Source organism: Buteo buteo, chromosome 10, assembly GCF_964188355.1.
Source record: "Buteo buteo chromosome 10, bButBut1.hap1.1, whole genome shotgun sequence".
Lineage (NCBI taxonomy): Eukaryota > Metazoa > Chordata > Aves > Accipitriformes > Accipitridae > Buteo > Buteo buteo.
Window position 1 is genome coordinate 43,239,429 of NC_134180.1, and position 143,442 is coordinate 43,382,870.

At 43.1% G+C, this 143,442-nt stretch overlaps 4 protein-coding genes across 13 annotated transcripts; 1 reads left to right on the forward strand and 3 right to left on the reverse strand.

The window, feature by feature from the left end:
• Positions 1 to 3,907: 3,907 nt before the first annotated feature.
• WLS (Wnt ligand secretion mediator) lies at positions 3,908 to 67,310 on the reverse strand. 5 transcript variants are annotated; one of them, XM_075037354.1, is made up of 18 exons: positions 64,764 to 67,310; positions 62,668 to 62,858; positions 60,073 to 60,246; positions 52,617 to 52,683; positions 51,802 to 51,959; positions 47,940 to 48,128; positions 46,565 to 46,731; positions 25,212 to 25,484; positions 15,981 to 16,105; positions 14,651 to 14,812; positions 13,553 to 13,689; positions 13,015 to 13,183; positions 12,744 to 12,841; positions 12,325 to 12,388; positions 11,327 to 11,470; positions 9,585 to 9,668; positions 7,922 to 8,075; positions 3,908 to 7,381 (listed from the first exon to the last, which is right to left on the reverse strand). In XM_075037354.1, the coding sequence occupies exons 8-18, from the start codon at positions 25,399 to 25,401 to the stop codon at positions 7,272 to 7,274; spliced, it is 1,437 nt and encodes a 478-aa protein (XP_074893455.1). In that variant the 5' UTR covers positions 25,402 to 25,484; positions 46,565 to 46,731; positions 47,940 to 48,128; positions 51,802 to 51,959; positions 52,617 to 52,683; positions 60,073 to 60,246; positions 62,668 to 62,858; positions 64,764 to 67,310; the 3' UTR covers positions 3,908 to 7,271. The 5 variants fall into 5 exon arrangements, with proteins under 5 accessions (XP_074893455.1, XP_074893454.1, XP_074893451.1 ...); XM_075037353.1 differs by having other exon boundaries at positions 47,940 to 48,125; positions 52,617 to 52,686; XM_075037350.1 differs by having other exon boundaries at positions 52,617 to 52,686.
• Positions 67,311 to 68,678: 1,368 nt separating this feature from the next.
• Positions 68,679 to 81,939, forward strand: LOC142035316 (methylcrotonoyl-CoA carboxylase beta chain, mitochondrial-like). Its single transcript, XM_075037356.1, has 13 exons — positions 68,679 to 68,727; positions 69,133 to 69,459; positions 71,140 to 71,336; positions 72,463 to 72,641; positions 73,590 to 73,670; positions 74,080 to 74,258; positions 75,695 to 75,887; positions 76,713 to 76,804; positions 77,740 to 77,896; positions 78,649 to 78,771; positions 79,398 to 79,546; positions 80,022 to 80,103; positions 81,694 to 81,939. Exons 2-13 carry the CDS (start codon positions 69,137 to 69,139, stop codon positions 81,775 to 81,777), a joined length of 1,839 nt encoding a protein of 612 aa, XP_074893457.1. The 5' UTR covers positions 68,679 to 68,727; positions 69,133 to 69,136; the 3' UTR covers positions 81,778 to 81,939.
• Positions 81,817 to 90,057, reverse strand: RPE65 (retinoid isomerohydrolase RPE65). The gene is made up of 13 exons (XM_075037355.1): positions 89,492 to 90,057; positions 88,968 to 89,118; positions 88,261 to 88,368; positions 88,027 to 88,168; positions 87,196 to 87,343; positions 86,827 to 86,908; positions 86,305 to 86,437; positions 86,043 to 86,182; positions 85,226 to 85,355; positions 84,690 to 84,804; positions 84,493 to 84,587; positions 84,273 to 84,384; positions 81,817 to 82,899 (listed from the first exon to the last, which is right to left on the reverse strand). Exons 1-13 carry the CDS (start codon positions 89,877 to 89,879, stop codon positions 82,748 to 82,750), a joined length of 1,896 nt encoding a protein of 631 aa, XP_074893456.1. The 5' UTR covers positions 89,880 to 90,057; the 3' UTR covers positions 81,817 to 82,747.
• Positions 90,058 to 94,743: 4,686 nt separating this feature from the next.
• Positions 94,744 to 111,948, reverse strand: DEPDC1 (DEP domain containing 1). 6 transcript variants are annotated; one of them, XM_075037358.1, is made up of 12 exons: positions 111,837 to 111,948; positions 110,798 to 111,063; positions 109,970 to 110,120; positions 108,660 to 108,778; positions 108,103 to 108,233; positions 107,728 to 107,775; positions 104,289 to 104,429; positions 102,927 to 103,775; positions 102,140 to 102,312; positions 100,991 to 101,167; positions 100,531 to 100,716; positions 94,744 to 97,354 (listed from the first exon to the last, which is right to left on the reverse strand). In XM_075037358.1, the coding sequence occupies exons 1-12, from the start codon at positions 111,882 to 111,884 to the stop codon at positions 97,214 to 97,216; spliced, it is 2,430 nt and encodes an 809-aa protein (XP_074893459.1). In that variant the 5' UTR covers positions 111,885 to 111,948; the 3' UTR covers positions 94,744 to 97,213. The 6 variants fall into 6 exon arrangements, with proteins under 6 accessions (XP_074893459.1, XP_074893458.1, XP_074893462.1 ...); XM_075037357.1 differs by having other exon boundaries at positions 102,927 to 103,802; XM_075037361.1 differs by lacking the exon at positions 102,927 to 103,775.
• Positions 111,949 to 143,442: the final 31,494 nt, after the last annotated feature.

Below are 143,442 nucleotides of genomic sequence, written 5' to 3' on the forward strand. Positions count from 1 at the left end.
AAAATGGGTGCTTTGGGCAATTCTGAATTAGAAACCAATGTATTTTACTTGCTGTATCACTACAGAGGAAGTTCTGTGAACTCCAGTTTTGACCTCCTAAGTTAAAAGTGTCCAACTTCTGGGTACCACTGAGGCACGGAACAGCACTAACAGCTTCCAAAGGTCCTGAGGATCTTACTAGGGGATGTCCAAGTGACCTGGGGCACAGCAATGAGCATGGCACCCCGGGGCTTGGGGACAGGTACCCATCCTGCTTTGTCCTCACTGTGCTCCATTTCCACGGCTTTTCCTCTGGAGCCCACCAAGGCTTTCCTTTTCTTGTGGGAGACAGAGCTTGATATTCACAGCCAGTACAGCCATCTTCTTGATATTGCTTTGAATGTCACTGATTCCTGTGGAGAGGTATGAGACAGCAGCTGAAGGCAGAAAAAGGATTTTCCTCTGCAATTACATAAATTATTATTAAACCAGGGGATGTGTGTCATTGGTGCATATTGCTTATCAGAAAGGATGTCTCTTCCCAGCAATGCCAATACTTGGGAGTGCAGTTCAGCCTGTAAAACATTTCTTAGAAAATGTTCCAGAGTGGCTTATCTTTTTTTGAGACATAACATCCATCTCATGAGCGAGCCTCGTCTGTACCTGGAAGACTGCCCTTCCTCTGGAAACTCTGGAGGGCTTTAAGCACAATGAAATGAGGATGGAAAAAATAGAAGAAAACACAAAAGCCTGCTATTATAATGGATATAAACTTTCCTTGACTCAAGATAATGAAACAGCCAAAGGATAGGACAATATTTAAACCATCTCAGCAAGGAATTCACTTCATGGAGCCATCACACATCAGCTCAGCTGAGTCAAAAACAAACACCTGACCTGCAGCCTCCCCACCAGTGAGTGGGGAGCACGGGCTTGGATGTCCCCCAGCGCTTGGCATGGCAGCGAGGAGGGATAACCCGCCGAAACGCCCGCCCGTTCGAAATCTGCAGAGATTTGTGAAGCCATCACCAACCAGTGTGATCTTCAGAGAGGCTCCTGCAAGAGGGCTGGATGCTGCGGAAGGGGGACTAATCGCATCGGCTTATCTCAGCCCAGTAATCCAAATTAATGGCAGTGAAAGCAAGCCCTTCCAGCAGGACCTTAAAAGGCAGTTCATGGAAATGCCTCGGCAACGTGTGCCCGAGGAATCGGAGCAAACAGAGGGTCCTGGAACAGATGCCATCGCAGCTGGGGTCGGGGGGAAAGCAGAGCGGGTGCTGCTGGAGCAGGACAGGCGGCTGAGCCTCTGCCCCTGCTCGGGGAAGGCTCACCCTGCGCAGCACCAGCTCCAGACTTACCTCTTGCATGTGTCAGAGATGGAGAAGCAGAAGGTGCCAGCAATTATAGACATGGTAAGATCCTATATTTTATTTAAAACACTAGATCTAAAGCCTGAAGTTTGTATTGATCTCCTATAATAGTCTCCGACAAGGGAAAAACTCAAAGAGCCATTGGCTCACGTACAGTGTAATGTCAGGTGCTAAGTAGGAGAGCAGACACATGTCTGTGTGCCAACCACGGAGCAAAATCCTTCAAAAAGTAAATCTGTTGCTGCTTATTTTACCTCAATAAAAATGCATTGACTTTGTCTCTGAGAGTAGGTGTGACAGTCATTTATAACAAGAACCGGAGCAGATGTGAGCAGCAGTCCCCAGCTCTGTACATCTCGTCTCCTGCAGCTCAGTCTCCTGCAATTCTTTCCTCAGCAATACAGCCAACCCTTTATTTTCATCGTAATGAAATCCCACACAATAGCCTTGGGCTACAGGATCTGTGGTGGGAGAGAGGACACGTTTCAGTGTCCCACAACATACTAACTGTCTGGGGACTCCTGGGAGCGGATTTAAAAAGGACAAGGAGAAAATGCCAGCACCTCCTTCTCCCCAGCCGGTGCTGACAGCACCATCAGACCTGGGGACAACGTCAGCCGCTGCTGGGACACTCAAACCCACTTGGTCACAAGTTGCAGCTTCCATTTTTAAGCTGGGAAACACGGGCCAGATCCATCCCGCAAGCCTTGCTGCTGGAGCTTGTGGCCAGCAGGCACGCAGTGAGACACAGCCATATAACTTTTGATCATTTTTGTCACCCGTCCCTGAGCCTTTCCTAGATCGAACGTGCCCTTACAGAGGGATGGGCATCAGGCTACAAGCCCAGTTCCCCCAGTGCCTCCCAGAACATCATTGCAAATATCACAGCACAGACTTCTTGTGGCTCCTTTGCTGTCAACAGGTCTCCCAGGAGCGAGGGAGCAAAGGGAGCTCCGGGCATCGCCGTCACCCCACGCTGAGGTTTCTGTTCGAAGGCAGGTCAGCCCAGCGCTGCACGCTTACGCCTCACCTTACACCAGAGCAAGGAACGGCAAAGGAGGCTGTGTCGGAATCTGCCGCAGCTCCTCGCTTTGCTCTTCAGTCGCAAACTGGTTTTAGAGCAGAAAGAGACTCTGGTCCCAGACTTCTAAGAAAATGCAGAAAGCAGTCTAATAAGAAAAGCAGTCAAACTGTTCCAACCAAAGACCATTTGCTGACCTCAAAAACTGCAGTCCCCAGCTCACCCACAGAAGTCTCTCATAACCCATTTTTCTTCTACTAAGCTGCTCATAGCAACACCAGATAACCTTTTAAAGAAACTCTCGGGTAGTTTTTCCCATTCCTCTCCAGTTCTCACTATGTGCCTGCCTGGCGGTGCAGAAGCCTGAAGCTCTTGGGACAGCTCAGACCCTGAGCAGCACCTTGCAGGTAATAAGAACTCTACATATAAGCGAATTTCCCACATTTTTAGAGGTGAAGGATTTATTTTTTCTTTTTAAATCCGGCTGAAAGCCATGTTCTGCTGGCAGCAGAGGGCAGCAAAGGCCTGCCAGGGCCCCAGCCAACAAAGAGCCTCAGTAAGAAACCTGGGAAGAGAAGCCATGTGGGAGGGTGGCAGTGGTTTTACAGTTATTTAAAATTCATGAATTTGCTCTTTTGAAATTCATTAGGTCCTGAAAGTGCTGTACTGCCTCTAGTTTGTCTCTGAGCAGCCCTGGTGCCTCGCTGTGGCAGACATGCTGTAGCCAACGCAGGCTGCAGCAGAAAGGGAGCCACGGGCTCTGCCTAAAACTCAGCAGCCCAGTTCCCCTCTCGTGTGCCATTTTATCAAGGTAGCCCCTATTGCAATGGGAACTTCAAGCTGTTGATATTGAACTTAACCTGTTGTCATCAAATTTTCCATTACTCCTTAAGCACAACTCCTTGGAAACCTTTTTTTTTCTTTTTTTTTTTTTCCTGGATTATAGACAGAAAAGACAAAGTGGAGAGCAGTGGGAGGCAGCGCCTTCAAATACGGCAGCAGATGCAGGACACCCAAACTGATGCAGGACACCCAAACTGACATCGCAGCAGGATGACAGCCGACATGCAAAGTTCACAGCAAAGCTGTGACAACTCCGGGGCTGGCAAACAGGGACAAGCAGGTCCAAGGGACAGACCCTAAAGGAAAACCCAAGGGTCGTGCCCTGCAGTGGGAGCAGACTTCAGCTGCCTGGGGGGGTCTCAACACCCCGGTCCCATGGGCGAGGGCAGCTGTAACTGTGGCAGGAGCTGCAACCCACGCTCCAGAGACAAGGCAGAAACGGCTCTGCTAACAATTGGTCCTAAAGCAAAGGTTTTAAAGGTCAAAAAGCCATTAGCATCGAAGCACCGCGTTGCTGCACCGCGAAGCATTTGGAGAGAGATGTGGGAGAAAATTGTCCAAGTGAGTCAACTGTTTGCCCCAGCAACGTTGTGCGACTTGCAACTGCCTGAAGTAAAAGACTAAATAAAAGCAAACAAGATGACAGCAGAAGAGCTATGATTTCTCAGTCAGTGAACCAGGCTGACGACAAATCCACAATATTGTATATTTTATTTAAATTAACAAAACTACATGTTTTCCAGGTTGCTTAAAGCATTCTGTAAAAACTGAACTCAACCTAAACAAAAAAGGATATATTTTAATAAGACCCAGGGACTATTTCTGAGACATATGAGTAGGGCTTAGGAATTAAGAAATAAAAAACCAAACACACACGCACGCACACATACACGCGCCCCGTAAACAAATTGTTAGTGTTTGACACACAATTTGGTTTTAAAGCTGCAATTCCCCATTTGTAAGGAGCCTTTACAAAATGCAATGCTATACTAAGCTGTAAAAGAAACCATGGACACATCTATCGGAACAACATAAATATCACGTAAGAACCCAACATAAAAAGGATGTTAAAGTTGCAAAGTCGAGCACTCGGCCAGGAATATGCCGGAGTTACAATGATGTGCGTTAATTTAATTCACTTTGTAAATGAACAACTACTGCAAGTAGGAACATTGCTTGGACCTCCTAGAACTTATTTTTCTTATGTAAATTGCTTACCAGTTACATTTTTCCATCAATGTTGAAGGTGCGGTCCCAGCACTTATTCCACATACAATAAGTGTGCCCCCTCCTTTTAAATTTTTTTTTCTTTTAAACCACATTTCCTTTCAGTACAGGAGCACTGTCATTCCACTTTAAAAAAAACCTCCTCAAACTTATAAAAAATTATTAGTGTTCCAGTTCAAGTATCCAAAATCACCCAAAGCTACCTCCTTAAGTAGTGTTCAGCACTTTTTCTGTGCTACAGTGACTTCACACACTCAGACATAGCAGCACGCGAGGGACTTTATCCGGAGCGATGCATTCAGCATTCTTCGGCTCTGGCCCTGTGTCCCGGCTGAGACGCTGCCAGGGCAGGGCAAGCTGGGGACCCCAGTGAGGCAAACAGAACAATGAACAGAATTCCTTTCTTTTAAGAAAATCCTATAGTAGCTCCAATTAACAAAAACAGAGCAGCTGTTCTGCAGATGGGCTCTGCCTGGTGTGCCGCACCCTGATCGGAGAGCCGTTTGATGGAGCGTAACCTGGGGTTCCCAGGAACCAAAAGGATGCAGGATTATCTATGCTACCCTCTCTTTCTTCATAGTGTTGAGCTCTAATAAATGGTATTTTAAATGCTACTTTACAGCGTGCCACTCTTAGGGGATCACAAGAGCCCAGCACTGCCTGGTGCGATTTGTTTGGCACAGCCAGCAGGTCCCCGTGAGAAATCCCTTCTGGGGGAAGACTGGTGAGGAGACGGGGTGCCTGGCCGGCCCCGCACGTGGCCGAGGGGCAGTCGCTAGCCTTCTGGCCCTGTTCCCTGGTGGACTGGGAAAATAAGGAGGAATTATCTGAATGCGTCACCTCAGCTAAAGTATTGACTTGTCTCAAGAAACACAGGGAAGAGAAAGCAAAAGGCAAGGAAAGTTGGTGCTGTATTTGGTTACTAACATGCTTGAAACGGTGACAGGGATGGTTAGAGCTGAACGGAGCAGCCCCCCCGGGAGCTGCAGCCCCATGCAAACAGTGGGGTGGGTGAGCAGGGGAGCCTGGGGCAGCCAGGGATGGGCATCACTGAGTATGAGCTGATTGCTGGGGTGGGAATTGTGATGAACCAACACCTCCTGGTGCAAACCAGAGCCCTAGCTGCACAGCCTCAACTCCTGCCCAGAGCCCCAGCCTCACGGACAAACCAGCGCGCGACAGTAAAGCCAGCACGCAACGGGCTTTAATCGCAAGTCGTAATGCATACATTGGCTAGAGATGGATTAATGTTTCATAGGTGATCTCACTTCTGGTACTGCCCAATTATACTTTCATTCCGCAGTCTTAATAGTCTAACAATTGATGTGTCATTTCAGAAGTTTTAAGAATCCAAGGACAATGTGTCGCCTTTTCCAGGACAGTGTTTCTACCAGTACCCACAATGACTGCCTGTCAGCAGCGTTGGAAGCTTCCCCTCTCTCCCTAAGCTCTGATCAGACAGCAGTAGCAGATTCTTATTTTTTAGGGACAAAACTGGGGTGGGGAGGTTCAGTTCTGTGTTACTAGCAGTTAACACAGACATTTACTAGTGCCAGGTAGGCCCCCCAGATCCTCCAGGCTCTGGAAGAAGGTGTGCTCTGAGCAGCACAGACCCTTCTGGCCATGCTTCTTCCTGCGCACACCATTAACACTTCTCTTAACTGGTCCCCAGCACAGTCCAGTTTATGCCTCCACCCCAGATCAGTTCCCACTCCCCTCGTACTGCCAACAGTCTCACAGCCAGACCTGCCCAGGCGCAGCGTGGGGGGGAGCGACCTCATCATCTGCTTTTGCTCTGAAAAGCAAATACCCACATTAGTGCATGACAAGCGGATTTTTTTCAAGTCCGATAATCCCTGGAAGAATCCATCTCTGCCAAGCGTGCTCCATCCTGGTAGTGCAAGGAGGAGTGGGATTGCCCGGCATCCTCCGCCTAGCTCACAGGCACGGGAACCGAGAACGCACCGTCCCTCCCATGGCCTTTCTCTTCTCCCCATAGCACGTAAGCAGCATAAAAATGAATGAGCCGTAACAAAAAGCTAAGATGGAGGAGGACAACCAAAGTAAGGGAAGCCCAAGGGGCTGAGAACAGGCAGGAGTTGGCTGTGGGACCTTTGGGAACTCGGGAGAGGAGCACTCCTTTCTCCTGCAAGTCAGCTCAGACATCCAGTTTTTACATTCCCCTACATTTAACAAACAGCTGTAAAACCTACCGAGAAAGCATATTGCTGCTTCTACTAAAATCTTATATATTAGAAACAGTCTACGCCCTCCCCCAGCTGTGTTTCACTCAAGTGACAAAGGTTTGCTGCAGAGGTGCAGGGCTGTACTAAAGACCTCAAACAAGGTTCAATACAATTATAGATGGTAGAATTAAATGTTTTTACAATGAGGCTTTAGTTCCTCCCCCCCCAACACCTTGTTTAAAAGTTGCACACCAAAAGAAAACTCAAAGTACTGAATACGTGCTCCCCGACTGAGCTCCCCGCACCACCTTTATGCACAGGCACACAGTAGCCAAATAAAAACTGCCCAATGTCAGCTCTGCCCCTTTCTAACTTCTGAACGTGCGACTTTGCAACCTTAATGCTTTTCTAGCAGGTTTTTACGTGCTTGAGTGTAACACAATATACATATCCCTCCCCCCAGAAATAACTACACCATATTAAAGAGTTTACAAATGTTCTGCTCGGTGTCACTGCTCTGTGAAAATACACTAGGTACGGGGTGCTCGAGAAGCAAGTTAGGCGAGAGAGGTCTGCTGCCGGAGGGCATTGTGTTGTCCTCTGCTCTCCACCCCGGTCTGGGTCCCAGCTGAGGCCATCCCAGCATTACTCCTGAGCCTCCTTGCGAGCCAGCTTATAAACCTCCGTGGGCCCATCCACGTGGGTGATGGTGGTGGTGAGCTGAAGCTCTTCCCCACTGTTTACTCCCAGGTCTCCTGAGAAACAAAGTTATTTCGTTAGCCCGGTCTCACAATAAAATATTTGACAATTTGAAAGCAAAAGATCTGTTTTATTCCCTCCAGGCTTTCAGGAGCTACCTGACCTATGGACTATGCAACGTTTCTATAAACATTTTTTATTTACAGTTATTTAAATACAACTGTATCAGCAATGACGATTTCTGTGCTACTGAAGACTACTGATAAAGGAATCCAACAGCACTGCCATTCTCCACTTGCCCAGATTTCTATTTTCTCCTCTCCTCATCCCTCCATTTGAGCTACACAATTACAACTGAGCACTGCTAAAAAGTACAAAAAACATCTAGAAGGTTTTAGACAGCCTTGGCTAAATACTCAAACCTGTCTAACCTAGTCATTAATTAAAATGTCTGCTAGGAAAACCAAACTATCGTTTGCATAACATTTCAAGGTGCTGAACATGCACTTTGGCCAAAAAAACCTGCACAAAAGGTATCACCCACTTTATACGGCTTTCTTCCCATGACAGCCTTCAGATCATTTAGAGGCATTTACCATTCGACTGGTCTTCACCGTAATTCTTGTGCGATGGCGCGTACAGGAACATCAGGGCGAAGACATAGAGGTTCCACATCCCGTAGATGCCAGTGAAGAAGGCGCTGTTCACTTGTATCGTTATGTCCCCCCACTTCCAGTGGCCTTCGGTCACCTGCCGGGGAGAAAGCAGACACGCATGGGCCGGTCAGTAAGACCAAATTCTGTAAAAATACAGAACTGACCCCCTAAAGCACTAACTTGGAGTAAATCAATAAGAACAGCGTCAATTCAACAGGATCGAGTAAATGGAGTATAACAGATTCAGTGACGCAGATGTCAGGCTAGGATTCTCCTCTTTAGCCTCAACCTGCAGGAAAAAAATGGTCCTTACAAAATGATTCCATCGGGATTTCTTTAACTTTGATTTATCATTCTTAAACGTGACAAAATCTCTCACATCCTGCAATATATCCCTGCCGTAACTGATGTGTGCAGCGAAGATTGCCACATGAAGGGCAGTACCTAGGAGACAACTAGTTAGATCTGAAAACATTAGACTTCTATAAATAGACCTTTTATAGAAGGAAAACCAGCATGAATAATGCGAAGAGCTAATGTGCTGAATGCCTGCTTGCTGCTTCTGTCTTACGAGAGGGGCCTAGGCTGACAGCATCCGCCTTGGACACGTGGAGATTTGTCAAGATTTACGAAAATAACATCAATATTAATATTACTTGAATCATCAATATTAATACTACTTGAAGATACGCAGACCGTTCACACTGAAATGTTGGCTTTCCATTAAAGAAAAAGACCTAAGGGGGAAAGACAAAAGCTAAACTAGCTTGAAAAGAGTAGCTGGACAAGATTGTTTGCATTATGCCCCTACGCAGTGACAGTTTCGGTCATCAGCACTCAACGAAGAAACAAATTGCCAAGTGACATTTCTCGAACCACTGCTTCAGTCAGACAGATTTTTAAGAGCAAAATCATCTGCTGCTGTATTTTGCATTGGGATGCACCACATACCCCAAAGCATGAGTGGTGCAGTGAGGACAAAATGGCTCCTGCACCTGTAATTCTGTAGTTCTGGACTTGTGAGGCTGTACCCACAGCTCTCCTGAAGCTTCAGGCTGCCTATGCTTAGGAACAACCATATACGACATCTTTGAAACAGACGCAATCTTAAAAGTCACTTGGAGTAAACCATCAAAGTACATTTAAGTAGCGATAAAAGCTCATTTGTACAGAGAGATTGCATTGTAGCTCAGAATAAATAGGTATCGATACTGTTGGAAACAGCAGGGTTACAAAGTCAACCCAGGGAAGATTGAATTCTGTTATTTCTCTGTAGGCATACAAAGCCACCAGATTCTTTCAATGTGAACAGAACATTTTTCCTCTTGCCGAGTTCTCAGAAATGACTAACCCATGTTGGCTGATATTTCAAACAGCACAGCCCCAAACCTTACCGTGAGCCAAAGGCCTTTGTGATGGCTTCAGCCTGACCAATTTGATGGCAGTGCTTCAAATAAATGAAAACAACTTCTTAAAAAGCAACTTATTACCAAATCTGCTTATAACAGGCATGCCTCATCTGAACAGCAAGTGAGCTGATGTTGTTAGCGGCTAGGGAATCGGAGGCTGACGTTCTCAGACAGAGCTGAATTTCGTCACTCACCTGGCTCACGATGAAGAAGATGACTGTCATCGCTGCACAAGCCAGGGTAATGAGCATCAGGAACTTGAACCTAAAAATCAGCCCCTGCTTAGAGAGAAATGTCACTGGTCACATTAACAGAATCCACAAAACCCATTTTTGTTTTTAGCATATACAAGACACAAGTACAAAAAAAAAAAAAAAGGCAAAGAAAAAAAAGGGTCCAACCCACGAAACCCCAAAGCAAAACAACCTCCACCCACTCCTCTGTGCCGTGTTCACGACAGCCCATATTCTCCGCTCCCCACACGTCTGCATTCCTGCCGGATGCTCCGAGTGGGGTGTGCATGTCTGGGCAGCTCCGGCTTTCCATTACACTTGCTTTTGTGACTGATTTACCAAGAGTTAACATGGAAAAGGAGGCAGGTCAGTGTAAGCCATGGGTTTCGCTAGGAGCCAGCCTGATAGCTCATAGCTTTTGTAAAACAAACGTTTGTGGAGAGCTTGCATGGCTTAGCAAGACGAGTTGGTGTTTCTACAGTGTGGGTACTCTACCAGACTAATCCTCACCTCCACGGTCTGTCTGGGAGGAAACTGCAGCGATTCTCAACGCTTGTCAAAACTATGCTGGCTATTACAGAAGAATGTAGATTATAAGACAAACTAAGGCTCAGGATCACTTGGTTGGGAATCTGACTGCATACCATACTTGCTTTCACTAGTTTTACATTTTTACTTACAAATTCTTTTGGTTTTGTTTTTGTGCGTGTGTTGTTTTTTTTAACCTGTTTCTGGAGTTTCGGTGGAAATGTCAGTGTCTGCGTAATTACTATGCCACATTGCAACAACAAATGACTATTAATTTAACTCTTCCAGATCAGATTCATGCTTGCCAGATGTTTGTACGTAGAGCACGGCTGCAGCTCTACAATACGAGCTGAAGTCCTGTGCCTCTTGCTCAAGGGAAAGATGGAAAAAAAAAGTTCAATATCTTCTTCAAATTCTCTCAAGTCCAGTTTTCTATTTTTTTAATGTGAATTCCTGATGGGTGATAACGGACTTGTTTAAATCAGAAGTGACCATCATTTAACAGAACAACACTGGTGATAAATATTTACACGCCCATGGAAACAACAGGCGCTCTCAGCTTAAGCACTTGAAGTGAGCTCCTCGTGTTTTGCAGCAGCTAAAGACAGCTAGGACAGAAATAGCATACAAAAAATGGGGATAATGTGCTGAACGTGTCGCATTTTGATCCTAGTGGGACAGTTTCCCTTCTGCAACTTGGTTAGGAAAACACAACCCCAAAAATCTGAATTCATACCATGGAAAAACAGGGTGGTCTTCGCAACACTTTTCATTAAACACAATAATTAATATTAGAGGAGGAGAAACAGAGGTATGGGGAGCTGATGGGCTTACACCCCACAGTAATTTAAATGGTAATTTGGGCAATTTTCATCCATCTTCTAACACTATTCAGTAAGCTGGGAGATGGCAACTACTCATAAGAAAGGAGAGCTAGCTTACATACCCTCCTGAGAGTTTAAAATACTTCATCAGGACTAAAGACCCAAATAAAGAAGAAACTTCACAACAGTCAAACAAAAAGGCAGTTAGGGGATTTGAGCAACGCAAGAAAGCCAATAAAGATCAGACCTTCCACTTCAGGACTATATGGGTAGAGAAGTTCTCAGTGTAGACTTTAAGGTCAAAAATGCATTTTAAAAATAAAGAATCTGTGGAACAAGGAGGGGCATTACCTCGTAATGAAGGCGGCGAGCCTTGCTCATCGCTGGGAGGCTTGACTGCTTTCCACTAATGTTTCTGAACACTTGAAAGACCATAAAACACAGGAAGAGAAAATAGAGACACAAGCAGATTCCGGCAACTATAATAAAGGCCATCTGAGCAGTGCAGGTTAAGAGAAAACGGTATGAGCTAAACAGAAATAATAGCAAACAGGCAATTCACTTATTTTAATATCATCCCAAAGATCATAACTAAACTTCCAGCAGGCAGCATTCACTCGGGAAGGCAGCCTGCTCACAAGTGAGTGGGGAGCACGGGCTTGGATGTCCCCCAGTGCTTGGCACGGCAGCAGGGAGGGATAACCCGCCGAAACACCCGCCCGTTCGAAATCTGCAGAGGAGATTTGGGAAGCCATCACCAACCAGTGTGATCTTCAGAGAGGCTCCTGCAAGAGGGCTGGATGCTGCGGAAGGGGGACTAATCGCATCGGCTTATCTCAGCCCAGTAATCCAAATTAATGGCAGTGAAAGCAAGCCCTTCCAGCGGGACCTGAAAGGGCAGTTCATGGAAATGCCTCGGCAACGTGTGCCCGAGGAATCACAGCAAACAGAGGGCCCTGGAGCAGATGCCATCGCAGCTGGGGTCGGGGGGAAAGCAGAGCGGGTGCTGCTGGAGCAGTACGGGCCCTGGGCTTATTGTGATGACACCCAGGGCCTAAATCCCCCATGCTTTCCCCCAAATCTCAGACATCTTGAGGAGAGGTTCAGTTCTCCAGTGACTTCCCCGAGCACAGAACCAATCCACACCGGTACCCAGCACCAAACCTGCCAGAACTGCTTCTTCCAAACACCACCAGCATCTCCCACAGAGCCTGAGCAACCCTCCACAGCCCCAGCCTGCCAAAAGGAGGAGGGTTTCCCCTGCAACCCACAGGTATCTGGCAGAAGGGAAACACCTCCCTCTCCTACCGACACAGACCGAGCCTGCCCTGAGCTGGGTGGAAGGATACAGCCAGCTCTGTGCCAACTTCGGTGGTCCAGATGCTGTAGAAGGGGTTCTTCAGCTGCACTCCCCTGCAAAGAGGAGAGAAAACACAAAGCTGCCAACGAGCTCAGAGAGCCCCACATCTGCTCCGCAGCCTGGAAAGAGCCAGCCATGCTGCTTTCCCATGGGGGTGAGAAGGAGACGAGGTGGGAAGCATTTCTTTACGACCCTACGGGACAAGATACGCTGCTGGGAAATGCCAGCATGCCTCAGTGCACTCACAGGAGCTTCTCCTCGCTTCATGAGATGGGGCAGTGCTTCCAGCCACGGGGCTTATACTGCTGGTCTCTGCTGCGGGAGGTGGCCAGGAGCCTCTGCTCGCTGCTCGGGGAAGGCTTGCCCCAGGAGCAGCATGCACGGGCTGGAGAGCAGCGCTGCACCTACCTCTCACACATGTCGAAGATGAAAAGGCAGAAGGAGCCAACGGCTATGGGTCCAACCTGCTTCCAGTACCCCGAGAGACGATTCCGCTCGTTCTGGTCCTAATCAGTGGGTCAAGAGGTGGGAGAAGGAGAAAAAGGAGAAGCAAGTTAGCCTGAAGTCCTCTCACTAGGTGTGGGTCCCCACAGCATTGTTTCCAACTCTCCACAAGGGAGTTGCCAGGTATCTCTGCAAGTGGGGCTGGACACAACCTTCTCTTCAGTGTTGTACCCACCATCATGTGCTCTCCACAGAAGATGATCCAAAAGGACAGGAGCATGGCATAGAAAATGCCTTGTCGAATGTCTCCAAAGAGCAACATCCAAGTCCAGTCAAATCCAATGGAAAACCACTCCACGGGGATGTTAATGAACGTCATGGAAATTCCCAGAGCAAAGATGACCCTGGCAAGACAGAAACACCATCTCTTTCCAGTTTGCAAGGCAAGGACACAAAGCCCAGAAGCCAAAGCTGTGCACGAAGAGCAACAGAAGAAAATCCAACATTGTTTGGGCAGTAGCGGTGGGGTGTCACCTCCTGCCAGCAAACCCTCTGGGGTGGGCAAATACAGCTACTCATTCTCTGTGGGTTTAATGAGAAAAAGAGAAGCTATGGGGGTCTCCTGCTCCCAGGGTGCCTGGGTGGAGGGAGGGGACAGAGAAGACACCATCCCTGTCTCCCCAAACACAGGCTCTGCCTGGGAGCAGCGACCACCTCGGTCAGGGTCCTCTTGCTTGAGGGTCACCTTACCCAGCACGTGAGCCCCTACTCACTTCTCCAGCAGGACAGGAGCGCGTGTCATCAGCGTGATCCGTCTCCAGTACCAGATCATGATAATTAAAATGCTGGGGGTGAGGAAGGTCTTCATGGCAAACCACACTTTCGTAAAGCCTCCGTTTTGATGGATGCCCTAAGGAAAACCAAGGTGGAATGCAACAGCTGTACAGGGTTTAACAACATTACGCCGTGCTTCTCCTTACAGGAGCTGACAGGAGAGGCAGATACGTAGCAGTACGTGTAAGCACAGGTAGATGTAAGTACTCTTTGAAAAATGCAGTTTCTCCAACACAGGAAAGGGAGCAGGTGCCTACTAAGCACCCAGGCCATCTGAGCAGGCTTCAAAAGTCCTGAAAACAAATATCAACACACAGAGCTTCCACTGTGAGGTGGAGAGCAGCTGAGAGAGGGGCACTCTGACACAGTGTGCAAAAAGCTGGCAGAATTGCTCTCAGACAAGTAACAAGATACTCATGAAGCTAAGTCACCACTGGTGGAAAAGCATCGGCCAAATGAATGCGTTTCTCCAGACGCACGCCCTCCCACCACCGTCTGCAGCCACCACAGCCGGCTGGCTCACTGCTTCTGCTGAGAGCGACAGTGGTGGGAGGTTTTCCAGCTGGGAGCACCCATGGCCACCAAGCCTCAAGGGAGGGCAGGAGCAGGGATAGCTGACAGTGGTCCCAGACATCTGCATGGCGATGGCCAACTCCAAGACAGACCAGGTCCCCCCTTGAACCCTACTTTTCTGTTCCTTCTTATCTCCTAAGGCTAAGGCAGGGCTTAATCAGGTGGAAGAGTCTGCACCTGAGCCGGACTGCAGTGGGGAGGAGAGGACAGAGCTCTCGGAGCCGAGAGAAGAGCACGGCTCTGGAGGTGGTCACAGGGCAGTGCAGGAGGGTGGCACTGCTCGAGGCTTGGGATGGGCTCCTCGGAAGAGAGCACCCAAAGGAGGCATCCCTCAGGAAGGAGGAAAGTCACATTCGCAGGTAGGAGCTACGCGTGATGAAGAGTAGGATCCAAGAGGAGAACAAGAAAGGAGCTGCAGCAGCCCCTGGGCAGACGTCATGGAGAGAAGCAAGACAGACACTTACCACGAGGCGGATATCCTTGATTTCGCCAATGCCCACGTTAATGCCTTTCCTCTCGTTCACAGGGAGACGGATGTTGATGAGGTAGTATTTGTGGGCCACACTGCCGATCTCCATGAAGGGAAGGAAGTCACAGTCGTAGTGACGGCCTTCGGACTCCAGGGTCTAGCAAAAGGGCACAGAGCAGCAAGACGGCGGTCAGCCTTGGAGAGACCAGCACACCCTCCACGGTGAGGGTCTGCAAAATCCCTAACGCTGGGGCCATTGCTAGCACTGAGAGCCTGTTTGCTAATTCCAACCTTCGTCTGGGGAGAGTCTGTGCAAGTCTGGAGAACATCAGAGGTTTGGGGACATTTTTGCTCAAGTTTCTAACTGTTTTGGGTCATTGAGTCAATAGTGTTTGAACTCAAGCAGGTTCATGTTCTCAGGTTCTTACATGCACTTAAAGTCAAGGGAGCCTTTCCAGAGGAAATACTACTTTGGGATCCAAGCTTCCTCCCTCAGCAAGCACAACTTGAGCCAAAACAAAATATGCAACCCCTTCACATGTGTCTTTATGTGGAGTTTCTTAAGTCCTGTTTTACCAGCAATAGTGCCCTCAGCACCGCATATGTATTTACTGCATATATGTGGCTGTATGGAAGGGTACAGGTGTTACTGGAGACATAAGTGGATTACTGAAAGGGACTGTGAAACAGGAGAACCAGACACAGAGCTGAAAAACATGGTATGGTAAAGAGACACCAGATTAATTGAAGCACATGAATTACAGTTTGCAGCACAAAAAGAAATATCTTTAGTTAAACAAGATGGTCTCTTCTCAACTGCTAGCTGTGCTCTCTGCTTCTAAGCTTTGTAGCTTGAGGCATTAAGAAGTTATTTTAAGAAACTCTTGCCCCACCTTTCCAGGTCCTTTGAATGCTGCAGTGTCCCTGGTGGGCTATTTCCTTGCCACTCCTGAAGAACAAGGTTTTGTCCATCACAGAAGCACAAGATGGAAAGGTCCAAGTTCTCTAGGATGGTTTGGGGTATACAAATCTCAAAGCATGTGAGTTCTAGACAACAGCTCTGCAACACCTCACACCTTTTCTGCCTTACAGTTTTAACTCTACCTCCGACTTCATCCCCTTCTCTTGTATCACCAAACAGAACCAACTGCATGTGGAGCTCATCAGGTTTTCAAAGAGTTTGAGCCAAGAGAAACCTGACGCGTTTTAAAGTTATGATTGAACTGAGTTGTTCAATCTGGAGCTTCTAGGAAGTACCACGAAGGAAAGCAAGAGGACAATTCCCCCCACACCTCCCCACCTCCAGTGTCAACAAAACACCTTACTTTTGGTGAGCCAAAGGTGCATTTCAGCTTCCTGATCTCTATTGCATGTGCTATTTCTTCCCAATCATCAAACGCGTCATCGCGATATGCTAGTGACACATCCAGGGTAATTTCTGCGTTTTCTTCTGCAAGAGTAAGGAGACATCAGGCTTGTTAGAGAGGAATGGTACAGAACATCAGAAGGGTGGGAGAGCATCTAGACACTGAAAGGACCTCTGAGAGGCACACAGCTACAGAGGGAAATGGAAATTTTTGCATTCCAAACAATACAGATCAAATTACCTTTTTCAAAACATTTATCTCCTCTCTACTAAAAAAGAAAGAATTTTTACTGGTCATAAAGGTCTGATATCTTTCTAACATACCATGACTTACAGTTTATGTTACAGTTGTGGGTGAAGAGCATTATTTATTCATATAGCATTAGAAACAATAACTTGTGTATAAAACTGGAACCTAGACAGCTGCAGAGACAGACAGTAAGCCAAGAAGCAATCCAGCAGCCCCTTCACCGCGGGTTGGCGGAGGGACAATAAGACAGGCTTCTACGTAGACCTTCTGCAGGTAATACAAGGGTGTGCAAAGGGTGTTTCTGCTTCAGGAAACAACTATATTGCATCATAGGATTTGCTTTAAATCAACATTGAAATAGTGTTTAGTTACAGAAAACCACAAAAAAGTTGAAGTATACAACTGTGTATAGTTAGATGAACTGTATAAAGGAGAAATCATGCAACTAATGGTGCATTTCGTTCATTTAGGCATGATAGCAGAAGTCATCTATCAATGTAACCTTAGGTTTCTCACGGCTGTAGGTTCACCATCCATAAACACTGAAGCCCAACATATTGAATAAAAAGGTCTAGAATACACCCCTTAACAAAGATGTATTCTACCCGAGAGATGTTAAATGAAAGAAAAAGGGTCACAGAGGCCTTTGGGTGGGACGGGAAGGGAGGAAGCAGGGAAAGGCACTGCTAGGAAAAGTCAAAACGCATCACCAAAAGTACAAATTGCTTCAAAATTGCCCAGAACTAGGATCCTCTGCTCTTCAAAGATAAGCCAGGGTTCCCAGAGTAATAAGAAAACACTACACAAGGGTCCTTTAAAAAGAAAATTAAAAAATTGAAGTTTAGCTATGCTGGCCTTGCTGGAAAAAAACTCAGAAACGACCACACATGATGGAGTTGATGTTTTCTATATGTGTTGTTTAGCTTAAGTCATTCCACATAAGCCTTTTGAAGCCCTCCCCTCCATGCCCATGCCCCACACCAGCACTGACTTGTTTCTGCCTTTACAGATGCACCAACTTGCACATCAGTAAACACACACAGAGTTTATATGTCCAGGTAAAGTCACCACATCAAATTTGCGTGGAAACAGTCAGCTTGTCCTCCCCTGGACAATATCATAGTAAGAGTATGGGGTGTAACTGCTTTTAAATATGCTCTTGATGCTGCCAAGAGGTCATCGCTGCAAGAAGGAAATGGGGCTGGAACAGACTTATTTAGGTGCCACAACTGAGCATGTTCATGAAAATGAGAGTTACAGTTGAAGTCTGCCAAGCAGCAACACATAAACATGCTTTGAAAACCCGAGGCAAGTCTGTACCAGCTCTACCAGATGTAAAATCCTGCTATTTACCAGGCACAGATCCAAGGGAAGGCTCTGAAAGAGGGACACATTCTGAAATGAGCCTGTGCATGCTACAACCTCGCCTCTTTTCATAGATCACCAAACTCTGAGAGCCACAGCTGCTGGAAAAGCACTGGAAGATGGCTACAGAACCATCTGCCATGGAGAAGTGTTGCAAGATGGCTACAGAACCATCCACCGTGGAGAAGCATTGGAAGATGGCTACAGAACCATCCGCCCTGGAGAAGCATTGGAAGATGGCTACAGAACCACTTGTGCCAGTGTCAAAGCACTGCGCTCTTGCTGCAAACAGCTCACGCTTGCAAGCTCCCTGGCAGCGCGCTGTGGCACGCTCCCGAGCTCAGAAATGCCCCTGCAGATCTAAGCTGACACACGCACACATTCCATCGGGGCTGCGTCACTGTATAGGCGGACACTGTACGTGCTCCGTCCTGTAAGGATGCGGAAGGCGTACACGATGTCAACGCCCATCGCTTTTCACCAGGAGCCCTCTGTATGAAAACAGGGCTGCCTGCTCTCTCAGCAGCAGCCCACACCGGGAACGGGCTGCAAAGACACATCAATACTTGATGAGCTTTGAAGTTCAGCTCCGAAAAAAATCTGGTCTTCATAATTCTGAAGGGAGGCTGTTTCATGTCTACAAGTAAGCATGAGTCTTTCAAGCGCTGTGCCCCCCGTATGTTTGTCATCTTTTTCAGTTATATTTTTGTTGGGAATATGTGGTGGCATACTCATCCAAAATGATGGGAAGGGGCGTGGATGGTATCTGTGGTTTAGACTTGCTATTTATACAGGGTTTGGAGGTGGCTCTGTTATGCATCTGATGTGGATGCATCAAGATTTTTCTGAGCATTTTTTTTGCACATGTGATCTATACCATCCAGATTGATATCAAGTTCCTTTCCGCAGCAGCCATTAGTTAGGTTTCCATGAAACATGAATTTGCCATCTCAGATCCGCTATTTAGAAGACCAGCAAAACAGATAAATGGGATCATAAGGTTAAACTTGGCCCGGCTAAAAAGAACTACAAACTTCATTTCAGAAGCCATAAAACCAACTGGAATGCTTGGGATTAAATCCAACAAAAACAGCTTTCATTATTTCATCTTTGCAATCCAAATGTTGCTGCTGCCATCGAGTATGAAAACCAGAAGGCAGGAGATATACTAGTGTGTGCTTTTCCAGACCAGTGGATTAGAATCTCCCTCTGTATTTCCAGCAGTCTCTGCATCGGGGTAATACCTCCCATTAGAAAAGAGTTTTGTACAAAGACCTTTCAAGCCTGTCAACATAAAATACATAAATATGTCTCTATACATACACATGCACACACATATATATAGATATGTATTTCAGAACAGCAGACTGATAGTCCTATGCCAGTCCACTCTCAGCCTTTTGTTAGCAGTCTCCATCGTCTGAGAGGAACAAATAAGGACAGTGACACACTGTTTGGCAAAGAACTGAATTTTAAGAAGATTCATGACTTATTCACATTAATACCAAAATGTCAGATGATGAATAGACAATTGGGGGGGGGGGGCCTTTTCGTGCACGGCACTAATGCTCTTGAAGTCCTCTGAATACTAAGGGCAGGCTACGTGCCTGTGCAGGCATACGTGCATGAGGGGAAGGGGGAAGAGAAGCAGTAGCTGATGTTCCACCACGCTTGGCTTCAGGATAAAAGAAAGGTGTTTCAAAGCAGCATTATTTACCATCAAAACAGCAGATGGGAGGAGTGAACAGGAGGCAAGAGACTGACAGTCGAGCCAGTTTTTACTTCTGGAAGTGCTGAGAGAGAGCAGAGTATTTTAATTATTCAAAGCTGAGCCATAGCAGAAGAGAAAGAATACATGCAAGGAAGGAAGAGAAAAAGCTACTGCAAACCTGTACTCAGCTTCCCAGATGCTAACATGTTCGAGGAAAGCAATTACTCAGCTCCTCTGCACATGTTAATCAAGATTCTCCAGAATTTCCCAACAATAAAAGGTAGAAATAAGTAGGTAGAGATTTCTGTCTTATTCAGTACCAAGAGATGAAATTACCCATGCCAGGAAACTTCATCTCGCAAGGACCATGTCAGAGCATCTCTTCATGGCATGCTCCAGATTAACCTTGCCTTCACAGATCTTGTAGATAACGCCTAGATAATTTGGAGCCTGGTAAATCCCCTCTGGTATTAGCAGCTCGAGCGTCGAGTGACAACCTCACCAGTACCATAGGGTTATATTAAAAACCCTACAGAAATAAGACAGGTTTGTTTAGATTATTATGCATTCCAGGGATGACCAACGAGAAGACACGGTCTTGCTGGGGTTCCCAGCCTTGAGCTTTCTTGGCAACTCTCCATTTGCAGGGCTATGAGATGCTTCGCAGTAGGTCAGAGCCGTCACCCCCCTCTACAGCGAGGGACTCCCCGGTACCTGTCACGTTCCAAGCACCGCCAATATATTTTTTCACGTTGGCGTTTTACTGCCAGACATTTGGTGCCCGAGATCTTTTCCGGGATTCACTTTATAGTGTGATATTAGCAGAGGATATCTTCACTCACATTACAATAGTCTAAAAATAGAGGAGTTGTTTCAGAAGATGGCTCTGTGCCAGCTGCATACTAATACAGCTGTCTGGAAAGAAGCATATGCAAGCAAATAGAAGAAATGCTAGAATTATTTGCATTACACTTCCATGCTTCACCAGCAATCTGAAATTACAAAACCTACCAAAGAGACCAAAATTGGATGAATTCAGTCTGCAGCGCTTAGGCATACAACTGTACACAACTGCTTTGCAACTCCAAAGAAACCAGAAGTTATTCTCACTTACTAACATTTTAAGTCCAGTAAATATAAGAAGAGAAGAAAACAGGGATTTTAGACTGAAAATTTGTAAAGGCCCCTCCATACTGTTACACCACCTGATAAACAGAGGCATCATTATCTAACATCCAACATAGTGCAACCGTCAGTTTGTACTCCCCAGGGACACTGCATTCCTAGATGTCAATTCAATATTAAGCAATTTCAGGTTTACTTTTGCACAAGGTAAAACTGAGGCAGGAGAGCCAAGAGTGCAGCTCTGGGGGCTCCTGAAGCCTGTGGCAGTCAGGGAGCGAGCAGCCTCCAGGTCCCTGCTCCAGCTAGGGACGGATACCAGCAAATTATTTCTTGGCACGTAGAAGGTCGTGCTGCAAAGCAGCTCAGAGAGAAGGACTGATGTTCCCTGTTAAGAACACTGAAGCTTGCCAAATGCAAATGGCCCAGACCCATGGCAGCAGACCAGCCCAAAAAATAAATAAAATACAAAGAAAAAAAAAAAAAAGAGAAATCCCCTCCAAGCTCACAGCACAACCTCCCACCCTTCTCTGAGGTATTCTGCCCATGAAAGTGCAGCAGCAAGATGTGCCAACAAGCAATGACTAAAGCAAAGCAGGAATGAATTTTTAAAGTGAACCTGATGTGCAGGGAACGGAGACGACCGCCTAACTTGCCGAAGAAAGGGGATTTGCACACTCGCTACCAGCAACCCCATCAGTGGATGGCGCGGTGCTGCTCTGCAGGGGGGAAGGAGAGGCAGCTCCAGGAGCCGGTGTGGCCCCCCCGTCCTGTCTGGGAGCAGGGACAGTCTTTTCCAGGGCAGATGCTATTTTGGAGAGTGGTCCTCAACAAGCTCAACAGCTTTCATCCCTCCCCCGAAAGCGCCCGGCATTCCTCAGATCCGGCAATGGGAACCGGACCCGATTGCGCAGTCACGAAGGAAAACTTCAGCTTCAAAAGCAGCCTTTTGCGCACAGGAGATTTCTTACGGCTGTAAACCAGAGGACGGCCACTGCTCCCCCGGGGACGCGGCTGATGGCACTGCAGACGGATGGCAGGGATGGATGGCTGCACGCCGGGGCTCCGGCCGCTGCCCTGTGCCAGCCGTTGGGCGAGTGCCGGAGGGCTTCCCGGAATCCCTGCAAACAGGGCATTTTGCACCACAGCAGGAGCAGGGCTCGCTGGCAGACGTTGCCATCCTCACAAGCGGTACTAAGATTTCCCATCGCAGCTTTTGTGATTGAGGTACGGGTGGTTTTAAGGTAACTTCATCTCGTTTCTCTATCCGCCGCCTTTTCCTGTTCGGGAAAGGGTTTTTTAATTATTGAATGCACAATGCATCAAGAAAGGACAAGGACAGCTTGGGCACACAAATAGCCTTTTCCTCAGAGAAACAGCAACTCTGAGTCTCTCCCAGCTTTCTGTGAAGGATGAACATGAGCGAAGTAGCTCAGCTTCTAAACATCTGCATTTTGAAAGTGCAGAGCAAGAACCCACGGCTGTTTCTCCTCTGAAGGATGCAGATCCCACGGGGCCTTTCGCTCCCTGGGGCACTTTGCCAGGGCTGCCCTTTCCCTCCACCCTGGGAAAACCCGAGCCCACAGACTCGCAGTGGATGAAAGTTTTTGTTCTGTGCATTGGCCTTGCTTAGGGGTTGCAGAGGAAGAGGACGACCACGTGCCTTTGCAGAGAAAAGCCGACAACAGTTGGAGATGTGGCTCAGCAGCATCCCTGGTGAAGACCAAGAAGGGGAGCGTGGCCGAGCACAGGACCCTGCACAGCTGCGTGTTGACTTAAGGTCTTCGGACCACACTGTGGGGTTTCGGGAGCCAGTGGAGACCGGGATGTTTCCCCAGGGAGACAGGCAGCCAGCTTCTTCAGGCAGATAAGAGCATTTGCAGTTACCAGGCGGTGCTGCTTTCCTAGATGATCTGAGGCCGCTTCAAGATGGTCATTATGATGGTGACTGGCCGAGGCTCTAATAGCTGCAATGCCTTCCAGGAGCCGTCCCTGGTTTGGCACCAGCCCCTGCTGGCATTAACTACAGCAGGATGACTGCTGGCTTTGAGGTCTCTCAAAGCTTAAGAGAGAAGAAACTTGAATTGTTGATTTAAAAGGAGAAATGAAGTTATTTCACATCTTTAGCATTGCCTCTTTTGAGGAGCTGATTCCACCTACCTGATCAATGAAGCTCTTAACACTAACGCCAAGTTAGCAGCAAGATACAGAGACACATAAGCAATTATTTTGGCTTAACAAGACTTATTTTTATTTAATCTGTTACAACACACTCTAGCAAGCAAGAGATGTGTTACTCACTAGTTTCTTAGATTTTACACTTAATTTACATCTGCCTTCAGCTTGGCATAAAGTGTAGGAAAACAGCATTTTAAAATACTTTCTTCAGTCAATGAAAGAAGACCTTCAAGATGTGCCAAGCTAAGTTCACACCATTAGAAGTTTTAATGTCTCCCTCATCTCCAAATGCTTCTTATAAACAAATACCACCAGCTACTGAACTGATAAGGCCCAGAAACTCTTTCCCAGCTGCAGAAGTGGTTATTACCCAGAGGGTGGCCCAAGACAAGCTTTTCTGCTTTTAAAACTCAAAAAAAGTTCCCACCTTTGAAGTACTTGGTCACTGAACAGCACAAATAATCACCTGAAGAAAAGGCTCTCTGCACTTACAGCAGGAATTACTGTCAAAAGCTTGTTTAGCATTTTAGCAACCTGCTCCCAGGTGCCCAGCCAGTTACTCACTCCAGCTCAGTGGTTTGACTTTAAAAGCCTCGGAACAAAGCATTATTTCTCTAAACGCAATCATCTATTGAAGTCTAAGAAGTTGAGGCATTAATAAAGTTACAAAGCTACTCTCTCTGTGTTTTAGAGATAATTATAGGGATAAGAATACATATGTAAGCTTCATACAATCTCACTTTTAACTTATCTTAATGATGATACATTAAATAGCTAGGAAGGAACAGGTCCATGCTGAGCAGGCAAGGCAGTAAAGGAAACTTAAAGCAGTCATGAAAACTTCATCAGATCTACAGTGACCTGGCTGCAGTCCCTGGGGTGCAGGCTGCCAGCTCCCCCTGCACCAGCACGCGCGTTTGCTAGTCCACATGCCCAAGCCAGCAGCCAGTTTCTAAAACAGATTTGCTCCCTGAACTGATCCACCCACCACACGGTTACGTGAACCCTAGAGACAGAGCCAAGAGACAAGCTGCAGCCAGAGGAAAAAGCTACAGAAGCCCCATTTCATACCAGTTTGAAAAGTAAATTGTTTATTCATTATTAAGTTATAGTTGTTAGAGAGAGGGATTTTTCCCAAACACCTTTAAACATGTAAACACATGCACAACACTTTCAGTAAGGGGCAGATCAGTCTTGCCCTTGCAGCTCCCAATATTATTTTGCAGATTTTTGCAGGGTTATTTTTGAGTTTGTGGGGAGTTTTTTTGTTTGGTTGGGTTTTTGTTTCCTCCCTCATATTTTACCTTCTTCCATGTACTAAGGGTGAATTCCAGTAAGACAGCTTCCTCCACAGTTCGTGTACCTGTACAGTTTTCCAGTTAATTTGGAACACTGTAGTTTCAAGGCCAGAAGGTACTTTCCACCTGCATGTACCAAAGCCTAGCAAAAAATGTATCTCACAACCATTGATGGAAGTTAGGGCAACTATTTCAGTTCACCAACAACCAACCTCAGACTGAAGAAGTTAAAGTTATTATTATGACAAAGGCTCAGTAAACAAACATCAACTCTTCTGCAACTGGTGCCTGACGGAGAGCGTATGTTTAAAACCTCTGACATGAGCATTCCTTCTCACGAGCTCCTCATGTAAACTTATGGATCAATAATTTCATTTACTAAGTACTTTGGCTTGCAGTTTAGAAACTCACCATGCAAAAGTGCTTGGCAAACACAGAGCAGAATAGCATGGCTTAAAGGCTTCAGCACTGGGAAACCAGTAACCAGTTCAAGTCTTGACACAAAGGATTTTGGGGGCGGAGACATTTATAAAAATAAAAAAAACATACACACACCCCGACACTGCTTTTCACCACCACCACACAGAGTGAGAGACCCAACCTAGAGCACGATGAGGCGATGCTGCTGCTCTGGCAGAAGGGACATCCCCACTCCTCGCCTGCTCCAGCAGATCTTCAGCAGTGGCCCTGGCACCACCTTGCACGGCAGCGACCAACTCAACCTCCTAACCGGTCGGAGAGGTCCTCCAGCCAATCCCAAATTTCCCTGAGGAGGCCGCACGATGCAGCTCACGGCCAGACACGTGCACAGAGCCAGCACAAGAGATGGGATGGGAACACAGAGAAGGAGGAGGAAAGAAACAGCTGAAAGGGTTGGGCAGTATTATTGACTGCAAACCATTGCTGCGCACTCGGCATCCTGGAATATTTTGAAAAACTATACGAAAGCCAGGAGCATATGCCGTGAAAGCAAATTGCTGGATTTAAACCAGTGTAGTTGTTGATGGTCTATGTACTTTAAGAGGGAACCTGCTCGTCATCTGCTTAGCTACTCGCTAGTGCAGTGTGAACAGCTCTCCCTGCAAAGATACATATTGAAATGTCTCATTACCGATTCTCACCTTTAGAACATGCTCCTTTATCACCTCGCTGTATGGAGGCACTGTAGCAGTTAACATATGGCACAAGATAAAAGCGACTTTAAGAGAAACACATGGGGAAATCAGACCACAGTCAGCATCTAACAAACAATGGAGAGGGACTTACTTAGGTCGTTGTCCATCTTGAACGCGATGTCCAGCTGCATGATGAAAAGCATGAACTGGAACCAGGGGCTCATCTCCTTTTTGGGGAGGGGAATGTGCACGGCAAACACGATATCGTTGGCTTCAATCTGCCTGCTCACTGCCTCATCGAAGTCTTTGAGCTTCTCGCAGGGGTTGGGTCCCCAGGGCATCAGCCACTTGGTTTTGTGGTGGTTTTTTCTTACATCAATGCACTTCACTGACGTGTAAGGAACAGCTGTAGTGGGGCTGGGAGCTGTAAGTGGAAGAGAACCGCATTTTTAGCATCTTTAGATATCTTATATAGTGGTTTCCCCACCAAAATATGCAGCTCCCCATTCAACTATTTGAAGGCAATTTAAAACAAATGCATCAAATGATTCTCCTTCACAGCTCCTTGATCTTGCAGTTAAGTAATTAAGTTTACTACATCTACAGACATATTACTGACTTTGTAGTGGGATCAAATTAGGATTAGCTGAAGCAGATGGAATCTGCTGGTTCAGTCTCAGATACCTCAGTTACACCAAAATCATACTGAAAGTGACTGGCAGCTTTTTCTGTGCGTACACCCTTCTAGTTTGCTCACTCGAGCAAATCCACATGCAAAGCATGTGCCCATATCAGAAACCTAGACATATGAACTAATCCTAAACCTTGTGGTCCTACAGAGCCAGGCAGGACTTACCGCAGTGATTTGAACCACGCACAGCCACACGCTTCCTTGGGCAGGAAGGCTTTTCTCACCGCTGAACCACACAATTCTTTTTTAAGAATCCTTGGTAATGGGAGAGAGCAGCACCACGTTGCATCTAACCCAGCCCAGGGCCATGACCAACCATCTGCTGTCTGCAAACTTGCTGCAGGAGCCATCTCAGGCTCGCCAAGACTCCCAGCATGGAAAACACGGGGTAAGCTGGCCACCTCCGTGATGCTCCAAAGATCCTTGCCCACCCACTCCCGCTAACTGTAGAGAAACGTTTTGCATGAAGGTATTTCTTCCTTTCACTGTAAGTCAGGTGTGAACTAATGACTGTTACCACCAAAGATTTGTCTCTCTTTTTCTCCTATCCCCACATTTTTTTTTGAGATATTGGGAGAAAAGAAGCTGAACAGAGATCTTGGCTCTGAAATGCTCCCCAAACTCTCCACCACAGCAAGCAACGAGGCTTTGTGCATGTGCACAAGATACCCATTTTCATCGTATCAGAAAAATGTACAACATCCCAGATCAGACAATTAAAACTATGGAGGAGTATACCGCTCTGGCTTTATGTCGATGAGGAAACAGTCCAGCTCTGAAGTACAAACAGGGATGAAAGCAGAAAAGAAATACATTCCACCTTCAGCCAGAATTTCAGCATAACACCTCCAAATCTGAGAGAAAGAAAAGGCTTTTAAAAACTCAAACACATTTCCAACATAGTTCTGCCATGCAAAGACTTCTTACGACAGCGGTTCTGCCCTGTTTCCAGTATCATTTGGGAAATAAATATTTTAATGCTGTTTGAATGCATCACAGAACTGGCAAACCACAGAGACGAGCGGAGCTGGAGCTGCTCCAGTTCCTCGTCTCCCCCGTATAATCTGAGAGGCTTCTGCAGGTCAGAAAGCCCAGTGACCAGGAGGTTGATAATTCCCCTGTCCCTTATGAATCTATTCACCTTTTGTCATAGAAAAAAGTAATTTTTTGCACAACAGCCAGCTCAACACATTTTGACACCCAATACATTTCACTGCAATTAAACCAGAACTGTTCTCTTTTCTGAAGTATTACCAGGAAGGTACCATTGGACATGCTGTAAAGAATTCCTTCCAGCTTCACAGGTTTTGGGAAACAGATGGCGCAGGTTAACTCTTTCTTTTTAAGCTGTTAAAAGAGTTTTCTTGATGTCTGTTTTCACCAGAATTTGAAGAAATTAAAGTTACATAATACAAGTTTGTGATGTGACATTTATGAAAAACCCCAAACTATCCAGTCCTTTTAAAAATAAAAAGGCTTGAAAATGAAAAATTTAAGTGCAAATTTAACCTAATAATGTAAAAATGCTCTAACTCAAGTGACAAGCATTGAAATGTTCCTATACTATGAATTAAAAGAGAAGTAGCACATAGAATAACAGAGATCCAGGCATATAGAATAACCAATGACTTCACGTCAAAATCTCCAGAGAAAAGATGCTGAGGTGGTCACGTAAAATTGGGGATAAGCCGGCCAGCCTGCGGGTTCCCGCAGAAGGTTATTTTCACATTGTCACCATCCTCGTTCTGACAGATGGTCCAGGACTTCCCACCAAAAAACCTCCAGAAGCAAACAATAGCACCCTACCTACAAACTTCCAAGTATTTCAATGAGAAAAACAAACCAAAACTGAGCAACACCCACCCAGCCACCCCCAGCCCCGTCGGGGCAGAGCCAGCTCAGGGTTCCCCCGGCTCAGCACGCTGACATCTGCACGCGCTACACCCAGATGATTCAGACCTGGCTCCCTTGTAATTTGGACGCAGCATCACAACAGCAGCTCTATTGCTTTTTGGGATCCAAGCCAGGAACCCTGCGTAGCATCTTCCCTAACGTGCCACCTCGTTAGAAAGACGACATCCGCACTGCTTCCTACAGGCAAGGGAGAGATGACTCAACGTGCGAGTCGGGAGGAAGTTATTAAAAAGCAGTTGTTTATAAACTGCATTTTTTCAATTTTTGGACAGCAATAAGTTTCTTCCAGCTGAAAAGTAGCAGTGATGCTGGCATAAAGGGTGGGCTGAAAGGAAAGGGATTTGCTTAAGCGGGAATACTCCCAGATTCAGATCTGCCCTCGCTATCAGTCCCCAGCCTAAGTGCATCACAGATACGTAGCACTGCCGCATCTCAAAACCCTCGCTGCATCCAGCAGTCCTCCAGGAACCACAGAAAGCTCATACGTTACAACAGCTCCCCAAAAGAACAAATGACTGATATGCCAGAAAGAAACAGCAAAATAGAATAAAATAAAGCATTCGACAAACAAACAAAAAAAATCTAGCTGCAAGTCCAGGATTACAGAACACTTTAACGATGTGCCGTAAGTGCATGAAACGGTGCAACATTCCTTTCTCATGCCTCGATGCAGAACCTGGTAACCATGGCTAAAACTGCAGCTCTAAGTGAATATTAGGAATATTGTTGGGAAATAAGTCACTCAGGCCAAGCTCTTAGAGCTTTTTAACTTCAACAAATCTGTGTGTGATTTAAAAGTAGGCATTTCTGAATTAAGAGACATTGTTACTTCTACAGAGAAGATGAATGTTTCTTGCTTTGATGCACCCCATTATAGCCATAAATACATGTTTTCATCACTGACTGATTATGATTTTAAATACTTGGCATGCTCACTCAAGTATTCCCGCTGCCAAAGTTACAGCTTTGAGGAGCAAGAGACAATTACTATATATATATTCCTTGTCAGGAACTGCACACCAAACGAATGTCGGCACTTGGCTTCCATTACTTGTTTGGCTCCAGTCCCATTAAATTCAAGGGAGTGTTGAACCAAGTGGAAAAAAATGCTTTGTGAAACTGCAGCCAAGTCAACTAACAGTATTACAAAGTGCTATGCAAAACAAAGCTAGCATCGAGGGATTTCAGTTAAAACGTGGTGCCAAGCAGGCTGCTCTCAGCCATTCTGCCTGTGGGCTGGTAGATGCTTCAGCTTTATATATTAAATGATATATGTCAGCCTGTAAATAATTAAATAGCCGTTTGTGCATAATACAGTGGATAAGCCCCAGCCCGTGTTCCAGCCTGCTCGCTGTGACGAGAAGCCCTGCAGTAATGCAGGTACCATTTGGAGGGGCTAGCGGAATAACCAAGGAGCAGGGCTTTGCTCAGGAGGGTTTTGCAGGAGCTGGTCGGCAGCGTGGCTCTCCGGGAGCCAGCTCAAACAGGAGCCAGCCCTGCGAGCTTGGGTTGGGGCTGCCCGGGGACCCCTGTGAAGGAGCCCCAGGGACCGTGAGCAGGCAATCGGGCAGAGACCCCCGTGCCAAGGGGCGAGAGCCCTGCGGTGCCGGATGCTGAAAGCCATAGGCACAAGGCTGCCGGAGCTGCTAACACCGTCGGTGAATGCTTCTAACCCCCCCTGCTCAGGAGAAATAACTACCCACAGACAAGTTTAGAGACAGGATGATTCACAGCGAATGCTTTCAGGGCGACAGCCACGATCTCCCAGGAGCTGGCGTGCCTGCGCCCGAGGGAAGCGGGCAGGAGGTGACTGTCGCCACCGGAACCCTCCTTTGCTCCAATGGGACAAACCTTCATTAAATCTTCCTTAAAACCCCAGGCAAGCCCAGACATGAAAATAAAACCAACACGGTCTGAGCAACCTCTCTGTTGCAGTTCCCTGGTTTTCATACCAGTTTGGGGAACAAAGACAGTTTAGCCTCTTTGAAGCTTGTTTGCATATATGCTATGAAATACATTTCTCTTAAAGGTATGTGGTCCATATGCTGCTGGGGAACAGAGAAGCTGCCTGCTGCACCTTCTCCAACAGAGGCTTCGGAGGGGCCTGGCTCACTGCAAAAGTCCCAAGGATCTCCCAAATTACAGGGGGTCACAGCAGACCCTGCTGCCCCCTGCCAAGGAAGCACGGCCCCTTGCAGCAGCCTCAGCCGCGAGCCCCCCCAAAGAGCCAGGTGCCTCCAGCAGGGTGGGCAGCACTTCCCAGGGAGGGCTTCTGGTGAACCTTCAGACCTATTTCAGCTACGTCTTACAGATTGAAGCAACTCCTGCGTGTAATTTTCAGTGACTTTTCATACTGAAAGTACCATATAGACAATGGTACATTGACTCAAGCATATGGATTTTCTCAAGCTACTTCCCCAAGACACAGCAGCAGTTAAAAGTAAGAGAGATGTTTAGTGGGGGGGGGGGGTGGGCAGAAGCTGAATTGCTTTCAGTTTTGAATGATCCAAAACTACACAGTCTTGTGTTGAACTGGTAGCGGTGATTCACCCGAAGATGACGGTGTTACAGAATAACTCCAAATAAGAGGATTTGAAGGAGACATCTCAGCATACCTTGTATCTACTCACCAGAGAGGTCAAAGATCTTACGACCTCATTCAGCAAAAGATGTCATGATTTGGTTTCTCAGCACTGGTGACCATCCTCATTGCCAAGATGGAGAGGATTTCTCTCCTACATCTCAACCAGAACCAAAATTCTTTCACTTCACGTAGACTAAACACAGCATGAGTGGAAGCAAAGAGCTGAAGTGATTCATCACACGGCCGGGACACCCTGAGCCATCCAACGCTGCTTCTGCCCCCCGATTTTCTCCATAGTAAAACCCTACAGTATTTGCTGAAGAAACTGAGCATCCTGCCCCAAATACCCAGCAAAGTGGTAAATAGCAGTGTACTTGGAAGGGACCCGGGGAATCCAGGCCTGTCTGTCACTGGTGGTGTGCTTTCTTGAGCCACTGGGTTAGATCCTGGTTACCGCCATGCTCCCAAGCTTGGCTTCCAGAAATCCTCAGAAGGGAAAGTTTTCAATCCGTTCAAGATTACTACAACACTGTGGCCAACTAAATGAAACAAACAGAGTATTTTGGGGTTTGGGTTTTTTTTCTGCAAAAGTTTTACTCAAACTTAACCCTCCTAGTTTGGTTGCTTAAAAAGTAAAATAAACACTCATTCCCCCAATCAATACAAGCATAATTAATTACTTACAGCATCCCAATCTTGATTTTGTTAGCATAATTTTTCAAACAAAAGCTACGGCTTCATATTACAGAATTATGCTTCCTTGGCCAGCATATTAAAAATTAACCCGTTCAAAGGGAAGAGCACTGTTTGACGCTGAGGATCCAGAGTTATTCTGGCTGGGACGGGACCTTGGGAGGTCTCTTGTCCAACCTCCTGCTCGTGGCAGAGTCAGGCAGGAGGTCAGAGCAGGGTGCTCGGGCCTTATCCCACCGGGTCTTGAAGGTGGTTACTGCTCCCGGCATGCTGATGTGCTGCTTTTGCTGTCCCCTCGTTCCCATTTTTATCACTCCACATACAGACTAAATATTAAGCAAAGTTGAGTTCATGTGTGATAGAGATTACTGCCAGCTGGATCACGTGTACACACAAATCCCAATGAGTATATATTCCACTTGTTCAGATTTTTAGTTGCCACTTCTCTCTCTTCTCTGAATGCCTGAATGTTTGCCCTAGAACAAATGGCCACATTTCATTCCTCAAAACAGTTTTTAATGCTGTTTCTACAACCCAGGAGATCAGACTAACAAGGTCTTACCATTCTGCAAAATCCTACACTGGATCAAGAGAGGCACTGGGAAATCCTGCTCTCGCCTGCAAGGGTGAAGCCTCCCCACGCCAAGCAGCAACCGCATTTACAATATTTGGTGATTGCATGAGAGCGTCCACCATGGAGCACGTCGTATGGACACAACATGACTGCCAACACAGTTCACTTTTCGACTAGAAGAGTCACAGTCGGTTTTCCCTAGAGCTCCCAGTTCTCCTGCGTGCTGTGTCCCAGGTTTTGCTCTTCCCTTACCCCCACAGACATTTCTGCTCTCCTCCACCCAACTTACTCCATTCTGCTGTTGGGTATATTTACAGCTGATGCTTGCCTGACCCTACAGAAAATTTAGGGCCCAAAGCTTAGTTGACGGAGAATACAAAGACCAAGAATAAATAACCGTAGAGGAAGGAGGCCTTCTGGTGGCCATGGACCTTAAGGAATCTTCAAGCCTGGGGAAAAATGACATTTTGCTTTCAAACTTCTAAGAGAAAAAAACTGACGTTAAACCCATTAGATCTTTAAGAAGGACAGAAGAAAGCCTACTTTCTCCAAACAGCTATCATTCTTTAATAAATACCCTTTCACATCTTTGTGCCACAAGCAAAACCTGTTCCTACCTATCTCTTGGGCTTACCTCTCCTGCAAAGCATGGTGGGGATGGGCGAGGGCAAATGGAACACAGAAAATTCATTTAGCCAAACTCCAGCACCATTCATAGTCCACTGGACTCACCCTGGAAAATGTTAGCAAATAGCACCGAGCAGCTGCAAAACTCCTTTTTTTTTTAATTATTATTATTTTAATTCTCAAAGCCCTAGTTCAAGGCTTGACAGCTTTAACATCTCTCTGGTAGAGCAATAAGTAGCTTTTCTTTAGTTTCAGCTATACTGTCCCTGAAGCAATCTCTCTCTATTAACATGTAAGCATTCATCCACCCTTTTCTGTTCTGAGAAAAGCAGCAGAACATAAGATCCCACTTGTAAAGGGGCTCACCTCAGGATCTATTCCTCAGAGAGAAAAGAAACACTGTTTCTCTGTATTTAGACTTAAATCTTTAGGTTGAAAAAAAAATTACTATAAGTGAGCTCAATTTTTCAGTATTTTCATTTTACAATATTACCTGTGCCTAGATTTGCATAAGAGCCACCATCACTCAGTTTATTAATTTCAATAAATTAAGTAGATCTTTAAAAAGTTCCTGCAATAAACCCTCAAATAATTCCTTCCTTCTTCCCTCCTCCATACTCCCGCAAACAAGGCATTCAGCCCAGTTACAAGAATAACATCCCCTCTCTGCTCCCCCATGAATATGATATATATTTTGTACCTTCTCATCTAGAACACCTACAGCATTTCAAATTAACTACTGACCCTTGCTCTCACACTATAAACAAGCCCTTTAGAAAATCTCAATTGCATTGTGTCTACATTGATTAAAGCTTGAATCCTACTGACCTCATGTGGTGTTAACTTCTCCCATGCACCAGGAGCATTCTGCTTTTCTACTCAATTACCCCCTTCTGTGCAGAGCCATCACTACCCAATGAGCACACACAATGGACTTCTGCTTCATTACACTAACCAACAGCAGGATAGGAATAAACAAGCTAATTTATCATCGGACAGACTGAGCTTTTCCAACTAGAACAGAGAGAACCTGAATAACATTATATATACATATTATTTATAAATATGTATTTATTGCAGCATGAAAGTTTTCTTTTCTACCTCCCCCTTCCCTGACCTTGATGCTACCAGTTTAATACGGTAATGACAGTGACCACTAACGCAGTCTTTAAATTACTACTTTTTATTACTAGTTGCTATTTTGCAAGCTACATGAAAGCCTTTTTCTGAACACTGCAGCAGCTTTTATATGCAGAATTGCTGTACATTTAAATCATCTAATTCATCTAAAAAAAAAAAAAAAAACAACCAACCAACCACTACCTACTAGAAGCCCACTTCCCTTGGGAAAGGTATTTCTTTCTTACTATTGGACTTCAAGCTTTCACAAGGCCATAGTCCTTTAAAGCCCCAGGGCATCATTTCCATCCTTATTTACAGTGGGAGTTGCCAGACATACTGCTGTAGCTGAACACCCTTGTTTGTAGTCTCCAATAGATTTTTCAATACTACAGGTTTCTCCATCTTTTTTTGTTTCAGACCATAAAAACGACCCTGTCCAAACCACCAAAGCCTAGTTTGGCAGATTCCTGACCCAAGTTCGCGTTCTGCACCCAGGTCTCCTGCTTCGGATGCGGAGAGCAAGCTGCGCACCGACCTCCTCTAGTGACAGCGCTGGCTTGGGCAGCACTGGCTTTTCCGCCTCATCTGGAAATCCCAGTTCGGAGTACGGCTGGATGGAAGGTGATATTTGGTGCCACGGACAGCAGCCCAGACCTCTGCCAAACTCAAACCTACCGTCTTAATAGACTGGGGTGGGAAGTGAGCGGCCAGGATTTGGAGGTCCCTACGCAAGCACTACAGCCAGCACAACAGTCTTGCTGTGGTTTTGTGGAATTTCTATGCTTTCTTAGCTTCCTGTAACCATGCAGTAGCTAGAGAGACGTGTGTGTATTCGTGTTGGAAGGGTGGCTGGATTTTTTTGCTCAAGGTTTGTTCTTCAATGCTACTTTCGCAGCTTTGGGCCATGTTAGCAGAAAAGTTGTCCGTGCAGCACGGCCTCTTTAGAGCAGCACAAACTGGAGATTTTCTTCAATAAGCCAGTTCTCAAAGAGCCACAGGAGCAGCTGTGCCAAGAGCCTTTAAAACTGAAAGTGCAGCCGGGATCCCCGCTGCGGGAACAGGAGTCCAAGCACCCTCCGAGGCTGCTGCCACCGAACAGCAACCAAAGGGCTGCTGGGGAACAGTCTTGCTCTGAGAGATAAGGGATTATTCCCTCAGCCCCAGGCAAGTCACAAAGCAAGGAAATCTTATGAGGCACTAGAGTACAAGTATATTTGCTGGGAGAACTAAATGAATGACCCCCACGTTTCATATACATATGCAACAGCAGCAACAAATGCAAACAAAGAGAGCACTAGCAGTAGGAGTTCCATAAATGCAGAAATATATATTCGAAAATATTTTATTTAGAAGAAAAAAAAAAAAAAGAAGGTAGAACTGATTTACTAATTGCCACAGACAGTTTGATCTTCTTCCAAGTCGTCCTTTGTCAATTTTCGACTCAGATGAAATGCATTTCCTGCTACGCCCAGCCAAGGTATTAAATCCCTGCAAACAGAGCTCTAAAATAGCAGTATGACCTGACGTTATCTGGCAGCTTTTCTCCTGAGCGACAGCCTGAAATTCCCCAAGTCGCACACTACAGATAAGGAGATACCTTGAAACTGCCAATACTCAGATATGTAAAGAATTTCATCTGCATTTGAATAGGAGGGATCAGATTCTGGGGCACTTCCCCAGGCTGGGGCCAGCAGCAGGCAGTCCTGGAGCAGATGGACACCTTGCGCCCTTCAAAGGCTTTCCTAGGCTATCAGAGAGTTATAACTTGACTTCAAAGACCATAAATGTTATTTACTAACGAAAAGACTTCCTGTTTAATCGTTACCCCTTGCAAAGAGCAGAGAAGCGGCACGACCACCGCTTGGTTTAGTGGTCAGGTCATGTTTAAAACCAAGCCTGTTTAGTTAGTACCAACCCAAAAGAAAAGAGGAGCAGCGAGAGGAGCGTCCTCTTTCCGTAAACTACAAGACACAGAGTTTCCCTGATGCATCTCTCCCAAGTTAACTGTAGTTTGGAAGTGATGCAACTGTGAGAAGAGCAAAAAAACTAGTGCCTCGAAGGATTTACAGCCTCGCTGCCCGCTCCTCGGGCCCCCAGCATGGACGTTTCTGCCTGGGAACTCTCAATTTCTGGCACATTTGCCCATTCAGCTACAGTTACAGCTCTTAAAAAGAAGAATTGAGCAGACCTAAACTAAATAGACATGACCTTTCATGTCTGCTTTTTCATCGGCTCCCAGCGCTTCTGCCAAGGCTGCAGCACTAAAGGAATGTGTCTATACAGAGGAGTCTATTGGCATTCATGTCCACGGTACCGCACCAACCTATTCAGCACAGCCTGGCCATCTTCTGGAGAGGCCAGCGATGAAAGAAAGTCAGGCACATAAAAATGGTCTTTGTCCTGGAGCCCACAGACACTCTTCCCTAGCAGGCTGCATCCACATACCTTAGAAATCAGAGCGTCTTTACTGTCAAAAGATCAGTTCAGCCCTAAGAAGGTAATGAAATCCTAGGAAAGAAAATTAAATCCTGGAAACTCACTGCTCAGGAGCCAAATCAGACATTTAGATAATGAACTGGAATTGTTGATAGCTGCTCAGCCATTTATACACATGACTCATTATCTCTCTGGGCGAGACACACAAGTAAGAGTTTTATTTGCTCCAGTCAAAACAATTCTGTTTTTTCAACCTTAAGCCGAGGCAAGGGAGCAGTGAACCTGCACCTTCTTAAATGCATCCCCCTCATCCCAGAAGACTCATGTGCTAAATAAATACCTCCACTTTTCCAATCAGTTAAATTTGTAAAGTGTACGGTTGGGCACCGGACTTTCAGTATTTAACTGTATGTATGCCTGCTCCTGGACTTTGTCTTCACTCCAGGGAGGTTCTGCTGCATTCAGTCGGCTCATTTGAACGGAAACCAAGATAATCTGTGACTTGGGACAAGGCGCCCTTGTAGTCCCAGAAGTAACTCACAGAAATTAAGTTATTGAAAAGTTGTCTTTTCAATAACTTGTCTAAAGGAACAAAAGGCACAGTTTTGAAGCAGGGATATTGCTGCCCAGAGCTCTGTTGTCCCATTTCCTCCTGTGCCCTCCATTTCAGCCTGCCCAGCAGCTTTGCTCTTTGCTACAGCCTCCCACGGTACTGGAAAACCAGGGGCAAGATGCACATCGCTTTGCAAGCAATAGTGAGAGAAAGCCGCAGGGAAGGTGGGGTAATTTATTGACCCCAGGTCCTTAGAACAGAACAGACCATTCAGTGAAGCACAAGCTAGCTTAAAAACGAACCAGCGAGCGTGCCAGAGTCAGAGGCTGCAGGTTCGTACGTCCAACCCAGCTTTAGTGGTGATGAGGCAGTGGCACAAAGCCCACCGAGATGCACAAAACTCCGCTTGGGTGCCAGCAGCACCCAGGAGGCTCGGCATTTGCCAGTACTCTATGGGAGCTGCAGAGCCATGGAGCATTACAAAAAGCACTCCACACTTTTGAGACTTGATTAACACAAAATTTCCTGCTATCTCCGTGAACTCTGGACAGATTTGAGCAGTAAAGTCCGTTTTCTTTCTTTCCTTTTTTTTTTTCCTTTTTAAAATCCTGTATATTTAAAAGCATTCCAGGATTCAAAGGAAATTAGAAAGAGGGACACCATCAATAGCTGCCCTCATGGCATACAGAGGAAGGTAATTTGTAATCAAAAGCTTTGGTTTAAAGAAAACCAAGAGGCATTAAACCCACACTAGAGTCAAGTCAGACTTCCATACACACACAGTTTCTACCACCTGGCCAGCAGTCAGAAGGAGAGGACACAAAGCTCACCTTTGGCAGTTGTGGTGTGACTCTGTTGGAACACCCCGGTCAAAATTCCCAGTAACTAGCATGGCCAGATGGATGCCGCAGCTGGTCCAGCTGTGGGAAGGTTTGTCCAAGGCTGTCACCAGCTAACCTGGCTCCACGTGCTGGTTAGCGCAACTCAAAGCCCGGACAAGCCTGGGGGCACCCCTGGAAACAGCCAGGAGACCAGGTATCTGGTTAAACCTACACAGTATGTATCTCGAAAAGGCAAAGCATACATATGCATAGTATGCAGGGGCTCCTGGGAATGCCGGCTTGACTGTAAATTAGCGTTAGCCTAATTTCTCACAAACATTAATGCTGCCTTGAATGACAACAGAAAATATTCCTGTTTGATCCCATTCCCCTATAATATATGTATGCTATTACTCATAGCGGGGTAGTGAAGACAAGGTTTTATTATGACTAATTTTATGGATCACGTTTTATCTAGTACCAATACCTACTAACTGAACACATAACACACACAGTCCAGAAGCGTAACCTTTAAACAAGATGTTTGCCATGGAATGGCGCAGGCACCAGAAATTCTGCAGGGTTTGAAAACAAGATGGTTTGAAGCAGTGACAGACCCAGTTGTGTGGAGCCAACAGTTCATTACCGTAGCATGACAGCAAAGAAATGGCTCAATAAAATCCTCTTTTGAGGTGTTTTCTCACTCCCTAGCCTTGCAAAGCTCCCTTAGACCACCACAGGAGCTTCACCCCAGTAAGGGAATGACTCCCATACATGTACATCTCATGCTTTGCCAACATACAGTTCTAAGCAAAACCCACGTGAGAGCTGATAAGACGCCTGCTTCTAAATAGAAGAGCTGTTGGAAATGTGCAAGCCATATCAAAACTCAGACATTATGCAGCGACCGTTCAAAAACTAGCAAGAGAATCACCACTGGCAGAAAACCCCAATTTCAGAAAAATGAAGCTTTGTCATCATTGTTGTATCAGGTACCAATGTGTTGCATTTGTGTATTTTGGACTTGCACAAGTAATCTGTTAAAATAGAGCACTTAGTCATTGTTTTGAAATATGACCTAACTGACTGCTAAAGGAAAGGCTGGTTTAGCTTTGTAGCCGTGTTCCACTTGTGTACATATTTTGGTTTGTCTAGACCTGAATAAACTAAAATAACTAGATTCTTGGTGTCTGTTTGGTGCGCTGGATCAAACCAGACCAGGAACGCTATTTCAGTGACACCTCAGCTCCCATCCCACCTCGTGTCACACCTCTCTGAAGAGCAGCAGTCCCGTGTCATTGCTGCCAGAGCTATCGGCAGTTTGAGCACTCCTAGCACCGCTTCGCTCCCAGCCACGTTGCAGAAGAACGCCAGCCACGCACCCATTTCTCACCAGATGCGTGCCACATGCCAGGGACTAACTAAAGGGGCCAGGACCCCAAGCTGTGGGCGCCAAATGGGATCCAAGCACTGGCTCTGAGTTTCCAGGGGCACGGGGACCCCAACAGTGAGGCACGGTTCAGGGCTAATTCCTATGAAGAGTGTCACGCGGAGCCCCGGGTTGCAATGCCCTGCGTGTCTGTCACTGTGCCAGATGTTGGGGACCACACCGAGGTTACACGCGAGAACTTAAGAGTTGTTTCACAAGCACCATATACATTTGGGCTTCCAGCTCCCAGGAGGGCTGGCTGGGAGCTGTTGGAGCCCATCAATCAGCACAGCTGCCCCACAGCCACTAAGGGAAGAGGGGGAAGAGCGTCTGATGCATCAGAAGCGGTAAATACTGCAGACGGAAAACCAGTTCAGATGATTCATTAGTGAAGTTTTATCTGCTCAAAGATCAGAAGTGGGGTTTTCCAGCAATTAAAGAAAGTTTGCCCACAATAACCCCCTAGGACTTGCCCCTGGCTAGAAGACACACTTACTCCAGCAGTACAAAGTTACCCCGAGTTTGTGCAAGACGTAGCCCGGAGTCGCTGTCTCCGTTGGCAGAAGAGCTGCTCGCTGCGGCCTGCCCCCCCGTGGCTTTCCTGCCCCAGCATCAGCTTGTGCCCCCCACCCAGGATGGGGCCCCCCCACCCAGGATCAGGGCCCCCGCTGTGGGTCCCAGGCGGCAGCAGCCAGTGAAGCAGGCAACAGGCAAGATGGAAGACTGAATTAACAGCATCTAAGTTCTTTCATCTCCAAATCCCTACAAACCTGAACAAAAACATTCCTGATAATTCCCTATAAAGCTAAACAGAAATATGTCTGTTCGTCACGCCTGTCCCCAGATGACAACGGAAACGGGGCTTTCTGATCAACACCCTTCTTTTTCTACAAGCAACTTACTTTTTTTAAACTTAAAAGCGAGAAGCTACTAGAAAAACACTTTTAAGATGAACGCCGAGTCTGGCTTCTCTGCACAACACAGGCCAAGGCATTTTATCTAATGAATCAGCGTCGGGTTCAGTAACCTGCTCTCGAACCAGCTCTTCAAAAAAAAAAAAAAAAGGGAAGGAAGAAAAAAAAGGCAATCCTAATAATATTCAGTGTTGGTTCAGACCCACAAGACTAGAAAAAATGGGGTTTAATCCAATGTTTGCCACCGACTACTTTGTGATTAAGCAAAGACGAGGAATTGAAGCAAGAGAATGAGGGAAACGAAAGTTTTCAAAAATTATGTTTAGTAGAATTCTAATGGCTCTTAAGAACAGATAATTAGAGAGGCTACAAATGCAAAGCACTAATGTGTATCGGGAACACTGAATCTGCTTTCTGAGGAATGGCTGTAATGTTTCTTCAATACCTCACAAATAAAGACCACGGCCAGAACAGTCCAACTTTTTTCTCCCAAAGAAAATGTGCAACAAATTTTCCTGATGCCCTTTGGGAGCAATGGGACTTCACTTATCCGCAGTCGTTACTGAAAATCCCCACGGCCCCGAACAGGCGCCTGCACCCGAGGAAAGGGGAATAAACCCTTGGGCGAGGCAGCCCAAGAAGCTGCAGAAGGGGAGAGCGGGGAGGGTTTGGGTCGGGAATTCCTCTGCAGGGCAGCACAGCCCTTCCCCAACATCTCCACGCTGGAAATGGCCAAAGTAGCCAGAGATACACGACGATCGTTACAAGGAGCCGGTGCATAACTCAGCTGCTTTCTAGTAAAAAAAAAAAAAAAAAATTAAATAAATAATAATTAAAAAAAAATTCCCGGGACTGCCCCCAAACCCTGCTCTCCTCCATCTTTCTCCTTCCATCCCCCAGCTCCTTCCCCAGGCAAAAATCAAAGCCCCCGGCGGCAGAGGGCTGGCGAACCCCGACCGCGAGTTTCTTGCCGAAGGCTCCATCCACGCCAGCCCTTTTCCCCCAGGATTCGGGAACGCTCCCCGCCCGCTAATACAGAAATAAACACAACCTGGGCTTCAAAGTTTTAGGCGAGGAGGTTTGCGTGCGAAAAAGTCGGGCTGACCCGCCGGCTCGGGGAAGGCTGGATACCACCCGGAAAGCTTTCAACGCGGGTGGGGGGACGTGTCCGTCCCCCGTGGAGGGGCTCGGGGGGGGGGGGTCTTAACCCACGCGGGTTTTCCGTGAGCCGAAACCGACCCAAGCCGACCCCGCGCGGTTTCAAGCGCCTCCTGGAAGCGGATCGGGGCGGGTGGGGGGGATCGTGTGCGTGTGTGTCCCGTCCCCCCCGGGAGAAACGACCCCGGACAAAAGCACGAGTGCGGCGGCGCGGGGGGAGCGGCTGCCGGCGGGGGGGGGGGGGGGGGCAGCCACCCAAAGGCTCCCCACCGCACCCCAGAGAGGGTAAACGCGGTCCTGTCCTCTCCCGGGGCAGCGCCCATTAATTTTCCTTTTTTTTTTTTTTAATTTTATTTTTTTGTTGTTATCATTCTGGCAAGCGGTGAGGTTTCCTCCTGCGGTCGGTTCGGAGGCCGAGAAACGGGGAGGGGCAGAGGTACGAAAAGAGCGGAGGAAGATTTTTCTTTTTTTTTTTTTTTACAAAATAAACCACATTTTTTAAAACCCCAACTTTGCGATGCAAGGCTTCCCGGCGCGATCAGTCGCCATACTGACGATTTCCCCCCCCCCCCCCTTCCTCTTTCTTTAAGTACGGACTGAAACCAGGCCAAAAAAACTTTTCTCTGCCCCTTCTTTTCTCGCAGGCACTAGAGTGAAATGTGCACAAAGAGGCCCAGGGAGCCGTGTTTTCTTAACTACAATAGCAGGGCTAATTAGATCATAGGAGCGAGTCAGCGATACTGTAACAAGTAGCTAAACAACACGGGCGAGGAGAGGAGGAAGAGAAAGTTTGCACCTTCGGCACTCACCGATCAGACCTCCCACCAGAAAGGCGATGACTTGGAAAACCAGCAAGATCCCCCCGACGATGCACAGCTTTTTGGTGCTCATGTTCTCGATGATGGCCCCAGCCATCTTCGCCCGACGCTTAAAACCACCCCCCCCCGCTCCCCGATTTGGGGCGGGGGGGCAGCAGTAAGCCCGGACTTAGGCGGTTGAACGGGCTGACGGACCGCCCGAGGTTCCGCACTGATTTGCCCGGCCGGGAACCGGCTTTCTTGCACCGGTCCCCCCCCTCCCTCCCTCCCTCCCTTCCCTTCGCCCTGCTCCCGCCGCCGCCAGCCGTGATTGTGGCCGCTGCTCGGTTGCATGTGGCTGCTTTAAAGGAGCTGGCAGCGGGTCACATGACGCCGCCTCGGCCGCCCCTCCCCGGTCCTTCAGCCCCGCCGCCGGGCCCGGCCCCGGTCGGGTGTGTCGTGGCCGTGTGTGTCCCCCCCCCACTCCTCCTCCTCCGTGTTTTCTCCAGAAGGGGCCGCAGCCGACCGGCCCGCGTGTGCGTGTGTCGTTCCCCCACCCCTCAAGGCAGGCAGCAGCCTGGAGGCGGCCTTGGGGGGGGGGGGATGCAGCCGCCTGCCTTTACCGGCGCTGCAGGTGAACGGCGCGGCTGCCTTGTGTCCCCCCCGCTTCGCCCCGGCCCCGAGGAAGATGTAGGCAACGCCCGCCTGGTATCATGGAAACGTTTCGGCAGGACGCGCGGAGCGGGCGGCTCAGCCTCCCCCGGCATCGGCGGCCGGGCTGGGCTTCCAGCTCGGCTCAACTGCGCTATGACGTTTTCTCCCATCTTCTGACGTCCCCGCGGCTCCCAGGCGATGCTTTGTCCTTCCCTCAGCCCCCGTTCACCTCGGTAGCTTCACGCCCGGCGGTTCTCCCAGTTGCCCTCCCCACGTCCCAGACGAGGCAGGGCCGGGATGCTGCGGGACCAGTCCCGCTCCCTGGAAGCCGCTGGATTCCCGCTCCGAGGCGGTCCGTCTGCTCGTACGTGACCCAGAACGAGCTCGCCAACCCCTGCCACCATCTCTGGGGTTTAGCGTTAGCGCCTTCCCGCCCCTCACGGGATACCACGAGGATCCGTGCTACGCCGTCCCGTCAGACCCGTCCCCTTCGCCGCGCGATACCGCCGCGTGCAACTGAAACTGGACGGCGCGCCGGTCAAAACACTCCTCGAGGACAAGGAAGCCGTGAAAGGAAACAACTGGTGACAAAAAGGCAGGCAGGAACTATCAAAACAAAAGACGGGTCAAATATTTAGGGGCACGAACCAGTAACAATCTGAAGCGAACAGGAACGAGAAAAGAAGTTTAAAAGAAGCCAATGCAAAAAACCCAACAGAAATCACAGTAAGATGGCAGAAGTGTTGGCAATGCCATGTGGTAGCCCTATAGCCGAACCCACTGGGATTCCAGCAACGTGTTCGGTTTGTTCGGGATACAGGGAGCATCTGCACACCGAATTGCCTTCCCTGGCCTAACGGGAGCTTTGCGCGTTACAACGATACAGGTAAGCAGCATCAAAAATGAATCTAGAAATTCAGGGAAGAGTAGAGAAGCAGAGGGCACAGGGTTTGACTCATTAAGGAAAGACCTTACCAGCCCTTGCCCACACAACGTATAGCCAACACAAGGAGGTGAGCGCAAGAACTGCTGTGTATTCGGTGTTTTTTCGATAGATGTTTAGGAAGAGGTCCCCTTCAGAAAGGGGGAGAGTACGCACCCCTGCCCCGGATCAGGCCTCTGTCACTGCCACTAACTTGCTGCCTTTGCGCCCTTTCCATGACCACAAAAAGGACCGCAGCTGGCAACTCAAGTCTTCCCCAGCAAAGTGGGCAAATTCCTCTCCCAAGTCTAGAACCCGGCCCTCCAAGGTTCAGCACGTTCAAAGGAGCATTTGACGCGCAGGACCCCCAGGGTGCCAGAGACATGCAAAGATGTAATGCTGGAGACCAACCAACCATAACAGTCAAGTATTTTGGATGATGTAGTAAGATGTGATACTACAGTCAAGATCCTGGATACAACAGAATCTACCTGAAAAGGATTGCAGCAGTGATCCCCAAATGCTTATGCTGGTTTTCTAGCACCAAGTCTTTGGCGTCCAAAGTTGGTCTTGAAAAAATAAATGAAACCAAGCTCATGTGCTACTTTTGCATTTTACTTCTGTCATCTTTTCTTGATTTGCAGAGCTAAGAAATTCTCTTCTTCCAACCATCATGCTAGTAATGTAAGTTGGAATATAGGTGTCAGGGATAACTTTAGATATTTTGTGACTGCCGGACAGTTTATTCTTTTAGAATATTGCAAGTTTAACTTTTTTTTTAGTTTAGCTTTAGCTTTCCTTTTACATTACAGTTATGACTTCATTGTTAAAAATAGCTCTTAATGGACAAGTCCTTTGTACCCATTATGAACCCACTAGGATCATTCACACAGACGTGCTTCCAAAATCAAAGCCTGTTAGTGGCTTTTTGCCAAGACAATTAAAGACTTAAAATACCAAATACTTTATACTGAAATTTAAAAAAAAACCAAACAAACAAAACAAACCCACATAGAACAATTGCTATTTAAAAGGCTTATTTTGAAATACCTAATACTAATTTTTCGGATGTCTATCTAACACTTAACGTTGATTCTGAGTGATGACTTTTGCTATTTTCCCTGTTGGAAATGGCAAAAGCTTTTGAATTTTGTTCGTTCCCTTACAGTCTGCAATCACCACTGACTAGGAGAGAATCTTGGCAAGTCCAGGCCGCCCTTTGAGGTCCCACAGCTACCCAAACACAAGGATGTATATGACTGAACACCTCTGGAGCCACGAATGCCACTAAATCCAATCTGCCTTAATGACTCTACAAAAGTTACATGGTGCAATCTTCCGTTAAATGTCCTGTTTGTTCCAAGCAATTTATTTCTGGGAAAAAAACCTGAAAGGTAGAGCTAAGAAAAAAGAATTAAAAAATAAGAAAAAGAATGCCATAAGAAAAAAAATGTTGAGTGAAAAAAGTAAAATAATAAAAACACAGGAAACAACACTTCACATTTATAAGGCACTTTCCATCTCTACCACATTCCTACATCTTTAATACTGCAATGTTTAGAGATATTAATCACGTGTGACTTTTGACATGCATCCAAAGGACGTATAGAGCACATACCATAGTGAGCTGGGACCTCTCTTTTGCCAGAAAGTGGCCATGCACAAAATCTCACAAGAGAGAAACTGGCCCACAGTGTGTTAGAAAACACATCTCTAGCCATCTTTCAGCTGTTTACGAATCACAATTTCTATCTCTGTAAGGTCTCCAGAATCAATCATCTGGGAACTCATCTACTTGCCGCTTATTACATTATTTTTTCCTGACTGCTTTAGGCTGTTTTGAAAGCCTCAGCTATTAAAATAGCTATCCTACAGTCTGCCTCAGGCAGGAGGAGGAGTCGTTCCACAGAGAACTCTTTGCAGGGTTGGGCCTAGAGCCCAGATTTTCAAAGTGGTTTAGCTGCCAAAAGATATAGGTAAGGGCTCAGTGGGATTTCCACAAGCTCCTAGTTTTTGGTGCTACAAGTTACTGCAAAAGTTTTGAGAAAACTTCCTTTGGATGCTCAGTTTGCACAGAGGTCAAACCCTCTGAAAGTTTCAGTATTTTTTCTCCTCTGTTGTCTCATGTCAATTGGATGCTTAAGAGAAATAATTTGAAAAAAAAATGCTAGAAATAAGAGGCATTTTCCAAACACAACTGTAAGAGAGGGACATACACTACAAATACAACAAAAAGGCTTGACAGAGGAACATCTATGATCTGGATTAGGAAGCCAAATGGCATGATCATAGCAATAATTTCTAGCTTTAGAAAGCTAAAAAAACCCCAACAAACCCAAACCCAAACCACCCCAAAATCAAAACCTCCACCACAGTTATTTGGACTTAAGTTGCTGCATATAAGTTCAGTATTGAGCTGCTTCATTTTTGCTCTACAGAGGCAAGTCTGGGTTTTTTTTGTTAATAATAGCAGCATTGTTGTTTACACCAGCACAACAGTGGACTCGGATCCCATATGTAAAATACAAAGTACAGTAGTGGACAAAAAGCTGATTAAATCATGGTCATCTACCACCAGATATAATCTTTTGAACTCTAGTTTGTACTTGCCCACTTCATTTACAATATAGCCTGCAACATAACAACAACAGACCTGTGGGGATTAAGCTTTGGCTCTTGTCTCCAGTTTGTAGGCTATATTTTCCAGTGTGGGTATTGGCGTTGCTTGATGCTATGACTGCAGTTTCTTGTTTTGTTTGGGATACACCTAACACATTACAAAGTTACCCCTAATAGTAAATAATGTGTAGTTTGCTGCTACGGGGGAAAGACAATTAAAAGCGTTCAGAAACACTGCTTACTCCTCAGTACTCCTAACTGCTTTCATAGGTAACTTTCTGGTTTTGGTCTTTTACAAATACTGATAACATGGAAAATTTTCTCATAGAACAGGAAAAGGGCGTTTTCTGTTATTTCTAGTGCACACACAGATGGTGGGGAACATTTTATCTTTGTAAGAAAAGCCTTGTGTGGCGCACACACACACACAAAAATGTGTGGGCGTTGAGATTGGTCAGTAGACAGAAATCTACAACTCATGACTACCCATTGCGGTTAGGATTAGGAAGAAAATCGACAGGTATGCAATATTTCATCTTAAGCAAGCCCCACTCTATAATGTAAATATTTTGAGTGATTTCCAAGCCCCGTTGTAGTTCAAGGCTAAACACTCATCCACTTATTAGGAACCAGGAAAGTTGAGTTTTGCCACTGTTTATACATCTGGGAGCTCAGAGCTAGGCTTAATTTTTTTTTTTTTTCCTGCATGACACCTCTTAGTTAAGTGTCACCCAGCCTGCTAGATCTGAGATCCCATGCTGTTCTTCAGGCTTTACATGTGCAACCTGAAGCTCTATCTCTGCCAGGAGTCATGGACTCCTCGCGTCATTTCTTTGATGACAATATGGCAAGAAAGAAAGGAACAGCAACTTAGCAAGGGAATTACCCAGCCACCTGGCTTTTAATCTTAAAGCCCACAACGACCACAAATAGCTGAGAACAGAAGACCTACAGAGTACGCCCCCAAACACCCACTCCCAGCTGGTTTGTACTTACTGGACTCCTCAGCAGCACTGGGTGGGTGGCGATGGCCAGCTTAGGTCCTTCAGAACAACCAGCTCCACTCAGCTGTCCCTCTGTCCTCTGCTTCCTCACCAAGTCCTGCCTGTCTCGGTAAGGAACTGGGCAAGAAAAGCCGTAATTCATTGGGTGTGGACCAGCATCTGAAAAACATTGAGAGCAGTCCCAGATAACCCTTCTGATGGCTCTTCTCTGATATGCTTTCAGTCAGATGACAAAGCCTTCCTCGCATTAGGATGAAGCTTCAATAGGGGCATCAAGGCTTCCATTAATTATGTGAGACAAAACCAAGCTGATAATTTGAGAGAGAGCACATTTTAGCTTGCTGAACTGAAAGTGCAGACTTGTGATATCCTGAAGGAAGGGCCAATAACAATGCATTAAAATAATTCATTAAAGACTGTCTAAACTAGATTTTAAAATTTTATTTATAGTCTTTACAGTTACCGTGTGGTTACAAGGCTCAAGCCCTCCAAAGCAAATCTGTGGAAAGTCTTTTATTCAAGTCTGCCAAGCTGTCTCTTTCAGCCATTAATCCAATCATCAAGAGGCAGAGTTTCTGCAATGGGATATCTGAACAAGTCTAGGGAAGATTTATCATTAGTCTATCACTACATTTCCAAGTTCTTCCATTCAAACCTCTTCCATAACATCACAATCATCTGGCAGTAAGTACAGCTCTACCTGAATACTTCTAATTGATTGATTAAGTAATCACCTGGAGGCCCAAAAGACTTTGCTCATCAAAACCACTCCTAACAACCCCCACCCCCACATGACTACCTCCCATCTCTACAAAATCCATTTAGAAAAGCCACAGCTCAAAAGCCACATAACTCAGGTCACTCAGAAGGTTTTGCTAATCCACAGTTGAGGGATGACAATATACCATGCTGGCCTGGTCTAAATTTGTTGTACCAATTCAAATGGAATCCCTGATATTTTTGACAAGCACAAGTTTGTGTGATCAGTGTGCAGTGGACCACGCATCATTGGCCAAGGTTGTGTGCAGCCTCTCACAACCTTCCCATGCACCATTTTGCCAGTTCTTCTTGCCTCTTCTCAGTCCTCTTGAAAATGCAAGCTTGGAGCTCTGCTCTTTTATTTTCTCTTAGGACTCTCTCTATAGCTGGGCCTTTCCTCAGCCACCATCCCTCACACTGCATCTCCCACCTTGCATCAAACTTCTGCGATGGCTTTTACCACGGTCACTCCACCTCTACTAGGGCTTCCTGCCTTGTGTTGAACCTCTGTATCAAATCCTATCCAAAATTTGCCACTTGTGGCATCTACCATAATATCATGGCTTTCCTTCACAAAGACCTTTGCAGTCTGGCATTTCTCTACCTACATGTCTGTGTTTTCATCCACTCCGGCGATGGGCATCACAGATAGCAGCTCAAACATGGCACAGTTGGGTTAAGGACCTCCAAGGAATTGTATATCTGAGTAGGCAGCACATGCAGGAGCATGAAACATCGGAACACCTTCAAGTGTACATCCATCCTGGGAGACTGCCTTTCGCCAGGTTTGTAACCTCCTCAAAAGCAAGCAAAGAAAGTTGTATTACTAATAGATATGGATACTTTAATATTTAAAATGATGTCCAGTATGCTATCTTAGGACAACAAGATTAGCAAAAGTAAATTCCTTCTACTAGCTGAATTATACAATTGTTTATAGTAAAATCATCATGGTTCAATTGCTCCTATCAGTGTTCAGAATACAAAGAATGAATTCCAGAGGTTTTTTTGACAGCCTCTTACCATTTCTCTGTTAAGCCTTTATATTCCCATGAATCCCATCCATTCTAAGTTTAGCACTGGAGACCAAATTAGCAGTTGCACATAAATTTAAACCAAAGCCATTTTTCATAGTCCCATGAGAAGTGAACAAATGCACATGGGCTGTGCGTTGGTAATGATGGTACCTGCTGCAGAACTGTAACACCAAGCAACATGCTTTAATTCAGTTTTAGTAAGAGCTGATATTAGTTAATTAAGATGGCAGAGGCACGAGAGATTTAATCGAGTTCCAGTGGTAACAGTCTTGTAACATCAGATGAAAAAGTTGACAAATATGAACTAGCTTTATAATTTTATTCTTCAGTTATGTTAAATAACATGCAGTTTTGTAGGTTGGCTATACTGGTCATTGTAAAAAAGGATCTGCAATTCTCCATGTTTGCACTGTGTGTACACACAGAATTATGAGTTAATGCAATTTGAAGACTTGGAAGTCTTGAGAAATTAGAATTTTAAAGTTAAACTAAAGCAATATATGCACCCAGCTAGTGTCCTTGTGTGACATTCTCAAAATACCACCTCAAACCAAACATAAAGCATGTATTAGTTCTAAGGATCTCCTAGAAAGAGACATCTGTTTTGGAACAATCACAAAGGGCTATCGCCAAAACTATCCCGTAATACTTATGAGCTGTAATTTGACGTTTTAGATACACATTCCTCTTGCCAAATAATATCATATTTTTGCTCTTGGCAGAGAAAATAAAGAGAAGCATATATCCAAGATGAGTAATTTAGTACAATGTAATCAAGGCAAGCTGCCCCACAGACTAGGGACTGAATTAGAGTTAGCAACTCTTATAAAACTTATAAAAGTGTGTGTATTATACAGGGGAAAAATTTAGAAAGGAAAGTGGTTTTCTTGTTAATCTTATTTTCCATCTGAGCCCAAGCGCATGCTCTTATTCCAAGAGCAAATGATTGCAGGTGGGGTGGCTAAAGCAATTATTGCTGTGAGCTGTGGTCCTTGGAGGTTTCCATCCCTGTAGGTATACATCATAGTCAAGGAACCTTCCACTCCTCAGCTGTCCCAGTTCACCACCCAGCATATTTATGTTAACCGTCACGGATTTCAAATTACATCACTATATCGGGCTGTAAATGGAGCTGGCCAAGAAGCACAGACAGATCCCAAACCTGTGAGGAGGTGATCCACGGCAGAAGAGGGCAGCTGGCAGTAATAGTTGCCTCAGTTGTCACCGATTAATCCACCTGTAATTAGGAGTTACAGCTCTATGTCCCTGGGCAGGGAAGTGCCCTGTAGCTGGAGTAGTAAATTGCTGTCTCTGTGTCACTGACTATTCTAGCTAGCATCATTTAACTGAGCTAAATAACAGAAACATTTAATGTGCTCAAAGGACTTTGTATTACTGAATCTTGCCATCCTCATTTTACTCAGAGTCTAAAATAGTTAATGCAAGAGATGGCTAACTTAAGGGAAAAATATCTGTTGTCTCTTATCTTAATGCAACGATTCACATTCTTATACAGCAGTTTGGGTTATTAGTTAGCTCTCTGCCTTTCTGCTCCCAAATGCAAAGTTGACAAAATGACTGCATCTCAGCTGCCCCAATTAACAGCTCTGTATTTTTGTGCAAACCCACCTAAACCAGCTGTAAGGCAAGTTCATGTTACATTATGATAGAGAGATTAGCTAGAGCTTGTCTCTCAGCATTCTTTGAGTTCTCTGCTCTAACTATGAGAAGGAATGACCCAGATACTTTTTAATATTGGCTTCTCTCACATTCTGTTTTTTTAAATTACAATAATTTCCTTAGCATGCTATCAGGCATTTCTTTAAAGTAAAAGCAATCGGTGTAAGCACGTATCTTGAACTCTGACATGGATTTTATATGTTATTTAAGCGCTCCTTCAGTTGTCTGAGAACGTACACCTTGTAGGCAGCAAATGTATTTGTTAAACAGAGTATTATTTTTAAGAGGTCTTATGGTGTATCAAAAATGCATCAATATAAGCAAAGATTACTAATGAAATTGTACATTTACATATTGAAATGTAACTTGTACTGAGAGTAAGCTAATGTTTCCCAGATGCTATAACATGTGCTGATGCCAATCACTGTAGTTATTTTACAATAGAATCACAGACATTTCAGCTGGAAAAGGCTAATTTGGTTACCTCGTGCATTGATGTCACTGCAAATTTTCATCCAAGTGTATTCACCAGTTCAAGCAATGGAAAACAATGAGCTGAAAGGGTAAACTCTATTCCTTATCTCCAGTCTTGCTCATGACTTAAGAGAATGAATGAATTTCTAGAGAAAACTCTACTCTCACAACAGCCAAAAATGATGCCCATCTCATGTCAAGGACCGATGATAAGAATGGAAAAACAGGGAGAAAGTTGGAAGAACATATACTCCTGCTTACAAAAAAAAAAAAATAGTAGTATATTTTCAGGACATCTGATTCTGTAACAGCAATAAACCCTGTCTAAAAGAATAATGCAAACCATGTAGAATGTGTCACAGTAAGCCACGTTTCCTCTTAAGGCAAAACAGAAACCTGAAATCATTGTCCTGGAATGCACTGAAACCTCTTAGCACGAGTTCCTGAAATATTCATGAACATTAAGAAAATAGCAAACTTTTTGGAGAGTGTGCTATTTAGATGTAACTTGCTATGTACATGCCATCCTCTAAGCTCTAAAAATATAAAAGGAAGGCTTTTTGCAGAAAGTCAATGAAGTAACGGGGGCTCAGGAATTTTATCTCCAAGCTGTCACAGACCACGCAATGTTGATTAATTCAGCTCCTCAGTTACTCATCCTAACTGGGAAAATTCTTATGTGTCGGGGTGTTTGCTAGTGTAGATCAGTGAGGAGTTCAGAATTTTAAGATGAGAAGATACACTAAGTGTCTAAATTATTAATAAATAGTAGAGGAAACACTAAACTCTAATATACCAGCTGAATTTAGATTTAACGTTAATCTAAAATCCAAACTTCTCCTGCATTTTTGCTACTGTTGGAAAGTTCAGAGACAGGCACCTTTTAAACCTCAAATTCTTCTGTTAACCACTGCAGAAAAGGAGGAAGGAGGAAAACAAGAAGGGAAAAAGAGAAGTAAGGAGACGTGAACTTCAGTTGCAGATATGCAAACAGAGCAGCGCGGCTGTCCCCGTCACCACTTCCCGTTACTTCTCTGTCTGAGTTTGTTTCTCATACTATGGGGCTACGTGCCTCTGGTTAGGCAAGTCAGGAGCTCACCCAGTGTGAATTAGTCATATTGAAGGAGGTTTAGGAGCATGGAAACAGCAAGTTCACATTAAGTGCTGGAAATAAGTGCTAGAGAGACCACTGTTGAAATGTTTATGTGTTTTGCAAAGACATAAATTTGGAGAATAGCAAAAGAAACTGCTTGGCATAAGCAGACAGAGAGCATTTTACCTGATTACTTGGCCCCGGTTCCAAAGACATTTCTGTTGGTGGCAGCATCAGCTCAGGCAGCCTTTCTTCTCCCCAGCCCCAGGCACGTGAGTTATCCCTGCTCCATGCTCATATAGCTGTTTGTGGTACTGTATAGTGAAACCAAGCAAAAAGGCATACTGCAGAGAAAGAAAGAGAGAAAGAAAAAGAGATGGAGAGCAAATTGTTTCCAGGTGTAGCCTTAGACTGTCTCACATTCAAAGGCTGGATTGCTTAAAGTGTAACTCAGACCAGCACTTTGTCTTGTCTCCACACAGCACAGCACAGACTGAGGAATGGATCTGGCTGGGCCATAATTTTTTTGTTGGAACGGGGATGTAGATTTTTGTTTCTCCAGCTGGATTGATTTCCCATCCGGTTCATCAAGAGGCTGTGCAAATTCTCATACAAGTGTTTTTGCGGGGTGAACTAGATGAGGAATTCATTCATGTTAAAAATAAACAGGGGGGTGGTGGGTGTTAGTTATTTTAGTGCTTCTAACTTAATTCACAGCACGGTTACACAAACATTTTTACCAATATCACATTAGGACACAAGAAAAAGCAAGAGGGCTGCCTAATCAATCCCTGTTATCAAAGGCAATGCCCCTCCAAGGCAGCTAAGCACAACGGCAGCAGAGTCAACGTATGTGCCAGCTTGGCCAAACCATCCCCCGCTGCAGAGCCCGGGTCTCTCTTGTCCAGCTCATTTTGTGCAGCCGATTTTGTAAATGGAAAGCTACTGTCAAGTCCTCTGATTCTGCTTCCTAAAAGATTTGTTTTGACTCTGGCACTTACCCATCCTAAAGCCCTGGACCACTCTGTGGGGACCGTCCGGCCTCCAGGTCCACTCTTCTGCCTGCTGCTGCTGGGAAGATGAAATGAGAATTTGCCAGATTGCTCCAGAGAGAAGAATCCCAGTTCCCCCCAACCTGAGCCAGTGCCAAGGACTTTCACAACCCAGGTTCCTCCTCACTGGCTGCTGCAGACAGAATGGTAGGTGGAATCAGCTTTTTGTGGATTTGGAGATAACCCAGCTGGTCCTTAGGTGCAGCTAAGCTTACAAACCCGTTTTATTCTTGGTCCTCTTACCCCAGGCCCTTATATGATATGGGAAGGCAACAGCCCTGTGTGCGGGGATGGCCCTCACCTGGGGGTTTGGGCCAGCCTAAAGCATCACCTAGACACCAGGTGGCAGCATCAGATCCAGATACAAACTTCCCAGATGAGTTCAAAAAGAGATTTGCCTCTGGAGGACCAGTTTGTTGATTTACAATAAACCCCCCAGGTACTGTGGAACACGTACACATGCAAAGCCTTCCTCCTGTTTCTAATCTGCGAATCTATAGTTGCATAAATGCAAGTCTTCTGGGAATGAAAATGTCACCTCATAAGGCAAAGGCAGAGTTAGCACTCATTTCCTTTCAGTGACACTGCTATGCAATCTAAGAATGCAGAGGATTTTCTTCTTCTCTATTGAGTTGAGTGGCTTTGCTTCTTCTATATGTTCCTGAAGATAAAACATGGTGGAAACTTTGCAGAGACTGGGGCCTGAACTTTTCTGAGCTAGCAGGAAGCAAACGGCATGTAGGTTTACCATGGCATGACTATTTCTAGCAACACTCTCTCACAGATTTTGATCACAAGTCTAATGTTCTGAATAACATTCTGATCTGGAGGTCTGTCTGTAATGGCTATTTTTATAGGTGTAGCAACTTAGTTTGGATTCACTTATTTCATAAAATAGCAGCCAAGCTTCTTGAACTGTGCTTAACAAAATTATCTGAATATATATACGTGTAATGTCAAGTTACATCCTTGTATTGTTTCCAAGACCTTGTTACTGCCTAATAGCGTTAGGTTGATTAGAACTGCCTATGGATGTGCAATGAGAACCACTGCTCATGCAGAAGGAAGCAAGAATTTCTTGTGAAACAGGACTTCATCTGATAGAAAGATGGAAAAGTCGCAGAAATAAATATTTCTTCTTGTGCAATGATGTTTCTAATGAATTTTGCATTTCTGTCCAGGTCTATTCACTACTGGTGAATAGTTCAGCATGGTTCAGCATGGTGTCTATTACAGGTAGCTCATTAGGTCTTCTCAGCTCAAACTTAGCACTAATCTTTAATCCAAACCTCTCATTGTATCCCATATTTGATGTATGTAAAAGAAATAGGAATAAGGGAAATTTATTTCTTTACATACATTTTTAATGCTTATGACTGTTTAGTGACTGACGGCTTCATCTTCTGAGACTGTTATCAATACCCGCTTCAGTCAACAGGAAGAAGGATAATGAATTTTTTACAGTGGACATTCATCATCTTTAAAACAGAACTATCATTAAAACGGACCCCTGCCAAAATATCTGACATCTAACGTACTTAAGATAGATACATTATCCATGACACTTTCAAAAGGAAACAGATATAATAAGCCAAAAAAAGGTCTGTTAGACAAGGAGAAATTAAGAACGCTCCTGGTTGACTTGCACCATCAGTTGGGTTTCTGTGGTTGTTTTTAGCTTGTTGGTCCCCTCATTGCACCAGTGTCCAAGTTTGAAAGCCTGTTCACTTTTTCCTAACCTGTTGACTGTTCAAATTTGGAACATGGTGGGAGGTTCAGGGTGAAGTTACAGGAGATGGAGCGATCTGATCTGATAGCTCCCTGATCCTTAAAGGGGGAGGAACCATTCCTCCTCCTCACAGCCATGCATTCCTGAAGCTTATCATGTGCTGGCTCTGATGCTTGTTGGACCCCTCCAACTGCCAACCAAGCAGAAAGCACACTTTTTATCTTGCCAAGCTAATAGTTTCTTGCCAGACAGGGAGTTAAATCAGCTCACCTAAAGGTCTAATGAGTGCTATTACTTTGAATAATAGAGTGGAAGTGGAACCATGAGGCTTGGACTAAAGGAAAGGTAGAAAAAAGAGGGAATACAACCTCCTCCTTTTAGATTGCTCATCAAATCACGCACAACACTTGTGATCTGTAAAAAGAAAAATCTGTGAAAATTAACAACAATCCACAGTCTAACTAGCACAGCTATTCTGCCAGCTAGGAGTAGTCAGCGCTGCAAAGAGATTAAAGCACCTTCAACCAAAATACTTTATAAACAGGGGTTCAAATCTTGACTTTGGTGCCTGGTAAGACAAAATGCAGCCACAGCTGTAGGATGAAAATGTGCTGTAAGCAATCCTGACAAGGTTATGAGGAATTAGAACTGCTCCCGCCTCAGAACAGATTTTGTCAAAGTCTAAACTCCAGATTTTCAGCCTCTCTATTCTTGTGCTCTGGCAAAGAATGGGGACCATGACTTTAAAGTAGCTTTATGATTCCTATATGCTGCGCCCTACAAGGGTCTGAGGTTGCCGTAATTACACTGGAGCCCCAACCACAGAATACTGCAGGGCATTCCAGATACCTCTCCTCCTGTTGTCTCATACACCCCACGACTGAGCGCAGGACTGGTACCAATCCCTTACATGAGTTTTATTTGCCTGAGAAAGCTTCTGGTACAATTGGTATTCTCAAGTGGTGGTTTCCACCCAATTCAAAAGGACCCATATAAACCCAGATGGTTTTGATTACAGGGCGCCTTGTTTGTGCCAGAGGTCTGAAGCCTCCGTCCTCCCCTGCCGTTAGGAATCGGTGCTGAGAAGAAGGGCAGGTCCCCGAGCACAGCCACGGTGGGCGGCCATGGGGTGCAGGGCTGGCTGGGAGATCGATGCAGCCTCAGGCATCAAACAATGCTAAGCAGTGAAAATGCTCCCAGCAGAAAGAACCTTTAGAAGAAACCGAGGAGAAAGAAAAAGCACAAAAAGCGTTGTCTCTGCTGTTGCATGGCTGCCCACCACTTTAACAATATAGGGATCTCTGACTGATCCCTAATACACCCCCAAAGCAGCTCCTGTAACTCGTGCCAAGGGTTGCAGAGGGGTGATCTGACAACTTCTGACTGCAGACTGACTGAGCAGCCAAACCAATCTGCCCTGCATTTTTTCCCCATTTCTTATCAAAATTCTGACCTGATACAGGGAAGATCTTACGAAACATAATAAAGTCTGCTGCTGCCAAGGAATGATTGCTGCTAGCTAACATTTATTTTTCCACAATTATATTCAGGGCTGTTGAGGGCTCAGTTGTCCTTTCGAGACAGACCAGATCAAGGAGTGGTGCATACAGTACATCATCCCAGGATAAATCCGGGGAGGCTCTATGACTCAGAAATGAGTCACTGCTCCTCCTCTGTTTCTTCCAGACTCTTGGGGGCGTACTAATTTATTGTCGGTCTGTATCTGCAGTAAATTATTACCCCCAGCTCAGCTATCCTGCGCAGAAGTAATTCAGACACGTTCTGCTCGTTCCTCGCCTCTTGGGACGGGTAAACAGGTGAGCAGACGCACTGTACGACTGCACACCGAGACCTTAGGTCTTGGTAACCTGTGTGGAGATCTAAGAGGAAAGCAGAGAAATGGGGGAGTTATTTTTTTCTTCCTTCAATGACATGCTGTCCAGGTTAATTATTTGGAACTAGATTGTTCCTACCAACCCCCCAAAATCCAAATTACTAAACTAAGATTGACCTTTCAGAGAGTTATTTCTAAGAACTTGGATAAAATAAGATAGTATGACTCAAACAACAGGAGGATAGTGTCTGCATCACAGTTAAGCCACACAAATTGCCTTCACTGTCAGAATCAAGTATTCTAAAAAAAACCCCCAAGAATGATTAATCTTTTTTTCTCTTTAGCAAAACAGATTGAAGTATACCAGCGGAGCTAGACGGGAAGTGTTTAAACAATGCCCACTTAGTCTCTAGCAAGTCCTTACTAGTTGGAATAGAAGTTTTAGGTTGGAAAGGAAAACAATAACTAAAATAACAGATTTTTACATATGCATGTACAAGATAAATATATTCAGAGAATCACAGAAAAGCATGAAAAGGTACTGAATAGCAAATAGGCCTGTTCAGCTCTTCGCATCCAAAGTTCAGGAGCCTGAGGACACTAAGGATATAGTAGAAATGCATAAAAATACGATTTTCCCAGTGGCAATGCTGATTTAAGAATTTCTTCCCCCATGTCATTAATTTTCATCCCCATGTTCATTTCTCCCTCCCCCTCCTCCCCCAGTTGTGTTTCGTGAATGAATTTTTAACAGCACCACTGGCTTAAGGTACAACCCTTTACCATCTCCAACTGCTTATCCCCAGCCTTGTGTCACCCCGGCACAACTGTTTGCACAGCCAAGTGGTAAATGCTCTATTCTGCAAAGATATGTGCTGAAGTGGACCTGATATGGCCTTTCAGATCAAAGCAAGAAAGAAAAAGTAGTTGCAGGATGGCAAGTAGTAATGAAAGAGAATTATGATTTTTGGAATTCTGTATGTTAAAATGTAAACAAATCCCCAAATCCCAAATTTCAAAATAAAGACTTTGAACATGAGTATATTACTACTTCGAATCATATGTACTCACAAATTTCATTAATAATATTATAAATTATATTAAAATAAATAGATTTTCACCTTCATAGAAGATTGCATATTAGTTTTTGCCACATTTCTGATTAGTCTTGGCACAGGCTGGCCCTTGAACTTAAAATTGTCTTAAAAGCAACAGTTTCCAATTTTTTCTCCTTCCTCAACATTTTTCACAGACCATCATTACCATATAGAAAACAATTCTGCTGGCCAGCTGCAGGCTGCTGACTGTGATGTGGCAGATCGCTGGCGGTCAGCACAGCAGGGGATTACTGGGGATCACTGTCTTCATGGGAGGAAATCTGGAGGGACACATTTCCAATAATACTGCAGACCTAATGAGTGCCCAATTTTATGGTAAGACCTAGCAGTGAGGCTGCTGGGCCACTGCTTCATGCTGTGCTGTTCTAACATTCATTTATCACAGTATTTCTGATACTTGTTTACTGTTTGCAATGCAGTGGAGCACTCTTCTGATAAATATGCTACAATAAAAAACATGGGCTCCCACCCAGTGACTCCCATGTATGATCACAGCACAGCTACATAACAGTAATACATGCGGACAGTGCTGTGGGGGCTGGAGAACAGAAGATGATTAATACACATAGTGGGATTCTGTGAATCAAAAAAAGAAAAAATTCATCTCTATCAGTGGGTATTTTACCACCGTGGAGAACTACAACAATAAGTCGTAACTGAACAATGACATCCTAGAGAAAACAGAATTTCCTGTAAAAAGCTCCTTAAGAATAGCTTCCCTGTTACATCACAGAAACCTCATTTCGGAAATTTAAGATCAGAAAAAGAACAACTCTGAAGTGGCGAGAAGATGGGCTGTCAATAAATTCTCTCATCCCTGGTTTCTGTGATGCAGTGGCCTAACCTTCAAAAATATCTCCATTCTAATTTTGTCTTAGAGAATTTGGTAACTCCTAAAAACAGATCGGAAGCTGGAAGAGCAAGGTGTACTTGAATGTGGATTCCTCCCGCACCTAACCTGGCAGAGGGAAGCGACACCGGAGCTACCAGCTGAGGCCAACCCATCCCCTGGAATGCAGCCGCCGGAGCCAGGCTGATGGATGCTGACAGCCCCGCTTTCATCTGGCAGTGTCCCCACCACCAGCTGCGCTGGGGAAAGAAAAAGTGCGCAGGAATTCACAGCATTCTCCCTCTGATTAATCCCCGGCTTTCCTGCTGCGCCTGAATGAATTGGGCTAGGGATTCGTAGCTCTGCTGGGGGAGATTTGCTGATTTCTTTGAGCCCCCTGGGGAGAAGTGATATAGAGAGCAAATAACCAGCCGGCAGTGCCGAAGTGATGTAATGGGCCAGGGCGTGAAAGCCCCTCGCTTCTGCTCTACCCACTTTACTGGTCTTTTCTCCGTATGCGACGGGGAGTGGGTGCAGAGGAAAACTTCATGCTGCTGCCGCATCCTGTAGCTTTACAAGCGATTTATAAAGCACACCCCGACTTCCCTAGCCACTTTCTATGCAGATTGGCCAAATTACAAGAAAAGGCATAAATAATGTTTAAGCCAAGCTCTTGGGAGCACAAAGACAGCTTCGTTGCAACCTGACAGGTGACCTGAAGTTGAAGATAGGTAAGTGCCAGGGTGCAAGGCCCTGTGGACTGTCCAGCTGCAGCCCTCAGCAACTGCCCCAAAGCCTCGGCCCTGGCTTCCTCCTTCTTTCCAGGCTGGACAATAGTTAAATATCAAATTAAAGTGTCATTTTTAAAATGAGACCTAACATAGGCAGAATGGTGGGAAGGCTCTAGAAGTGTCACGCTTCAGAAACTAACCCAAAGCTTAGAAGAGTCACTAAGGGATCCGACTGATTAACCAGGTACCTGGGGACAATGTGAAAAATGTGCATGTGGATTCTAACTATAGTTATACAGGCCTTGCTATAAAATAACATCACTGTACCATCCTGATGCTTGAAAAAATTGTAAGGTCTCAGACGCTCGTAATTAAGATGAAAAGACTTTGTAAGTATGCACAAAGCTTCGCATCTCTCATGTTTCCCCAAGTAAGTTTCTCTAAAAGAGAAAGGCATTTTCGTGCAGTGAGCCCTTGAGCCAGCTCCAGTTTCTATTTTCAAGATCCAGAGGAAGGAAACGTGACAGATGACCTGTTTTTCCCACCTGTGCGATTCACACATAGCTAGTAATCTCTGTCATTTATAAATCAGCAAATACGGCAAGATTTTGTAAATCCTTTTTTACTTTAGTTTTGTTATTGTTTTGTGCATGTTTTGAAATCTAGTATGATAACTCTGAGAATATTTAGATATTACATTTATACATATAAATGTAATGAACACAATAAATAATCATAAAGAAAACAGAAGCTGGCATCTGGATTATTTGGCCAATTATAAATATGAAACACAGTTCTGAATATTGCACTGAAAAATTTCACAGCAGATAACTTGTGATCATGTAGCAAGGAAAGAAATGAAAACACATCATTTCAAATACTGTTATAATTCAAATCCGTGTATAGACAAAGCAGACTCATTGGGTAAACCATTCTCTGTGGATTAATTACTCAGCCCAGCCAACAGCTTGCACTTTTGCCTTAGTCTTTTCCATGAAGGGGTGGAGGGTGAAACTGTTATTCTGAGCAGCTGTAACTAACCCCACACTGAGTAAGCTACCCGTTCTGCAGTGCAGCCAGCTCACAGGCTCCCATTTTCTCTTTTTTAAGATACTAGTATTGTTTTAGATTCAGATTACATAACCTTTTTCACTAATTTTATACCTTTACAAATGTTGCTCTTGAGTTCTGAAGAATCAGAATGCAGTTGAAGTTCTGGTACAAAAATTCCTGATGCGATAGCCACTCCTGCTGTATGTAATTATTACTCTGGCATTAATGAAGCTGTTAAATACTCTGCTGCTGTTCTGCTGAGACCAGGGGATAATGGTCAGAGACCTAAAAATGAGAAAGTTGGATTATATTTTCAAAGCTAAAAACATTAAAACTGGAAATGTCTTTGAGGTTTCTGTGGAAAAATTCACTCTGCTAACTGCATATCCCAGCCATGGTTTCTTGGCTTTCTATAATATCCTCTCTATGAACATTTCAAAGTTCCCTGTTTACAGTGATTCTCGGGTCACCAGTGTGGACTGGATTTACTGGAGGTGCACAGAGGACTACACACTCAGTAGCCCAGCTTCATCTGCCACAGGAAGGGCTCAGTGCCACCTGCCAGCAGAAAACCTGTTGCTCCCTCTCTTCTCTGTATCACGGGTACGTTCAGCCTTACTCAAAGCTGCTTCTCATCCCAGCGTCAAAACCAGAGAAAACCAAGACAACGTAATTAAGCAATGTGCTTACTGTCACAAAGCAGGGCCAGGTCTGGAACCAGCGAATTTCTGCTTCCAGTTACAGAGCTCATTCTCTGACAGTCCTGATTTTACAGTCTTGCTTATAAATATTGGATTAAAGTATCTTGCAAGGACAAAATTTAAATTTCCTTCCATTTCTTTAGCACTGCTCATTCAGTTATCCAGAATAGCTTCTTAAAAGTACCAGGTTGCTTCCAATTCGAAAGCCTGTGTTCCTTTTTTACTCTATTACTAACAATACCAGCTAAAAATTACTCCATTAGAATTGAGAACCCACTGTTAGGTGGTTTTTGTCATCTTAAATGATTGAATTGTGGTCATGAAGGATGAATACTGAAAAAAGGATCTTGTCAGACAAAATGGGCAAAATTTGAAGGCCTCTTTTATGCAACAGCGAGGCTGAGAGCTGCAAAGGAACCATAGGTGACCCTAGTTCAAAAAGATTTTGAATCAAAAGATCTATCCAGTGACTTAGAGGTTTCAAGAAGGCTTTATCCATTGCTGTGTTTTAACGGCTGTATTGAACAATCTCTGAGAATCTTACAGTCCTCACTCTCCAGCCCAGCTGAAGAGCTCCCCCGCAGCGTTGGCGCCTGCAGTTGTTGAATAAATGTTTCTCACACTACAGCTCAATTAAGTCAAGGATATCAGGGGGAAGATGATCCAAGTAATTCACTAGCCTGTGTAGTAGAGGTAACCCACAGGAGGCTGGAAAACTCATCAATCTTTTAAAATGTACCTTAAGACTTTACAGGGTGTTTTGACTCTGATTTTTCTTTTTTCATTCTTTTTCTGGCATTGTTAGCTGTTCACTGTTTCACAGTCAATGTTATGGAGCATACACATAATTTGTAGTGCACCAAACTAAGCTAAACATGTTACCAATAACTAAATTCTAACAAAGCAGCAGACCACAGTATAACATTGCAAGGGAGTACATTCAAACCAAGTATAAAACAATTCCAGTATGAAGATACAACAGCATTTGCTGCAAAGATTTACAAAAATATAAGCATCGCATAAAAGGATCTGTGATGACTATTAATTTTTTACCATGTTTCCATTTTAGTTGCAAATATTCACATAGGTGGTTACCAGCAGGAGAAAAGTAAGCTACTTGATGTGCAAGTCCATTGCTTCTTAAAGAGTGTGGTTTTCTAGCTCTGATGCTTGCCATAGATTTAAATGCTAAAGTGACTTTTCAGAACACTATTTCTCATGGTTGGTTGTGCACTCTGTTCTGTTACTGCAAAATGTTAATTCACATGTTACCAATTACTGGATCTTTCACAAAACAAGTAGCAGCAAGAAGAAACCCCTGTAGTTTTTATGATAATAGTAAGTAGAAGTCAAGATAACTTTTCATGCCAAGTGAGTCAGGAAAGCAGTAACCAGAGAAGGATTTTATGGCATCACTGCAATATCTTGCCTGGCAATAGCTTATGTAATTTTCTATGTATTGTGACTTAGTACTCAGTTCCTTGCTGAAACTTTGCACCAAAACTCAAGGCAGAGATATTCTACAAATCATGGCAAATTTCACGGAGTTCAAAGCTCAGACATGAGTTTTTTGTCTTCAAAAAAAGTCTTCCATGATTTCAAAGCAGTCCAGCTTTGCCAAGAACCAAGGACTCTGCCGTGGCAGAGTGGGACCCAGCATTTGGAAACTGGGGGCTGGAAATTGTGAATTAGGTGCACGTATATGCATGCACACACATGAAGGGAATGTACTAACCACACTTCTGATATAAATTTTGATCTTTCTTCTGAACAAAGATTGTGCATTACAAATAAAATTAACACTAGGGGATTGGAGAACTCATTTCAGCACATATGCATATATATACGTGTATCATATATATATATATGCACAAAGCATATATTTAGACATACATGCTTTTTATCTCAGTTGCAACAGGGTGATCGAACATCTAATTTGTCTTCTAATTAGGCCTTTTTAATGGTTAAATCCTCAACACTAAACGGGAATGAATAAACCCTTTACCTGGATGCATGCAAATGTTGGCATCGACCCTTCTGCCTTGGTTCCTCTTCCCTCCCAACAAGGCTGATGGCTCCATCCGCTGAAGGATGGACCAGGCTGCCCTGGGACTGCTGGATAACGGGGTGCCCCAGCCCGAGCACCCACAAGCAGCGTAAGGCTCTTCAGGCAGATTTAGTGTACCCACCAAGATCCTGAAAAAGTGCAAAAAAGAGGACAGAAAACTACTTGCAGGGCTTTTCTTCCTGATTGTGGTACCGTATCACTCTGTCCTCTTTATGTGGCATGCAAATCACAGTAAATGGTATTTTTATCCCTTTCTATGTTACATGGTTGCAAAAATTGCTGACAGAAACTGCCAACATGCTCCACTAATAACTATAATGCTGTTTCACTGGCATAAATTTCTTTTTACATTAACACAGACCATCTAATTTAGTGGCTTTTAATGATGCAACTACACTGACATTTACAGCAATGGAAACTTCTCTGATATGACCTCAGATTAGGGGACCAGATTCTAAGGGGATATGTAAAAAGAAGTGGTGTATGTTAAAAGCTGACAACTGGTTAAGAGTCTAAATGGAGACAACATATGCATCAAGAAGGTGTGGATATGCTGATTTGGAACCACACATTTAGACTCAATTCAAGTAACATTTTCCTGACAACAGAAAACAAATACGTCACATCTGCCACAAATGTGCTGTACGTAACAGCAGTTCCTACAGCATCAACATTATATTTACTTAGTGATTCATCCCCTTCCTCTGTATGTTTATCTAACTACCCTAACCACATCCAGTTACCAATTACTAGCTAGAAATGGCCTTACAAAACCATGTTCAAGGGACTCCAAACAGTCGAACACAGACTGAGGCTTTGGTGTCACCACTCATCACCAAACATTTGCACAGGAGAATAAAGCAATCAGCACTTTCCTAGAGTAATATACCAGCGAGCAACCTAACTATTTGCAATTGAATCTGCATCACCTCTAACCAATAAAAAGCTTCTGGATGACTTCAGAGGACTCTTGATTAGGACTTTAAAATGGAGGAAGCAACAGATCTTCATATAGCTGCTGCACATTGAAACTAAAACAGTTTTTCAGAAGCCATTCAGTGATTTCAGGTAACCATACAGGTAAAATCAACAAGTGATTTGCCATTTCAACCCATGAAAGTCAAATTTGTTTTTCTTCTGATTTGGTTATCACCACCAGTTACCTGGATTCTCAGAATTGAATTCTGTTCTCTTCAGCTCGTACCAGTGCAATTCAGGACACACTCTAGTCCTGCAGCAGGGAATTGTACACACTATTAGATTATGCCTTAACTAGAATATAATTCTGCTCTTTTTGTTCTTTGCATTTTTTTGCAGGAGTGAGACAAATCAGAAACTCAGATTTTTCAGTAATGTAAACAAGCGTACACACTCCTTGTCTTCTTCAAATGAGCTGTTTCCACAACTGTATTTATTATGTAATTATTCATGGTTTTGTAAGCTCTTTGTGGCAAGAGACAAATGCCAAATCCAATGGCCATGAACCGGACTGTCACTCTCATATCTCTCCCTCATATCCTTTAATCTCTCCCAGGAGTTTGGTCTCCCAACATTTTAGAATAGGAGCAGACTCTAAGGCAGAAGAGCTTCTATGTGTGAAAGGAGTTGCACACTACTTCACTCTTTAGTGAATTTCTTTTTAAAAATATTCCCAACACACGTGTAGGCCTACATAATAGTCTTTTTGCTTGAAAGATAAATTATGAAGTCCTAAAAACTCTCAGTTGCTGAAATTCAGAGCCCAAACCACATAACTTCTTCTTTCAGTCTCTCACTTTTCCACAGGACACGCCACCAACAGCAGATGACATTTCTCCGAATGAGAAAGAGAGAGGTGGCTACCTTCAAAAGCTAATTTCAACTCCATGAGAACAATCTCCTGATGCTCCCTCTGAGGTCAGTGGGGAAACGGGCACTTCCATATGCCTGTCACACTCCTCCCCTCTATCCTGGGACTACAGAGGAGGTTAGTCCTACCGCTGTCGGAGTACCCCAGGATTTAACCCTCTGGAGTACCTAGATCCTCTGCTTACCCATCTCTCCTTTCTGCGTGGCTCTAGTATCTCATGGCACTTGAGCTAATGCATCTGTCCTCAAGAAAACTAGCAGTGAAGTGGTAGGAGTAGCACAGCAAGCGCTCCTGGACTGCAAAGTAGCTTCCTCCTCTCACAGCAGCTTTCATGTGCTTTTCCTGGGGCCTGACTGAGAGTCTGGGAAGGCAAAACTAGAGTTAAAACCACTGTGATACTGTGTTTAATTATGTGATAAATAAATGTGAATAAGGGTTTGATGTTAATTTGTATTTTTTATACGTGTTGTAATACAGCTACTGTATCATAGAGCTGCAATGAACAAATGTGAAGAAAACTTCCATGACTCAACTGACCATCCTCAACTTTTCAGACAGTTTGTGAAGGCATACCTGGCTCTTCACATCTTTCTTTACATGGGGATTCATAAAACCTCAAATCATCCAAAAAAAAGAAGCTAAACAGTATGGGAGCTGCCCTTCATCTGATATACCCTCAGTGGAACTCACATTTACTTACATTAGCTGAGGATCTGGCTCCCAACCTCTCCTGCATTTAGTCTCACATCTTCAGACTAGCTCGTTTAACTCCTTGTGTTCTCTTGTACCTTCCAGCAACTAAAATAAGCTTCTTAATTGATATTTCATATCAATTCCAGATCCTACACTTAGCATACCTGCCAAGGCTCAGCTGTTCTTTTCGTGTAGATACAAATACATCAAGTGGGCAAAGAAAATTATTTTTTTTGTCAAATTTGTTTTGAATCAATTGAATCTATTTTAGAATGATGTAAGCCCTGAAAAATGCTGTGGGACTGTCTGAGTCTGTTAGCACTTTTAAGTAAACAAACAAAACCTGCTTTAATTTAGACAAATTTCCAGGCCACAATTGTCAGAACACCACTAAAAGCTCTTGGGTATTAAAAAACAAAATCTAAATAAGAAACAGAAGCTACATAAGGAGGAGGGCTCTGTGGGAACCTTCCTGCCTTTGGTCTGACAATCCAAAAAGTGTGTTCTGGTTTCCCCCAGCATCCGGTGCACTCCAGCAAGTTTCTAAATAAAGTTGAGTAAAAACTTCACTCAAAGCTTTAGTGTTCCTTAAATGGCATGTCTCATCTTTGCTGGCAGAGCTGCAGCTCATGTTAAAGTAAGCAACCACATTAACATTTTTCCTAAATGCTACTCTCTATATTCTAAATGCTCAGCTCAAAAGTCGCTAAAATAAGCACTTAAAATAACAACTTCAAACACTTGCACAAGGCTGCATCCATTCAGAAGAGCTATTTTTTCTTACCTCACTCGATTTCCCTTCAGTGTTCATTAAACAAAGGATGCTCCATGCCATGACAAGAGAGAAAGGCTAGATTTCAGCTTGAGGACTAACCTAAGTCAATTAGATTCTATTGGCGCCTAATTACAGGATTTGTTATTTATCCCAGGCTGCCTCCCAGTACAAAAAACTGGTGACTGATGCCTTCTCTTTATGATAAGCAGTCACTTAGATACATGTGCAGGCTGAAATGCAATGAAGAGTGTTTCTTTTTCCTTTACTCTGAGCAAGCAGTGCTCAGCTTTCCTGAGAATGTTTAATACCCTTTTAAGCCTGAGTAAAAGCAACCTGTATTACATATAGCACATTCTGACCGTGAACACAGATTCTATCTACTGGAAAACCTGTAAAATAATATAAGCCAATACATTAACTGCAAAAGTATTTAAAAAAAATTCTGCAAAAGTTCACATAAAATGAAATTGCTATGCAACGCTAGCGTTTTAGAGATAATGCATCTTATGAAAGTCTAACACTTAATTATGGAAAATGAAATAAGAAGCATGAAAATTATAATTGAAAAGTAGTCCCTCTGATACATTCACAGAACAGAGTACTAAAAAATCTTATGAATCCAGGGAAATGATATATGGGTCAACTTAAAAAAAAAAACCAGAAACAACAGGAAGCCCAAATCTCACTTTAAACACATACTGAAGCATTTGCATCAGCAACTGCTTCTTCAGCAAGCTGAGCACCCAGCATTTTCACTACCATCAACACCTCTTTGAAGTTCAGACCTCCTCAAATGTATTCTCCTGCTTTACATGAATTTCTGTCACCACTCTTTCCTTCCCCATTATCACCTGCACCACAGAGAGCACAAAAATTCACATAAAATCCCACAGGAAATGCAAAAGATCTATATAAAGCTGCAAAGTGGCTTCTGTCTCTCATCTTCAGCTCTTTGCAAGTTTCTCAAACTGTTGGGAGAAGAGACTTCTGGTTACATCATGGAATGAGGGAAGACGTGAACTGAAACAAGCAATGACCACCCCTATGAATGCCCCAAACCAGCCTGAACAGTGTAGCAGGCTGCTAACTTCATACACGGGCTATACCACGAACCTCTCCATGGCTGCACCAGTGCCTACAACATGCGTATGGACGGGGTTTTTGTTCAATAGTTTCATTATCAGTAACAAATGCCCACCACTCGCCTCATTCTGGCTGGTCCGGAATTAATGAGCATTTGAAAAGAGTGCAAATCAGATCTGCAACCCCATTTTTTAAAAAGGATTCTCTACAAGTGCAGACACCCCACCCCAGATTTAGCATGACCCTCTTCTAACCCTGGAGTGTCCGTGTTGCCCTTGAGTGCTACATTTGCCCTGAGAGAGCAGCCCTGCCCGCTCTTCCCTGGGCTCTCACTGCGTTCAGCACAGACCTTCATCTCCCAGCCACAGGGTTCGGGACAGCAGGCGAGACTCTGGAGGATCCCAGGAGGACAGCTGAAGCCACCCAGGGCAGCGGTGCTGCTTCCCACAGCCCCACCTGTGTTGAGTTTCTTGATACAAGGGAGCACAGTATCAAAGACAGTCGTATCTGCTTTAAGCATAAAAGCAAAAAAAAGATTATTTTAAATTGGTATAGCTCAGCAAATCTTAATTGTCAATAATTTTGTCAGCATTATTTTTCAATAACATATAGAACTTATTTACCTACAAATTCTTTCTCCTGCCTATGCTGGATACTTACATTCACGAACATATTAGTCATCGCTTAATTATCGCTACGAAGCCTTATTAATATGTATGGATAAAGAGCTCTCTGGCAGGAATGCATTTTAATGAAGTCGCTTAAAGGCAACGCGCAGTAATTTCTGGAAGGTTATGCCATGACTAACAATAGCAAACTGACTGAAGCAGCCCAGGGAGAGGATGAGGTATGGAAGGGAAAAAAAAAAAATCAAGTTAATTTTCATATTTTAATGATAAACTTAATTAGAAAGCGTTTAGGCATTTTGACTGAGCAGTTACAGCTTCGAACGGCTTACAACGGTTCTTCAGAGGAATGGCGTCGCTCAAAATGTCGCCCGCAAGTGCGCTGAAGAGGAGACGCGTTGCGGCCAGCCCGTATTTAACGGCGGGAAAAGCACCTGCGCGTTATTTCGGAGGCTACCGTCGGGTCCGCAGCGCTCAATATTGCCCCACAACACATAATTTACAAATCAGACACGCGCCCCGCGTACAGGATCGCACTTATTTCCTGGAGCGGCAACCCGCTCTGCTCCCTGTGCTGTTTTTTGTAACGTTTGCCCTTTCTGAGGTGAAGTTACCGTCCTTGCCCGCGCCCCCCAGCCCGCCCTTGAGGGCAGAGGCCCGGTGAGGAGAACCGGCCCCGGGGCCGGGGGACGACCCAGGGCGGTGGGCGGCAGCAGCTGGGCCAGGGCGCGGCCGAGGGACCCCCGGGGGCCCGGCCGAGGGACCCCCGGGGGCCCGGCACGGCTCCTCCGGGCGCGGCACCCGGCGGTACCAGCCCGCTCCCGCCGTGCGGGGCCCGCGGCCCAGCAAGGCCCCGCCGGCAGGCCCGGCCACCCGGGGCAGAGGACAACCGGGGGCGGGCCGCCCTGTGGGTTACGGAGCCGCCCCGGGAGGCGGGCCCGGTCCGGACGTGCTCCGCGGCGGCTGGCCGAGTAAGGGTCGGCGGGGAAGGAGGGGAGGGGAAGGGGAGGCGAGGCAGCGGCGGGCGGGCGGGCAGGAAGGCCGGGGAGCCCCGCCGGAGGGTCCCCCCGCTCGCTTGCCCCGGGAACGGGCGCTGAGGGGCGGCCCGGGCTCCGTCCCCGTCCCGCAGGCCCACGGTCAGGCCCCGTTCCCGTTCCCGTTGGCTTACTCCTGCCCCCTTCGTCCCCGCGGGGCCCCGCCGCCTCAGCCGGGGGAGACCGGCGTGCTGCAAGGCGGGAACCGCGGGCGTTCGTTCCCTCAGCACCGCGACCTGAGGCGTGGCGCCCGCCTCGCCTCGCCGCCTGAGGGAATCTGGAGTTTAGTTATTTTTCTTTTGGTCAGTAAATGCCGTTTCTTCTCCCTTCTCCCTCCCTTAGGGCCATGTGGAACGCTGTCGCTTTGCGCTCCCTTGGGAGACTGTCCCCCAACGCCGCATCCCCGCCGCTGCCGAGGTTACAAACCTTAAAAAATCGCGTGTTGGAAGGAAAGTCTAGGGACTTGCATGGTGGTAAACAGCCAGCACACGTCCTGCAGGATCAGGGCTTGGAAAGGACACGCGACGTGCTTCCCTGCCGCTTGGGAAGCAACAAAGCAAAATACAGACGGTGGGCCAAAACTTACCCCGTTTTAGACGGACGTGTCCTGTCTGTGTATTGGCATGTGTTTGAAGAAAATTTAAGGAACAGTGAGGCTGTTATTAAAAGGTAATAAACTGGTTTTGTGCTGTTTCAAAAATGTCGCGACTTGTGAGATGATGTGAGAGTTACCTACGGGCACTTTTTGGAGCTTTTTAACCTAGGAAGAATGCCAATTAAAAAGTCCAGAGATTAAAAAATAATAAAAAAAGTTGTTTCTTTTACCTAACCATTTTGAAGCTTAAACTAGTTTCCTGGCAGCTCTTTTCTCAGGCAGCTTCTCTGCAGAGTGAATTGTACAAGCATCAGCACTTAAAAATTTTAGCCCCCCCCCCCAGAAAAAGAGGTGCCTAAATGTTGGCTGAAATGCCTAAATCTAGGTGCAGACTGTATTTAAAATAGTTCCATGTGGCATTTTTTTGCGTATATTGCCAAGTATTTTTTCTAGACCTTCACAAAATTTGTTTTGTGTTGGATTTTGAATGCAGAGACATAAATGGTGACTCACGCATTTGCAGATGCCTCCTGAAAGAGTAGGTGACGGTTGCTGCAATTAATCGTGATTCACTGATAAAAGCAGGAAAATGTATTTTATGTGTTTGTCCTTAAAGATCAGATGGCAAAAATGCAAACGCCTTTGTTCAGAGGAATGATACATGAGCTGGAAGCAAAGCTACGGAAAACACACTGTGCCCTCCTGTGGTGGCATTTACAGCATTATTAAAAATCCTTAGCTTTTTTCTCCTGAGGTTTTTCAATCTCTACAGTCTGCAGGAAGCCATAATAAGGTAATGGAGTCATGTACAGAGTGGTGCATAAATAGTTAGGTTAAACAGTACTTTTAGTTAAAGATGATCCATCTTGGCAAAAAAATGTTTTATTTGAAATAAATGAAGAACCTGGTTTATTTAAGACCAAAATTATTCGAGATACCACATTTGTTTACATTTTTTTCTATTCTTTATCTGTACTTGATGCTGCCCTGACAATAACACTTGGTAATCACTTCCTCTCTTGATGATTGTAATGGCGCTGCAGTATTCACTACTTTAAAAGTATATCTTCCGTGCTGTAGAGTGTGCATTTCTTCTAGATTTAGTAATTTATTCTACTTACTAGTTACTGATTTTTGTCGGATAAACTTGTTGAGGGGAACTGAAGGAGGAAGCCCTTGACTGGATTCTTCCCTAGAGTAGCCGCGACATGGAGGGTAAATGTCCATGATGAATTAGGACTAGCAAATTATTATAGCCTGATTAATAGCTGCAAGTGATTAATAGCTGCTAACGTTGTTGTGGGGCAGTATCTCTCAAAGTCAGTGTTGGTCGCTGATGATCAGCCCTTTATCAGAACTCTGCTCATGGGGTTGCTGGCAGAGATTAAGTATGATCATGTATTGTGAAATACCGTGTGTTGGGTGTATATGGGCAACACCCAGGGGAGGATATGGATTTAATAATGTCTACTAGCTATGCACATAAACTGCAGATAGAAAAAAGAATGAAATAATACAAATATTCTGTCCTTATTAGACAATTTTTGAATAATGAAACTAAAATACTTGCTTTAAATAACATACCTTTGCTTTTTATTACACTTTGTAAGAAACAATAGTCTGAAAATGTGAGTTCATCTTCATTCTCATGCCATTTATATGAAAACTGTACAATACATCCAAGTACTACGTTTAATCTGCTAAAGGGTAACTTGTGTGGTTTTTGTTAATTGAAACTTTGTTTTTTGAATCAGATATTCAGAATTGCTAGAGAGAGTCAGTAAAGGAGGGGGAGAAAATGCCATCTTGCATCATACTCAGAGAAACAAGAAGCTGTTTGTTCGTGAACGCCTGAAGTTGCTACTTGATGATGAGTCTTTTCTTGAGCTGTCTCCACTGGCAGGCCTCAATATGCCGTATGGTGATGTCCCTGCTGCTGGGTGCCTTACTGGTAAATGCTAGCAAATGTAATATCAGAAGTAATGGGAAATTGATGAAGTTCATTTGTTTCATTGCTCATGTCTTTAAATATGATTTGTATTAGAGCTAAAGAAGGATATGGGTTGAGGGTATTGTTTTGAGCAGCCCATGCTGGAGACACAGCCCAGAAGAGTTTTGAACCAACGTGATTCTTAATATAATTTGAGAGGTGCTGTTTGGTTGCAGTGATGAGTAAGTGATTGTAGGCAGCGTACATTAGCTGTCATTCCGTATGCGCTGCACACCTTCCCAGAGTAACCAGCCTTGTTCACTGAAGTTAAGGTGTTTGTTCTTACTGGGGAAGGAAAAAGGATGCACGTAATCAGGTTTATGGAATATTTTAGTATTTTAAGGATGTGCTTTCCTAGGAAAAGTGAACATCAGCTCTATCCGGTAGCAGCTCCCAACATAGAAGGGTTCAGCCACTGCTGTATTACTCTTCTGCGATTTTTGCTGGGGAATCTGGGAGAAACCTTTAAAGAAAAAAAGTTCTTTCATTTCTTCTAGATTTAGTAATTTATTCTACTTACCTGTTGCTGATTTTTGTCTCAAAAAATTTAGGATGATGTGTCAAATCAGCTGTTGTCTGTTAAAGGAAAGGGGACCAAGTTACTGAGAGACACAGGAGCTGTGACATTTATTTTGTAATATTTTTCAAATTATAGACAAGTCTTTTCATTGCATTTTGAAGAGCAGTTCCAGTTTGAAAAGTAACTAGAAGAACACAGTATGAAATCCTATCTTTTGTCACAGATGGCTACATTTTTCAGTTTTATATAGGTAATTTTTAATTGCCTTCCCTGTTGTCTCAAGAGTTGGAAGTCAAACTGTGTATTTTTTTCTCTTATATTGTCACCAGGAGTAAGTTTATTTCAAGTTCTGTCTTCTGTCATTTAGATTTTTTTTAAGTAGCATTAGCTTTCAGCTTGTTATTCAGAGAAGAGCTATAGATTTCTTCCCTATGTGGTATTTGCAACTTAATTTGCAGCTTCTTGATACAGTATTACTGAAAGAACATCCTAGCTATAATTTGGCCCCCTTGTTTCATCAGTGGTATTTTAGAGAGTCCTGATAAGTATCTGTGGTACCACATACAGGAATTGGCAAAATCTGTGGGGTCTGGTGTGTCTTCATGGCAAACGATGCAACTGTGAAAGGAGGAACTATTTATCCGATTGGAGTGAAGAAACAATTAAGAGCTCAAGAAATAGCCATGCAGAACAGACTGTTATCTGTGTACCTTGTTGACAGTGGGGGAGCATTCCTACCGCTACAGGTAATATCAGAACCACTTCACAGAAGAAAATACCTACGTTTATTTTAATCATACTAATGTTTAGCAATAAACTTCAGATTTATGTTTTGTTTTCTTGGCTGGCTGACTTTCATTGTCTGTTATACTTAAATTGAGTTTTGTCCACAAATCGGAGTCCGGGAGATGATCTGACGATCTATAACAATAGTGATCACTTTGGCTAATTTTGCATCTAGCATCTAATCAAAGTTTAGAAACTTGAATATCAGTGGGGGGATGAAGTGCTGACCAAGCATGGGTATTCCTCAGTGTGCTGAAATGCTTTTCTGTCTTTAATAATTCGGTACATTGTTTGAGGTTCTATTTTCAACTTCAATATCTGTAAAATTACTCTGTATTTTATTGTAATGTTTGTTATCACAGTAATTACATTTGTAATGCAGTAACCTCTGTGGCCTTTAAAAATGTAGTTTGTGAAATTCTTACTGTAAAAGGAGAATTTGCACAGGTTACTTTCCAATGTACAGAGGTCATAATATCACAGAGGGTATAGTTGTTCCCTCTCCAGACTGAAAGCAAACACATAGAAAAAGTTTTTACCTGACTTAAGGAATTGCATCAAAAACTAAGTAGAAAAGAAAACTGTGCTGAAGCCATTTCACAGATAAAGTAAGAACGTGAGCTTCCCCTCCTCCATGTTTACAGTCTCAGTTTGTGCAGAATAAATTGGTTTCACAAAAAAAAAGAAATTTAGCTCTGCTTTCAAAACACATGGGTATTTTTGTGGAATTGCACAGTGTCTAAGGGGAATAAATACAGTAGCGATTGCTGTATGTGAAAGTTTCAGGTATGATTGTTAGTGGTGACCTTCCCAGACTGGGTTACAACGCATTTGTGAATGAATGGAGTGAAGAGGAAGCGTTGGCTTTTGTAGTTAATACTGACACTGTCTTTTCTCTGTAATGTCAGTCAGAGCTGTTCCCTGACAAGTCACACGGTGGCAGAGTTTTCTACAATGAAGCAATAATGTCTGCCATGAGAATCCCTCAGGTACAGTGTTATTTGGAGTACAAGTAAGTGTAGTGTATGTGATCAACAGAGTTCTGAAAAAAAAGTTTTGTTCTAACTCTCAAACATGCAAAAAAATTCCTAATTTTTTTTGTGGGGAAGGGAGATTCAAATAGTATCTCACATAACAGAATGCTTTAGCCTTAAGGATCTTCTAAGTGTTTACCAACTGATCGTGATGGAAAAGCATCAGATCAATAGGTTATTTCAGAGTAAACATTGAACTGTCAAAACCAGCGTTGTTGTTCATGCTGGTATTTATATCTCTAGTTCATTGTTCCCCATGCTGCGATTTAGTCTCTTCAGCGTTTGTGAAATAAAGGTAATGCTTTTGCCTTTCCATTCTCCGCTCTCCAGCACCTTGATTTGTTTTGGTTTCTGTGTCCTTCAGGTGGCAGTGGTGTGTGGCTCCTGTGTAGCTGGAGGTGCCTATGTTCCAACCATGGCAGAAGAAACTGTGATTATAGATAAAATCGGTACACTGTTCCTTGCTGGCCCACCTCTGGTAAAAGCTGCTACAGGAGAATATGTCTCTCCCGAGGACCTAGGAGGAGCCAAGCTTCACTCTGAGTACGTGAAATAAGTCTCAAAAGTAGCAGAGAATTCAGCATACTTAGCTTTAAAGAAACTGTCATTCTATCTTAAATTGATGTGACTGAAGCTACTCCAGTGACAGGATACAATATGGTCCTCAAGGACTGAAAAACATGCAGTGAAAAAAAACCCGGTTGATGTGATACATGAATTATTATAAAGGTTGGTGGTATTCAGTTACATATGTGGGAATATCATGGGGCTAGATATAACTCTCTGAAATAAAAAAAGTAACACGGCATTGTAATTTCAGCTTTACTACTGTCCACGGGAACTTTGCACTTCTGTGTGTGTGTGTGTGTGTGTGTGTATACACACACACATACTCTCTGAGAGAAATCTCACGTAAGTACAGAGGACAGGATCAGGGCCAAAAGTAGAACCTATTATTACACAGTTTGCTTTCCTTCTCAGGTACAGGTTTTTTTGTTAGATCAGCCAAATGGAAGTAAAATTAAGTGATGTTATGGGGTGAAGCAGGGACTGGACAAATCTGGTTTTGGTTCCCCATTTTTTCCACATACTTTCTGAACAACTTCAGGCAAGTCAGTTTCTCTGTGCCTCGGAGGGACCAGCTATAGAAGAGGAATGGTATCACTTCTTTTCCTAATGTAAACGTTATCAGGATACATATATTAAAAAAAATTAGTTGTGATGATGGGGAAAATGCATAAGAAATTCTTTTTTCTTCCCTAAACTGATGAGTGGAGAGGTGGTATGACTTCTTTCCATTTGTCTTGTCTGCTTCTGAAGACACTAGACTAACTCTAGAATCTGAATGCTTGTAAAAGTACCTGAAGCAAAGAAGAAAAATGGAAAGCCTGCCTACCTCTGCTGTTAAAGAGGGCTTCATAGCAGGAGATGAACAAACAGGCAATAAACCGGATAGTAGCTATCTAACTATTTCTTTAATGCTGTTTTTCTGTGTCAGAAATTTCTGTAGTTGTCAAAATAGTTATTCCCTTCTAGATAGGGGAAAAGGGTGGCTTTGCTTCTTTGTTCTTGGCATTCTATGCTGTGTGTATGGTAACCAGATTCTATATCTTTCTCACAAAACCAAATACTAGTGTGACAGTTGGATAACTGTGTTACATGTAATAAGTTACTGTCTTTATATCGGGGCTGGAAGTGCTTATTTTGAAATAATTTTTAAAGTTTGTTTTCTCTTTATTGTTCGCAACAATGTTGTCATGAAAATAAATTCAAAGGTCTTTCTTTAATATAGGTAAACACAGAAGTCACAGGGAAGAACTTCTTACTGTGAATTTGTTTTGGGTTTGGATTGCACAGAAATTCCACTGACTTACTGCTTCCAACTCATTCATACAGGAACAAAATCAGTATTTTCAGGGAGTTTGGAGACTCACAGATTTCATTAATTCAATACTAATTAATATTGCTCTGTCTTCTAGAGTCAGTGGCTGTAGTGACCATTTTGCATCTTCAGAAAAGGAAGCCTATGAATGTGTTAGAAATGTTATTTCTACATTAAATTACGATCCACTGCCAGAGGAGGTCATAGAGCATGACAGCCCTCTCTATAGTTCCGAAGAGCTCTTGGGACTGGCACCGCGAGACTATAGGTGTACTCTTCCTGTAAAACTGGTAAGGTGACAGATACTGTATTCCTTTGTCCTTTCAGTCTGCTCTATCTAGTAGCTACAGATTAACAGGCAACTGGCTGTTCTTTCTTGGAGAATCCTGAAGTACCTGAGATATTTTGTATTGTTACCTTGGGTCTGCAACAGAGAAGAATGGCAACAGTTCTGTAGAATTATAGGAAATATTTAAGCTGAAAACCTGCTAGAGATAAGATAATTACAGATTATGCCAACTGATCCCCATCTGTTTCCAGGCACTGTTTGAGATGCTGTTATGTCAGTATGTCTTGTGGTATGTTGGCTGCCTTGAGAATGTGCACCCCTTTAGTGTCCTGTTTCCCCTTCCCCCTGCCTTTTTTTTTTTTTTTTTACCCAAGTAATCAAGACTCTATCTTGTAACTTAAATGCTTAATGAAAATAGTGACTGAAAAAAACAACAAAGCCAAATTAAACTTGTTTGAGGCTGGGACAGATGCTAATACATCAGCAGAGACATGCAGAGCTGCCCACGCTATTTTCATTGTGTTGTACTAGAAGAGATTTAGTCTCCAAGGATGCAAACCCAGTATTTTTCCAGGGGTAAATGCCTACAGTTAAGGGGATTGACTGTGGAAAGCAGTGTAGCTTTGAAGGCAGCTTTTAAACTGTGTTTGAAAAAAGCATGAGCAATATGCTGCTGAGTGTTTCTTACGCACAAAAACTGTAACTGCACACGCTGGGTTTTTTACAACATTTGTATGCACATGAACAACTGTGCTCTGTAACACTGAAATAATTTTGGAGTTGAACTTTGGCTCAAAATACACGGTTGGTAATAGTTTCTTTGCAGATTCTGAGCCGTCTGATGGATGGAAGCAGATTCCAGGAATTCAAGGCTAATTATGGAACAACATTAGTAACAGGATTTGGCCACGTGGAAGGGTAAGGCTATAACATTTCACTATCAAAATGTACGGATGTACTTGTCTAAATAGCTTTCATATCATTCTCAGGTGTTACAGTATTCTAATAACAACGTTTATGAAGTTTTGAGTCAGTCAAGAATTGGTAATAAAATATTTCTAGATAGCCTGATCTTCTCTCTCTGAGCTCTGAATTCACCATGTCTCAGGCCAATAGCAGCAGAGAGCGATTACAAATAAATGGTTTTCATGACTTTGTGAAATGATTTGTTTACAAAAATACTAGCCAGAGAGTTGGAACACTGAAGTCTCAGCAGATTCCTTAAGAAATAAGAAATAGCATCTTTAAAAGTGTTCCTTCTTGAACTGAGTGGAAAGCTGTCATCCCTTCTCCCATGTGATGGAGATGGGATAATACTCATACAATAAAACCTTGCATAATTCAGATCAGACTCTATTATTAACGTTTATGAAGCATACAACATTCTAGTCGAAGCATACAAGGTTCTAGTCAAAGCATATTAAAATGATTAAAAAAAGGTAGTAAAATGTATTTTTAGAGCCTCTTTAGGTTGAAAGCATAAACACTTCAGATTGTTATGTTGTATGTTACAGGAATTAGAGAGAGCCCAGCGTCCTGCACCTTGCATGTTGTCTTGCAGTGTAAACTCTGACAGGTCATCTATAGCTTTACCTGCCCTCTGGGTATTAATCCATGTTAATACTCCTATGCTTTACGTATCAGGAGTGCTGTAAGACTTCTTATTTGTTAGGTGTGTGTGGGTCCTTGAATGAAATGACACACGTATGTGCATCGTTTTACATTCTGAATTTTTGTAAGGGGCAGATCTGTGTGTGTGTGTATGGATATTTATGTTTCCATCCTTCAGAACATTGAGCTACAGTTTCATCGTGAGGTTCAAAAGTGAAAATGTTCACATGTCTGTTTTGTAGACACTTGGTGGGGATAGTGGCTAACAATGGGGAGCTGTCTCATGATGCTTCTCTCAAGGGTAGCCATTTCGTACAGCTTTGCAGTCAGCGAAGCATTCCCATCCTCTTTTTGCAAAATACTGCTCCACATACAGCAGAGCCAACGAGCATCTCACAGGTACGGCATTTGTAGTTCAATATGCTTAATTCAAGAAATTCCTAGTTCCTGTTCTGTTTAAGATTACATTTGGAAGTTATTTTTTTAAACCACTCTTGATGGTTTAAACCAAGAAGCTTCATAATTACTTTGTTCTTAAATCTTTCCGTTAGCATTCTCACTTTATTCTAATTTTAAGCAGGCCTCTATGCTTATCTAAAATGGTACTGTCCAGCTGGCGTGCAAGCTGTAAACCTTGGAGTTTATAGTGCACTTTATATTGAAATACAGCCTATCGATTCTTCTGATACCACTGTGCTCCACAGAAAAATAGATATTGCTCTTTTAGAAAAGTGAAGGCATTAAAGTGCAGTATGTTTTGTCCTGGGCTACAGATAGCCTCATGGTAAAACCTACATCAGATTGTCTGAGCAGAGACTGTTTCTGCAGCCCTGTTCCTCCCAACTGTCACCAGCACTTAAGACAAAGCCTGGCATAATTCTGTCGCATCTGAGCTTTGCTAATGCCTGGGAGAGCTAGGGTTGCACTGTAGCGTAGGTTTTTGCACACTGGTTACAATTGTTTTGCTGATGTACATTGTAAAATAAGTGCGTAATGGGCTATGGTAGTTAATAATGCTGCCATACTGTTGTGGAAGAAACGATCCTACAGAATTGTAAAGAAATTAATGTTTTAGAGATACAAGTTTGGTGGGAGTGGAGGGAGTCTAGGAGAAAAACTTAAAGGATCTGAAATCTTTATTTTTATTTCAGGCAGAGGCTCACTCCAACAGATTAAAAGCCCAGGCCTCCATGATGGCTGCTGTTGCTTGTGCTGCTGTTCCCAAAATAACCATTGTAATTGGTGGCTGTTATGGGAGTGAAAGCTATGTTATGGTACGGGTGGCATAAGTCTAATGGGTTTGATAATAGATTTTTTACACTATACCAAAGATTTCAAAGCACTTCCTTTTTAAAAGTCAACTGTTGTTGCAGACATTTAACTCAATTCGTTATTTTAACTACTTTTAAAGTAAGAAATGTATCACAAGGTGTGATTACATAAAATTTGGTCTGCCTCTAAGAATCTAGAGCCAGTTCTAAAGAAACAGGTTATCTGAAAATGTCCTTACTCAGGCGCCAATCCTGCCTTTTTCTTAGCACGTGCTGGTTTTTTTCAGTGATCAAGGAGCACGTCTCCTTTAGTTGTGCTACCGTGTGTGCTGTGCATGCTGCTAGTAAGTGCAATAGGGCTCTTTGTTTGCTCAGAATTAAACATGTAAGTGCTTGGAGGAAAAATGAAATAATAAAATAGCAGTATTGAAGGCAATGGGGATTGTGACGGTTGCTACCACAGGGTGTCTGTACTGACACAGGAGCTGTAGCTGTAATGGTAAAGGAGCTGTATCATTAATGCTCTACAAATTAAACTATTACATTCTGCCTTGAACTTGATTGTGTCATCCTACAGCCATCTTTTTGTGATTAATTTCAATGAGTTTGTACTGTGCATTTTTTTGTAGTGTGGGAGATCGTTCAGTCCGAACTTTCTGTTCTTGTGGCCTAATGCAAGGGTTGCTCTTTTGGATTCAAGACATTTCTCCACAGTCCCACAAGCTGGGGACAATGACTGTACAAGAGATGAATCAGAGCTAAAACATCTGAAAGAAAAGTAAGGACATTAAATATAAACCCTTGCAGTTACACTGGGATTTAATTAGTTAAATTACCTACTTTTGTTCATCTTACAGATCAACACATCCCAAACAAATAAAGCAAACCTGAATCTACTGAAAAATATTTTAAATTTCCATGTAATCCTATATCTGTTCTTAGGATCTTCTTAAGGAACCACACGTTTGACCCCCAAAAAACTCAAAACCCAAACCATACAACCCCACATCAAGATATTCTGCGGTATATTAAACAATGGTCATCATCTGAATGTGGAAGATGGTCTGTACTGCAGAATGATCAGATCTGTTATGTATTATTTGCTGGATTCTAATTAATTTTAACAGTAGTATTGCACATTCACTTGAGATAGAAGTATGTGCCGCCTTCATCTATGATTTTATTTTACTGGCCTGATGGTTTTTATTACATTTTTGTGCTTTTAAGCTTGTTTAATACTCTGTCTTCTCCAGGCTAGAGGAAGAAAGCAGTGCATTTTACTCCTCTGCCAGACTCTGGGATGATGGTGTAATTCTACCTCAAAACACTAGAAAGGTAGGTTTTTTCCTTATAGTACATTTTATTCTCGCATCTCAAAAGGATCTTGTGGCGAATGCGTAAGCCTGTGACTCGCTCAAGGTCAGCAGCATGCTGGTTCCCAGAACTGGGTCTCCCATTTCTCACTCCCTTTTCTGTGGAATTTAGCTTTGTAATTCTTATCTTTTCTCTTCCCAATTAGTCTATCCAAAAAGTTTCTGTTGAATTCTGGTTATGTTCTGGTTACTTGACTACAGCATTTCCTCACTGAACCTACCTCTTAATTGACTTTACCATTTGATTCTGTATCCAAATCCTTTTTTTTTCGGTCTCGCATAATCACCCATATCTTCACTGTTTTTCAGGCTCTTCACCGTTAACATTGTGCCCATTGTTTTGTCCTAGGATGTTTCTTTTTGCGACTTTCTCTTCCTGCTTGTCATTTGCTGCTTACATTTGGGATGCCCCCCCCCCCTTTTTACTTATTTTTAAGTTGGCAGACATCCATTCCATTAGATTCTTTCTGAAATCCACCCCCTTTGTTCTATTTTTCTTTGGTGGATTGTTTATTAGCAATACTTAAAATGTTCTTTGCACTTCTGAAGCTTGTTTACTTAAAGTTCACAAATATAGCCTGCTATCAATTAATCCTTCTGAATATGGTACATAGTTATGGTACTACATAGACATTAAATATTTTCTGTGGGGTTTATGGGAACTTTGATAATGGGAGAACACCGAGAAGTATTTTCTAGTACTAGAGGCCCAAGACTACCTTGTCTCTAGGAGCTACACATAAAAAGAAAATATATGATAGTTGAAATGAATCATTGTTACTCTCAGGTAATTTTCACCAGCACACCACAATTCATGTTTGCATGTGTAGCTGTTTTTTAAAATATTGTTGTGATACTTTATCTCAGTTCTTGCTAACAGATGGAGTTTATGTTTAGCTTTGTCTGAACTGACAGCATGTGCTCATTCAGATCTTTTATGTGCCTTTTTTTTAAATAGGCTTTTAAAAGACAGCGTGTGCTCCAGTAGCAGTGAAAGATAGAGAATTACCTTGTTTTGAAAGACCAAAACCAGTTCTGTATTTTCAGTCCCTGTTGCCACAAGACACCGAGAAAGATGACTTCTTAGAAAAAGATGGATATGGAAGAGCAGGATGTTCTGCTCATTTTTGATATGCGATGGGGAATCTTAGGAGCATAGCTATGTAATAACAGAAATGGATTATCACATAATATATGTTCATTGGAGTTTACAGCAAAATAGCTTCCCAGTGCTCCAAAAGTAATTCTCTTGTCACCACAGTGACTTTAAAGTGGTTTAGTGGTGTCTGTATGCAGCGCATAAACTTTGGGATCCTGAGGATGTTTCTTCCTTCACATTTCCCCTGCCCCAGGGGTAAGTTACACTGACAGCTATTTCCCCTAATGCTACAGCCAACAGCTGTTCATTTTAAATATTCATTGTTTTGCAGAAAGGAAGAACAAATGTATTACTGAATGAGTGCATAACTAGTAAGTTTTACTAATATTTTGTTTCAGAGGCTCATTGCTTATATTGGTGTTTTGTTTTTTGTTTTTTTTTTTTTTTAATTAGGTAATTGCACAGTGCTTAGAGATTGTAGAACAGCAGAAGTACCAGGTCATATCTCCGTGTCAATATCCTGTCATCAGAATGTAACTGCAGCCATTTTTCAAATAATCAGCCTTTTAAAGTTAGCACCGTGTACTAGAAATCTTTAATGTAAATTATTTTCTAATTGTTTAATACCATTAATAAAAATGTTAAACCACTGCAGACAAACAAGAATCCTGGATTTTAAGTCTATTAGCAATAAGTTTGTATTTTGAACCATAGCCTCTCACTACATTAGTGAAAATTTATTTTGTGAAAAGGAAGGATTAAGCTGAGAGTTTAGCACTTTAAGGAAGCAAGTTCATCTCAAGTCATAACAATTGCTTGATTTTTTTCATATTCATGTTTTAGCATGAAATCCAGAACTCAGTAAACTGTGCTTTGACAAAAGAAATGGGAAAGAGAAAACACATAAGCTAATGTGTGCAGTTTTCAGCCTTAGTTAAGGACAAGATGCTGCCTGCCGCACCGCCTTGGGCGGGCCAGTTCGGATTTCCAAAGCAGCTATGGAAAGGCTCCACTCAGATTACTCCAAGGAAACTAAAGGAGTGACCAGGAGGGGATTTAAATCCTTAATATTTCAGCGTAGGCTAAAAATTACCTTTTCTCAAAGCATGTAACAGAGCACAGAGACACTTCTACATAATGTTATTGTGTGTGCAAGTATTGAGTTTACACTGTGCCGTTCCATGCATCTTTCACTGTGCCACAGCTGCAAGGTTCAATTTTGTAAAAACAAAAAACCCAGCCCCATGCCCCAAACTTGTGTTGTTTTAACTGTACAAGAGTTCTTAGCACTGCACCTCTGGAAATAACACCAAAGGGTGTATCTGGAAAATACCTGGTTAAGTATTTTGAAGAATCATCAACAAAACTGAAATGCTCAATCTCAATTACGTAGCCATACGAATAAAAAGTGATGTTGAAGGAATTTAGGTCATTTGAGTGCTTGTAAACGGAGACTGCACCTTTTCGGAGCTGGAAGAAACCTAACCCGACGTGTTGCAGGCAGCGGTCACGCTCTTTTGAAGAGTCCGTGGAAAGTCACGGGAATGTTCACCTCCACTTCAGCCCTGGCAACCTCACTCATGTCTTTGGCGTTCAGGATCAGGAGGTAGGCGGGCTTCGGCCCGGTGCCCGGGCTGATCACGATGCTCAGCACAACCCCTGGCAGGCGAGAAAAACAAGAAGCCTGTCCTTGCTGTACCCTCCCCGTGGGCTGCTCCACACGGGACACCAGCAAATCCCATTATTATTGTGTGCTCATCAGTTCTGAAGTAGACAGTGAGATGATTATTTATTTGTTTCTCATCCTATTTGGGGTTCTAGCTCCTGTAGAGTTTCTTTTTAAAACCGCAAGAAATGTTTTTGTTCTGAAAACGAACTAAAGCTATTGCAGGGGCTGACGCCAAACATCGCTTACTGGAATGTATATCAGATTTGTCCATTAATTTTTTCAACATTATGAATTAATTTGTAATCCTGCTTCTGAGGTTTAACGTGACAAGATACCCATTTCTGGATCCTGCCGTCCCTGTGTGGATCGGATGGGACATCCTGGCTCTTAGGTTGTTTGTTCATTTGTGTACTTCTCTGGGTCAGTCAACACATGGGAACAACCACACCATAGTCCGTGACAGCATCAAACACAGCCTTGGGGAAGGTGACAGAAACGGGAGCATGGAGCCCGATGTTAACGCAGCTTTCAGAGAGTGCTGCTGCATGGGCTTAAGTCCCAGGAAGCGAGAAGGGCTTAAGCATATTCCTAAAATGCACGTTGTCTACTTCAGTTAAGGTAAGCTTTTAAGAACAAGCTAAAAACCTTTCCATTTCAGTGGGACTTAAACCCCTGCACAAGTACTTTCTTGAACTGGGAACAGATAACACGCAATTTCGCTCTGAAATATGAAGTATTTTGGCTATACAATATGAAACTCTCACTGTAAACCAGTGAGAGTTAGCTCTTAAATTCAGCAGAGCCAAGACTTCTCCCAGCTTCACATACTCCTGTTCAGAGATGAGGAATTGAGGGAATAAGTGGACACCCTCTCAGGCTGAGTGCTGCCACTCACCTTCAAAAATAGGCACAGGGCTGGGGATGCGTGAAGAAATGGTGCTTGGCATGAATGTAACTACCTGTCCTCGAGTGACAAAGCCTGAATTCGCTCTACTGCATGAGGAGGATGGGTTAGCAATAGAAAACACGCTTGGTTTAAAAGAGGTTCAAATTTTACAAAGTTCTGCCACCTGGAATTCTTTAAATATTGCAGCTCCTGATAGAAAAAGGCTAGGAAATGAGGACAACAGATCACCTATACCTAGAGGTCTTTCTCCTCCTTTGTTTTCATTCAGTCTTAGTTTTCCCATGTTTCCTCAGAAACTTCCCACCAGCGCTAGAACAAGGCAGATCTCGTCTGGGAGCTGGCTGTGGGCTCTGCCCGTGCCCGTCTCTGGCACAGCCTTGCAGACAGCCCCAGAAACCAGCAGACACAAGCTTTTCCAAATCATGATGCTGCTGACCAAAACAAAATCAGTATTACCATCATCTTCCTCCAGGGCATCTGGATGGGAAACAAAGATCGGCTCCGATGGGTACGAATCTGGCTCCTGCCACACCCAGGTCTCCTTGGTTTTAACATTCAGCTTACAAAGCTAAAGGTGGGAAAAAACAAAACCACCACATCTCAGAAATACTCTTTCTTTGTCCTTAAACTGAAAGCTTATCGAAAAGATGTGCCTCACCGGTTTGTTGATAGTTACCCTGTCCGGGACAAAGTGATTCAGCCCCAGCCCATACGTATACGTGTAAGGTTTCCCACCGTATTTCTTGTAATTGATCTGTGGAAATTCAAAGGCTACAATAATAAAAAAAAAATATATGTGTGAGGATTAGTGGGATGCGGAGTGCAGGGGGTACTCGCGTCACCGCGGGCTGTGCTTCGGGGTTGTCATCGTACCATGGCGCGGCCCTGAGAAAATAACTTCTGGCTCCAGCCAGATGGTCTCATCGCTGCGCAGGGTCGCCGTAGCTGTCGTGTAGGGCAGGGTGACCAAGTTCTTGCCTGTGTCAGCCTGGGACAAAGAAAAATACCCAAGAGAAACGGAGGAACAAATTTCTTAGTCTGTTTGCACAGATTCGCTGCAAACTGCATTGAACAGCAAACGCAGCAATGTGCAGCAGAACCTCGTCCAGCTGCAGAATGGCAACACGCTCAGGGATGGCTGCTTCTTCCGTTTTCTTAGTGCAATGAGTGCCTATTGCTAAAACCGTCCTGTATGTCAGCCTTTTTACAACGCACGGGAAATAAAATAGAATAACGTTGATCAGCTAAAGAAAATAAAAAGTTCCTCTGAAGACCCATACTTGAAGTTCCCCCTGCCCCCCTTAAAACGTTTAATTGGAATTAAATGGGGTCAGGCAGAGCGCTAGCGATGCTCGGAGGAGCGGACACCGGCATCAGAGCCCCGCTGGCAGCTGCGGCGGCACCGGTACCTTGTCGATGTTGAGGGGCAGCACGTATCTGCGGGCTTCGGGCTGCGGGGCTTTCTCTGCCTGCCGCTTCACTTCATCCCAGTTTGCTCGTAAGTTGGCTAAGTAGAGGTAGTTGTAAACAAACTCGAACCTGCACAGAAACAGGATCATAGACAGAAACCAAGATGTCGTTTGCAAGTGTGGGGCGGTCAAATGCAGCTGGTTTTTTCCTAAAATTTAATGGAGTAAGACAAGTCCTTGGCAGAAGTGAGCTGTGTGTGTGCTTCCCCTGCGAGGAAGACCCAGCAGCTGCTCGTGTTCTCCCCAAGCACCCTGCGGCAGCGGCCAGGATAAGCTCAGCTCAGGGCATCCCAGCTACGCAGCCAACATGGGGTTGGGCATCACCCTTTTGGTGCCACATTTTTCTGTGTTCACAAGAAAAGCAGCATTCAAACCTTAACCAGATCCTGCTCATTGCAGCCCCAGGAGCCAAAATAACATCAACCCTTGGGTAGTCAGTAACATTTATTAAAGATAAAGGCAAATTAAAGATAAAAATCAAATTTTTCTTGGAAAATGAGTTTCAAACAGGCTCTCTGCACCTCTGGATACCTTCCACGCTTTATAGTCTATGTGTCACCACGTGTGACTATTTAGACAGGTTGCAGGGAGTCGGTGTGAGTGCCAGGGGCGATTCCAACGGGAAAGGGACGTGCCAGCGCAGGGACCAGCCTGTCTGGTGCTGGGGCTCTGCTGGCCCCCACCAGCTCGTGCAGGGGGACGCATGATGCCGCAGGGACCCTTGGCTGCCTCCAGGCTCGGCACCACTGACACTCACCCCTTCCAGGTGCAGAGGTCAACGATCAGAAATCCGTTATCTTCATAGGTGTTAATGTGATGGAAAAGGTTGAAGGCCGAGGTGCGGTATTTGATGTTGAGGAGCCTGCCTTTCTTTTTCTCTGCCACGTGAAGCCAGACCTGAAAAGCAAGCAGCAGCTTGGTTTAGGCTCAGAGAAATGAAGGTGAAACCAAAACGATGGACCTCCTAGTCCAGGGCTGGCTGCCCAGTATAGCCCAGTTTGGTACGACCCGCCACTTACCCCCATGGTTTCGTTGGACTCGAAGCAGTCCATGTAGTTGGCTCCCCAAAGGCTCCAGGAGGAGAGGAACTTGAGGAGGTTGATTTTCACCGGTGTTTCAACAAACACTATGTAGTTCGAAGTCAGACCGAAGCTGTTTGGAAACATATGGGGAGCCCATCAGGCTCACCGTAGTTAGTTTGGACAAAAACTATGTAGTAGTTAGTCTTAAGCAATGGATATAGCAAGCAGATCATTGCTTAAAATGACAGCAATGTAAACATCCTGGTTTTGGGAAATCACCTGATTTTAGTTGCTGATTACATGCAAGAACGTGCCCTGCGTGCCACTTCTGTAGAGCACGCAACCCCAGCATCGCTGTAACACGCACAGCCCACCCGTGTGTGCTTGCAGAAGGAAAAGGGGACTCTGCTCGCCTGCGTGCACCACTCTGAGCAGGAACACACCGCGTGGCACACGTGAGCAGCGTCCCTCTTTTCAGCCGACCTGCACCGTCAGGCTACACACCCCACGAAACGTTACCTGTGGACGTAAGAGGGCTTAAACCTGTCGCTGCAAGGGAACTGCACCACCACCTCCGACTTGTTCATCGGGTCTTCCTTGTCTGGAACGGGACAGTTAAAGCATTATGGAGGGTTTCACCCAAAATTACTTTGTATTTATAGTGTTTGCCCAGCAAGTTTCTGCCTTTAGCACAAAAGAAGTTCATGATTTGGAAACCGCTTTGAAGTGTGTTAAAGATGAAATTTCTGTTACTTAAAAAAGGCAAATAAAATCCAAAGAAGATTAAAAAAAGAAGTAACTTGATGACAACACTCGTTTGAAGGATAAAAAAAAATTATTTATAGGATGAGATTTCCTCAGGTTGCTCAGAGGCTGGGATTGACTGACCTGCCTGAAGTGGAGGAATCCGTATGATGTTATAGGCGAGCGCGAAATTTTTTCCAAAGCAATTGCCAATGTTGTAAACTGTCCCGTCGTTTTCAATGTGGGGATGAGCTGTTGCCCCGTTGACAGACACATATTTACAAAGATCCACCTGAAGAAGAAGATGGAGAAAGTCAGGAGCTTTCTTAGCAGGAGATGGGAAGTCACCAGCTCTGCAAGGCGTCTCAGGTCAATATGTCCACACTCCAGACGTGGAAAGCTCTTCTCCAAGCCCAAACCAACTGTCCATTTTGTGAAAAGGAGGAGAGCAGCAAAGCCAAGTGATTCGAGAGGGTCGGGTGAGCTGACACAGTTACAGGGAGAGGTTCGGGATCCTGGGGTCCAAAAGGAAAGGCTCCGCAGGCCGGACATTGGTAACAGAGCAAAGAAAAAAGTCAAAATACACATTCTACGTTACATACAGTTCTGCGGGGTAAATGTGGGTCAGTTGCGATGTAGATGAAGGCAGCAGTAAAGCTTTGGTAGGAGCCCTCCAGTTACAGTCCCCTTTGGCCAGGCTGCAACGTAGCTCCAGGTCGCAAACCCCAACCCGAGCATGAGAATACGGACAACGGACCCCCATCGCCTCCTAACGCAATATTACTCAGAGCAGCAGCAGCGGGTTCGTTTACAAGCTGGTTCCTACTCTGCTCTCGTGGACCCTCACAGCTGGCTGCTTCTGCATCCTCTCTCTGACAGAAACCCCAAGTCTTGCCGTGGTGTGAAAGCCTGTTATTAAACACTTTCATTTTAGTTGTACTCCTCCACCTATTTAGAAGCACAGTACAGACCCACCTGCTTAATTGTCTCTAACGTATCTGGGTTAATTTTGGTTATAAAGTTGGTCTCAGTACAGGCATAGTAATCTTCACCGACGGGGTAAACATTAACGAGGGCGTTATCAGTGACCTCCACACCTTTGAAGTACGAGAAAAACCTAAGCAGAGAAAGCAGACAGGCAGTCAGGGGCTGCTTGGAAGTGGAAGCACCGTAGGACATCGCTGCAATGTCTACACAACCCCAAGGTACCTGGAAAAGATGTTCTTGCACGGGTCTGGGTACGCGTAGGTGCCAAATTCCGTTATCACAATCCTTTTCTCCGTCATCGCTCTCACGTAAGCATCAGTCCTGACAAACCTGGGGAGGGCAAGAAGACACGTTGCAGGGGTAGCCATAAAAAAAAGCAACAGGCTATGTAATTACAATACAAATATTCTTGTGATGAGCCCCATGAGACCTCCGCAAGCTGCAGGTCCCTGTGGCCTCACATTGCATCTGGAGCACATGGGGTCCAGCAACAACCACCCCACCGCGGCCCCAGGAAGGGATGGCCGGCAGAGAGCTGAAGCTGATGGGAAATACAGCGTTTTGTCTAAACATTCTGCACCAAACACCTGAAAGCTGATAGCTCAGCAGCTTTTAACTGAAAACACATTCCAGTTTTCAGACAATGATGTAATTCTGTCACTGACTGCCGCTACATCCAGCCCTCCCTCTCCTTCCCTTCCAGATGTTTTATAATTTGTACAAAAAGTTGCATTTCTGCTAACTATGAGTAAGTTTCAGTTATTTTCAGCTGGTTTTAGTGATCTCACTGTTAGAGCTCTTCCAATAACCGCACGGACTCGAAATAACCGGCGCCTCCCACGTACTGGGCAGCAGAGCCCGTCCCCAGCGCTTACGGTCGAGCAAATGCTTCGTTATTTATTTTTTTTGCTTGGAAAATGGCCACGTACCTTCGGTGATAGGTAACGTGCCCCTCCTTGAAGTCAAACTTGTGGAGCAGCGCCTGGCCGTCAAAGAGGTGATAGAAGGGCTCCGCGCCCACCTCGAACAAGCCAGGACCACATCTCAGGAGGCTTCCTCGCAGCCAGGTGGGAATCCTGCCTGCAAAAGATGCAGCGTTGGTACGTGCACAGCCCACAGCAAATCAGACCAAGTAATTTTTATTGTGTCAACAAAAAGGACGAAACTTCAAACTTTTTTTTGTGTTTATTAAACTTGGCTTTTAAGCATGCATGGGCTCTTCGAACTGTTCTTTCTTTCTTCATCCACAGACTGACCAAAGATGTCAAGCATTGGTATGTCTAAAGATCCCTCGTCCAATCTGTCCTTCCTCTACCCCCAAATAAGCCAGCCCTGTTAGGTCCTTTACCTCCAACCCTGTGCTCCAGCCCTTGTAAATCCTCCGAGCTCTGGTGGCCCACGAGCTCCCGAGAACACAAGCTGGGTAGGAGGAGATCAGGGAACCCACACCAACCTGTGACATGGGCGGTCACCGGAGACGACAGCTCTTCCACCGTCTCAAAGAGCTTCTTGTAGCCTCCAGCGGGATGCTCGACTCTGAAAGGGCCAGCAGACCTGGGGTTAGCCCAGTTTTGGGATAGTTTTGGAACCATCCCCCTGCTGAAGGAGGGGGTTTTGCTTCTGGATGGACTGATCTGTGACTTGCAAATAACTTGAGAGATCGGGAGGGAGAAGCGCCAGCCTTCATGGGAGGGAAGGCTCCGAGGGCTCTGACCAGCTACGGCAGCCACCTGCGAACCATCCTCAGCACATGGAGGAATAGGTAAAAGCGACGGGACAGCCCGTGCCGCAGCCCTGCAGGCAAACACCCTCACCCACAAATTCAGGATATCTTGAAGCATCCAGAAGCAAAATTGAACTTGTAGCACCCAGGTCTTGGATAAGCATTTTTTTCCATTTTTTTTCTTTAAGCAAAGTATACTTGAGTATGTAGCTGAGAACTGTTTGTTCCAATTTTACCTACTGCAGAGCCCACAAAGACACAGCAGACACAGGTTGTGCGGGGCACTCTCCTTCCCCTCCCAAGTACGGACCAGGACTGAGCCTGTTCCCCTGGACCAGAATTGCCTTGGCATGGGATGTACCAGCACGGACATCCCCACACAGGCACCCCCCCTTCTCCTCCTCCTCCTCCTCTTCATCCTCCTGCCTCTGGACCGTGCTGACCCCCAGTCTCCCACCACCCCCCCCCAGCCAGTGCTGCACCACGGTTACAACCGGTGACTTGCTCCTATAGAGAGAAGCCCGCAGGGATACTCACTGGCTGTACATTTTCTCCCCGATGAAGGACCTGAGCCTCCGGCAGCCAAGCACACGGTGAGAGCCTTGCGCTGGGTATTTATGGGGCGCTGAGCTCTGCCGAGGGGAGCCCCGTGCCCAAAACCGCCCCTGCCAATGAGCGCACCCCGGGAACAGAGCCGGCTTTCACCACCGAAATCCTCCCTGGGCTTTGAGAGGTTTTGTCTTGCCATTCACACAAAAAAGGGCTTTGAATGTTTTTCTGAGACCTAAATTCTTCCCAAGCAGAAGTGATTACAAAGAAAACAAACACACACACACACACAAAAAAACAAACCAGAAAGGAGTGAAACGGAGCACGCTGGAGCACTTGGCACGGCCACTCGGTTCTCCACCGGTGCCCTGCACGGCAGGGAGACCTTCCCAGCTCCGACATGGACCGAGGGCAGCAAGAAACGGCTCCTTCCCGCAAAGGCATCTTGATCCCGCGTAACAGAGTGTTCCTCGGCGCCTGCAAAGTGAGGATCAGTGCTTCACCTCGGAGTGACGTGACATTAGAGACACCGAGAGATAAGAAGACGTCAGTGTCAAATATTATAATTTCCATCTCCCATATACCTCAGCCAGCAGTTTTTTCCTCCGTCCTAGGTTTCTGTGGAAGGCTGGCTCTGCAGGCTTCAGCACGTTGGTACAAGGACAGCAAGACCAAACCCCTACCCACCAGCCAGGAGGGCATCAGGGAGCATCATCATCCGCGATGGCTGCTCTTACATCGCCTGCTTACGGCCATCGCCTCCCCTCTCCTCCCACTTGTTTTATTTAGTGTGTTTCAGTACAGGGGCACACGCCAGCAGCTCTAGTTGCTGCGTAAATGCAGATTTCTTAAGACTTAATGCACATAAAGTAGTATTTTTACATGGGGTGTTAACAGCCCTACACAGTCAGAAAGATGTCAAACCCGATCGTTTGTTTTACACGCAGCACAGCAGCCACTGTCAGAGACGGCCCAAAGATCGCTTTAAGAAACCACCTCTAGTAAGAGTAGACATTTATGAAAACAATGGTGCTGTAAAGAGTAATTTCAAAGATTAATGAGATTAGGAAGATTACTGCTCTCCCCCCCGTGGTACAGGATGAAGGCATTTCATAATACCACGTACCTTCGGGTACTCCTCCCGTACAAACAAGCTGGGCTCCAGTGATCAAATCTGGTGAAAGGAGAAAATTGGACATTAAACAGCCCCCATGTTCAATCTGCTACTACAACCATTAAGTGAAAGGTTGGCTTCTTTCTGTGTTGTTTTTGTTTGTTTCCTCTTTACAAGATACGCTGTTTCCTTTTTGGACAGAGGGTTCATTTAAGGCTTTTAACTGACAAACAACATATCCAGTTGAGCCTTCGTGAGCTCTTTGACTGAGGCCTCCCGTTAACCCTCCATGTTAAACAACAATAATTATATGGTAATGTCTGCGGAAGCATCCTAGCAATAAATATATTCAATATAAACTTGAGTGCAAACTCAAGGCCTCTTAGCAGTGCAAATAACATCGAGAAGTTTAATTAACCCTGGGATAAGGACTCAAAACAGCCTTCTAATCTTTGATGTCATGAAAATTCAGTGTTTCCACAGTGACAGTGTCTCCCCAGGCCCCATCCTCCTCCAGTGCCTCAGGCAGAGATCCAAAAACGTCGCTGGCCCCACACACCAGCAGCCAAATTTTCCTCCTTCTGCATCTTACCAGCACCGAGCAGGATCCAGCCCCGCTGACTTGGGGGCAAGAGTTAGAAGAAGGACAGCCACCGCAGGCAGCCTCCATCCAGCCCCTACAGCTCTCCTCCCTTTTCACTCACCCTTGCCCGGACAGCGTCTGCCTGCCAGGAGCCTGGGCCAGAAGGGACGAGCTGTATCGGCTGCTCAGAGAGCTTTGGTCTCGATGCTTTGGACTGGTATGGGAAAATAAAATTCAAAGAGCACTCAGCTATTAAAGTCTGTGCTGCAGAACTTGGAAGTATTCAAGACTCGACACAGCCCTGAGTAACCCAATTTAGTTAGACCCATTTTAAACAGGGTTTGAAGTAAATCAGACTAGATACAAGGAAGAAATTTTTTACGATGAGGGTGGTGGAAAACCGGCACAGGTTGCCCAGAGAGGTGGTAGATGCCCCATCCCTGGGAACCTTCCAGGTCAGGTCGGACGGGGCTCTGAGCAACCTGGTCCAGTGGAAGGTGTCCCTGCTCATTGCAGGGGGGGCTGGACTAGATGACCTTTAAAGGTCCTTTCCAACCCAAACTATTCTATGATTCTACGATAAATGACCTCTGAAGGTCCCTTCCCACGAAAAGTACAATCCTGTGATTTTCAGTCTTTCCCCCCCCCTCCCCTTAAAAGTATTAATTTTGCCACTTCTGTCTGTCTCCTGCCCACATGCAGTTAAATTTGGAGTACACAGTTGCATCATGACTCAACACTGAGATTAGCCATTAACATTTTATGCACGTAACCTCCTGGCTGTTTTCTACCAGTTGCTTTCTTGGAATCACGACATGCCACTGCACACCAGCCAGCACTAGACCAGGCGACTTGTCTGGTTTCACACTAACACCAAGAACAGCATACAACCTAACAAAGCATTATAAAAACTGTTCTTCCTTGCAACTAATACAACTAAAAAGGACTTACTGGCGCTGATTAGCAAAAAAGGTGCTGCTAAGCACAAGCAGCAGCATCTCATCCTGCCTTTCTGTGCACAAAAGGGAGGCAACAAGTCTATTTACCCCTGATTGCCAGCTGACCAGGTAGTATTGCAGATGGGCAATCTCAAGTAATAGCTCTAAAACGCTTAAGCAAAAGAGAAGAGAGTTTTGGATCTCTGCATGCAAAACAGTAAGTACATATTCAACACCCAAATAGCCTACTGTGACTGCACCTGAATTGGCCACATGCTGAGTGAACAGCTTCTCATTTGCCCAAGACTATTCATGAGAACTAACCAGTGCTAGAAATTACATCTCGGCTGAACATGTTTTTAAAATAAATGTAGTCCCTTTCAAGTGAACTAAAATACTCAAACCAACATAAAGTTTTGTTTTTTTAAAAAAAAAGTCTAAACATTTTACACGAGCTTGATTCTCGTGTAACAGAAGTTAAAAAGCCACAGTACATACAGTCTTTTATACATGAGAGACTGGAAATTGAGAACCAGCCACTAAGCCCCTTGCCCACCCCACCCCACCCCACTGTCTCAGCCCAGTAAAACCATTGCCTAAGTCCAAATCATCGGGAGCAGCACAGATGGTTCAGTGCTGGGCTGTGACAGCATTTTCTCCTCTCGAGTCAGTGTAAGGCAGCCATAAGTCCTTCTTGCAGTGACAGTTTTCAGAACAAAACTGGACAGGCAATTCCGCTACACCACCTCGTACACAACTGACAGATTGCAGGCGACCGCAAGTTCACTTCGGATGAACTGCTCCCCATACAGAATGGTAGTTTTTGCAGTATGATACTTAAAGAAGAAAAAATATAAAAGCCTTCCCGTAAAAAAATTCACTCAATTGAAAATGATAGCTCAAAGAAAGGTTTAGATGAAAGTTAAATTTGTATCTGTCATTCATTTTGAATGTTTTAATTGTCCCATAGCTAGTCAATTTGTCTATTTATTCACATTTTTGTTAAGTTCTGTCAAAACCTTAGAAGGGAACATTAAACAACATGGATCAAGAAGTCTGAATAATGAGGGCAGTCCTTTGAAAGCTAAATCCTAAGAAATGCGAGCTTCTCGCCTAATAAGTTGCTTAACTGGAACACATAAATAAATAAAGCATTTACACAACACTTAACAGGTTGAGAATAATTAGAAGCAAGTCTAGGCAGGTACTAGATTTTTCAAAGCAGTTGACTACAGGTGTTACAGAGAAGGAACATCTGTCACCTACTATGCAAGTGTGAAGTTATCTACAGGACATTAAAGCACTACTAATACAGGCTAAAACCAGGCTAATCTTGGTTTCTCATTTACAAAGCCTTCCTCCTCATAAGAAAAATAGCAAAATGATATATCTGGCACAATACATATTTTGCAATATAACTCAGTTAACTGAAAGTAAATTTCTGCACTAATGCCCCCCGCCCCGTAAAGCTAACATAAGACTAATTTGGTATCTATATAATTGTGTGTGTGTATATATATATATGTACAATTAAGTATTGGATGCAGAATAGAAAGGTGGTTTTGCCTCATTTTTCCAGGGAGAGGAGAACCTGAGAGAACCGAAGTGCAGTCCCATGGCTGCAGACCATAGCAGTTACGTACCAAGATGTCAGATATAAGTGACAATTCTCAACCAAGACCCTCATTCATAACACTAAAGTATCCGACACAGCGCATGAACTTGTACGAGAGTATTATGGAGGCTCCTCAGCAGATGCCAAAAAACCCAAACCCAAACCAGGTAAAGAGATGAGCAGTTGAGATTTGCTTTAATTTTAATGACTGCTTTTATGACAATTACTGTAAGAGTCTGCATATGTAGGTACAATAACAATTCAGTTTCTTGTCCTAGAACAGGCAAGATGTGACAAAGCAAAATGATACGCCTACACTGTGCAGCTCAGAACTGTGTAAGACAACCGAATAAGACAATAGACAACCAAACAGCTTACACAAAGAAAAAGCACTCACCTCTAAAAATAGCTGATTCCATAAAGCACAAAACTGCTTAATAAAAAAACCCAAACCCTAAAGTGAAAACAAAGTTGGACTTCAAACATACCTTCTTCTGCAATCCAACACTGGCAGTGTATCCCTTCCATTTTTCTGCAAATACAGCCCAAATAAGCAGATAGTTTAAGATTTATCTAGAAGCAATATTACAACTGAAACATAACATGGACACAAATTCTTCACAACAAAACCCAATTTTGGCACTGTTCCAAATGCAGAATGGTTTCAGTGTGTGGCACATTATTTATTGTGATGATATGAGCTTAAAGAAACTTTTAAGTGAAGAACAGCGTGAAAGCATTATGCAGCAAGAAGTCCACCTGAATATCAGCTTAGTTTACATGAGGGACAGGTCACAGCTTGGGCTGTGGGTCTGACAAGTGACCAGACCAATCTTAGAAGCTCAAGCACAGCAACAGGCGAACAGTAAACACTGAAGACCCTGAATTGCATATATACAGTTAACAAAGTCCAGTGCCACCAGCCCTTAAAGGAGATACACATTGTTCCTTACTCTGGCACAGTATTGGAATATATAAAAAGTATGAGTTATTAACAAGAGAATTTACAGAAATTGTATTTTACATGGTGGCATCATTTTCTCCAAGGACCTTTAGCTGACCTATATCAAATTAATTGTCAGTTCAGCTGCATTACTTATCAACTGATCTCCCCACTTTCTAACTGCCCATGGATACAGCTACACCCTTACCAGCACTGTTTCTAACCTCTCATGTCACATTCTCCTCTCATTGGACTGAGAGGACAAGGTGGTGAGAGAATTGTGTTGAGAGCAAAAGGCAGATCCATTAGTGCTCCTACTCGCAGGGCTTGTTCTATAAAACACCTTATCATATCCAGAACTTGAAGTCCTTCCAGTACATAACGGTTCTGTTTCTAGATTACAAGCAGCAATAGCCATCGGTCTCATGGCACAGCTCGTGCTTGGCATGTTGGCTGATTATAGCTCCACATGCCTTCTTTCCGAAGTGACAGTACTTCTAATATAAACAATGTTTCAATGAATCCTTAAAGGTCCATCCATCTTTTTGCTATAGTACGCTATTTTTACCCTGTTAAGAAGAAAGGGATTTTTTTAATTAAATCTTATTTAAAATTCCCTTGAGTGCCCAGGCTTTACACCTACACTCTGTTAGCGTCTCTTTGGGAAAACAAAACAAAACAAAGTATTTCAGGCTTCTTTCCTGATGGATGCAAATACGGGAGAGAACAGCACCCATTTGTCTCCAAGCCCAGTATTCAACACTAACATCATTCACTGCTTGCAACTTTTTAGTTTTTTACCTGTAGGGTATCTGCCTAAATATTAAACTAGGACCTCCTTTATGAAAACACTTACTTTGAATTGTTCTCTCACAGAAATACTCATGCAGATTTATACTCTTGTGGGGGAGCCTTGGCCCCATCAGAATTAATAAGCAAACCCCTAACTGTAGAAACAAAATAGCAAAGTTTAGTGCATTCTGATCCTATTCGTTGTCACTTCACATTATCATCCATCACTTCTATTATTTTGAGAAGTATAGCAATAGATCCAAAATAAATTTTCCATGAAAATGTCAGAAATAGACCTAAGACTTAATATAAATAAATATACAAAAATTTATGTGAATTTTACAGATGAGATGAACAGAAGTATTTTATGGAGTCAGACAATCATTTATTTATGGTGAATTTCTGGCTCCCTTGGAAACAACAGAACCAACTTTTAAATTAGTCCCAAACTCAAAGAACATTGATTTGTTTAAAGACAAGCATTTTAGGAATACAAAGAAGGCACTTATTCACAACATACAGACATTTAAAAACCTACTTAAACTGTAATAAACGGCACAAATTCCTGAACAGACATTAAAGAAGTTACAACAATATGCATATCGTTAGTTTCCCATATGAAAATCATATATAAATTTTTGGTTACTAATGGCTTCATGCTTATTTTCACATTTATTTTACTGAGCATAGTATATTGTAATAATTTGTAAACAGATAAATATTTATTTCTCTCTTAGCAGTCATTCAAAAGTTATCTGCACAAAAAAAAAGTTATTTTGGCACCTTTCGACATAGTGTCCATGTAAACATTTTTCTTCTACACACACAGCCACCATCAAACTTCTGTAGAAAGTGCCCTTTGGCAAATCATTCATACATACATCCACAAAATAAATAAGCAGCTGAGGTGTGGTGAAATTAGTATCTTAGGCTACGAAGTCTTGGTTTTCTTAGGCTAAGCATTGGTTGTTTGATGGTAGGTTTGTTATCAAATAGCATTGCTTCATTTTCTGTAGTTGGAAATCTGTTCTGGTAGATTAAAGGGTATTCCTTCTGAAACTAGAAAACACAAAAACAAAAAATAAAATAAAATATCAGACTCCACCAAAAACTCCAGCTGTGCAGGGCTTGAGCATGAATCACTTCGTGAGGATGCATAACAGCAGGAGGAGCAAGGCTATCAGCATGTAAAGTAACTCTGCTGTGACACTTGACCAAAGCCGTGGTCCTTCGTGCTTATGAGTTCACAACTGATAAACAATGAGTCAAACAAATTTTGTCAGGCACTTCATCTTCTGTTGAAATGAGAAAAGCTTCTAATCGCATTTTATTCCCAAGAATTTTTAGCTGCTGTGAGTGGAACAGTGCTGTGAGCAAATGCTGTACTGTTCTAACTACCTGGATCTCCGTTAGCAATGAGTCTGCAGTTGCTCACTGTGGTGTTCATCAGCTGAGTAACAGCAACGCTGCTTACGGTTTGAACAGCACGACAAGCATTCCACCCCCTAAGCAAGGCACGGTAGCTACCCATGTGAAGCCATGCTGTCCAGCCAGCATTGGCATCTATTCTGTTTATGCTTGGAAAGCTGTCTTTCAAGAATCACAATGACGAATGTTTTACCTAAATGAAAGTTAAGGTTCTGCAGATTTTGAAGGTATTCTCTCGGGAAAGCTTAATACTTAACCAAGGGAGTTAAATTTTCAATTCCTGCAGATATACAGCTAAACAAAAATATCTGGCTTCAGAGACACGTTTTTGACATTTTGCCTGTTTCCTGTGTAAGGCCTCAGGAAGGAATACTGGTACATACACTTATGCATCAGCCACAGCTTTCTGCCTATTGATTCAAGCCATAGAAAATGACACCATTTGTAACTTTTGGCATTGATACAAGTTGGACCTAACCCTCTAGTGCCTGCCATGTATTTGGCTTGCCCAATTCAAAGTATCAAAACTGAATAACTGCTCCAAAAAGTTGTGATTTATCACATCACCAGCTATCCCAGCACAAATGGCAAGACTATAACAATATAGCTCTGCAAATTTTAAAAATAAACTTTGCTAACATGTGGCCCTTGCAGTACAAGGCTGCTTCTGGACTTTGGTGGGAACTCACCAAAATTTAAGTATGTACTTCAAGTTTTACTATGAGAGGATTTTAGTTTATTTCCTTCCTCCCCACTTCACCTGCTTCAAGTGCTGCTGTGTATCACTTCTTACTGCTTGCTTACTCCAAGTTTTCATTGACTGTAATTAAGTACTCTTCTTTACATGCAGGAAGTTTTAATGAACTTGAACAAAAGTCCAGCCTTTGCTTTTACAGGACCAGAAAGTTTTCACAACACATATGAAAGTCAGTGTTGCAGAAGCTGGGGGAGGGGCACCAAAGAGAAAGAAATGTGCTTTCTCTGAAAAGCTGCTTTTTCAAATTTGAGTCACAAGACTTGCTTAGGAGATTCTAGGACAAGTACAATACTATTCAATTGGTCAGAAATACTTGCCAAAGGTTTTCCAAAAAAGAAAAAACCCTCCAGTATTAAATCCTGCCAGAACTGCTGTATTTTAGCTTTAGTATTAGGCAATACATTAGTAGGCCATAGAACTACCAGATAATCTTGAGCAATATACACGTTACAAAACACAAAGCTAAGTCCACAGAAAAGAATGTTTCAGAACTCTGAACAGATAGAGCTTGAGCAAAAAAAATCACTGCTTTTATCGCCTATTGATTTTAAGCCCATCTATAGCATTTTAACAGTAAACTTGTACAGCCAGTGCACAACAAGAAACCATGCTATAATTCTATCACACGTTATGTAATGGAAAGCAGTATCTTAGAATAATTTTATACTGGTTTTAAACCATTATTTGAACACCACTGCTGCCAGACAGTATCAAATGCTATATTAGACACTATCTTTAAAATCCCAATCAGAGCACACAGTCAAAACACATTAAACAGCTCTCTTCTATAAAACAAGCATTTCTCTCTATACAGTTGTGAAATGATTGCTGGAGCTGACTTATTGATACGCCCACCTCTTAAGAGAAGGTAAACCTCCAGGGCGGAATGCAGTGGATATGCAAGGAATCTGTTCCATAATAATTCCCTAAGCAACACAACCTGCAATCTTAGATGTTAGCAACACCAGAGGAGCTTGGTTTGCTGACTGAGAAACAACATGGGAGGTGGAGCAGAGTGGAAACACTGTGGCCAGGCTCTGCGATATCATCACAGGTTCGGGAACTGGATGGCACTATGGAACTGATAAACTGCATGGTTGTTATCCTGAGCCAGCCTTGAACCAGCATTTTTCCATTTTCTGTCAGTCATGTCCTCTGGATGAAATTTGCTCATTATAATCTCATAATACCAAAACACACCTCCATCCCAAAGGTTACCCGCCTTCAAGGTGTGACCACTCCTCACTGAGCATGCGCTCTGAATTTCTCTAGCTTATACCTTCAGAAGTAAAGTGAGACTTTACACCAATCATAATAAAGGTATGTATGACTAGAATCACTCAAGCTCCATCTAAAAATAAGAAAATAGTATTAAAATGGCTTTAGAGAGGAGGAATGCTAGGGAAGACACCATCATAGACAAGTCAGGAGGACATCACTGATTTCTGGGATCAGTTAACGGGCTGAACCTCTCTTCCCCCCCACAGTGACGCCTGTTGGGTGAGATTTGAACCCTCAGTTATACCGAGTGCTTCCCTGGGAAACTCAGAAATCTCTATAGAGTTTTTCCATAATTTAGTGTGCTTGCAGTCGACTGTATTATTATTTGCGTGTGCTTTGCAGACAGTGTATTTATCACCGGCATTCCAAAAGAACCTGTACTTCTGTTGCTTCAATAAACTGCACGATTTATTAATCTAGCTGTGAGGGTTCTCACTGAATGCGACCAAGCTCCTTACGTCTGGCCATGTTAGTTCATTGAACGTGACTAGACTGATCGTGTATCCGTGATCGAGGTAGTTCAATATATTGAACGCAACCAGACTTAGTGTCAAACTGGGCATCACTCAGAATCTAAGCCCAGCTGCCCCTAGCCCCTCTGATATCTGAGGACAAGCTGGAATGCAAAGGGGTTTATTTTCTGCCAGACTTCCTTACCCTCTAATGTAACAACAGCCTGCTTTTGTTCTGTACCAGGGTCTAGCGACTGAGATCCTTACCTCAAAAAGGTGTTTTCAGAAGCAGAAGAAATATCCACCAAGTTTCTTACCTGTTTTAACTTCTTCTTTTTGTCTTTTACAGACAGGTTTTTATCTTTGATAATGTTCTCCAAGAGCTCTGTCACTGCAGCTTGAGAGGTAGAAACCTTTTGTTCTTCAAACTCCTGAGGAGTTATTTGTTTGCAGTATGAATATGTGGGCAATATGGCACAAATTTCTTCCTTTGGATGTTTGCACTGAAACAAGAGTTGAAGGGTCTACATATACTCAAATGATTATGTACTACTTCAGTAAGAAGGTACCCAAGAAACATCCAAGCATACTAACTTACAGACATCATGAGTCGCAAAACATTATAACATAGCTAATATCTATGATTGCACCAACAGTTTAATAAAAGTTTACATTCAAAATATAGTGGGTTTATTTGCAGTTTTCCCATCCCACCTTCAGAAGTAACAAATACTCTGCAATTAGCAAATGAACTTAAACTTCTGTCATGCCACCAACCTGAGCCATCTTCATGTATTCTATGTGATCTCGCACTGCAACCTGCAGGTAAGTTGGTACTTTAAATATTTCTTGTTGATGGTCCATTAGAAATGAAACTAATCGTGTAGAAAGCAGCTCATCAAGATCTACTTCTTCTGCACAGCATAGCACGCATCGAGAAAAAGTCTGTATCATCTAGAAGTGTTTAGCAGATCATTAGTACGTGAAGTTGAGGGATTTGCCTTCTTTCCAGTCTACACAAGTGGCACAATGAATCCTCCAATACCAACTTTCATTGCAATCTCTCTTGCCTGCACCACTAGTCAAGAGAGGAAGAAAACCAATTATAATTTTTTCCTCATCTGAAATAAAGTAGCTTCTTATAACATTAGACTTGTACTTTTTTTGGATTGAACAGTACTTTCAATTAAGAAATACATATTTAAAGAGGTAATAATAAAAAAAGTCTTCCCCTGTAGAAAAGTGTACATCTTCAATTAGCCATCTTGAGACAAGTGAGGTGATAAGAAAAACCTGCAGAGCCAACCTAACCAAGACCTAATGCACACCAAGATCCAGTTTTAAATAGCGTTAAACATTTTTACAGCTTTCATATTTCCAGCTTTTAGTAGGCTTATTTTAAATTAGCATGTGCAGATACTTTGCTGTTTTACCTCATCTTGTTTGACAAAAAAATCATTAGTCATTCCAATGAAAGCTTGAACTCAGACCTTGAAAGCTAGTCTTTAAACTCACTAGGCAATCAATTTACTTCTTTGGAACCGTTTTTGTCATAACTTCACACACACAAGTGTTTAGCCCAAGAAAGGTTTTCTACAGACACTTTGCCAACACCTTTTAAGTTAAATGGCAGTTAGGTGAGAAATCAGACTAAACAATCATTTGCACTCTTAAGAAATTATTTCCCTTCTCCTCCCAAACTAAACAAAAGCAACACCAATATTTGAAATATATTAGGATAGAGCCAAGAAAGCACTTGCTTCAAATTAGGATTTTGTAAATATTCTGGACATGAAAAATTGCCCGTTAATCACTATTTAATTGCAATGAGCCAAGAACCTCAAGTACGAAATACAGCTAGCATTCTTAGCGTTACTTCAGCAATATTCTTAAACATAGATATAACTGCACTCATCATTCTCTTACCAAAGAACGTGTGCCCATTGCATCATGCAGTCGTGGCATATCAACATTTTCACTGATCCGAGAGATCATACGCATTAGGAGCTGAATCTTTCTACGATTTGGTGGCGGAAGCAACAAACAACATATCTGTAGTGCTTCAACGGCAATTCTTTCTAAATGAGGCTGAAGGAGATCTACAAGTTAATTATAAAGACGGCTGTCATTAAGACTTGAACAAACTTTCAGGATATTTTTATCTCAGTACCAGAAATTTCTTTTTTTTCCAAGGACAATAATCTATGTTTCATAGAAATCAGCTGTAACATAGTAGATAATGTTATGTGGCCTTTTTTTGTGTGGTCACACTCAACCTGCTTCATGATGATAAACTGCTGGTACAATTAAGAAGGGACACTAACATTATTCACAGAACTATTTCCAGAAAACATGTTTCAAAGACCGGAAAAAGACATCTCCTTCAACAGGCAGGTCTGTGCAAATGCCCTGCCTCACTCTTAAACAGTGTCTAGGTCAGAATTACTTATGACTTACCTGAACAGAAGGGTGAATTACTGACACATCAAGTTTAAGACTCCAAAGATACTACATGCTACTATTTGTTAGCAGAGATAGGAAAGGCTGCCTTTAGACAGAGCAATGTAGCAACCAGAATTTTTTTTTTTTAAACCCCACAGGTGATGTTATATGCATATCAAAAAACCTAGCAACAGTGCCAAAGATTAAGGAAGCAGAGATTAATTAGACAACGCAATAAGCCAATACAACATGCTTCAGAAAGCCATCTTACTTTGCGTGCCAGTCAACATATAAGAGTGAGTGAAAAAGTATTCTGAGAGTTCTGTGGTACTTTTGCAGAGTCTTTTTTTGATGGTGATATCAGAAACCTCAGTCCTGACGTCCACTGAAGAAGCCACACCAGAGGTATTTGGTTTTCCTTGCCCACAAAGTTGAGACCTTGGCTTTACTGTGATTTCAGCAACTGGTACATTAATGCTAGCGCAACTTTTGGAGTCCCTTTTGCCAAGTAAACTCAGAGACCTGCATATTTGCCTCGATCCGTGATTTTCATTAAATAGCTCTTTATTCTGAAGAGTTGAGGCAGACGCTCTCTTGATACCATGGGTTTGTTTTTGACATGTGTTATCAAAACCAAGCCCCAGTACAGAATTAGCTTTATGTTCATACGGTAGTGACTGTTTTCCATTTCTTGTGCCCAGGATGGTGTTCACATCACTTTGCCTGAGGGAATCAGCTTCTCCTTTATTACATACACTTGAAGTAGCATCTCCAATTCTTTCCAAAGAGTAACATCTTGTCCTAAACACTCGAGGTGGATCTTGTTCATTCCTGAAACCTGAAAGATTTTGACAACTTCCTCCTATTAGATTATCAGCACTACCTTGTTTACATGTCAGTTTATATTGCTGCAATTTTTTTGCACATTGTTTTTCAATAGCTAGCTCTTCTGAAGAAGACTTCCTGGAAGCTTCGTAGTCTTTCTTTTTTTTGTCAGGTTCTTTGCGAAGCAGGCTTAGAAGAAGACACTCAGTTGACTTGAAAGAGTTCAAGTGAAGAGTTTTTGAAGGTTGTGGGTCACATTTCTCATCTTGGACAGAATGTTTTCCACTGCATATATCTGGAATTGTGATGTAGCCACACATAACTATCAGAAAATGAAATATAAGTTAAGATGCAAGTGGTATGAAAATGAACAAGCTCAGAAAGAAAGTTGCTAACTGAGCAGAGAAGACAACAAATACAAAGACACTAATTTGTAGTTGACTCAGTTAGTAAAGCCTAAGAAAAATTTAGCTCAGTCCAAAAGCAATCTAACAAGATAACTGCAACCAACAGGCAAGAATAAAGTTAACACTGCAATAGTGAGGAACTGGCAGAACAAGCACATATTTTTAAATTATGGTTATTGCATATTTAGAATGTTAGCTCAGACAGCAATTTATATAGGATATTATGAGACAGAGCTGCATTTCAGTTAATATTGTAATACAGAATGATAGCATTGATGATATTCCTCAGATTCAAGCTGCCATACAGATTAGGGGGTCAAGGTCTGCTTTGAATTACAGATTTGTTCCCCAATTGATATAAACTTATAGCTTGCACTGATTATTTCTAAATTCATACATACCTAAAATATTAACAAAAAGTTCATAGTATTCAAAAGTAAGTAATGGTTCAGGGAGATTGAGAAAGTAATCAGCAACTGTTCTGAATACATCCCGTTCAAACCCACTGTAAGTTGGTTGGCTCATGTCATTATTTCTAGGCCCTAAAAAGAGGTGAAGAAAGAAAATTCACAAAAGTATTTACTCTCACAACTCCATTATTAAAAAAAATAAAATTAAAAAGTGAACGTAAGTTTGTTCTTGTAGGAACGACTGTTTCACAAGAAAAGAATCATGCCAGCAATATACAAATATTTAGTTTAGTTTGGCACTATACCACTTATAAGCAAAACCAGTATAAAATATTCTATATAGCCACTGAGGAGTTGTGCTCAGTTTCAACATGCTGTTCCACACCAAGAAAATAAATGAAAACTCATTTATGCCCTTTATAGGTTCCTCAGCAAGATAATCACAAACTTCCAAACTACAGCAATCTCAGTTCTCCCACAGGGAGCTCTACCTTCCAGATCAAGGAGCTCATGCTATGACCAACTTGGAAGAGTGTGCTGAGAAGCCCACCAATGTATATACATGTTGCTTTACGCATAGGCCAAACAGAGCTGGTCAGCATCTTTTCCCTTTGTGGGGACTTCCTCTTTACAACTCCTCTATTCAAACTGTTCACCAAGAGAAAGTTTTGTTCACCATTACTCCCATGGTGGATCTTTTCTTCAGAAGTGGACAGATAAACAATCTAACAATCCAGGAGAACTGGTTAATAAACCTTGACCACATTGCTACAGACAAGAAAAAGAATGAATGAAAGGGGCCCAGGTATGAATAAAATTTGACATTGTATAGATCTTTTAACCCTATTGTTATCATACTCCACTGAACTCCTACAAATTAAATAAGCTACCTTACAAAGCCAATTGTAATGAATTAGGAGATGGCAGTTTTAATTACACATAGAACCAGGGAAAATTTAACTTTTGATATGATCAAACTTTATAATCATAATCACATTACTACACTAAAATATATATATAGTAGAGCAGTATTCCCCCTGCCAGCATACATATTTTTAGTTTTCACTCCGCAAAGTAACTACCACCTTAATCATTTGGTTACAGTATAGCTAGCAGATGCAGAGATAAAAATCTCCACTTGAACTAATCCACTCAAATTAGAAATTGAGAATTCAAAAAACCAGAAAGGTTGCCTGCAGTTTTCATCTCATGAAAACAAAGACCTATCAGTTCTAAATACAGTACTGATGTGAGAATTAAGGTATTGAAATGCTCAAAGACCAGTGCTCAGCTACATTTTCCACTTTGATTTAAATCCACTCACCAAGCTTTTCCCTGTCCTGCTTTACCTAACTGCTCTTCAGGTAAGAGGCTCTATATATTTGGGAATGCAGCTGAAGAAAAAGCGTCATGTTGAAGAAAAAATAAAAGGGGTGTGTGTCATTTTCACAAGTCCATATGCTGCAAACTGAATTTCTGAAACCATGCTAACCCTGCATGGACCCTTACCACAGTTCCACTGAGCAGCTAGAGATATATACTGATGTATAAACACCATCCAACCATGTTATAGCTACTATAGCTTTGAGGGAAACCAATGAAGGAGATTGCCAGGAATCAGGGCAAGACTTAAACAGCAGGGCAAGCACACATATAAAAAGAGCTCATCATCTCTGATTTCATTTGAGGCACTCATCTAACTCTAGCATGCCCCGTTAGCCATTTAAAGAGGCAGGGTTGGGTTGGTTTTTTTTTTTTGTTGGGTTTTTTTTTTGGGTGGGGGTGTGTGTGTGGGGGTGTGTGTCAGTCTAATTGTCCTCTGCTTCTCCAGAATCTTTTCAAAGCCTGCTTCATAGAGATGCAAAGCTTACAAATTGTGATCTGTATGTGTTTGTAACACAATTTCAAACACATCTGACAAAGGAAGCCTCAAAGGCAGTTAGATTCTGTGAAGCTGCATAAAAATCAATGGCACTGTAAAGGAAAAAGGTGATTAGTACCACGCAGGTCTGCCACAGCACATGCTGAAGAACAAAACCACTCCTTTATTAGCAAGAGAATCCACATCAGACTGAGCCATTAAAAACTGAACTTCATAGGTTCACTGAGAAAGTACTCCCCCATTCCCTCCATGTGTGAAAACCTATGTTAATTGTATTACTCCCCAGTAAATACAATCCCAGTAATTCCAAGGCAGCTGCTCAAGTACACATAACACTAATGCCTTAGGTAACTGATGCTTCTTTTCTGAAGCTTAAGATTTAACATCACGCCTTACTAAATTTTACATTTAACCAGATACAGAAAACCTAGTGCTTCTCTGTTTTGTTTTCTTTGTGTAAGTTATAACCACTTTCAGTTTCGCTGCTTGATATTTCATACATTAATACCAAAACAAGGGAGGCATGCAGACTGACTCTCCATCTGCAAACAATGAAAGTTCAGTTCTGTCACACAACACATTTAACAGCTAAAATGTCTGACTTTAAAAATCCATCTCATCTGCCACGCAGTGATTGGTAAGGCATTGAAGGCCTTCATTTTCCACAGCTGAACTATAAAGGTATCTTACTGGGTTTTAAGCATAAGCTTTTTCTAAAGAAAGTTTAAGAAAAAGGTGGGGAAGCAGATAAGGAAGTACCAGAGTAGCTATACTCCAAGTCCAGGATCCAAGAACAAATGAGTGGAACTCTTCCTTCTGTTCTTGTGACAAATTTAGTAATAAAGCTGACTATAGGAGCATGCTTTTGTCTCAAATCCTTTGCAAAATTTTGACTTCTTCTAAGACAACTGGTTTTCTGTGAATTGGCCTCCCCAGTTTAATATGAGATGCAGGAACTGTTTTAGTCCAGCTCAAAGCCAGTAACTGGAAAAGGAAAGTCTCTTTACTTCTGAAAACCTGCATTAGAAGAAACCACACATGTTTTGCCCAACCACTCACGTTTTCTCCCTGCCTGACTCTTTGTTAATAGGAATTATTTGTGTAAAAAACAGTCCTTAACTTTTTCATGGCCTCAGACAGCATGCTTCCACTGAAAGCTTAGAGTTTAATTAATTCTCCCATACATTTCATGGATTAAGGAACACCGAAGCCACTCTTCTTCCACTAATTTAATCTGTTCACATTGCCAAAAACTCATATGCAGAATCAGACGATGCAACCTAAAAGCAGGATAACTAGCTAGACTCCTGAAGGACTGATATCTTGATTGCCTGAAATATAACATATTTAACATGCATTAACTCTTTTAGGTTACATTTCTGTGCAATAATTTGCCATGTATTGCTTTCATCCCTTCTCAACAGATCAAGGCACTTAGATTATTTGGATTTCCAAAATGAAACACCACGACTGACATTAACATGCAAGTATATTTTACTTTCACCTCAAAATAGGTTTCTGGAACTCGAAAGCTATTCAGTGACTTACAGTATGCGAGGCATTTCATAGCTGACAACACCCAGTGAGGGAGGTCTTCTAAAACAAACAAACAAACAAGTACAGTATTTATACATAAACCCAAAGACTTAACTAATACAAATAATGGCACACATGTAATAAATATAAGAGATCAAATTTAAAACTAATTAAAAATGTTGCTACACACGTGTAATCTAAGTGTGAATGCAATACACTTACAAAACCTTCTAGACAAACATACTGAACTGTACTCTAGTTTGGAAAAAAAGTGTAAAAGACAGACCATGAAACATATTACTTTAAATATCATTTACTGTTTGTTACCATGCACCATACAGAATCTTTAAGCAAAAACAGGAAACAAACAAACAAACAAAATCTTACCTGATTTGTTCTGCAAAATAACAACACCGTGTTTGCTCGTGTTAGTCATATTGTATATGACATACTCAGGAACTATCTGTGTTGGTTGCAAGACTTCTTCCAAAGATGGGATGCCTAAAATGGTTTGCAAACTGTGGGGTGGAAAAGAGCAGATGTTGTCTAAAAGGTTTGCTAGTAATGAATGAAAACAAGTTCTTTCTGTACTATTCAAACACCAGTTACTTGATAAGCTGGTTTGCTGTTTAATAAATTCATACTTCCAGAATGACAATTTGAGGACACACTTTTTCCTGGGACAAACACCAAAACCCATTAAGAACGAGCATCTATGATACTTGAAATATACTTCAACACCAGCAACAATAGATTTCAATAAGTTTATTAAATACAACAATCCAATGTTAATAAATACATGAAAAAGCATATTTAAACAATAGTTAGTAAAAAACATTAAACCTGAAACATAATTTTAAAGTTTGCAAGCCAAAAGCTTGATTGGGCCATTACATGCCCAAAGCACATATACAAGAAGGTACTTTTTACAATTTAATACTTACTGTATTAGAATTATATTTCTCCAAGTTTCTTGCACATATTCGTGGCTTATTTCCTTCCTATGCAGAATGTCTTCCTTGTTTTCCTCTATTATATCTGGGTTTGTTTTTTCTAAGTTTTCCTGAAAATGAGTGGTTTCTACCATAAGATAAACAAGTCTCTTAAGATAATTCAAAATTAAGTAAAAATTGTTCTCAAAAGTCTAGGGCATTCTGCAGAATATTAAATTCTAAAACACGATCGAGGGAGTAACCTTAACAGTCTCAGTACTGAAATGTAAGCATACCCAACTAAAAGCAAAAAAAAGACACTATGAAAAAGACCTAATCAACTCAGAAGTCAGCAATTTAAAAGATAGAAATACATCAAATCCAAATGTATTAGTAGATGAAGTATTCTCCTTTAGGATCACAGTCTAAATTCAGAAAGTATGTACATACCCCCAAATCTCAAAGAATAAAGGGCTAAACACTCACATTGAATTTTTTTCAAAAAGTAAGCAGAACAGTTAAATAATTTATGCCTTTTACTTGTCCTAAATGAAAAAAATATATTAAGTTTCAACAGGAACATATTGTCCCAATAATTTCTAGAACTCCACCTTCCAGCCCTCCTAATACTTTAAAATACTGTAGCAGGCATAATTCTGCACTGAAGGAGACAAAACAAACAAAACAATCCAAAAGAACACAAAAATACCTCCCATACTGATGACACAAGACACTCAATTGCTTACACATATATACACACTTAAAACTCTGTGTAATCCCAGATCATATTGATGCAAAATTAGCCCTATACTACAGTGGATGGGGGGGTCAAATGACCCTTCTTTCTGCTTAGGTAACATGGCTGCATCAATAACACTTTACCGACATCCCTACCCTAATTTCCCTTCCCAACAAACCTATTGCCAATACAAAGATTAGAAAACAGCTTCTTACAGGCTTAATAGCATACTTAATTTCTCCTGTCAAATGCATAATCCCTTTCACTTGCTGAGAGAGTTTCAAAAATGCCATGTTACAGTTTTGCTTGAATATTTATGGGCCATTTAGCAAAATTTCTTTTTGTACATACAAGAAGAGGAACAGCACATGTCACCAAGACACTTCATTATAAAATATAACTGCATCTTTCTATAATACCAATATAAATGTTCTATTTCACTATCTAGAAGAACCTACCTAGAAGGGAAGATGAAACAATAGAACAGTTTCACTAAAAGACGATTGCTTCTGGGTGTTTGCTTTTTTCAAGAATAAAGAAATTACATGGCAACTACAATTATGTAAGAAAGGCAAGTTATTACCAGAGACTGTAGTAACTCATGTTTTTTAAAAGTTCTCCTGGATAAATGCGGCAGTTTAAAAAGTCTTTCTTTGTCTCTAGAGAAGTTTTCCAAGTTCTCTTTTGGTGGACATGAACTTGGTAGAGGCTTAACTGGAGATGTTGAAGGAAATCTGTAATGAATAGGAGAGATGTTAAATACATTTAGAATAGATTAAAAATATAAGAAGTCACTTAACAAAAACCATACCCTATCAGTGTAATTCCCTAAGATTGCTAAAAGATTCAGGAAAGTAAAAAGAAAAGATGGTGAAATTTTCTCTTCAGAACACTGTTTAACGTTTTCATACTATAAATTAGCTTTGGGCTACTTTTCTTGATTCCAAAATCAAGTTGAAGATACTCAAATATTTATACAGCACTGAGAGCAGAATTTGAGAAGTGAGGGCCATTAATACCTTCAATTTAATGACTTAGGAAAGACTGTTTCCCACTTGGACTTTCTGTAAAATGTACAAGAGAAGTAAACACAGGACTGGTAGCACAGCATGCAGCTGCTACAGTAAATTCCCCTTGGCTCCCCTCCAAAGCACTTGAGAGTAGCATGCATGCCACTGAAAAACTTGGCTAGACAAAAGCATGGAAACAGCCCTCAGCATACAGGATACATGGTTGATACTGCAAGTTGGAGTAAAGTAAAACAGTGAGTAGAGTAAAATGGTTCTAATAATTGAGTTTTGGCCTAACTGCTCAACTCAAAGCAAGATATTTTTGAGAATCTGAGCACTCAAGATTTTTAAATACAGTTCTCAACCTGAAGAGCTCTTTTAACTGGTCTTCATTGCAGTACCTGTACAGTGCACCATTGTCTTCTAAGTTTTCAGATCCCCATCTCCCTTTTATATCTTCAATTACATGATTCTTGAGAAACTTTCTTAATAACTGAACAGTCTGCTGCCTAGTAACTTCAGGACCAAAGTTACTGTTATTCCTTAATACTTCATGGAGCCATTCTACAGCTTCTGATGCAGTAAAACAGCTTCCATGTTTTTTGAAATGTTGCCTGTGTTTCCTTAATGGCATGCCGGCTCGGAAATACTTTGTAATTTCATTCCACTGTGTGGGAAACAAAACAGCAAAGAGTGTGAGATTAAAGCCTGAAGTTGATCATTTTAAGTATTAATTAAAGCAATGTTATATTAATAAGCATATAAATGAAGTAACAACATTAATACTAACAAAGATTGATAGTTACACTAAATAACACAGTAGTAGTATTCATATAGAAACGTTAAAGTTCAGATTAAAGAACACGTAGACATTTCACTTGGGTTTTTATCTCATTCTTCTGTAACCGAAAACAAGGTTAGAGTTTCACAAACATAACGAGTTTCATTGACCCGGTTCGCACATGCCCAGCATTTACATCAACTGCGTCTCCCGAGGCACTATCAAACCACAGCCTTCAAATTTGGAGTAGGGCTCAGACATGAGATGAATCCAGCTGTCAGAGCACATAAAAACCAGTTTTAAAGTATCTTCCTCCTTCCCTATTTACTCGCACAAATTGAGGTGACACGCTATAATTAGTGGGCTCCTCTTCCTAAGCTGTCGCTCCATTTTCAAGGCGCAAGGCACTGCCACCGCCGCAGGCCCTAACCAGGGAGGGTCTCGGGGTCCCTTACGTTGGGTGGCAGCGGTTAATATTAATTTGTGCTTCACCCGTGAGGCAGAGACCCGGGCCGACGGGAGGCCCGGGCCCCGCGGCAGCAACCGACATTCCTCCTCCTCCCACCCCACAAACCCGCACCGGCGCGGCCCGTAAACCCCAGGGCCCACGGCCAGGCCGCCCCGGCCGGCTCCGCACCCCCAAGCCCGCCGATCCTCACCAGCTTGGTGGCGCGGTAGGGCCCCGGGGCGGCCGGCCGGCTCTCCATCTCGCTGCGGCGCAGCCCGCCCTCCCCCCGGCCGGCCGCCCTGCTCCGCGCAGCCCAACGGCCGCCGCCGTTTGAATCCGCTGCGCGAGCCGCCCGCGGCAGCGGATTGGGCGAGCCCGGGGTGGGGGGGGCACGTGCCGCCTGGCGTGACGCAGGCGCTGGCGGCCTGAGGGGAGGCGGCGGCCGCCGCCTCAGGGAAGGCGGGAAGAAGGTGATGGCCCTCCGAATCGGAATATGAGGGTCTCCCAAGCGGCCGCAGAGCTAGCGTGGCGTTCGTCAAGCCCTTAGTTCACTGTTTTCTCCCTGAGCTAAGCTGTCCCTCAGTGTCGCAGCCTGCACGGGAGTTGCTCAGGCGGCGGCTGTACGCCTCAGCGGAGGGCCGAGATTCCCGCCTTCTCTACCAGTACAGAGTGTGGTGGAAGCCACGTACAGGCACATGAAGCAGCCACAGGTCAGTCCTGAACAGAGGTGTAAAAGCTTGCATCTTCTTAGAAGGTCACCTTGGTCATTTGTTAAGATGAGGGAAAAAAAGCCAACTCGTGTTACATGACTTAACTCAGTTTTCAGAGCGTTTTCACAGACAATGCTTCAAGAGGCAGGTGTGGTTTACGTGTTTCTTAGGACCTGTGAGACTAGCACATAGCTTACACAGAACTGCCTGAACACATACGCTAACTGCTTTCAGAAGAAAACACATTCTTTCATCTACCCTGGCTCATGATTTCCTACAGATACAGTATACTAGAGAGCAGCCGCCCCCCCCCCCAAAAAAAAAACCCAGCCCCAAAACCACCAACAAAAACTAACCCCAACAACCATTGCAATAGCATAGCATTTGCAGGTTTTTGTTTTTTTTTTTTTTTTAAAGCGTACTCTTTCTCAGGGCCTGTAGACTAAGTATACTTGCAACCTGGGAGCTGTAAATACCCCATGAGTGTTTTATCTCATCTTGATATAGCCATCTATTGCTCAGACATTTTGGGCTCATCACTTAAACTTCTTTTATAGTCCATAAAGGCACACAAATACCTCAGACACTTTTATAAGAAGGGATAAAAACATCACTGCTGTGAGAAAACACACCAGCATAACAAGCAGATGGAAGCGATAAGACCCAAAGCTGCAGCCCAGGGAAAAGAACAGAAATAGAAAGCCAAAGCACCAAAACACACAGCCACCTAGATGGTGCCTCTCAGCATACCCAGGACTAGCACAGCACTGAAGAAACCAATTTCTCAACTACATTCCCTGCTAAGGGAGGGATGGCTATACTGCTTTTATGTGCCTGAGAAAGTAGTAGCAGTAGTTGCAGGAGCCAAAGCTGGCTCCTAGTAACTTCTGTCAGATCTGTGAGCTGTAGCACCTGCTGGTAAGCCAGCAGTTGTTGACTTATGAGTCAGTATAGTAAACAATTCAAAATTCAGTGAGGCTGTGTTACTTGACTTACATTTTGCATCTGATTAGAAGAACGATGTGTATTCTTTCACTAGATTAAAAAACTTCAGAGATGCTCTTCATCACTTACATGCTTGAACAACTCACCTCCTGTTTTCCTTTCTAACAAAATTGCCTGATGAGTGGTTGCCAAGACAGAAAGTGGTATTGATTTTTCCAGTGACCCAGGCTCTAAACCTGTTCAAGAGTATAAGTCAATTTACTGATTATCTTAGGGAAATCTCCACAAGTAAAACCTGCAGAAAGTGATGACTACAACTGTTTCACTATGGATTACTTCCCATACTCCTTCTCTCAGGTCATTAAAAAAAAATTATATTACTTGATGTATTTGCATTCAACCTACTACCTAATACATTTTGTAAAACTTCATATCTTAGATCAAATAAAGAGATTTTAGGGACATGACTGGCAAATACAGTAAAAGTGATAATTGGAATAGTCTGGGAAACATTACAGTCCATCTTCCGCATACTAGTGTAAGCAGTATTATACTCTTGTAGCCTAGAATGTTTTAATTAATTTCCTAGCAAAGACTACAGGAGTTCTTTCTGCCTTTACAACTCAATTTCAAGTCTACTTTTGCTTGCAGGTTTCCCTACTTAAAGCAAAATGACTACACAGAGGCAGGTGTTCCATATTTTTATCACTACACAGTTGTGAATAGATGCAATCAACTGGAAATATAAGCAGTCTTTCAAAATGGATTGGAGGGTACCTTCAGGTTGCTAAGAATGTTCTTACAGCTAGTTTTATGGCTTTACAATATGATTCCTTATTTTTCAGTGTTTTCCTTTCCTTTATTCTCATTGGAGAATACCAAATACCTAGTGCATACCTGTATGAATAACAACCCAGCTTAGCATCAGTGTAACTTCACATACAAAGTTCTGCAAAACACATGAGGGAAAGTAATGGGAAAAATAAAGCTTTATTTTCTGCTTCCCCTTGTAATTGATGTTGGCATCTACTAGTATTAACAGTAGAAGGTAAAATAAATAGAGATTAATAGAGTTCATTTAAAATATCAAGGTTGTGGCTGTCCCTCTAGATTGTTTTTCACTGTGTGTGTTACTAAACAGAAGAGGTGTGCATTGTACATGCTGTAGGTCTTTGTTTTACTGGTTTTAGACACAAGAATAAAGCTAATCAGAAGTACTTGCTTCCTGATGATCTGAAGATCTTCTTCCTGAAGATCTCCTGATGTTTAGTGCAGCTGATTTAACATTCTTGCCCTTAAGTTCAAATAGAAAGTGATTTTAAAACATAAGGGAATAGTTTGTGGAGAGTGCTAGCGGTAACATAAGCTTTCTGTATTTGTCATTAAGGAATACAAATACGTATACATTTACAAATACATATTCCACTTGGTTTGTGAGGAAGATGCTGTAAGTGGGGTGTTCTCCTTGGAAGCATTGCAGTGACCACAGACCTGGAGCAGGACTTGGTGTGCTAGCCCTGCATGGACTGCGCTCTTTCAGCTTCCAGTGGAAGAAAATTCAGTAGCCTGAGTCCAAAACAACACAGATACCAGGCCCACATCCCAAACCAGACACAACAGTTGACCCTGCAGGAATTTTCTTTGGTCCCTGTGTTTATAACTTTCTCTCTACCACAGCTAGGTGTTGTTTTTGATCTCTGGTAAGGTAAAGCATATATGATTGTAGTAGCAACCGTGACAATACTGCTGCTGCAACAATCAGGAGCAGTGATGATGAATTAAGTCTTTGAATTTGCTGGTGTAAGCACAGCCAGTAGGAAAGCTAAGAGTGGGGCCCAGTGCAATGTTTTTAAAGTGCTGTGAAGATTTCAGAAGCATGCTTTGTTAATGCGCTGTTGCTATTCTTTCATGCATGTCTCTTTAAATTTCGATTTTAGGGGACAGCTATACTTACAGTAGGCAAAACAAGTTGCCTGATATTTAGTGAAATGAAACAAGAAGCATAAAAGTGCATAACAGTTGAAAGATGTGAGTCCTTAACACAAAGTTCTCATTGTGACATTGAGATAACAAGGTAAGAACTCAGCTGTTTACATTTCCGGATGAAACATTTAAGCAAACTTCCCCCCTGCCGCCACCAAGAACATTATGCATCATTCTTTGAGGATATTAAACAGTGAGGGGTGGATTTATTTTTTTTTTTTTTAAGTGTGGTACAGACTTTATAAGAGGAACATTTTGTAGACAAAGAATCTAATCCATGCAGGATGTGCCTGGGGGAAAAATCCACATTGAAGACAAACTGCAGTGATTACCATCATTTCATTACAATAAATTTTTTTTTCTTAGAAAAGCAATTCTGTGGAATTTAGCAGCTTTTAGATAAAAACATTTCAGCTGATTTGCTGCTTTCTGGAGATGGAATGACTGTACTTTTATAGTGATAGTACAGACACTTTTTGAAGGATTGGCGTGGGAAGAAGAATAGAGGAGAATGCCTGTGAAGGTTATAATGAAGATGTGCATGTCAGAATTTAAGAGAAAAGAAGAATCTTTGGAACCATATCTTTTTCTACTGCTGCTAAACTTTACCCCATGTAAAGTCAGTAGCTTGTACAAAAAGCTACTTAGATGGGAGGTTTTATGCAGTAGTGTAGAAAAAACAAAACAAACAAGTAGGATAAATCATAGAATCATAGAATGTTTTAGGTTGGAAGGGACCTTAAAGATCATCTTGTTCCAACCTCCCTGCCATGGGCAGGGACACCTTCCACTAGACCAGGTTGCTCAAAGCCCCATCCAACCTGGCCTTGAACACTCCCACGGATGGGGCATCCACTACCTGTCTGGGCAACCTGTTCCAGTGCCTCACCACCCTCACAATGAAGAATTTCTTCCTTATGTCTAATCTAAAACTACCCTCTTTCAATTTAAAACTGTTACCCCTTGTCCTGTCACCACACTCCCTGATAAAGAATCCCTCCCCATCTTTCCTGCAAGCCCCCTTTAGGTACTAGAAGGCTGCTGTAACGTCTCCCCAGAGCCTTCTCTTCTCCAGGGTGAACAACCCCAACTCTCTTAGCCTGTCCTCATAGGAGAGGTACTCCAGCCCTCTGATTGTCTTCATGGACCTCCTCTGGACTCACTCGAGCAGGTCCATGTCCTTCTGATGCTGGGGGCCCCAGAGCTGAACGCAGGACTGCAGGTGGGGTCTCACGAGGGCAGAGTAGGTGGGGAAAGTCACCTCCCTCGGCCTGCTAGCCACACTTCCTCTGATGCAGCCGAGGATACAATTGGCTTTCTGGGCTGCGAGCACACATTGCTGGCTCAGATTCAGTTTTTCATCTGCTAATACCCCCAAGGCCTTCTCCTCAGGGCTGCTCTCAATCCACTCATTGCCCAGCCTGTATTTGTGCTTGGGTTTGCCCCGACCTGTGTGCAGGACCTTGCACTTGGCCTTGTTGAACTTCATGAGGTTTGCACGGGCCCACCTCTCAAGCCTGTCAAGGTCCCTCTGGATGGCATCTCTTCCCTCCAGTGCGTTGACCACACCACATAGCTTGGTGTCATTGGCAAACTTACTGAGGGTGCACTCGATCCCACTGTCCATGTTGCCAACAAAGATGTTAAATAACACCGGTCCCAATACCGACCCCTGAGGAACGCCACTCGTCACTGGTCTCCACTCGGACATCAAGCCGTTGACCACAGCTCTTTTAGTGCAACCATCCAGCCAATTCCTTATCCACCGAGTGGTCCATCCGTCAAATCCATGTCTCTCCAATTTAGAGACAAGGGTGTCATGCAGGATGACGTCAAACACTTTGCACAAGTCCAGGTAGATGACGCCCATTGCTCTTCTCTTATCCACCAGTGCTGTAACCTTGTTGTAGAAGGCCACCAAATTTGTCAGGCATGATTTGCCCTTAGTGAATGTGTGTTGACTCTCACCATGACCTGCTTATTTTCCATGTGCTCTAACATAGTTTCCAGGAGGATCAGCTTCATGATCTTGCCAGGCACAGAGGTGAGACTGACTTGTAGCTCCCCAGGTCTTCCTTTTTAAAAATGGGGGTTATGTTTCCCCCTTTCCAGTCAGTGGGAACTTCACCAGACTGCCACAGCTTCTCAGATAGGATGGATATTGGCTTAGCCACTTCATCTTCCAGTTCCCTCAGGACCTGCAGATGCATCTCATCAGGTCCCATGGACTTGTACATCTTCAAGTTCTCTAGATGGTCTCAAACCTGATGTTGTTGAGCCTTGAACGATGACTTGAGATCCCCTGCTCTACCCTTCAGTAACTCAGAATCCCCAAGCACTTTCCTCTCTCCCACAGATGTTGAGGAATTCTTTGTACCGTCACCACCTAAACTCAAGTAACCTGAGCACTGTGTTATTTTTTCTCCTCTGTCTGAGGATGGATCAGCATGGTGTTCTGTTTACACCTTGCAGATACTGAGAAATACCCTACACCTTTTCTCACTAAATTTTCACATCATCAAGATGCATTTACCTAGCCCCCTACCACCTCCCTTCTTAACAAGTTAACAAGAGCCCCATGAGCTGCTCAGGACTTTGCCCTTCATCCCCATCCTCTGCTAAATACAGTTTGGATCCCATCTGCTGAGGGGTGGGGTCACTTCCTCGCTAGTGTGTTGGTTAACAGCAGGAATGCCCAGTCTATAAAGCATACCATCTGCCCAGAGATCTGTTCAAGGTGTTTCTTGACAGAGCTCTCCTAGCAGTTTGCCTAATAGTGAACCCTGAGATTGCAAGCCATCGTGATACCAGGTAGGAAAATGTTACTCAGTTTTTTTATTGGTCTTAGTTCTCTTTCTCCAGAGCAAGGTTCTGAGTAGCCCTTCTGCAGTGGTTTATAATAATGTGAAAAATGTGCTGATATTTTGTAGGAGTCATAAAGAAAAACCTTGAAGTCTTTAATAATACCAGTTTTTATGGGTATATGATCCCTTAACCTTGTAGGAGTTTAATTTGTGTTTATATTGTTACTCCAAGAACATAAATATCTCTTAGAATGGAAAAAGCTCTTAATTTTGAGCTGAATAAAAAATGTTAAGAAAGCATTTTTGGAACACTGTTAGTGTAGAAATAACAATTAACAGCCATCTATTTGTTATTATTGTTAGAAAAAAATCTGTCAAGTGAATGAGAGAATTGTGCCTAACAGTATAAGTAGCTGTAACAGGAGTAGTTGTAAGATGATCATTATAGTACTATAGGGTGATGTGCACAAAGAGCCTTTTTGCAAGAGAAAATTCATGTAAAGTTAAATATATGCAAACAATTAAAATGTGTATGAAGTTGTGTGATCTTTGAATTTTCAGAAATACTAAGCTTGAAGCTCAGTTTACTTGGGGTAGTTGCAAGTAGTTTCAAAGTCTTGCAGAAATGTTTAATCTATAATTAACAACTAGTGCTTGCAACCACCTTAGATGAAGGCTGCACTTTAATGAAAGCCTATTTTATTTTTAATGGGATTCAAAGATATCGCATACAAAAATGACATAGCAGTATCTATTTCAGCTGCTATACCTGAGATTGTTAAGTATTGATACTAAGTAAGTATCTGAAGCTCTAGTTGTAAATAAAGCCTTTGCATGTATAGACATGAGATGTCCTGGCTTCAAACACAATTAATACGGACAGTATGAGGCTTGATGTATTTTTGAATCAATCCTAAATTAGAGCCCTTTTGCTTTGCCTTTCATATTTTATTTATTATCCTGTCAAAGGGGTTTTTTTTATATACTGCATTGTGATATGTTAATTAACTTGTGCTTTTTCTGCCCCAGTCATCTGGCTTAAGACTTAATTAAATAGTGGATGTTAAGCATAGTTTAGTAAAGGGATTCAGCTGAGTTTGCTTCTTGCTAGCTGAGGTGCACAGGATAAGCACTGAAGCCACTTACTCGCTCCACTATGTTGGTAGTCCATACTTCTTGGTGTGGGATCCAGCCCATTCACTGAAGAGCAAATCTGTCCAGATGGACTCTTCCTTCTAAACAGGAGGAAGTTCTTCTGGATATTGATCTTCTGTCTGAAAAGCATTTCTCAAATCATTTTGGTAACAGCTATAATAATAAAACCCCTCCTTGTGACTTGGATGTTTTATGGAAATGTCAATGCCTTTTGCTGTTCTTGCTGATGCTAATCTATTAGCTCTTTGAAAATATGTGATGAAATGAAAAACTGGCAGTGCCTCAAATTATCTGACAACTTCATCCAGGAAGGCTGGACATCATTTTCCTTTCTGAGTAAAAGAAAGTAGATGAAAATAGAGGGAAACCAGCTGACTACATGGGTTTTGAATCATTTTTTTTTCTGGGAGGAAGTAAGGGTGAGTAGAGAATTGTAGCTCCTCATAAAGTGAAGAAAGGAAGGAAACAATGCAGAGTCCTGGACCTGGAATGGACTTACCCCATATGCAGTGCAGTGTGGGGGCTGCTAGCTAGGCAGCCTCCTAGTACATGAGAGATGGCCTCGTTCATATGGCAATCCATAGTTAAGGGGTTTTGCTACAAAGCGATAATCAGTGCTGTTTCAATCAAGGACTCTTCCCATGGAATGTATTTTTAAGCTCATCTTATCATTTCTATTGATCCAACGTTACGTGTGTCTGTATGATTTGGTTTTGGCTTTGCTTTGTGGCAATGTACTTCTGAACTGATGAAACAATACTATTTCGACTTGGATCTTTTAAAAAGATAGGTTTAATTGTATGCTATTTTACTGATAACTTTGGCATAGTTATGTTTATATGGCACTGAATCTGTAATAATCCCTTGGCATGTGCTTCTCTAATGGCTTTGTGCAAATCTTGCAACTCCTGTATTGTGTGACATCCACTCTTGAGATGATTTTTGGAAGGCAAGGTGGGAAGGTACAAACTGTAGCTTCCTTTTGGCTGTAACAGCAAATAAAAGTTTGCTCTGATAATTTAATATCTGTATTTAGTATGCTAAGAATTTTGATCTATGGTGTTTCTCTGGAAAAATGCAGAATTTGCCTTCACCATGTCTATTTGATCACATAGTTTTTTATTGAACTCAGTTGAATTACACCTGTACTTTAAAAGAAAACTGATTTTCTGACTCTGCTACAGACCTTTAAATAGCAGTTACTTCAGGTATAGGCATTTTCTCCCTGGTTCCCTTGTCCACCAAACTATTTAATTAAAAAAAAAAACCAAAAACCAACCCCAAAACCAACTACATGCAGTTTTAGTGAAGTTGGTCTGAAAAACAATCCTTTTGTGCAGTTGCTTACAATTTGTTGCTTTTCATTTGTGAGCTGCATCACAGCTGTGCCCAGTTTTTCTCACAAATTAGTTCATCAGATCTATTATTCTACAAATGTGTAGCAGCTGTTGCTCAAATCCAGCCTGATTGCACATGCCCTCTGCAGTTTTACTCAATTGGTTTACTCCAAACATTTTGTTACTAAATCATTCATTTGGTCGTAACCATCTGTACAAAGTATACATTAAAATGCTTCATAGTATGGCAATTTGGAAGCCAGTTGCTCAAAAGATCAAAGGATGGGATCACATATGGAGTATTATTGTCTTTCTATATGTATTCACAACTCCTGGCTGTTAGTAAAAGGCAGGTACTTATATCAAAAGGGGAGAACGCTCAGACTAGAGTTTTCATTGTAATGGTATTTGGAAGCAGTGGGGAAACATGAATATTGCACATGTTTTCAGGCATTCATCTTACTGATTCTTGGTGCTTCACTCATTCTCTGCAAGTCTCTGAAATGCAGATGTTCCTCAAGTGGAAGGTGGCAGCTGTCAGGCATGTTAAACAACAGTCGGGAAAAGGGGATGTTGGCAGGAACTAAGGAAGAAACTGTCTTGATTGCCAGGAAATATATTAAATATTTACAAAGATTGTTTTTCAGGATTTTCCTAGATCTTCTGTAAAGTACTCCAGCACAAAGTGAGTAGCTTTTGCATGCACACAGCCTTAAGGTCATTACTGCTGGTGTTAGCTGTGCTGTTTCCATCATCTGAGGCTGCACTGTTTTAACTAAAAAATTTGAAATACAGTTATCTCTTGACCTAGCAAAAAGGCTCAGAATATCCAAACAACTTGAAAAAAAATAGGAGAACATATCAAGAAAACACAAAGCACAAATTGTTCTTGGGAATAGTCCATGGTATTCTCAAATACTACAAATTTCTGCAGAGATGCTTGGGAAGTTTATGCATGAGATAAGAAATCACTAGGATTTACTGCCTGGCTAGTCTCCTGGATCCAGCCACATCAGGATATGTTTCACACTGGTGAACAATCCCTTGCTGGGTCTGAGATCATGTTAATGTACATTCTGGCATGTGAGGGCTCAAGGTTGTGTGCAGGCAGCTTTACTGCAAGCTCTGGCTGGAGGGGAGATGTGCCCAGACAGACAGACAGCTGTCCCTGTTGAAGAGGGGAGGGGAAATTGCACTCCTTGGGCACCCTGGTGTAGATGGAGCTCCTTGGAATCTGACCCAGAGCAAGCCTTCTGCCTGGGACTGCTGCAGCTGGGAAAGCTCATTTCCTAATTACTTGGCTTATTACTTAGGTGTGAGCTGTTGTTCCCATCCTGTTCACAGAATTCTTTATTGTAATTTGAAGCAAAGCTTTGAAAATAGCCTGTTTCTACCTGGCTGCCTGGAAGAATGTGGTCAATATCAAAATCTACTTGTGAACTGTAGGGCTGCAGTCTACCCCTGCTCCAATGTTATAATTCCACTGGTGTTTATTTGATAGTGTATGTTCCCCATTTCCCCCAAAGGTACGGGCATACCTTTGTATGATAACCATAGTCTCGTATCTATTAATACCTGAAAAATATAATGAGCATTGGGGATGACCGCAATGTAATCTAGACAGTCAAAGCAGACAAGTAATCCATGATGCTGAGTTTAAAGTACAATATCCTGTACTGCACAGGGTAGAAAATGGCAGAAGTCCGTATATACCCATATGAAAACTTGCTTTCTTCAAGTGAATTCAGGAACCTGCTGTAGGATGTCTGACTACTTAAAAAGAAGATGGAACAAGCCCTTGATTTTCTGGATTCAAGTCCAGTCTTTCTGTATCACTTTCTTGTGATGTGATTGATTTCTGCCACATGGGGGTGGTGTTGCTTTTTTCCTAATCCTGCAAAGTTTGTAAGACCAGCTGGAGCAATGAAAACTGCTTTATTTGTTAAATGCAACTTAATGATAACATGTTGATTTTAATAAATGTTCATGCAGTTTTCATGTTACTTTTGCAGCCAGGGTGTAAGAGTACTATGTCATCAATATAAAACAGATTTGTTGTACAGTAGCAAGGCTATTATTGCCAGCTTCCCAGTCCTTTGCATCTAATATTTTCACTGCATTTGGTGGTCTGTTGCTACTTTGTACCTACAGGGAAAAAGATATGAGCTCTTTTTTTCAAAGGTAACCTATGAATGCTTTGAGTCATTAGGCATCATTTTATGAAATTAAAATTTTTGGTTGTAAAAAGGTGGCTTAGGCATCATGTTATAAGGAATGTATTAGTTCTAATTCATGTTGGCACAGGCTGAAATCTGCAAAGATATCTTGCTTGGCAGCCTGGTAACTGTTTTGCTTGGGGACAATGATTCATGCAGTGATGCTCAGTAGCAGACAGAGGTAGCAGTAGCTGCTGTATGTGGTCCCTGAGCTCCTGAAGTAGGCTGATATGGTCCAGATCTCCTTGGGCAAATACCTTGCAGGCCCTGTAAGGATGTGAAAGCCTTCCTGAAAGTCTGGGAAGTAGCCAGAGAAGACTATGAGAAATAGGTAATTGAAAAGTCCTTGAAATCCAGCAGTCCTTAGCTGTCTATATTTACAGGCTGGGATTTAGAGCAGGAGCTCAAGTAGAAATTCAAATTTTAAAAAAAACCTTGATTTGAGTAAATGGAAAAAACTGTAAAAGTGACATGGCATATGGTCTCCCATCCCTTGTTAGTCTTGCTCTGAAAGCTTCTTGTGTGCTGTAGCTTAGTGGTAAGGGCAGGTGCTACTTCAGTTTGGGTTTCTCATGAACACTGTAGAACTGTTGACCTTGAAACAGCCCTCTGATTTTGTTCCGCTTGGAAACAGAGTACCTCCCTGGGCAAAAGGAGGAAGCAACAGAAGCAGTAGCCACAGTGAAAGCCCTTGCCTCACTCCTGTCACTTCCCTGGTTATAGAGCCTCCTGGCATGGAGAAGGAGCAGCTGGGCAGGTCGAGACCATGTGGAGGGAGTCCCAGAGCATCTGTGCAAGTAGCTGGCTGGGCTGGCAGTGCTGGCAGAAAGTAAGGGACAGTACAAAGAGTTTCTATTCCGTAGCAACCAGCTTTGTCCATCTCTGTCCTCTGATTTTAGTGTCTCTATTACTATATTTTTTCCTGATCCATAGGTGGTGTGTATGCAGAAAGTTTCTAGAAGGTAGACCCTATTTATGCAAGTATTTTTCTTGGCAGGCTAATGCAGAAAAAAATGAAATCTTCTAACCAGAAAGAAAACCACTTGAAAATCACCATGATTTGATTAGAAACAACAGACTCTAAGAAAAATCCTGGAGGGACGACGGAAGGAACAAATTGGCTGTGTGAAACAAGGACAGGATTAATACACTGAGGAAGTGAGAGGCTTGATAAACATTCACACAATTAACATACCAGTACCCTTACTTCTGACAAGAGAGAGGGCTGCTGTTGAGGTTTTTGCCACCTCCTCTCCCTTGCCCCAAGGAAGCCATTCACTTGCACTTTAATTACATTGCCTAATGATTCTGATCTTCATAGCATATGTGCTAGTTCTTGTAAAGCTAAAATAAGGTGTTGTGCAGTTGATCATACTGCTTGTCATGTGAACTCTGTTGCATTAATATAAAAGTTCATTTCAATATACATGCAAAAAATAAGGCATTTTTCTAACTGTTCACTGTTTGGGGTCAGGGACAGCACTGTCCTCACTGTGCAGGCTCTAGCACTGACAGTACTTTTCCATGAGCATTCTGTCAATGCAACTCTTGCATACTTGCCACAGACTCATTGCAATGCTACAGTGTAATTTACTATAAATACGGTTTGAATTAATTGTATGGAGTTAAACTTTTTCAAATTTTTGTACTTAATTTGCTTGCAAGCTATGGACAAAAATGTCAGTCTCTTAAATTTTTTTCTAGGTCACTGTACACTATTATCAGCTGGTATCCTTTATATCAGATTACAACTATTCAGTTTCCAGCCAACAGTTTTTTTAAAATAAATATTCACTGACTCAAAAAGAGGAGATGTTATTCTAAAATTGTTAAAGCTTGTTGTTAAAAATGACCTTCATGCAATAGTAGGTTATTTTGTTTAAATAGAAGGCTAAATATAAGTTCTCCATTTCAGCAGAGCAGATTTTGATAGACTGAAAGAATTGCTCGACCATTAACTGAGCTGATGAGCTTGAGAACATGAAGAAATTCTAGGACTGCTCCAGGTTTAGTGCCAGCTGTTGGGGCGGCCGAGGAGAGGAGGTGAAGGGCTTGGCCCTATCTGTGTGAATAACTGAGTTAGGAAGAATCTTGTGAATAACCAGAGAGCCCAGGAAGGGTGGAAGGAGAAGGATAGATCAGCAAAGAGGCCAATGTGATGGAGCAGGGAACTGCTCCAGAGGAGAACAGGGAACTTGTAGTAATCTCATGTTTCATGTTGGATGCCATTTGATGGTATATCCTAATAAATACGAACCTTCATGTCCATCTCTGAAGTCTTGCTACTCTCACCTTAGGCATATGCCTCAAGTGCATCTTTCCTTCAAAATTCTGTTGTTCCAGTCACTTCGTTCAGCCAGTCTGAGATATTCATGCCCTGGCTTCAATTCAGCTTCTGTTTCTGGCCTGGTGAATATTTATGAGCAGTAAAACAGTCCAACAGGAATGACTTAGAGACATCCTGTCCAGAATAGTTAGTAGCATAGAGATTATGGTAGATGGAGGTCATGTCCTTGGTCCACCTAGGAGCTCTCATCTATCTCATATGAGTGCCTGAACTCCAGGTTAAATGCTGCTTTAGGAAAGTGAGGTTTTTCCCTCTGGGCTTGTATTTAAAAATTATAGGCAATCTCTTTTCTATGTGAAGTAGAATGGGAACAGTAATGAAATACCAAACGTTTTCTGTTGAGAGACCTCTTAAAAAGACCCAGTCTTCACTGTTGAGAAATCTCAATAACAGGAAATACAACCAGCCCCATCCATAATCAGCTTGGTATCCATTCTTTTCAGCCAATTTTTTTCCCCCTGATAATGCACTTCCAACAACTCTAATTTTAGACCAGATATATGTACACAGATTCAGCAATGCCAGAAGTGGTGTAGTAATATACTGAAAATTTATTTGATTTAAACTTGAATGATGCTGATGGAAATGTGCCAAGCTACCCACATTTATATAGTCAAAGAGCAATCTGAAGGAGTCATGCTTTTGCATTGCCAGTTATGTATATTTTCAGCTTCATGTGTGCAGTACAAATGTCTGCTTACCTGACTATTTGTCATAGATGTCCATAGGCTAGTCACTGCACTGAGCTCTGCTTTTTGCCCAAAGGGGACTATTTCTTCATTTGTGCAATAATTTCTTTCATTAATGTTAATATTATTGTTTGCAGGGCATTAACATTGCTGTTATTGGGGGTTGTGCATAGGAGCTGACAGAAATGTGCCTTAAATCTGTAATCTGAATTCAGGCTGGATAGAAGCTACACAGAGTGTTAAACACTTTTCTACTTGAGATCAGACAAAGTTGTGCAGTATTTACATTAATCCTGCACTTTCAAAGCACATGCAAGGTTTTAGCTTCACGATTACTCTTCATTTCAATGCAAGTTAAGCACTGTGCAACACTTTGAACATTTCTTCTTAGAAGTGCCAGGTTTGGGCAGTTCAGCTTCTGAAGCCTTTAGATCGTTACTCTTCTGTCTTCATACAGATGAAATTTTAAGAAAAAATGGAACTATTATTCTGGGGAGGCTTCCTCCACAGGAGAGTGACAATTTCTGAGTATGCGTTTACCTACAATCCTGTAAACACAGGAGAAATGACTGCAGTTTAACTAAAGATAGAACTTGCTTGTTTGGCTGATAAAAAGCTTTTCTCCTATTTTGGCCTTAACTTTCATGGAAAATTAAACTCTTCCCTCAGCAGATTAACATTTTAAAAGGTAGTTTACTGTGTTTTAAAATATAGATAATGGTGTAATTTTCATAGCTGTACAGAATAAACAGATGTATTATGAAATGATCATGGCCATGTTTAGCTCCTGCTTTACTAAATTTAGATGTTCTTCAAGTGTAATTTTGTCTTGTTATTTTCAAAAGAAAGCATGCGCAGGATCTAGGTGTGGGAGGGGGTGATTGCCAGGACTCCCAGCAGCAGGAACACACAGCTTTTGCAGGGGGCTGGAGAGCATTGGTCAATAGGCAGCTGGGCTGTGTTGCTGTTACTTGTGTCTTCCCAGAGTGAGAAAGCCTGTGCTGTTTGTACAGCTATGTGTAAACCTAGCTGCAGTAAACGTGTGCATTTGTGTATGGAGCACATGTGGTAGTAGAAAATTCAGGCCTGTTGCCTTTGGTTCTCTAAAAGCAAGACTGCGAGGATTCAGCAGCCCTGTGTTCCTATCTGAGTGCCTTTAATATATTTGTGCTGTTGTATCACAGCACAAAAAGGGGAATATTATGAAAGTAGGCAACCTGGACTATGTCCTGCTATTATGGGGGTCAGCAACATCTGCAGACAGTGTCCTGCCTCCTCCAGATGGAGAGGTGAATGCTGTTCTGCTCTTGTCTGTAAGGAGCTGCCTGGTGACATGGGGAACAGGGGAGGAATGAATATACAATAGTCTATTTTTCCTAAAGGCTTTGTTTAGATACTGTCCCTCACTGGTAGCAGAGATGAGTTCAGAGTATATAGCTCAAACCTGGATTTTGAACACTACAAATTTGAGATCCTGAGAAGATCCAGGCTTTACTGCTGCATATTTTAAAAAGGGCACAGGGACAAAACTGGGTCTAAACCCACATACAGAACTGGAATTGTGCAGGTTTTCAGAAAAGCATCATTTAAAATCTGGTATTTGGCTCAAATCCATCTCATTTAAAAAACAAAAACCCAAAAAAGTTTTACTGGAAGTTTCTAATGTTGTATATTAATGATAATGGTAAATGGCATTAATATAATTTGGTTTCTTACATAAGGACTCCTTGAGAGTTCTGGCAGAGATTACGAAGTAAGTGGGCACAATAACCAAACTATCTCTGAGCTTTCAAACCTGCCCATCTATCATGTGTGCTCTGTTTCCCTGCTCTTATAGGGGCAGGGTGAATAAAAATCTGTCAATCCCTTCCAGACTATCTGTCTGTCACCTATAGACAAAGTTCAGTTTCTCCATATGTGCTCTGATTAAATTCAGGAAAGTATTTTGACAATACTTTATAGCTTGCTATGTTTAAAGTGCCAAGAAAACTTCTGAGGAGCAGTGGATCCTTGAAACATGGATATGGGTACAGATTAGATTCAGAGTATGGATTTAGACTGGTATTTAATTTGGGGTTAAGACTCAGCCCCAGCTTTGGTGATATAACACTTAATGTTCTGCTCTTATAAAATGGCAAAAACTTTATGCAATTTAGCTAAATTCATCACATGATTTCTGATGTCTTAAGGAATATAACTTGCTGGTTACACAAGATTTCTGTGTAAATTAATTAAAACAAATCCAAACCCAGTTGTTCCTTCTTGTTCTGATTCTGATAGACAGTGGTCCAATAAACCCCAAGAGCAGGCTGAACTATCTAGTCCCAAACCCAGCAGTGACAAGCTGAAGCATGCACACTTCAGGAAAACACTGCTGTGTTTGTGAGTGGAAGGTGCTTTGGGGAACCTGCTGTCCCTGTGTCATCAGCCTTCCAGTGCACTGTAAAGCTCGTCTATTCAACTGCAAGTGCTAGCAGTAGATACTTACTGTGTCACCTGAAAGGGATTGTTGCTGAGCTTAGTTTCAGTACTGTATGTCTGCTCTCATTTGCAGAATGAAGTTGTCTTTTGTTTGTATTGTTAGGGATAATTACTACAATTTGTTATCCTTCAAACAGTTGCAGGATGTTGAGCAAATATACATGGGATACTTCAGCAATACCCTGTAATACAGAGTAAGTAACACACAAGTGTGTGTCACAAACTTACATGGGCAGATAAAATATCTTTCCAAAGTTATAATATGCATCCCAAACAGTTACGATATGGTGAATCATGCAGCACAAACTATGCTTTGAAAAAAGGCACTCTGCAAAACTACTTTGTTATATGATAATGCTCAGTGATTTCTAGGGCTCTGTCCTACGAGATATTGAACATTTCTAACTTGAGAAACACAAAAAGTTGATAATGAGGTACCTGTATTTGCTGGCAGTAGTTTTGAATAATAGTGCTTAAACACTATTTTCTTGACAATTCTAAAACCAAGGTGTTATTAATTATAGAGTTAGTCTTGCCATAAAAATACAAATTAAAGAAAAGAAACACTTCATTAGTTTTTGATCAGTTGAGAGATTTTTACTCTTTTTCTTAACTGAAATTATCCCTTAAGTTTAAAGGGCTCACCTCTGTGTGAGTTGTAGTTGTGGTAATTATATACTACCTGTCATACAGATACATTACCTACTGACATTAATGCTTTCAGAAATTATAATGGACAAGGATAGATGTTGCCAGGTTTAAAAATAAAATTAAAATAACAGAAACAGTGTAGCAGCTCATCAGAATTCATCAGCAATTGGAGCTTAATTCCGTGGTACTGTACTGTTATCTGTCAACCATTCATGCAATTAAGAGAAAGTATCTCCCAACGTTTCCATGGTGCTAAAGCACTCCAGGAGAACAGCCAGCCCACACAGGACCCAGGAGCGATAAAATATTAATTCAATACAAGCACATGTTCGATAATCTTAACATTTAATACAGGCGATAGTAATTCAGTCCTAACAAATTATTCAGTTAAACAAAGCAGAGCCAGATAGTATACTACTTGGCAATGACTTTATTTGCAAAAAAAGCCTATTTATTGTGGGATTAGGACCATAGATATGGAAGTGGTGCTTTTATATTAGCAATGCAGATATTGTGAATGACGAGTGCAGGCCCAGGCTGAATGGCTCCAGCCAACGTGAGCATGGAAAGCTCAGTTTTCAAGGTGTGTATCTGTTTGCCAGATGAAGCCCAAAAGAAAAGGGAGTTTTAAATGCTGCATCAAGCAGAGAATAATTAATCTACTGCATGGCTTGGAGATGACTAGTGAAATTGGTCTTGATGTCTGTTGCAAATAATTGCACATCGCTGTGGATTTTGGGGGGAGTTGTGCCTCCTCCATCAGCACCAGTACTCATCCTGTACAGCACAGTTCTCTCCAGCTGGTGTGGTGTGTCCACCTTTGGAGTGTGCTGAACCTGTGCTTAAAATCAGAAAAAACATTTCCTGACACTGGAAATGCCCAGTAGACTTCTCTAAGGGCACTGGGGGAAGTTATGTTTGGTAGTAGCATCTTGTAAGTATGGCCTTGACACTCCTGGGTTTTTGGTGAGCTGTCAGCTATTCCTGTGTGGACAGAAACTTGCAGTGAAATCATGTTTTCAAATCAAGTGTGGTGTGAACTGTCTGTGCGATGCAGCCAGGGACGAGCCCTGCAGAGCTGACTCTGGAGCCAGGGCCTTGGGGAGGGCTCCAGCCAGGCTTCTGCATATTCCCCAGTTCTGGGTCCCTCCCTGCCTACCTACTTGTTACTTTGCCATTTGCTTTCTGCAGGCAGTGTGAGGTGCAGGCATAGCTGGGTTAAATTTGGATTAGCTGGAGTTAGTTATACCAGAGTTGTCATCTTTTCTCTCTTGAAAAGAAATTCTGTCCTGACTTAAACTTTTTGGAAGAAAACTTTCCCTAGAAAGCTTCAAGTGGGATGCAACATCTTCCAAACTCCAGCCCAAGGTACTGCCATGTCTCTGCCGCTCTTGTTTATGGCACAGAGCTGCTGCTGAGGCTGACATTGCTTCAGGAGGAATCAGAGGTATTTGCCCTACAGATATTTTTTGAAGACCTGCAGATGAAAGGGCCATTGCAGCCCCTCAGTTCTCCTTTCATCTGTTCTTTATAACATGCCTTTTTTTGTTCACGTTGTTGCTGGAAAGGGAGAGCAAGCTGGAAGCTGTTAAGGGAAAGTCCGACAACTAGTTTTTAGAATACAATCATGCAATTAGCTGAATAACTTGTTATCAATTGCCTTGTACTAAAAAGGACAGGCTCACAGCTTGTCTGGAAATACTGTCAGTCTAAGGTCATTTTCCCAGAATTGATGATACATTTCTAACATGAACAAAGGGCTGTAAGAATTGATGTTTATAATGACAAATCATAGTAAAACTGAGAATTATATTCTTTTGCTTATTTAATACCTCAAAAATAGAGCTGTTTTGGCTCTTTTTAGCTAGACCATGTAATGAATTAGATATTGGTAGCTGGAAAAAGGCTTTAAGGGGCTGAAGGGTATTTATTTTAAACTTCTTAGGTGTGTGGTCTACAAAAACCTGAGAAAATATGTGAACATAAAGTTTCAAGAAAGGAAATGAAAAAGGTTGAGAGGGAAATATTGTGAATTTCTGCTTTTTGCCTTTTTCCTAATTTTTCCACTTCAGTGGCTAATTAACATTTCAGAGAAAGGAAGGCTTTGCTAAAAATCCAGCATCTCTCTTTAAGGTTTGGCTTAAAAATGTCCTTGGGATCTTCAAGATTTGTGTAGAAAAACAGGCTAATATTGGCATTCATAATATTTTAAGGATGAAACAAAGAACAAATCCAGCAAAGCTGTTCTAGACAGTCTTTCAAGCCCACATAAAGAAACAAATTCAGGGAAAAAAGTGTTTTAAAAATACTTGGCAGCTCATCTTTAGTAATTCCAGTACTCTTCCCTTATTTTTCTGAATAGTGCATCCTGGGTATTTAGTCCCTTTAGATTTTTTTTAGAGTGACTTCCCCTTTGCTGTTCAGCCAAGCTAATATGCACAATAGTGGAAGCTAAAATGAGTTAATTTTTTTAATACACCGACTCCCTCCATATCTTAAATAATTTCAGTTTATTCCCACCGAACCCCACAGTTTGTCTCTGTCGTGGCAATGAGCTGGTGATGTAAAGTAACCAGGAGGTAGGTGAGTGCAGGTCTGGAGGCAGAAGCAGCAGTTAAACAGGTTGGGCTTAGAGCAGATTTTGGGGCTTGGGTCTAGAAATGTCTCAGGACAATATCCCATTTCAAAGACTGAACTGGAAAAAAGAAAGCAGTTCCAACTTTGTCCAACATGGATCAATAATCCTGCTGCTTCTCCAGCAGTCCCCAGTGGCATTAGTCATTGCATAATGAACAGTTTTTGCCTGCCACTGTTCAGTATGGGTTGTTGCACTGCTGATTTCTGCCAGTTGCATTTGATAGTTGTAACCCATACCTATATATAGGAGAAGGAAATACATAAAATTGGGTAGACGTTTTTCAGTAGAAAAATCAGCTACTCTTTTGTTCAGATTATCTTTTGCTTGATTTATTCACGAGCAAAATCTTATTAGACAATTTATCAATCTTTGTTTATATCCTTCTAGGATGACACAGAAATAGAAGTAATTATTAACATTAATAACTGACAGAATTGTCTCGGACAGGATTAACTAACACAATGTTCCCATTTTCCTTGCTTTAGTGAGAATACTTACTTTTTGTTAGCATGGGAAATGTAATCCTACAAAGAGTTATTTTCCCATCATGTCTCACTGCTAAAACAAATCTCAAATGAAAAAGCCTCCAAAAGACAAATATGATATTCATTGATGTACTCTGGTGTGAGACTGACAGCACTGCTGAAAAATGGCAACTTTAAGCTTATTTATGTGAAACTTTTCAGAAACCATTTATCACCAGTTATCTGCAGAATATTTTTTCTTGTGTTGCTAATAAGATATTTCACCCTTAAGACCTTTTAAGCCTTCAGTCATATGTTAATATGGCAGCTGGTTGTAAACTTCTAACATGACACTAAATTAATTTTGCTCGTGACAGCACAGAGATCCATAATGGTGTTCTGGATTTCCATCTTCTGGACTCACTTTCCTCTACAACACTTGTAAGTTTGTGCTCTTGTTTCATCCTCCCCAGGGAAAACGACTGCCAGACCCTGAATTCCCAGTCATGGGTACTGGTCTGTCCCACAGTGTGTAACTGCCCAGACTGGAGAGGAGGCTGCCAGTTTCTGCTGTGGCCCTAAATTGCTTTATGGATCCTTGTTCGTGCCATGGAGCTCAGATGCTGAACTGCCTAAGGAGTGATCCAGAACATCTGTATTAAGTTGAATCAGAGCTGGAGGTGTTACCTGACAGCTGCTTGTCTCTGCACACACTGGGTCTGCACTGAGCCTGAATTTCAGGGGACTGGAACCTGCAGGGTGGTGAGTACATTTGCTCTGCTTCCCTCGCCAAGCAGTGTTTCCCTGTTCTAGTAATGCCGTGGCACTGATGGCAAGGGAGCAGAATTATCGTGTTATAAGTGACTCTCACCAGATTACATCGTATGAGATTTCTAGATTATGTTATTTTTATAATTCTACAGTCAGTTTTGCCTATTATTGTATCTCCTGATTTTTTTTCAGACAGGGTTAAAAAAACACTTTGCTGATGAAACAAAATGGATTTTCATATCTACGGGGGGGGGGGAATTTCATCCTTCTGGAGGTGATAGTGATATGAATATTTAGGATCTTATGCTAGGATTTTGCATGTTGTTGTCTTTCTCTTAGTGTGATCTGTGCTGTGCAGTTTCCTAGTTACTCCATGTCAAAGCATGAGGTCTACTGATTATTTGGTCTTCTATTTCTGGCTTCCAACTTTCTTTATGGAGACTTCAATTTTGCCATCTTTTTCTGCTAAGGGCAAACCTCTTTTTTTTTTTTGGCTCCTGCTGTAGCTCAGTGCTGCTTGGCCAGGGCTTCAGAGCGCACAGAGGAAAACCAGGCTTTTTGAGGAGATGGCTGCCTTTGCCAAGTTCATGGAGGCCATGGCAGAGCTGGAAGGCCGTATAGATGAGGATTACTGTGAATACGGTTGCTATGCTAAAGTCATTGATTCATAAAGGACTTTTAAATATAAAACTTATACGCTGGCTTAGCCATAAGAACTCATCCGTGGTTGTCTCTTTTGTTTTCCCCAACTTATCCATTCCTCGGGCCAAAGCAAAATCAGCTGTCCATTGACTTTTTGTAGAGTTTGACTGAACCACTGAAAGCAGTGCTGAGTCCAGGGGATCGCTCCTGGTACGCTGACCTCATTTAACACAAATACTCTCTGGATTTCAACCATTCAGCCGCTTTCATACTATCTTTCTACTTTGCTTTTGTTCCCTTGCTCCATCCATCTCCATTTTCTGCCTCATCAGGGAGAAGCTATGGGTCACAACAAAGGACACCTCACTACCTACCTGCTGAAGCTCTTTCTGGTGGGCTCTCTTTTTGCCTTCAGCTTCTACAAAGGCTTTGGTTCAGGAGCTCTGAGAATTGACCCAATTTCCTTGCTGGAGTTGCCATGCTCTCGGGTGAGCTCTCCAAGCCATTAATATCAAAGTGGTATCACTTGTCTTACAGTGCAGTCTGAAGAGAAAAGATGCCTTGGAGCTGCTCTGGATGTCTGTACTTGCTGGAAAGTGAGGCTTCTCTCCTCTTTCAGTCACTGCACACAGCTGGGACTGGTGTTGACTTCAGCAGGGAATATCAGTATTACTGAACTTTATCAGAGATAATTCAATTTTTTAGGTTCCTGGCCAAGACGGTTATTTCCAGTGCTCATTACAACACAGTGGAGTACCAAGTATGTGACACAATATGTGAGATTTCTGTTATTTAGCTTTACCTCTTGTCCTGTGTGCTGCGAAAAAGGATGAGGGGCAGGGGGAGCCTGTGGTGAGGGGGCAATGTTGTGTTCATCATTGCCTTCCCCTCGGGAAGCAAGGACCTGTGTGAAGCTCCTGTTGAGCAGAGGAACTGGCAAGGATGGATGCATGTGGGTACCTGACACTTGTATTGTTCTGTGCCTGCTGGCTGCTGCTCAGCAGTGGGTGACTCCTGCAGCACTGCTTAGTTACTGCGTGGAAAAAACAGTGGCAGCAGTTCTGTAAAAATAAATACGGTATCGGGGCCAGATATCCTCCCTGGTTGGAAGAGCAAAACCCTTCAGGTGTAGTCTGAGTGAAGGCTATAAGTACCCCGAGGCTCCCTCTCCAAGTTGCTTTGCACAGTGTTGTGAGAAGAGTTTGGTTGTAGGTAGCGCTTGGTGACACCCCACTATCTGCTAAGAAGACTCTTCTGAAAGCCTTTGCTTGTGCAGGTGTCTGCTGTTCCTTCCCATATAGCTTGCTCGTCTTCTCACACTGCATGCATCTTTCTGGACCTTCTTGCTGGCTACTCAATATTATAACAATTGAATGCCCTCAGTGACTCTCAGTTAACAGGGTTGGAACAAGGAAGCCTTTGTTCAATATTTACATATGATTTCTTGTTATCTCTAGAGCATCTCCTGTTCATTGTAGTGAAGTTTGAGTGTACCTTGCCTTCATATATGGTGGGGTTGGGAGTGTATTGCATCTCTGTGCATTTAAACTGAACAGAATTTATATATTTTTAGTCTGTCTAATGGCCTCCCTAGCAGTTTTTAGCATAGACTTGCCTCTGGCTTCTTTTCTGTAAATAAATAATTCTGATGTATCATGCTAATGCTCCCTGTGATGGGATTTTGGTATGGAGCACCCCAGTGGTGCAAGGCCTGCAGTGGAGAGGGGTTCTTGTGGAGCAGCTGGGGTGTGTGCAGAACAGAGGCTGGCTGTGCCCGCAGGCCCTTGCCCTGGAAGGGGCTGCGGCTCTCTGGGCTTTTTGCATGGGTAGCAGTGGTTTTCCTTTCCTTTGTGCTTCTTGTAAGGCATGGTGCGGGGCTGTATCTGTTGGTTTTGAAGCCTTCCAGCTCTTACTCATCATGAGATTTTTGGGATAGTTTTAAAGACAATCTTGGAGTAAGCTGATGCATCTTTAAAGATGTTTGCAATATGTTGAAGCAAGTGATGTAAAATCTCCCTTATGCTTGTTAATGCTTCTTCCTGACAATCATGACCTGTGAGAGACTTTCCAGCCCACGGGTTCCTTTGCTGGGTTTCTGCAGTGCCAGGGTGGGGGTGGGGGGTTGGAGTGAGCAGCCAGATCCCATGTCCTTTTGCAGACACCCCCCCCCACCCCTTTTATGTCTTGTATTTCTCTGTTTGATTTTATCTTCACTGCTTCTGTAGTGCCCAAGCTCATCAATAAACATACTATCCTGGTTCTTAATTAAGTGTATTAATTCTTTATTTATAGGTCATTTGAGTCTTACTTGGATGTTTAAGATCACTTCATAGTATGTAACAGAATTGGAATAAAGAAAATGTATTTAAAGACCATGTATTTCTCTTTCCTGCTGGTCTAAGGCTTATTTTTGCTTGCACACCCAGGCCACTGTTTCTCTGACCTCTTATGTTTTATTCAATATTGTGTTGCAGTCTGAAACATCACATATTAGGACGACATATCATGGTGTAAAGATGGCATAGGTGATATTTTACAGATTAAATGGAGAAGAGACTGGCCATGTGAGGACCTGCTGGCTTAGGGACCCAGCCCACCTCATTGATTTAATTGAGGAAAGTGGATTATCAAGACATTTTTAATTGCCCTTTCAATGGAAATTCTGTGATGTATCTGTCTACCTCCCTTTCTCTTATCCTCTCATCCCTCTAGAAATGGATCTGAATCTGTTGTGCCTTTTGTCCCTCTGGGTTTAGGGTGTAAATCTCCAACCTCTGTGAGCACTTGTTTGGGGTGCTCCTACCCTGAATCCCTGCATCCAAACTTCTAGCCTTCTGGCAAACCAGCCCCAAAGTCCATGCCTGTCTCCAGCTCCACCAGGAATAAACTCTTTGATCATATGCTTTAGCAATACTCAACCCTTCCAGTCTACTTGACCTTCTGTGGTGACTTCCAGTGGGGACTTGGCACAATGGCACAGCCAGGTGATATGATAGAATCATAGAATGGTTTGGGTTGGAAGGGACCTTAAAGATCATCTCATTCCAACCCTCCTGCCATGGGCAGGGACACCTTCCACTAGACCAGGTTGCTCAAAGCCCCATCCAACCTGGCCTTGGATGCTTCCAGGGATGGGGCATCCACAGCTTCTCTGGGCAACCTGTTCCAGTGCCTCACCACCCTCACAGTCAAGAATTTCTTCCTTACATCTAATCTAAATCTACCCTCTTTCAGTTTAAAACTGTTACCCCTTGTCCTGTCACTATATTCCCTGATAAAGAGTCCCTACCCATCTTTCCTGTAGGCTCCCTTTAGGTACTAGAAGGCTGCTGTAAGGTCTCCCCAGAGCCTTTTCTTCGTCAGGCTGAACAACTTCAACTCTTCTGTCCTGTGGGCAGAGCCCTGCCACTGTCTTGGTGCTCTCTGCCCACCTTTGTGCTGCAGCCAGTCTCTTCTGTAGCTTGTGCATGTGTTGAAGGAAAGCACACTCCTGCAGCGGTCCTGGTTTCTTATTGTGCATGTATGGAGGAAACTTATGGGACCAAATTATATTTCTCCTGAATTTGAGCTCCCTGAGACAGGAGCAAAACTTGCAAGAGCCACGCTCAGAGCAGAGTTTGTGCATATCCTGAATACGAAGGGATGGATATGTGGCTTGGTGGTTTCAATGGGAATCACCCCTACCTAATCTACTGCTTTAAATTCTTGTTTGAAAAGCCCAGAAACTGAGAAAACAAACTGATGCTTAAGTTCCCACAGTTTTACTGGCAGCATGTCAACATTGTATTTTACAGTGTACATGCTGTTAAGGTACTGAGATAAGGAAGAACTCTGTGATTTCCCTATCTAGCAGCTCTCTGATGCTCTTGATTTGTAAATCTCTTTATTCTATAATATGTGGTTGGAAAAGGCCACCTTGCTGATGAGAAAAGCCACAGTAGGAAACAACAATAATGTGTGCTTACTGTCCAGCTTTGTATCTAAAGCTCTTTTGTGTTTGGATTTAAAAAAAGCTGCTTTTATTATTTTTGTGAGTTTTATCTCTTCAGCTGGTCTGGAGACAGTGTATTAGTCAGATATGTGGGTAGTGAATTACCCATGATGTCAAACTCTGTGTTATTAATTAAAAATACGTGCTTTTGACATATTAAGCATCCATTAAATATACCATCCTTTGTCTGGAGAGGCACTGTGTGTTGCACTTTAGAAATGGGATGAGCTGACAAGACATGAGGGCTAGCTTGCAGAGAACAAGTCTGAGTAGATTAAATGTAAAGAATGGCACTGTTGCTTTGTATTATGCATTTACTTTTGCTTATCTCCCAAGGAATAGATCTTGAGGGCTTAGCTGGCTGGCTGGGTGAGAACTAGCAGGTGAAGTACTGCTATTTTTTCACTGAGTGGTAAAATTGTTTTTCTGATTTGATCAGTATAGTGCAGCATGGTGTCTGTTGGTTAGGGTATCCTTATAGCTGGTAGGTTTTCAGGGACATGAAAAATTGTATTTTTTAAACTTTGTGTGACACACTGCTAAAATGAGCAGTATTTATTTTCCCACAGGCTATATTTTCAGAGATGCATTTGAATGGAGACTTGCAGTGCTGTGGTATTTCCTTAATTGAAAGTTAGGTTTCATTTATTTTTGAAGCAGGTATTAAGCATACCTTAATTCATGCAAAATATGTCAAGCTGTCAGTCCTTAACAGTAAAAGAGAAGTGATAACAATGTCCTTGGCCTTGGTTCAGGACTGCAGTGTGCATCTGAAAGCCTAGCTCGGGTGTGATGGGTGGCTGGTGCCTGAACCAGAGGAATCTGCCTCCTGGGAGGGGTATCTCTGCTTTCCACATGGGTTTCAAAATGTTTAGTTTCCTTGCTGGAAGTGTGGCAGTCATGGTTCAGGGCCCTTGGCAGTGGGGGTTTGGGTGCTGGGCCCCCGCTCCCTGCACCCTCCCTAGCAGGGAACATGTCCTCGGGGTGTGCTCTTGGAGGCTGGATTGACCGGGGCATCTGGGCACAGTCTATAATGGAGGTGTGTTTTTATTATTTTTTTGAGAAAAATCATGAAGTAAAAGGAAATATTTAATAAAAAAAAAAACAAAACAAAACAAACAAAAACAAAACAAAAGACTGAATTGTAATTACCTAGAAAAAGGGTTGTCTTGTTCCCCATCAGACTTGAGCACAAATGAAAGGAGCTTCTCCATTCCAAGCAGTTATACCAAGAAAAAATGGTAAAACTGTGAAAGCAAGAGTGCTGCTAACAGGCTGTTGCTCTGCTATACAGCTGCCTTTTCCTGGGATTATTATGGGCAACCATAGATTTCTTTAATTTTGAAACAGAATAGAAAATAAACAATTTTTATTACTATGGATAAACTTGAGTTGGCCATGACATTTCCTTTAAAACTGATTTTAGTTTTAATGGGAAGTTGCTGAGTCCTGAGTATTTTCAGCCCATGAGGGTAGTGCACATAGAGCTTTACATTGGTATGCAGGAAAGAGCTGCAGGTCTGCATTCGTGACAGTCTATTTAAAACCCACAAGAGAAGGAGCCTCCTGAAACAAGGTTATGCTCTTCATTTGCCATTCAAGTATTGAGAAATTGCATCTGCCGCCTCCAAAAAGGAAACAAACCCCTCTGTATTTTGAGTTTGCTCATAATGATTCTGAACAAAATTTGTTGTTTAAATGTGATACTGCATTTAAATTGATATGTTAATAAAATATGAAGACTTAATATGTGTAACTGATTTAATTCAAAATGGACTATGATTACCCACTAAAACTATGCAATGTTGTATAGATATGGCCATTGTGTTTTATAGTTACACTTAACATACCTGGAGTGAATATTGGGAAGAAATGCTTTTTGAATTGCAAAACTTTATATTACTTGAATGGACACACTTGTATGTGGGAACTCTGAAAATTTACTTGCATCTGTCATTAATATATTAGAATTAGAAGACATTTTTTTGTAGTTTTAAAGAAAGACAATACTAGCACTGCTCAGGGTCAGTAGTAGTGGTAGTAGGTTGGATGTGGTGGCATGCTGGGTGTGGGGATGCCTGATGTATCATGTCATAGTCCCAGATTTTAGAGAGAGTTCTCAAAAATAGCATTAAAGTAGGGCAGGTCGTTGCCATCTCCTTCCTTGTGCCGTCCTGCTCTTCCCAGCTTTGCTTTCCTGTTGTACAGGCGGGTGCTGTTGTAGATGTGATGCTGTTGTGATACAAAAAGCAGCTTCATACCCAAGCAGGCTTTGTGAGAGATTTTTGGCAGTTTGTATGTGCTGGTCGGGGGGTGGTCACAGGGATCCTGGCTTTGGAGAGCAAAGGCAGCCCTGGGCTCTGCAGAGAGATACTCTTAACAGCTCAGGAGGCTGAGAGCAGGTATAGCAAACTCCTCTTGTCTTCTCACTGCCTGCAACCAGATCAGGAAACCTTTCTGTTTCTATAGAGCTTTGTATAAGTTTCAGTAATATCTGCTGCATTCGCTAACATTTCTTGCCCCAGAGTAGCAGACTTTGTTAAAATGTCTTGTGTGAGGCAAGTTTTATTGCTGGTCAGGGAGGAACATGAGGCTCTCCTGTAGCATTTCAGATTTCTCTGTGTTTTTAAAGGCACAGGTTCCTTGCAGCTCTGAGTCATTTACTTAAGTATCTCTCCAGAAAGACTTGGGTGGTTGGAGCCTGAAGACTTGGATCTCAAGCATTTTCACCTGATTCTCATTGTCTCCAAGCTCACCACAAAGGCTGAAGCCTGTGATGCTAACCCCTTCCCTGCCCTGTGCTGCAATGAAATATTTCCTGTAGCATTTGTGCAGAAAGGCTGCACAGGGACATCCCGCGTGGTTGCTTGTCCCATGCTTCACCCTGCATTTTGCATGATCAAGTCCACTGCCAAATTGCTGTAAATGCATAAACCTCTGGGCAGTGTGAATCGAAATGGTCTCTGAAGTCTGTGTAGAAGGGCTAGGTGTGAAAGCCTGGTCGTACAAATAAGACTCCTAAAAGAAACAGGTACTGGGTGCCAGAATGATGTGACACTTTTATTAGACAGCATTTAAGAAAGGAAGTGGGAACAATATTAAACTTATCAATGCACTGGAAGAATAAGAGCCCAAGAAAAAAAAGATGACATTTGGCTGCAGTGTTGGACAACAGTTAGTGCGAGCAATGCCTGATAAGGCCGACAGCTCTGAAGTGCAATTCCGGTCTGAAAAATTGCCTTGTGATAGCGATGGAGTGAGGTTCGAGGTGGCGTGTATCAGGGGTTTTCAGCATAAATGTTTTTCTAACTGCTATCCCTGGAAATGCAGCCTGAACTCTCAGAGCAAGCTCTGGCTCAAGCCACTAATAAAACCTGTGACACCTCTTAATTTCAGTAGTGGTGGCTTAGTGGTGACCCCTGGGGTAGAGCAGACCTCTTTTCAGTCTTGACTGTGTGAAAACCACAGAGTTTGTGGAAATAAAACTCGGTAAAAACTTTTTTTTGTCACTGATGTCAGCAGATAACGCTTTGAATGTGTGCAGGGAGCAGACCTGCTGAGTCAGGTAGAGCCTTTTTACAAAATTGCTTCTCAGAGGAAAAAGTGTGTTTTGAGAAGATGTAAGAAGTCCATGAAGATCCAAACTTCAGTGTGTGAGTCAACCAGAAGAAAATATGCAGTAAAAAGAAGATAGATATGAAATGTAATGGTACTCCCAGCATGACTAGAGGCAAAAAAGCAAGAGCCAGATTGATCTTGGAAGCTTGTTTCTGCACACAGAGGAGACCTGCTACCATAAAAACTGCTACATTCATTGGGAAAAGCCCCCTTTGTGTGTGATGTGAGGAGGTGCATGCTACTGAAAGTATTAGTGTTATCCATTTTTCTGTAGCTGAATTTAGAGTGTAATGAGTGAGGAGTGAGATGCCAATAAGGAAATGTGAAATATTGGAAGCTGCAGCCAGAAGCCACTTCAGACATTTGCACCAGCATGGTAAAATGAAGCTGTAAAACACTTGAGTGAGTGGACTTACGGGGTCATATAGACTTAAATGGGCTGGTTATGGGTTCAGTAACAGAAGAGAATTTCAGAATAGGTATGTATTCAGTGTATGCACTTCAGATAAAAGAAGGTGAAGGGGAGTGGCATCAAAGTGGTCCCCAAATCCAATATGTTAATAGTACTGCAGTAACACTTAAGCTCTCTGGAAGGAGCACAGAGCAGTTGATGGGGCCTGGCTAGTGTTTGATATGGCAGGTAACTGCTGTGTCTCCTACTTCGGGGTTTTGTTGAGCCTGGGGTTGTGTGCTGCAGAGTACTTGGCAGTCCTGGCTTGTGGCATTCTTGGCCCTTCCCTGCTTGTTCCTGTGCTCCCCTGGCTTTGCACCAGCAGGCATAACCCCTTGTGCAGCTGTGCTGTGGGGTGGCGGATGGATTCAGCTTAACAAAGAGCAAACAACCCCCTCATCCTTTGAAGAAACCAAAAATGCCAGGCAGAGGACAGCTCCCAGGGGTCCCATGAGAGGAGCTCCCTGGCAAGCTGGTAGGTGAGGAGGTGGTGGCAGGAGAAGCTGTGGAGGTCTGGTGCAGTGAGAAGAGAAATGGGGAGCTCAAGGTGCAGGGGTGAAACTGCAGCATCCCAAGGAAGCAGCATGGGGAGTGGAGAAGGAAAGTTGGTGCCAGTGTTTGCAGTGTCAGCGTGGCTGTGCTGTGAGGCAGGGTTGCTTAGCAATGAGATGAGGCCTGTGTAGAGCAGCAGAATAAATAACATTCTCCTAGTGACAACCTTAAAAAATTCCCTTCTTTCCTATGCTTTTGCTTCCTCTGAAGCTAGCACATTGCTTTTGAAATTTGAGGGCCATCCTGAAGGACTCCAGCACTGTTCGATGCAGCAGAGCTTAGCCAGTGGAACCCTCTGGCAGACCACCGTTGGGGGACCCTGCTTGCAGTACCTTCCTAAACACCCCTGCCCTCACCCCTCCTGAAGCCTGGGGGCTTGCACCCATCCTAAGGCTGCTTTCCAGAGGGAGCTTCTCTTAAACTGATCTTCTCTTGAGGTGCTGGTGGGCACCTGAGCTCCCCTGGAAGGGCCCATTTCCATCTCTTCCAGGTTTGTAGTGTTTCTGCTTCTCTGGTGGCTGCAGCTTGATGTCAGCTTCTTTCTCTGAGTATGTCTCAGACATCAGCAGCACCCATTTGAAATGTCCTTTAAAAATTGTGTGATGAAAAGTCATTGCCTGGATGCTTGTATGCTATGGCATTTCCATGGAGCTTTGGAGCACCTGAAATTGGGGCAATTTAGGAATACCAATATCCCTACTGGCTTAACAGCCTATGTATTCAATGTATCATGACAAAGGCCACGTGAATTGTGTTTAGGTAAATTGCTGCTTTGTAAGCTGCTCTGTTTATATTATTCAGATGTAAGCGTGGAACTGCAAGCTTTGTTTTCTTGTGTTGTAGTGGAGACTGTAATGGTCCCCCAGCATCCTCTGAGCTGTAGAAAATCTAATTAAAGGAAAAATACTTTGCCGTGCACGTACAAGATTCACAACAGAACTGCTTGATGTCGTTGGTGTTTGGCTTTTTCTTTCCAGATGCTTGGCAGAGCCTGTGTCCCCTGGGGAGACCCTTCACCCCTCTGTCCTGGGGGCAGGGGTGCAGGCAGGACTGCTGCCTCCCCTGTGCAGGATGGTCTGCAAGGCAGAGAGCCTCTGAGCAAAGAGCCACTGCTCTTGCCATACCTAATCCCAATTAACCTTCCTTGTGAGTGTTTCTTTGTTATGTGTGCTGTGGCATAGCATTTAGAAAGATGTAATTAAAAAAACATCTCAACTGATAATGTGCTTAAAGTTTATTATCCACAGTGCCGCCTTCTTCCAGAGATGATCAGGGTGATAGGGTGTTATCTGTTGTCTGCCCCAGGCTCAAAGGCAGGGGGATCACCCATGTGATGGTTTAGTCACTTGGCCTAAGCTGCTAACAGCCTTCA

Bases quoted from the DNA above. Each gene is read 5' to 3' on its own strand.
- WLS (XM_075037349.1), bottom strand. From the start codon at position 41,491: ATGGCTGGGGCCATCATCGAGAACATGAGCACCAAAAAGCTGTGCATC. The intron at 25,485-41,385 runs GTGAGTGCCGAA...TTCCACTTACAG, and splicing joins TCTGGTGGGAGGTCTGATCG to CTCCCAGCCCCACTACAGCT. The intron at 12,842-13,014 runs GTGGGTACAACA...CCCACTGATTAG, and splicing joins TCTGTGGAGAGCACATGATG to GACCAGAACGAGCGGAATCG.
- LOC142035316 (XM_075037356.1), top strand. From the start codon at position 69,137: ATGTGGAACGCTGTCGCTTTGCGCTCCCTTGGGAGACTGTCCCCCAAC. The intron at 72,642-73,589 runs GTAATATCAGAA...CTGTAATGTCAG, and splicing joins GAGCATTCCTACCGCTACAG to TCAGAGCTGTTCCCTGACAA. The intron at 77,897-78,648 runs GTACGGCATTTG...TTTTTATTTCAG, and splicing joins AGCCAACGAGCATCTCACAG to GCAGAGGCTCACTCCAACAG.
- RPE65 (XM_075037355.1), bottom strand. From the start codon at position 89,879: ATGCTTCAAGATATCCTGAATTTGTGGGTGAGGGTGTTTGCCTGCAGG. The intron at 88,369-88,967 runs GTACGTGGCCAT...TGCCCTCCCCAG, and splicing joins CACGTTACCTATCACCGAAG to GTTTGTCAGGACTGATGCTT. The intron at 86,438-86,826 runs GTAACGTTTCGT...GTTTCCAAACAG, and splicing joins AAGCCCTCTTACGTCCACAG to CTTCGGTCTGACTTCGAACT.
- DEPDC1 (XM_075037357.1), bottom strand. From the start codon at position 111,884: ATGGAGAGCCGGCCGGCCGCCCCGGGGCCCTACCGCGCCACCAAGCTG. The intron at 108,234-108,659 runs GTAAGTATTAAA...TCCACCCCACAG, and splicing joins AGAAATATAATTCTAATACA to TTTGCAAACCATTTTAGGCA. The intron at 97,355-100,530 runs GTAAGAAACTTG...TGTGTTTTCTAG, and splicing joins AAAAGAAGAAGTTAAAACAG to TTTCAGAAGGAATACCCTTT.